Source organism: Scatophagus argus, chromosome 9, assembly GCF_020382885.2.
Source record: "Scatophagus argus isolate fScaArg1 chromosome 9, fScaArg1.pri, whole genome shotgun sequence".
In the NCBI taxonomy this organism is placed as follows: domain Eukaryota; kingdom Metazoa; phylum Chordata; class Actinopteri; family Scatophagidae; genus Scatophagus; species Scatophagus argus.
This window is the reverse complement of record NC_058501.1, coordinates 1,171,297-1,315,475: the sequence shown is the minus strand read 5'-3', so window position 1 is coordinate 1,315,475 and position 144,179 is coordinate 1,171,297. Positions and strand designations below refer to the sequence as shown.

Below are 144,179 nucleotides of genomic sequence, written 5' to 3'. Positions count from 1 at the left end.
TATGAAGCAGATCTATTCAGACAAGAAACAAGAAAGAAAAAAAGCCCTTTTCTCAGTTTGTTTCTCAGTTTGTTGCCCCTAATTTGTGAATCACATGTCTGACAATTTCACATTAGTTATTTAGTTTTGTGTAGTTTATTTCTTTGATCTTTAATTTGCAGTTACTTGTATATTTCATTCATTTGGTCTTTAATTAGCGGTAACTTGTCGTACTGTTCTGTGGAATGTTGTTTCGTGCTGTGTATGTTGTTTATATTGTTAAAATTAGAAGAAAGTGGCTGCTTATTTCCTGCACATAATATTGTTTTCTGTTCATTTGTGTTGTGTGTATATGTGTATTTTGTCCTCCATTGTAGGTTAGATGTTTAACCACCTAACTAGTTTATGCGACTTTACGTTGCTGTTTTCCTTAAGCAATGAAAATAAATTGAAAATAAAGAGGAAACAACAAGAAACAGATTCATTGACAGGGTTCATGAAAGGAGAACATACTTAATATATTTTCTGCACACATGCCTCTTGGGGCACCACAGTACTCTGCGACTGCCAGTTTTTATGTGAGACATATCCTCTTCCTGTTTCCATACATCATCATCCCTCATGACTCCACCACCGCCACCCATCTCTTCCACATAAACATACTTCAAAAGGTCAGCATGACACAGCCTGAGGGCTATGACGTTAATAACCATCAACTGGTAGATTTCTGCAGATTTCTGTTAAAAAGGCTCTCTCATCTGGTTTGTCTGGTCTGAACCTGTCAGCATGGCTCTTTAGGAAGCCAGTAAAATTCCACTAAAGATGCCAATTAGACTGTGGTTAACTTTGTGTGACACCCAACCTTTGCACAAGGCTCCATATGCTACACCTCCTCTGCTGTTCTCTCAGCCACACAATTGTTCTTCGAGGCTCGGATTTGACAGTAAATCGGTCAGGATGCCGTGTGTGACTGTATGAAACTTCAAAGACTTGGAAGTCTAATGCAAAAGATGTAGAGGGAAGCTTGGTCCTTTGTTTTCCCTTTCTCCTTTACTCCACATGGCTGACGTGTCCATCTGCGGTGGTTTGATCTAAAGCAGGGTGTTATGCAAGGGAGGACTAATCTGAGTGTGGACACTCATAGATAGGGTTTAAGAGGCTGACCACACAGCAGGATAACAGTGGGGAGAGAGGGATCAGATGAAAGAGAAATGAAAGAGTAAGTGATAAGGAAGGCAAGGTGTACCCTCACTATACTTTACAGCTGCTAGTCATATTTTAATATTATACGTGATGAGGATAGTTTTCTTATGGTGTCATGCAAATATGCAGGCTGTATCAGATTTCAAGATACCAAAAGATAGTATAGTACAGATAGCCCAGCCTCTCTTACACATTTTTAAATGCTACAATGTAAAGACCCTATGTAAATGTAAATCTCTCATATGTTAAAAAATGAAATTACATTGGGTTGTGTTGTTTGGAAATTTGGAACCACCTTTACCTTTCTATATATTATAGACATATATATCTTAAATGTACTATTAAATAGTTTGTAAAATAAACTATTAACAAACTAAACCATTTTTTTGAATTTGCCTTTTGGATAAGCACAATATTTTTGGTTTTCTGTGTATAAACATGTCCTTTTATTTGATTTGATATTTTCACACCCACGTTTGAAAAAAAATCCAATATATTTGTCATATACCATAATACCAAAAAAATGGGATTAAAAATAGTGACGTCAGAGAAACGCAGAATATTTTCCATCAAAGCCATTAGTTTGGTGACTAATTGACCAATTGACCAAATAATCACAGCACCACACTGTGCGCAAAGGTATGGCTACACAAACGAGGGCAGACATTTTAGTTCCATTGCTATTTAAAAGACAGAGCTAAAGATTTAATTCAATTCAATTTAGTTTATTTATATAGCGCAAATTCACAACAAAAGTTATCTCATGACACTTTCCAATTAGAGCAGGTCTAGACCAAACTCTTTAATTAAACTGTAATACAGAGAACCCAACATTCCCCCTTGAGCAAGCACTTGGCGACAGTGGTGAGGAAAAACTGCCTTTTAGAAGGCAGAAACCTGGGAGCAGACCCCGGCTCAAGATGGGCGGCCATCTGCCTTGACCGGTTGGGTTGAGAGAGAGAGAGGGAGAGAGAGAGAGAGAGAGACAGACAGACAGAGACAAGGAGAGAGAGAGAGAGAGACAGACAGACAGAGACAAGGAGAGAGAGAGAGAGAGAGAGCGAGGGAGAGAGAGGGAGAGGGGGGTGGGGCGTGAGAGAAGCAGTAGTAATAATACTAGAAATACTGGAACTGTAGATAATGATAATGAAGTATACAGGAGGTAATACGGTGATTATGATAGCAGTATTAGTAACAGTAATAATGGTAGTAGCTGTATAGAGTAGTAACAGAATTAAAATAGATTATGACTAAACAGCAGTAATCGCAGTGAGTTTCGAGCAGGACCGAACTTATGCCACCTGCGGAAAAATAGACAATAGAGAAGGTGGCAAGAATACAGCAATGGATGAGAAGAGAATGAAAACATCTGGGAAACAGGGCCTCTGCTTTGTGTGCCATGTGTGCCTCCCTGCCTACACACCACTGCTTCACAAAGATACATCAAAGACCCTGCACACACCCTTCTCCCTCCATGTGCATGTGAGCTCATGACAAGTCTCCTCCTTCATGTCTCCAAGGTTCCCAGACAGCTGTGGAAGAAAACCAGTCTAGAACAAGTGTTGCGGCTGGGGCCCCACCTCATGACAGCCCCTACATTGAAAGGCTGGGCATTGGGTACTTTGGGGATGTGTCATTTATTGTGTGAACAACAAACCAAAAGCACAGAGGGAGTTAGAATTAAAGCTCTACTGGGCAGTTTGTTTAGGTACAAGCCTAGCTGTGCCATGGTATATAGTGAGGCTGTGGCAGAGAAGATTAAACTAATTAGGTACCTTAAACTCTCAGAGTTTGTGTAAAGTATATATTGGAACATATGAACATAATAATTAAAAAGAGACTGTATGTAGGCACAACAGCTTAGTTAGATACTAATGTCAACATGCTGACGTTAGAATAACAGCATTGACATGCTCATTATGTTAACCACGGTCATCATCTTAGCGTGAATGTATTCCAACATTTTCTAATTAGCATTACATAATGGAGAAGTGAGGCTGATGGGAATGTCATCAGTTTAGCAAATATTTTGGCAGATCATAAACTAGAAACTAAACTGAACAAGAAGCCAGTGTGATCTGCTTTCCTATGTTTTAAAGATTGTACCATTTTGTATGCTTGTTCTCAGAAAGGAGATTTGTAAAATAAGAGAAGTATTAACTAATTAAAACTGAAACTGAAATAGCACTTCATCGCACTGATGGGAATCTGTGACTAACTGTGACTTACAAGGACTCTTATCAGTAATAATAATAACAATCACTTCACCTTTGACAGCACAGCTGCACCAAATCTCATTCTCAGACTCATCATCATAGTTACACCTACTCCCCACTCAAATCTGAATTCTCAGTATCCAGACCTCATTGCAATATCTCACAGAAAGGAGGGGGGGCAGGGGAGCAAACTAAAACACACTAAAATGTAAACGTGTGTCACATGCCAAAATATCTATACTAGTACTGTAAGATCTGTACTGTACTGTAAGTGAGTATAGAAAACTAGTATCAATCAGTGTATCAATGTATCAATGTATCTACTTCAGTCAGTCAAGAGGATCTGTCCTGTCTTAGATTCTGTTGACGTACAGCTGAAGATTCCACTGTGTTGAATTTATATTAAAAAAAAAAATTGTAAGCATTTTAAAATTATTTTGTAATCTCTTGGGTTTTTTTCCTTAACTATAAAATATATGTTTTCATGTTTATAGTTACTGAACAGACTATTCAAACACCTATGACCCTTATAGGTGGGGAAATGCAAATATCCTACTCCAATAAATGATACCGAATGCGGCATAACACTTTTTACTGTGGATGTCTTAACATGTGCTCAATGTGTAAAACCTCTCTCTCTCTTATCTTTAGTGTACATCCCACAATGTTTTATCCTGTCACCCTACTGGGCTGTCATAAGGCAACATCAAGTTCCATTTCATATAGGCTTCACTCTCTAAGAACCGTTTCTATAGAGTTCATCCGTTGCACTCATGCACAGTTGTGAAGATTTTCTTTCGCACCCTTGTGCCTTGCATTGGACCTTCCTCACGTCTGCAGTTACGTGATATAAACCCTGTGTGACCTGAGATCTGCTCCCCTCAGTTAACTTTAAAAGTGAATATAAGATGTCATCTTCTCTGCAGGTTCTGCTGATAGGGTTCATCTCTGTTTCTCCTGCCAAGTGCACTATATCGTGGACTTTGACCTCCCTACTAGGTGCGAGACATGCTGATGCCCCCACCCCCCACTGGCCCCATCAGCACCCAATGTACTCTTTGGGACTGCCCTTCAGATTCTGAGTGTCCCTCATGCAGGCAGTGTTTGAGGAAGCTGACAGGGTAAAGGAGGAGAGCCCGGCTGCACTCTCAGCGCACACAGGTTCCGGGCATGACCAAAGGGGTTCCTGCCCCAGGCAGACATGACTCACAGCCACTGCTGTTGTTCAGTCTCCACCAGCAGCCGCCCAGCCTGCTGTCAAGAGCGGGCGGCTCTTGACACCGGCAGTGTGGCAATGTTGGGATGTGGGGAATGTGTGCTTTTACTGGGAAAAGCCAGACTGTTTTTCAGAGCCAGCCATCTGCTAATAAAGAGCCTTCTCCTGACAACTTCTTCCCACTCCACTGAGTGTAATGCAGCTGTTCCAGAACGCATTTATTTCCCTTGGTCTCTCTCCCACTGTGAACAAGCATAATATGTCAGAGGTGGAGCTGCTCCTGTCCCTCACACACAGCAAAAATAGTTTGTTTTTCATCTGCTGGAAGTACATCAGCTCATCCACATTACCCTTCTCTCTGTGATTTTCGCCCATCACTGCATGTTAGTGGAGTATTTTCCCCATGGCATAAATCTGAGCTTTAGCAGACATCTGTTTTGCCATTAATCAAGCTGGCTCATTGCTAACGCGTGAGACCCTGAATCTCAGGGTCATGGGTTTGAGCCCTACTTCAGGCACACCTTTTTGGGCTGTAAGGGACAGGCAGTCATCTTTCACAGTGGCAGAGAGCATTCTTTCTCAGTTGTGAAAACAATCCACAGACGCCCCACATTTTTGCTTGTCTATTTTCAGTGTGCTGCTCAGTGTGGCAAACTCTGCTGTCAATGAGAAAATTGATGTCAAAAATGAATAGGAAAGGAGTTCCACTCTCTAGTTTGCCATGTATTCATATTGTGGAACAATGCGAAGGTGGATCTGTTTGCCTGTCAAGAGAATGCACACTGCACTCTATGGTTCTCAATGAGTGCATGGAATGCCCCACCACTGGAAGTGAAAGCGTGGAGGGATATTTTTTTGTCCCTAAAGACGTAGCACTTCTCTTGGCTTTTACATCAGCAAAGAGAGTAAGTGACTTATGTGCACTCTTAGTCTCTCCATCCTGTCTTTTATTAGAGATGATTTGAGCTTGGCCACATTGAGACCGAACCCTGCATTTGTGGCCAAAGTCATAACCAGTTCCTTCAGATCAAGAGTTATTTCTTGGAAGGTTTTTTCCCTCCTCTTCACCAAGATGAGACTGACATAACGTTGCATTATCTCTTTCCAGTGCACGCACAACCTGTCCTTAAGCAATATGTAAAACCTCTCTTGCTTATCTTTAGTGCACATCCCACAATGTTTGTAATCATACAGAATGTATTCCACCCCATTGTTCTAGATTGGGCTTAGAGCAGAGAGAAAACATGGCACTGTTTATGTGTTATTCTCCTTCTTGTGCTCTGTGTGCTTATAGGGCTTGTAGACTGGTATGTGCTGGTGCTTGGGACTCCAGTGGTCCAGTGGGGCATAAATCACATCCAACTTTGTCCTTATCCAAATATTCAAGTCAAGTCAGCAATAATAAAAAGTCCATCTGGGTGTGAGTTTTGAGCTTCACTCACTTTTGTGTACAGTTTATTTCATCCTACCTTAGCATTAGCGCCGGGCAGAATACACTGCGACAATGAGAACAGTGGTGAATTCTGGTGACAGATAAAATGGCCTGCATTTGACAATTAAGAATTTCACTGCTGTAGAATAATTTGTGGAGACTAAGACATAGTTCTTGCAGCATTCCGTGTTGATGTAGGTACACAAACCACCGCCGTGAGTCTTACCGCGAGTCTAGTGGTCCAGTGGTCCTCTGTCACCAGAAGGGGATATTGTGGACCTGAAGGAATACATGTCATCAGTCCTGGGTTACATCAACAGATGTGTGGAGGATGTTACAACCACCAAAACCATCATCATCCAGCCCAACCAGAAACCCTGGATGAACACAGAAGTGTGTTCCCTCCTGATAGTGTGAGATGCTGCGTTCAGGGTGGGGTATGCAGCTGCACTCAGGGCAGCCCCATAGGGACTGGCGGTTGTCATAAAAAGGGCAAGGGCAAAGAATGTGTCATTGAAACAAAATCAGTGTATTCTTCATACACGTAAAATCGGGGCACCACCCTGTCACCAGGAGTGGGAAATAACAGTCTCTTAAGAATGAATGAAGGATAAATCCGAGCACTAACTGTTATGAAACCAGCTGTTATCACAGGTATGTTCACAATAACCACAGATGACAAGTTAAATTATAACAGGATTTATTAACCAGCAACAACCATTCAGAGATAAGTATCACTTTGTAATAAACACTATTATAATCCAAGTTTATCTACACACATTCACTACTAACTACAATGGGTACAAGCAGCGAGGATATACAGTCATGGAAAAATTATTAGACCACCCTTGTTTTCTTCAACTTCTTGTTCATTTTAATGCCGGGTACCACTAAAGGTATATTACCTGAAGAATAAAATGAACACAAGAAAAACCTTAAAAACTTTATGTCCTATTTGACATGCTTAAGCCTAATTGTATTCCTAGGGTATATAAGAGGCCATTTATAAGAATATTTATAATATTATTTATTATATATATAATATTTATAAGAATTTCCCTTCAGGGATAAATAAAGGAATTCTGATTCTGATTTCATGTCTTAAGCTGCTCTGCACATGCAAAGGCCTAGAGTGGTTTTCTGCTTACATTCAAGCTGTAGCAAAACTCAGAAGTTGTCAGCTCTCACAAAATGCCTAAAACAAAAGAATTATGTGAAGCCACAAAGACAGCCATCTCGGCACTGCTGGAAATTGGCATGAGTGAGAATCAGGTAGCCAAAAAACTGAAGATCTCCAAGACAACCGTTCATTACACAGCGTATGCATTCAGTTAACAAAAAGCAAGCCAAACATGTTAAAACCAAACTGCTAGCTGGTCGAGGCAGGAAACGTCTTTCTACCCCTCGAGAGGACCATGCACTTGTCCATTCCTATGTCAGGAATCGTCATCAGACCTCCAGGAACCTTAAAAATGAGTGGGCACTGTCGAGAAATGTGACTTGTTCAGCAAGTATGGTTTGAAACCGACTTTTTGAAGCTGGTCTGAAGTCACACAGGGCACGGAAAAAGCCCTTCGTCAGCGAAAGAACCAGAACATTTCAACCATGCCTTGGCCTGCTCAATCACCAGATCTAGATCCAATTGAAAACCTGTGGAACATCATCAAACTCAGAATGGAAAACCACAAGCCCAATAACAAAGAAAACGTTTTTGAATTTTTGCAACGGGAATGGGCACCAGGCACTAAAATGAACAAGAAATTGAAGAAAACAAGGGTGGTGTAATAATTTTTTCCATGATCAATTTTATAAATGTATATATATAGGTGTACTGGTCAGATAAGACAAGACAAGACAACTTTATTTGTGTATCCCATTTTTACAAGCAGATTGTCTCAAAGGGCTTTACATAACATCATAGCAACATCCTCTGCCCTTCAACCCTCACATCGACTAATGAAAAATTCTCAGAAAAACCTTTAACAGGAAAAAATGGAAGAAACCTCAGGGTGAGCAACAGAGGAGGGATCCCTCACCCAGGACGGGCAGACGTGCAATGGAGGTTGTACAGGCAGAAAAGCAGTTAACACCATGAGATATGGGATAGATGGGGAATGTTCAGTCAGGGGAGAGCTGATGGAGCAGGCTGGGCCGTGAACAGCGAAAGCAGGAGCAGCAAGTTGGTTGATGAGCAGGGACGGCAGGCAGGGTCGAAGCACAGGGAAGGAGGTGATGCAGGTGGAGGCTGGTGCTGGTGGATGGAGCTCTGGAGAAATCTGTGACGACACAGAGAGAGTGCGTGACACCAAAGTCAGACTACACAGTATAACACATAAAGACGGAACAGCAAATGTGTAGGAGAAGATAGGGGAGAAGAGGAGAGGAGAGTAGATGGCTCCTTGTATCCTGATGAGTCTCCCAGCAGTCTAAGCCTATGAATGCATGGACCAACTTCTCAGTTTTATACGGGAATTGAAGTACAGGTCCTGGTTTAAAATAACTCTGAGGTTCCTCACCGCTGTAATAGAGTTAAAGGTGATGCCATCCAGGGAGGCGGCCCGGCTAGAAAAGAGTCCCTGAGATGTTTAGGTCCAAATACAATAACTTCTGCTTTTTCTGAATTAAGTAATAAGAAGTTGGAGGTCATCCAGGACTTAATGTCTTTCGGACAGTTTTTCAAATTGGTAAGGTGGCTTCAAATAAGGTTTTATAGATAAGTATAGCTGAGTATCATCAGCATAACAATGAAAATTGATGGAGCGCTTCCGGATAATATACCCTAATGGAAGCATGTAGACAGTGAAAAGTATCGGCCCTAATACTGAACCCTGAGGTACACCATAAGTAACTTTACTATACTTGGAGCAATTATGATTAACTTGACTATGTTAACAAACTGATACCTGTCAGATAAATATGACTTGAACCATCGAAGTGCGGATCCTTTAATCCCAATTCCATGGTCTAGTCTCAAGAGAAGAATGTTGTGATCAATGGTATCAAATGCAGCACTGAGATTGAGATCTAGATAGAGACAACACCTCTATCATTAGAATCGTAAGGTTGTTAGAAACTTTTATCAGTGCTGTTTCAGTACTATGATGTTCTCTAAATCCAGATTGGAAAACTTCAAAAAGGTCTTTAGAGTGGAGATGTCGATGTAGCTGCTCTAGGACAACCTTCTCAGGGATCTTGGAAGTGTATGGAAGTTTGGATATAAGTCTGTAATTAGCTAATACATCTGGGTCAAGGGAAGGTTTCTTTAATAGTGGTTTGATGACAGTCACCTTAAAGGCCTGTGGTACATAACCATGTGACAAAATACAGATTGATCTGGTTCAGTATAGAAATGTTAGCTAAGGGAAAGACATCCTTAAGCAGTCTAGTTGGGACCGGGTCTAGTAGACAAATGGATGACTTGGATGAGGTAATGACTGAAGTTAACTCTGAGAGGTGAATGAGGGAGAAGCTTTCCAAACACACTTTTGGTATGGAGGTTGTTATAAGAGAAACTGTATTTGGTGGAGTATTACTGCCAAGCCTCACTCTGATGTTCACAATCTTATCAGTGAAGAAAGTTAAGAAATCATCACTGCTGAGAGTCGGGGGGGGGGGCTGGGGGTGCATGGCTCAACAGCCCTGGTTTTTAGTTAGCCTGGCTACAGTATTAAAGAGGAATCTAGGATTGTTCTTGTTCCTTTCTATTAATGAGGAGTAATATGCCCTTCTGGTGCTACGAAGTTCTTTTTATACGTTAATAAACTATTTTTCCAGGTTTGATGGTCTTCTACACATTGGCTGGAATGTGATTTTTTTTCCAGTTGTCTAGTTTTCTGTTTCAATATGTGTAGATTTGAATCGTTGAACTGTACCAGGGCGCAGAAGAGAAGAGAGTAGCGCCTCTCTTCTGGTTAATGACCTTCTCTAACGGTCAGTCACTCTGGTTCAGGCTTCTGAGGAGCCATGTAGGCCTCTGGTTCAGGCTTCTGGGGGAACATATAGGCCTCTCTATTGTTCTCCTGAGCACATGATTAGAGATCCCAATAAATGCATAATGCCATGCACACCCATCACTATCTGATGCCCTGTATTCCTTCAAAGTCTCCAACATCACCTCCCCCTTTGCGCTTACATCCTTCTCAGTTGAGGCCCCTCTCAGCATGAGATCAGCTGAGGTAAGGATGACTCTGCAGAATGTTTACCCCCATAAAGCGGCAGGCCCTGACGGGATCCTGTGCACACCAGCTCGCAGAGGTCATGTTGGACAAATGTAACACTTCACTGTCCCAGGCTATTGTTCCAAGGTGTCTCAAGATGTCTACCATCTTTCCTGTACCATAGCCCCAGACAGTGTCCTGTCTCAGTGACTACCGCCCAGTTGCACTCACTCTAATAATGATGAAGTGCTTCAAGAGGCTGGTAATAACACACATAAAGAGGTCTACTGACACAACAACTGATCCTCACCAGTATACCTACAGGCGGAACTAGTCCATGACTGATGGCGTCTCTGCTGTGACCCATCAGACCCTCAAACATCTGGAAAATAAGGATTCCTATGTGAGGTTGCACTTTTTGGATTTTAGTTCTGCCTTCAACACAATCATCTCGCAAACACTCAACTAGACACTGGATTTTGGACTTTTTGACTAACAGGCCACAGTCTGTTAGAGTCAACAGCTAGCTGTACAGAGAAGCAGGCACTGCAACGAGTGGTACAGTCTGCACAAAGGACCATCAGTACACAGGCTGGGCAGCATCTGGCCAGGGTCGTTCCTGCTCTTGTCAATGTCATCTTTCCCTCTTGATTTTCTCATTGTAGAAACAAAATTACTCCATAACAAGGTCATTATTAAGTCCTGGTATTTCTCAGGAAGGTGTCCTGGAGGTAAGTGAGAGAAGTAATATTGTTATTTAAGACTAAAACTGTAGCTATGTTTCATTTTAATAATCCACTGATTAATCGCATACTCTGATAGTAAATGTATAAATTATATGAATAAATACATTACATGTCTCTTTCAAAGCTAGACTTCTGCTTGAGAGAAACTTGTGCTTTTGTTTGCTCTTCAACCAAAAGGTCTATCTCTGACATCCTTTGTGTAATGTTGTCTGACACTTAAAGTAACAATCTCAGCCTGTGAGTGGAAAAAATGCTCTTTCAGTGGACGTAACTGTGATGGAACTGCCTGACAGGATTACTTTGCAGCCACTGCAATCATGTCACAGCTTCCATCTGAAGAGGGCTGCGTGACCAACTCCAAAACTTGTGGTTAGAATGAACACACCTAAATATGTAAATATAGGGCCCAGGTTTGAAAATACTAGAATCTCTCTTTCTCTTTGTGTGTGTGTGTGTGTGTGTTGAGGTCTAGCTGCAGCTGGCTTCCTGCTCCACACAGCTGAGCTCCATCACAACTCTAGCATTGCCATTTCCTCTCTCCCCTAACTTTCTGCATGAAAGCTCCAGCTTTATTCATCATAACAGTCTGTGCTGAAATTTAGACTGTCTAATTACTGATGGTGCTACTACTACTACTACTACTAGTACTACAACTGCCACTGATTATCAAAATGCAATTAAAAGAAAAATAAATACTTAGGTTCTTATGATTAAAACCATTATTAATAGCTGCATTACCAAAGTTACTGCCATCATTTAAGAGGCCATATCATTCTTCTTTGTTTTTTTCCTTTAGAATCAACACAAAAGTATTGATCTGTCCCACCACCGAGGGTGTCAAGACCCAGTGCATTAACCTCATTTATTGATAGAAATGTGACAGAAATGCTATTTCTGTACTATTTTTCTTTACTATTTCACTCCCTAACAATTCCACTAGTATTCCAAACATGTGTGAATTTTATTAGGGATTGCGTTATCAATGAGGATCCATAAAGGTACAAGCTAAAGGATGAATTGATACTGACTGTGTGTGACCCACCTTCAACCTCGGGAGCTGTAAGTTTTGACAGTTGTAGGCCTGCCTGATGAACTGGGCATTAGCATGTTGCGTGGCTAATGTGGCATGACTGTCATCACAGTTTGTGGCAACAGACCAGCACAACTGGAAACTTTGGCTTGCAACATGTTCCTGCTTATTTTTAGAGGAAAACAAAATAAACTTTAAATGGATTGAGGCTGGACATGGTGCAACTTGCAACTATTGATGTAGATCTGTATGGTGAAAGAGGGAATTTTGAGAACGGAATATGTTGAGAGTGCTTGGAAACGGGTTGCTACAGTTGCTCCAAACAAGATTAGAAGTCTACAGGCCAAAGAATTATAATAAAAATGGAAATAAGTAATAATAATAATAGCAATAATATATCCAGAATATAAAAATATTTATAAACTGTGTTTCAGGTATACACAGGTATTGTACAAGTATGTGGTGAATTTATATTAATAGTGAAAAAAAAAACAGTGCAGCAAATACAGCGAAAATTGCAAACCCAGTCTCACAGTCTTTTGCCTCAGTGTCTGGAATTGTAGAGTCTGATGACCGCAGACCACAGGAATGACCTCCTGTGGCACTCTGTGAAGCATAGTGGTGTAATCAGTCTGTCGCTGAAATAACTCCTGTGACTAACCAGGACTTTGTGGAGTGAGTGGGAGACCCTGTCCAAAATAGTGTGTAACTGAGACAGCATCCTGCTTTCTGACACCATTGATATTTATATAGCACCAATTCCCAACAAAAGTACAAAAATTATCTCATGACATGTTCCAATTAGAGCAGGTCTAGACCAAACGCTTTAATTATATTTTGTAATACAGAGAACCTTCCCCCATGAGCAAGCACTTGGCGACAGTGGCAAGGAAAAACTGCGTTTTAGGAGGCAGAAACCTCAGAACAGACCCTGGCTCTAGGTGGGCGGCCATCTGCCTTGACCAGTCGGTTAGAGAGAGAGAAGGAGAGGGGGGTGTGGGGTGAGAGAAATGGCACATAAACAGTGATAGCACTGGCCACCACTGACTCATAAAACATCCTCAGCATTGCAGATGTTAAATGTCTTCAGTCGCCTCAGGAAATAGAGGCGGCCGTTGTTGTAGACAGCATCAGTGTTCACTACTGTTCCTTGTCACATTTTGCTGCAGATGGTTTTGCTCACACCATGTGACAAAGTTGGCCACTGTAGCTCTCTACTCAGCCTCATCACCCTTGCTGATACATCCAAATATGGCCAAGTCATCATCAGCAACCTTCTGAAGAAGTCAAGACTGTGCAGTAGTCCCTGGTGTAGAGGGTAAAGAGGAAGGAGAAAGGACAGTCTCCTGTGGGGCCCCAGTGTTACTGACCACTCTGTCTGACTCTGTTGCAGGGACACGTACTGTGGTCTGACAGCCAGACAGTCAACAATCCAGGACATGAGGTGGCCATCCCCCGCATTACTATTAGTTTCTCACATAGTAGAGTTGGACAGATGGTATTACAGTTTTTCACAATTGTTAAAACACATTTTTTGAATCCTCCTGTCCTTTTCTCAGACTTCTAAACACAAAACTTTTTAATCAAACTACAATCACAAAACCTCTGATTCTTTTGGCAAAATCACATCACCTCAAAATAGTTTTACATGTGCTCAAAACCGAACAATGTTGTCAGATCTTGCACAAATCGGACAAAATAGAAAAACCACTGAGCAGTCATTAAACACTACACCAAAAAAATGAAAACACAGTGGTCCAGGCATGTTGCTTATGGAGAAATGTTTATTGGTCACAATAAAGTATAGCACATGCATTTTGTATCTGCAAAAGTAAAGACAAAAAAGATTTCACAACTAAGTGCATTTAGCGTTCACTCTGCATTCAAATATAAACTGTAGTATAATAGGTACTGTGGAAAAAAATCAGCCTGAATCAGCCTTCAAAGGGCACTCTGTAAACTTGTTTCATTCGTATCCTGTTGCGATGGAGGATACGGTCAGTGGTGGAAAGGCTCACACTATTGATTCCCTCGAAGTCTGTATGGTTCTCAATAATTTGTTTCTGTATTTCCCGTAGTGTAATGGCGTTGTTTTGACGGACAATGTTAGCTACAATGGCCTCCTGCTGGGGTTTGAACATGGGTGTCCTTCCACCCCCGTATGGCAGTCTGAAATTCTGCAAAAAGAGAATGTGCAAAATATATGAAATGTAATGTTTTGAAATATATATACAGTATACAGTAGTACTTTAAACTTTCAATGATAACACAGTACAGTAAAGTAGACTACCTGTTCTCATGTCTAAATCTCCGGATTATGGTGGACACACAGAATCGGCTGATGTTTAATCTTCCTGTTCCTCTTCGTCTGCGTCCTTCTTGTCCTCCGTCTCTACCTCCTCTTACATGCACTCATCCTCTGTGTCTCTGATCCATTGCTGTCATGAGCTTGCAGGACCAACCTGCTTGCACTCTGAACTGGCTTATATTATTGAGAAATAAGTGTGGTCAATTTTGAATCGTTGTGTTCAATGAATGACACGTGTTTTATTTGTGTTCATATTTTGCCACTTGTTGTTACCGTTATGCATCACAAGTGCATCAGTGACAACTGTGTTTTATTGCATGAGAATGTGTTTAGAGTTTTGCAAAAGGAAGGACTGAGAGATAGTTTATGGTTTTGTCAAAATGATGCTCAATTCAACGAATGAGTTTAGACAACTGAGCAATTGATTCACACAACAGAAATTAGTGTTTTAGCAATTCAGAAAAACTGTAAATGCACTGGAAAAGTCAAAAAGTGCTCACAAATTTGTCCAGATGGACATAGACACAATTTAGCAAGTAGATGATAGCATTCTCAACTCCTGTTTGGGGCTGGTAGGTGAACTGCAGGGGGTCCAGGAGTGGCCTAACCATAGGCATGTGCTGCTCCAGAACAAGTCTTTCCAGGTTCCTCATAATGTGGGAGGTCAATGCCACAGATCTGTAGTCCTTGAAGCTACTAAGACATGGAAATTGTGGCACAGGATGGCAGGATGAGGCAGGATGACTTCCACAGCACAGGGACTCTCTGAAGGCTACATCCACACTTGTCCATTTTCATTTTAATCCAGTGTTTTAGAACAAATATGATCTGCATCCACACTAGAGCCCTGATACGCAGATCACAGGTGCATTCACACATATCACATGACAATTCATGCAACTGTCGCATGGCCAAGCATGCACACTGGGCGTGATGATACAAGCACAACCAACATCAGACTGACAGGTTCCGATCAAGAAGTGATCCTGTTTTTTACGTTAACAAAGGACAGTCATTGCTGGGACAGTGCAGTCCATGCAGAAACTGATGTAGTCCGTGATGCACTCTATTAGCCCATCAATAACTTCTCCATGTGGCTCGCAGAGTGCATTCCAGTCAGTTGCCTCGACGCAGCCCTGAGTTGAGCGAGGCTGGGTGCCAATTGTCTGAACCTCTACAGAAACCAGAAATGGGAAAGTGAGTCAGCAGTTTCTATGCCCTGGGATGTAGAGCTCTTGAATGATGAAACCAAGGCATAAATTGCCTAATGATGGGTGTACCTCAGCCACAACATTAGCACCACTGACAGGTGATGTGAATAACATTAATGATCTATTTACAATGCAATGTTATGCAGGGAAATCTTGGCTTCTGGCAATCATGTGAACCACCCACCTGAACATTACAGACCAAATACAAATACAAAGTTTGTGAAGCCTGAGGAACAACAGGGGGAGAAAGGCAGTTCTGAAATGGACTTGAACAGCTTGAAAAGGGTTTGATACAACTGGGCCCTCAGAGAGACCTGACGTGAAAGGCTGGGCATCTTGGCCTAGTGGATGACATCCCTCAGATACCAGAGACAGAATTTTCTGTGAGACTTTAAGAGTTTTTTAATCTTCAAACAGATTGCTATCCAAAGGGCTTAGCTGGAGCTTGCAGACCATGTTATAAAGTAAGCTTTTTGTAGAACTTGTCCGTCACATGTCATGTCAATGACAAGACAAGACAAGACAAGACAACTTTATTTATACAGCCCATTTTTACAAGCAGATTGTCTCAAAGGGCTTAACATAACATCAGCAACATCCTCTGCCCTTCGACCCTCACATCGACTAAGGAAAAACTCCCAGAAAAACCTTTAACAGGAAAAAATGGAAGAAACCTCAGGGTGAGCAACAGAGGAGGGATCCCTCACCCAGGACGGGCAGACGTGCAATGGATGTTGTACAGGCAGGAAAGCAATTAACAACATGAGAATGACATTACTAAAAAGACAAGTAAAACAAAATCTCAACTCATAAAAATTTTAAATTTTCATGTGATTCAATGGAGTCAAAGGGCAAGGGAATGAATGAGGGGCCATATAAAAACAATTTTATGTACTGTATATCTGTTGAATAAATTGTAGGCCATATTTTAAAAGCCTACAAAATGTTTTAAAGTCCTCCCTACTCCAGACAGATTTCATCTTAAGGGCTAAGATGTTTTGTGAATAACTTTTATCTTTACCAGCATCTTGTGTTAACTGTGATTCAGAATCTTATTCTTAGAAAATGTCATAATTCTAAGGATTTTCTTAGAATTTCATCATCAGAAGCAATTTTCGGTACCAGGAAGTTTTATGAGTACAGTCCCAGGTGAACTTAAATACTGTTGTGAAGAAATAGGTTGTGTTTGAGGTGTGGTCGTTGTTGCTAAACTTGTAAAACTTCATTTGGAACCCGCCACAATTAAATTAGTTTATAAATGACTAAAAGACACTATATTGATATGTCCTCTTCGCCTGCCACAGAATAAGAAAGATATGTCAAAAGATTCATTTGATCCATCTTAAATCATAGTGTTCTTCATAGTGAAATCATAGTGATGAGGTGCCCTACCTGCACATTTATTTTTACCCTACTGAGTCTTCAGGTAAGGACAATACCAGTGAAATATTGTACTTTTCAGTCCTGCTCTACAAATGATCAACGAGCAATAGCAATAGCACTGTGTTCTGCTATCTGTAACCAGGTGAGAAGCCAGAAAACCTCATATTTGTGTGTTTTTCTCCGTCTTTCTGTCAATAATCTCTCTAAACCCAACTGCACTGTTTGGACAAAGGTATTGGGACAACCTCATAACACTTCATAACACTTCAGTATGCCAAGACAATTTGGACAATGCTGTGCTTCCAACTGTGTGGCAACAATTTGGGGAAAGCCCTTTTCTATTCCAGAATTACTGTGCTCCGGTGCATAAAGTAAGGTCTATAAAGGCATGGTTAGAGTTTGGTGTGGAAGAATTTGACTCACCTACACAGAGCCCTTAACCTCCACCTCATCAAACACCTTGGCCATGAATCAGGAATGGATTGTGAGCCAAGTCTTTTTATCCAACATCAGTGCGTGACCTCACAAATGTTCTACTGAAATTCCCACAGAAACACTTCCCAGAACAGTGAAAGCTGTTATAACTGCAAAGGGGGGACCAATTCCATAGTAATGTAAGTATTTAGAATGCAATGTCATTTAAGTCCCTGTTGGTGTTATGGCCTGGTGCCACAATACTTTTGTCTAATATAGTGTATGTCTGTAGAGTGTATGTCCACAGGCACTGAAATATCCCTTTTCCCTCCAACAGAACACTGTTCTGTTGGAGTTTGGCCTCCAATATCCTCCTGTAGTTGTCTTTACATGTCCTCAGCATGTCTCAGAGTTCGTGCTGCACCCTCCTCTGCTCCTCTCTGGCTCCAGACCTGAAAGCCCTCTTCTTCTTGCTCAGAAGTGTCTTCAGGTCACTGGTGATCCAGGGTTTGTTGATGGAGAAGCAGGGCACAGTCCGGGTTGGCATGGTGGTGTCTTCACAGAATCTGATGTACTCAGTGACCTGATGTACTCAGTGAAAGTAAAGTAAAGAATCAAGTAAAGAAAGTAAAGTAATGTGGAAAATTAATCAACAATAACTGTAAGAAATTGAAAAATTTTAAACAGTGCAATGAAAGGACAGTTTAAAGACAGTAAAAGATGATTTCACTTAAAAGCCTGTTTATAAAAGTGGGTTTTAACAAGTGATTTAAAAGAGCTCACTGATCTTGCGTGCTTTATCTCCTCATGCAGGTCGTACCAAAGTCAAGGAGCTCTGACAGCAAAAGCCTGGTCACCTTGAGTTTTTACCCTTGACTTAGGAATAACCAAAAGGGACCCACCCAAGAATCTCAGGCTGGGAGCTGGCTCATAATGGGTCAACAACTCTGTTATGTATGATGGGGCAGACATGCTTTAAAAGTGATCAGCAAGATATTAAAATCAATTTTGCAATGGACAGGCAGCCAGTGGAGTGATGCAAGGATATGAATGATGTGGTGTCATCTGTTAAAACCAGTGTGAAGCCTAGCTGCTGCATTCTGAACTAGTTAGAGGCATGAAATGGACTTGTGGGAGATGCCGGGCAGAAGAGAGTTGCAGTAGTTTAACCTGGAGAAGGTATGGAAAATTTTTTTCCAGGTTAGACTGTTAGAGGATATAGTTCACAGTTGGATGAGAACATCTTTTTTCTTGACATGTGGGTCAGAACTGAGACTGAGACTGAGAATCAAATATTACACTTAGATTTCTGGCAGTGAGTTTTTGATTGGTGAACAGAAGACCAAGACTTAGAGAGCTCTGAGGATGCTTGGGTTTAAACAGGGAGATTTCTGGTTTTAAGAAAGTTCTGAGACATCCAACAGTTTACATTACTAACACAATCAACAGCAGCAACTAGGCTTCTAGGGTCACCAGGTCTCATGGGAAGGTATATCTGTGTGTCATCTGCATAGCAATGGAAGGAGACATTGTGGCGTTTTATGATTTGGCCGAGTGAAAGAATTTAGATGGACAATACAATTGGACCTAAAATTGAGTCCTGCAACACACCATAAGTAATGTGGACTATGGAAGATGTGTTCACTCTTAGTGACTGCAAAGGTTCTTTTGTCTCTGAGAAATTTCAGTCTGGTTTCAGAGCCTTACATAGCACAAAGAGGTGTTGTGCACTAGTAGGAGCAATTTGGTTATTGGCAAAAGAGTCAATGATTATGGGAAATAATGATTAAAGCAAAAATTAGTGTATGCTTTATACACATAAAAATCCAGGGACCAATAGCCAAATTAATTAACAGGAAATAACAGTTGGTGGTAACCCACGTGATGTTCCTTATGTGGTCACAGAAGAGAACAATGGGCGGAATCCTTTGGGCGCCACGTACCCCTAGGTTACGGTTCGTGATCGCGTGCTCGGACTTTCGCCTCACCGTTCAGAAATGAAACGAGCAGAAAACACAACCCAATAAAAGAATTCACTCCAATTCTTTAGAGTCTCGTGTATCACCACACAATAGCGGAGTCAGTAACCTGGAGCTTATCTGCTCAGCTATTGGTCCTTTAACCGGTGACGCGAGGTCTCGCTGAAACGGCGGAAGTGACCGACTGGAAACAAAAATCAACAAATGCAGCACTTACAAGTTACAGGAAATCATGTGTAAACAACCCTACTTTACACTGTCTCTGCCCAGACATAAGCCTCTTACTTTGCGTCCTCAGCGGGATGCTGGCGGTCCATGCCTCAGGTGATGCGGAGTATTGATCCCTCGGCGGCAGCGGGGAGAATCACCGGTGAAGAAATTAACAAACTTTGTTTCATCCTTAACAAAGTCGGTGCGATCAGCTGATTGCCCAGCGATCCACGTCGGAAGAAGAAAAAAAAGGAAAAGTTACAGAAAAATCACAGCAGTCTGTTTCTCGACCTGCGAGTTGCAGAACTGTGACCCGGGATCTAAGATGATGATAATCAAAACATTGTTGCTCCCTTTTGGCGGTTTGGACATTTGGAGAGCTGGAGAAGCTCCCACTGTCACAGCACGCACGGGAAAAAGCAAAGGCTGATGGTCGCAGTGACCTTTTATTACCTGAGTGACGTCATCTTGAATCCGAGGAGATGGCTGGCACACAGCCAATGTCCGTGCCGGTTCGAACTCAGGAATTTACGACTAGGTGTACGTCATGGTTGGGGGTCTGTAACAGTTAGTCACTCTAGTTCAGGCTTTATGGTGTACATGTAGGCCTCTATATTGTTCTCCAGAGCGCATGGTCAGAGATCCCAACAGAGGTAATTTTCCATCCATCCATTTTCTATACCGCTTATCTGTCAGGGTCGTGGGGGGGCTGGAGCCTATCCCAGCTGACTACGGGCGAGAGGCGGGGTACACCCTGAACTGGTCACCAGTCAATCACAGGGCTGACACACAAAGACACACACACACCTAGGGGCAATGTACAGTAGCCAATTAACCTAATGTGCATGTTTTTGGTATTGTGGGAGGAAGCCGGAGTACCCGGAAGGTGACAGTGCAAACCACTGCACCACCATGCCGCCAAGAGGTAATTTTGATATATAAAATCTAAAAGCTGCACTGAAACCACTTTTTCTAAAACTTCAGAGTTTTGAAATTGGTCTGAAATTGCTGAACATAGAGGGATCAAGATTGGATTTCTTTAAAAGAGGCTTCACCACAGCAAGTGTGTGTGTGTGTGTGTGTGTGTGTGTGTAAAGAGTTATATATAATCACTAAAATAATAGGACCAATGGAATTAAAAACCTCTTTGAGAAATTGGGAATAACAAGTGGGAATAACATCAAGACTGCATGTGGTTGACTTAATGTATGCCACAATGTCTGCTAAAAAAGACAGTGAAATGTTAATGTTGTCTTAAAATTGTTCAAATAACAATGGACGTGTCTGTGAATGTGTAAAATATGATCTGGTGGAGCTATTTGTTGTCTGATGTCTGAGACTTTCTCATTCCAATACCAGTATCTTTTGGATACTGACATTTTTAAGTGAATACCACATTTGAGACTGAACTCACTATTGGTCTACTACTGGTCATCACTCTAAGGTTTTCGAGTGTCTAATAAATCTTGGTTAATAAGCTTTATCCACTTCATTCATAGTTATCCTTGATAATTTGTAATTATTACTGATGACCAAAATTCCTCCTACACTGCACACAACAGTATAGCACTTGAGTAAATGTAACTACTTTTCTGCCTTTCTTTAACCGTAACCAAGTTAATTTCTCACACTTAACTGTAACCATGGAAGAAAATGTTCATAAAGATCTTTTTACAAAACAATCACAATCAACTTGCTTTGTTGTTTGTTAGGGACAAGTTGGAACAGTTTGTGTGTGTGTGAAGTGCTGCTGAGTTGTTAGCGACTCAAATCCATATGCAAGCTTTAAAACTGTGACATTTAATCCGACAGTGTCTTAGAGGTGACACATTTGCCAACATATGACAAACACTGTCGAAAACCGTGGCTTAGTGTTAATCTTCATTGTCATTCTTTACATGGTTGCGGTTCTCTGTGTCCTCCATGTGTTCACTGCACAACATCTGTTTCTGTCAGTTCTCTCAGTATGTTAGTCTACTTTCCTGCTCTTATCTCCTTTTCCCACACTGTCCCTTTGTCCTTCCATTTAACTCTGCGCAGCTGTGCAACATTTTTTTTTTTTAAACAAAATAATATCCTTTATTCCCTGCTGCTTGTAAGTTTAATTAATCTCACCCTCTGCAGAATGAGAGTGACAGCATCCAAAAACAAATCACTCTTCTGACTGCAATAGTGTTCTTTTAGCGGGTCTCATGGGGGTTGGGGTCAGTATTGGTACACTGCAACAGGATGTCCTGTTGCACAGCTGTCAGGTGACAGGTAGCTGTGCCAAGTAGGTCTTAAAAACGATCAAAATGAGAAGGCTGGGACCAGCATACAATTGTTCCCTAATTCACTGCATCAGTTTTTCGTGTTGTATCTACCAGATACTGTTAATAAAAGTCACACAAACTAAAAGTGCAAAAGATAGGGCTTTTGTGTCTGAAAACTGCCACAGAATGATCAGACAAGAGATGTAAGAGTTATCATTAGCAGGAGTTTGGCATTAATATGGTTTATTATGGCAAAATGCATGCCTCTTAACCAAAATTAGGTCATTCGATTAAGAAGTAATCTAGAAATGTGTGCAGAAGTAAATGACTCATTAAAACAGACAGGAGGAGGGAAAAGCAGGACTGTGGACACACCTTACTAAATTGTAGTTACACTGTACTACTCTGTGCCACCAGTTAATAAACTTTGCACAAAGATTTGCACATTTTTTTTCTCCCCTGACATCCATGACTGTACATTTGAATTGACTTTAGAACAATGTTACCATCACTGTAAATAAAACCTGTACACTTAAATGTTTCTAATGCTCTTGAGTGGCCAAAGACTTTAATGCAGCAATAACTAGCAGTTATTTCCAGTCACCAACCACAAATGAACACACTATTCTAAGGAAATTAGGAAAGTAGATAAAGTGATACATTACAAATGACTGTGACTGAAATTGCGTGTCCCAGTACAAAACTATTACTTCCTCATGTAACAGAAAGAAGTCATTTTGGTTTAACATCAATCTGACAGAGTTTAACGGGACACAATCTCGGCACTTTATGGTCCGGCTGCTCATTAAATCTCTGTGTGAAACCAAAGCCAAGAATCCTCCGCCTGGACAATGTCTTGTTTCACTGGCATTTATTTCACACCAGGTCAGGAATCACATGTATCAAGGCCAGAATCACCATATTAACTGAGAAAATACATAGCAAATCTTCTTTAGCTGATATTTTCAGCAGCTATAGTGCCATTTCCAAAAATGAGAGAGAGATTAGACAAAGATTAGACATGTAGGGGTTCAACAAAGAATGTTCAGACAGTCAAGTGAAATGGAGTATAGTGTGAAAGCGCAATTGTTGCACAGTATCTATCCTCTCACCTCTGACCACAACTTTCCTGCCAGGCAGAACATGTAGATTTCAGTCCTTGCCAACTCATCTATAACTCTCCACTTCATTGCTTCATGCAGGAAGCATTTCATGTTGTGAAACCTTTCAAATAGTATACATAGGAACCTTTTTTTCTGCTGTTAAAGAAGCAGTTGTTGAGAAACAAACCTCCTTTAGTGTGAGTCAAATGGCACAGGTTTATGTTTATTCAGATAATGTGGCAAAGTGCAGTTTTCGTATATATTTTGGAATTAAACTACGGTACGCTTATGTTTCTGTGTGTTTAGACCTCCTCTTATGACTAGTGCCAGATCATTTTTGTGCTTTAGTTGACTGACGCTCATACAGTCTCTCCAAAATCACAACACCTTTCATGTTTGTTGAGTTTTACATTGTTCACTTTTACACTTCAAGACCTAATCATTTGCTACGGTGAGTATATTACTAATAGTGATAAGAAATAATCACAAGAAATACCAAAATAAGACCCATTTGTAAGGAATTAACCATTAATCGTTATTGAAGAGTTTACTGAAAAAGCTGTAGGTGTAACAGAAACTCTGAAAGAAAATGTTGATTTTGTCCAATCCAGCTTGAACTACTCACTGTGATCCTTATGACTCCTTTTTTTCAGTTTTGAATTATGTAAAACTTGTGTGGGTGCATTCCAAGTTACCCTTACCATACCGAAACACTGGGAAGATGTTACAGATTTATGTTTACCAGTTGTCACTGGCATTATTGAGCTACATAGAGGATTACTGACACAAAGAGTAGTATTATCTTAGACTATGCTTATGACGTTTTTCATATGACACCTAATTCCATTTAAATGATTCTCAATGCTATGATCACACAGTAGAGTGGTCATAGCATTGAGAATCATTGCTATGATCACACAGTAGAGTGACTGTTGAGAGCAAACGAATTGTTCACACATAGTCATTCCCTTAAAAATGTGGAAGAAAAAGTGTTAAATAGGTAATGTTGTATGGCTGTATATAGCTCATATTACTCTTTGTCTGATTGTACAATTGCACTGTGGTATGTCTTGTTCAGAGGCCAGTTTGTCTGCTACGGTGTACTTTTCCACAAAGGGGTTGCCTGGAAAAACAGAGCTGGGACAATGGAGAATCAAAACCGGTGGCTCTAATAGGCAATTACAACAGCAATTCTAAAAAATATGTGATGTAAATAAAGTAAAGTAAATAAAAACAGAATGTAATCATTTTTCAAATAAACTGTGTTTACTGACAACAGTTTTATTAAGTGTTCCTGAGCCCCATGGAGTAATATCCTTTATGCAGTCATGTGTTTCACAAAGGGGTGAACCTCAACCCATTCTTGCTTGTGACCAACTGAGTAAATGCTTCTTTCATGCCTAATCATGATACTATTACCTGGTACCGATGAACCTGTTTACCTGTTCCAAACAGGTGTTTCAACTTTCCCAGTCTCTTGTTACTGCTGTCCCAACTTGCTTTAAACATGTTAATGAGGTCATTTACTAAGGGTAAGGGTATTCATTTACCAAATATATTTGTAGTATATGTCAAAAAAATTGTAAATCACCACATTAGCATTAGGGTTTTGTATAAATAATGCTCAAATAAAGACATCTGCACCTTCATGAGGACAAAACAAAGGCAGTCAAGCACGTTCCAGATTGAACAATATGGAGCTCCTCTTCCTCTGCTTATTCAGTTCTCTTTTTTAATCGCCATGTGTCTCCCCTCCTCCGTCTGTGCTTCACTTTCTCTTTCTGTCTGTCCTCTCATCCAGAGCTTTGTCAAGGGTATGGAAAAATACTGGAGTGTCTTGCCAGCTCTAAAAGGACAGAGGCCTCCCATTTCCTCCCAAGTTCTCAGCCAGAAAAGGGTGGATTGCCCACTCTGGATCAGAGGAGAGTTGCTGCCCCAAGTGGAGGAGTTCAAGTTTCTTGGGGTCTTGTTCATTAATGAGGGAAGATTGACAAGTGGATTAGGGCAGCGTCCACTGTGATATGGACCCTGTGGTGAAGAGAGAGTTGAACGGAGAGGCGAGGCTCTCGATTTACCAATAAATATACGTTCCAACCCTCACCTATAGTCACAAGCTATGGGTAGTGACTGAAAGAACAAGACTGCAGATACAAGCGGCCAAAACCAGTTTCCTCTATAGGGTGGCTGGGCTTAGCCTTAGCGATAGGATGAGGAACCCGTCAGCCGGGAGGAGCTCAAAGTAGAGCTGCTGTTTCTCCGCATCAAGAGGAGCCAGTTGAGGTGGTTCAGGCCTCGGTTAGGATGCCTCTCGGATGTCTCCCTGGGGAGTTGTTTCAAGCATGTCCATCTGGGAGGAGGCCCCGGGGAAGGCCTAGGACATGGTGGATGGACTATATCTCTTGCCTGGCCTGGGAACACCTCGATGTCCAACCAGATGAGCTTGTGGAGAGAAGACAGTCTGGGCTTCCCTGCTGAGACTGCTCCCCCCACAAACCAGACCTGGACCCAGATAAGAAGACCAGATGAGAAGAGACAAGACATTCCAGCACGCTAAAACAGTATGTGCAGATAATTTTTAGCGTGTACACAACCTAAGTATAGAACCAATACTTTGTGAACTGCATACCATTTACAGCAAAATATTACAGTATGCAGTGCAACATAGACCAATCAGCCATAACATTATTACTGCCCGCCTAATATTGATAGGTCCCCGTTTTTCCGCCAATACAGTCCTGACCCGTTGAGACATGGACTCCACTAGACCTCTGAAGGTATGCTGTAGTATCTGGCACCAAGCCGCCAGTAGCAGATCCTTTAAATCCTGTAACCTGTGAGATGGAGCCCCCATGGATTGGACGTGTTTTTCCAGCACATCCAACAAATGCTGGATTGATTTGAGAACTGAAAAGTTTGGAGGCCAAGTCAGCGCCTCAAACTCATTGCATTCTACAAACCATTCCTGGCTTTTATTTGTTTATTTGTCAGAATGCATTCTCCTGGCTTTGATTGTCATTTGTTTTGTGGTGCTACACCACACAACATTTTCAACCATGCACTCACCTATGCTGCTGATTTCACATATGCCATCATTTAATGTAAGTTCTTTTGCAGGTTAATTTCTGTTTATTTAAACAATAAATAATTTACTTGGCTTTGTTGTGTGCATTTCCCATTTTTGTCAAAGATGTGCAGCCAGGTTTGTGACGCCATGTTATTCTGTCATGTATGTATGTGTTATTTTATGAATGGGCTTCATTTTGCATAAAGACTCAGATTTTCACACACACACACACACACACACACACACACACACACACACACACACACACATTGCCTAATCATTAGTGCACCAGCACAAGGTTAGGGGGTCACCAAAAATTTTAGCAATCAACCTCTGGGACCATGATTATCCAAATTAAATTGCAGTCATTTGTATTTATTAAAATATTTGGAAAACAGTGATGAATGGACTGACTTTTATGAGTAGAGAAAAAAATATTGTTCTGGCAGCAACCATGAACTGCTGGGATTTATCACAGAGAATTTCCCAAGATAGTGCATCCTGGAAAAAAAATGGTATTAATGGTGCAGTCTCTCACCACTACCTTACAGGTGATGATGTGATGAACAATCTGATGGTGAAAGCTGTTGGTAGGACCTGAGGCCCTGTGCTAAGAGTCTGACAGACGGATGACATGAATAACATGTTAGGGCAGGTACACACTGATTATGTCATGCTAAAATCTTTCAGATTCTTACAAAGCATTCCTTTACCGCAGCCTTCATGTCTCACATATCCTCCAGCGTGAGAAAATAAGCAGTGCTTATCACATGATCTATTTTAAGTGATCATACAGAGGAGTTATGATTGTCAAGAGGAAGCAAAGCTCTGCTCATCCCAAACAGGAACAGGAACTAAAATTACTTACTGATCATCCACGCACCATACTTTGTCACTTAGGTTTCAAACATGACTGTGTTTCCTAGCCACAGCAATTTTGGTTTTTAAAGCAACGGTTGCCGATTCATTTTAGAAGTTTTTTTTTTGTTTTGTTTTTGTTTTGTTTTTTTATATATTTGTAGAAAATAAATCAAATGTTCTTCTGATAAAAACAAAAAACTGGTGTCTGACTGTCACAGGCCTGTAATAAACTCATTCAATCATTTAATTCAACCTGAATGAAATGTCCCAATGAAGATTTTTTACATGCTTTTGTCAGCTGAAAACAGTAAAATAATAACTGATATATGGTGTTTAAATGTAACCACCTGATTGTAGGGACTGTATGAAACAAAAATTGGTGTAGCAAAACCATAACTATGCTCCCCCTAATTGAATAAGGGGGTGTAGTTGAAGGATTCAAGGAGCTTTATTTGTCATTACAGCTATGTATAGAGCAATCAAACAGCATTCCTGCAGGATGCTACATGGTGCTACACAGGAGACTACACATAAGTGAAATAAAATAAAAATACAAAAGCATAAAAAATAAAAAGTAAAAACTGAAATATAAAATGAAAAATATAAAAAGTAAAAAATATGACCAGATATCTACAGTATATCATCGCTGCCCCTTGAAAAAAACGTATCTCCAAAATTCGTAGCATTCGGAGCATGTTTTTTACTATGTGCTCCAATGATGTGCAGTTATTTACATATTCTACATGTCCACTTTACACATTACGCTAACAAAAGCTTTTGGGTTGCATTTTATATTGAAATCAAGATAAATCATAGGCAAATAGTAATGTGATATTGACGTGCACACATCAGTTTGACTGATGGTCGTATAAATACCCAACACATCAGTTGCTAGGGAGGAATGCGGACATGCGGTACAATGTAAAATGTCAAAAACGTAAAAAGTGGAGATACGTTTTTTTCGCCGGACAGTAACGATATACACTGTTAAACACAAAACACACAAGACAGTGCAATACAGTTAAACATTCGGGAATGACTCTTAAAATGTGTGTAGTGCAGAGGTGTGCAAATTTTGGGGTTGCGTGGGTTTGTGTGAAGCGTATGTGCTTGTTTGTGAATGTTTATGTGTTTGACTGTATGTCAGTCCTGTCCCTGGGAGTTTAGAAGTCTTATGGCTTCCTCATTAGTTGCTTAAAAGGAAAGTTTTTCTCCCAGTGGCTGACTTTGGTCAAACCTGTGTCCCCTCTATGCCGGGGTAATGTAATACAGCTTCCATGTGTGAATGTGCGAATCTGTATCACCGTGAAAGCTTCCCTGTGTAAATAAATGTCATAATATAAACATTTTGTGTAATTCATAAACAGTGTTTCCTTTACAAAATGCCAAAGGACACTGGAACCTCATTTTTATATTGTTAAATGTTTATTATGAAGCCTTTGTCAAAAAGAGAGGGAGATTCTTAAAAAGATATCATATTTTTGAACTAATATTTATGATATAATATTAAAAAAGCAACGATTACTTAATAGCTTTTCCTATAGCTTGCTAACATATTTCATAACCCTTTTCAGTTAATGGAAATTGCCTAGGTGTTGTCGTATAACATATGTTAAGTCCAAAAGTGGGACCCAAGTGCAGGACACCGATGATGGGTGAGCTTTGGTAGTAAGAAGTGTGTTTTAAAGTAACCAGGAATTACGATACCTGTGGGTGATGGTTTGGCGACAAACAAGCTGGGGTGGTGGCTGATGAGTAACGAAACACACAAAGACAACAGTTCAACGCTGGGAAATAAAAGGAGAAACGACAGAATCTATGCACTAATCTGGTGAAGAGTGGTTGGAAAGCTTGGGTAGCTGAAGGCTAATAATCTGATGGGAGGCAGGTGTGCAGACTGAGAAGAGTGATAAGCTGATTGCAGACAGGTCTACGCAATGGTCCAGGAGAGCCATGAGGGAGGACCTACGCCAGCAGACAGACGGACAAGACATAAACAAAAAGACAGACGGTTGAGCACAAAGTGAAAGCGAAACCACAGTGACTTCAAGGGATACAGACATGGTCAAAGTACTGTTGTGCTGTGGAACATGTAGAAAATATTCACATTATGCATGTTATGTAACAATGCATGTTATGAGCTTCAAAATCTTTTTTCACAAAATTAGGTCTGTTTGAGAGAGAAAATTAGGTCGAGTGCAAGAATGAAGAAAAAAAGCTTGGAGAAAAGAACCTGAAAGGCCTTGTTTCTCTCCATGGCACCTAAGTTGCTTAATCAGCTACAATCTTTACTCTCCACTCCCTGCAGCAGATCAAAGACAGCCTCTACTTTTGAATCTGGCCCTTCAATTAGATGGATTAGTATCAAATTAAGTTTTGATTTTCTCCCTTGTGGGACACTCAGCAGGGTGACACAGGGAGAACACGTGAGGGGCCAAAACACATACAATCCTCAGGAGAAAGGGACACAGTGGAAAAGGAGGCCCTCATCACTAGGAGGCCCCGGAAACACGTCCAAATGGGTCCTCAGAGGCATTCTTCACCAACAATTGGGAGTGGCTCTCTATTTCCCAGTTGTTTACATCCCTCAGCTCTTTGAACTGCTGCAAAAGTGGGTAAGGGATAACTGACAAGTGACTTTGTAACTAAAACTAAAATGTTCAAACTGTAATTAATAAGGTGCTGATTAGTGGTGTAAATGTCAGGTATTACTGTGTATACATATGCAAGTGCAGTAGGTTTTGTGATTGCTCATGTGAGCTCTTTTGTTTGCAGCACAAACAGTTCTGACCACATTTGGCATGACGGCACCACAATAAAAGTTTGTTTGATAATGAATTAATTAAAGCTGCCACAAAGTCATTCTGTCCAAAGCTTTCAGGAATGCTGCTTTGTTCATTGTGTGCTTCTATTCCTTCGTGAATTCTCTTTTGTGTGTCCCATGATGGGACACTTTGTGCGAACTGAACAAAATAATATTAAATGTTAAGGTTCTATCCTATCAAAATTCTAAATGTCTTAATTGTTGACTCCGTTCTCTTACCTAATGATTGGTTTACAGTTATGGGCTACCTACGGTGTTTTGTTGGAAAGAAGACTGTCTGGACCAAATACATGGAATACTAAGGAATGGAACATGAAATACTACACGTGCTGCGGCATTCTGGATTAGTTGGAGAGTCTTTATGGACTTAATGGGGCAGCCTGATAACAGGGAGTTGCAATAGTCCAGTTGCAACATTAGCTGTTCCGACAACCATGCAACCAGAATCATGCCACAGGCCAGGCTTAGTACATAAAGTAGGACCATAGTAGATGCAGAGAGGCTGCTGCGTGCTGCACCATTTTCAAAAAAAGATTCCTTTTTGGGGCAGCCTGATAATAGGGAGTGCAATAGTCCAGCCTGGAAGTATGAAATGCAGCGACTAATTGTTCCACATCTTTCTGAAACATGATATGCCTGATTTTTGCAATGTTGCATAGATGAACAACTGCAGTCCTTGAAATTTGTAATTCCCAGATTTCTGACAGTGGGGCTGGACACCAAGGTAATGCTATCCAAGGTAGCTATATCACTAAATAATGTGTTTCTAAGATGTTTAGGGCCCAGCACAGTAACTTCAGTTTTGTCTGAGTTTAGAAGTAGAAAATTGCATCCAGGTTTTTATGACTTAAGGCAGGGGTGCCCACACTTTTTTGGCTTGCGAGCTATTTTTAAAATGGCCAAGTCAAAATGATTTACCTACAACAAAAATGCAAAACATATATCTACTTATATATGTACTGAGTATACCTTATATATTTACAATATATGTTGGTGTACCTTGCATAACAGCGTGAACCTGTATGGCACAATACAGTTCTGTGCATTTTTGGCCATTACCTTACTCTGATGACTTGCACTGCATGGAATCAGCCAGGGTTGCATAGTCCAGACAGTAGCTGCTGATAGCCAACCTCAAACACACTTCCAAATGATCATCAGTCATGGTGGAACGGTATTTGGACTTAAGAATCTTCATGTGGGAAAAGGCTGACTTGCATAAATAAGTTGAGCCGAATAATGCAGTCAAGAAGGTTGCACATTTCCTCATGTTTGGGTACTTTTCCTCATTGAACAAGTTCCAGAACAGTCCATGAGCCCTGGACTTCAGCTCAATATCAGCCTGTAGTGTCAAAATCTCCTCCTCCACTCCAGGCGAGTTTTGATGAAACAGTGTTGCAATTTTTGATGCGAGTGAATCAATGTCAACATCTTCCCGAAAAGAGTTGCACATAAATGTAGCAACTGGCTCGACTGAAGCAAAGTCTTGAAAACATCTGTCAAACTCTGACAGACAATTGTCAGTCCGTTGTGTGTAACACTCATGGTCAAGTTCCGCACATGCCTTCTGTTGCGTCACCAGCTCTGATGCGAGGTTTTGGAAGTTTCCCAAATGATGGCACAGCAGCTTTAAGGACAGGTGTTGTTGCAAAGCCCAATATATATATATGAATATAAAATAATTGAATATTTAATTATAAATAATAAAAAAAATAATACTTCTTTGAGCAGCTTAGTTGGGATAGGGTCTAAGAGGCATGTTGTTGGTTTTGATGACGAGATCAGTGAATTTAGTTTATGAAGGTCAATGGGAGAAAAGCACTCTAGATATTTGTCTGGTCCTACAGCTGTTAGCAATGCTCAAATGCATGTTCTGCATTTGAAGGCAGGTCACTACCAGCTGAAGTTAGGTGTTGAATTTTGTCCCTGATGAGTAAAATTTTATCATTAAAAAAGGTCATAAAGTCATTGCTGCTGAGGTTTACAGGAATACAAGGCTCAATAGCGCTATGACTGTCAGCCTAGCTACAGTGCTGAAGAGAAACCTGGGATTGTTCTTATTTTCTTCAGTATACTCTGAGTAATAGGCTGCACTGGTATTCCAAAGGGCCTATCATGTTAGAGCGCAACACTATTGGATAGACATCAACATCAAGTGTAGGGATTTTTCCTAGTGGCCTGGTACTGCTGCTGGATCCTGAGCCCTCTATGGCCCTGCCTACTGCACTGATAGTGCTGCTGGATCCAGAACCCTCTCCATGGTCCTGCCTGGATCCTGCTGCTCCTGCTCTGCACTGTTCTCTCTATCCGCCCTGTCTGTCCTCTCTCACTCTCCTTTCTCTCTCCATCTCCCTGTCTCTCCTCTCCCCCCTCTCCCTCCCAGCCGGTCGCAGCAGAAGAGAGTCTGAGTCTGGTTCTGCTCGAGGTTTCTGCCTGTTAAAAGGAAGTTTCTCCTCGCCACAGTCGCCAAATGCTTACTCAGTGTGGGGTTTTGCTCTGGGACCTGTTTCTCTCTGATTCTCTTCTTTTTTTTTTTTTTTTTTTTTCTGAATGTGTTGTTTACACACCTCTTGAGATAACTGTGTTATGAATTGGCAAAATTTAATTGAATTGAAAATTGAATTGAATTGCTATTTCTCACAACGAAGGATCCCCAGCGCCTCCAAATTTCTTTGGATATTTAGAATCTCATTAGATTTCATATTTCAGTGAAAAAGAGTGAGCAAGAGAAATACAGGCCACTCAAGCATATGGGCCTATCCCCTTTGAGTGCTATTTATTAATTCATTCATTCATTCATTTAGCAGAAACCCTACCCAGAAACAGCAGTTGCCATGGAAAGCAGTAGAAAGAACACATGTTGAAAAGAAGATAGAGATGAAGGTAGAAGTAAAGACATAAAGTGAGAAATGAGGAAAATATGAACATCGAGAAGAGAATATGTCCTGTAATAACAGCTTTAAAACTAAATGGCCAAATTGCAAATGAGAGACCCTTTAAAGGCATTTTACCAAGATCTCTAACAAGCTGAATTTGAAGCATCCTTCAGAGTGTTGTGTGTTATGACTTAGAGCTAAAGAGGACTCCAAATAAGCAGCCGAACAAAGACTGGAAAAGGTTACAAGGTCTGAGAAATAGGTGTGTGGGTAATCTGCCTGCTCCGCCCTGCTTCACTCCGGTTGGACAGGCATTCAAAAACACAGATGAGCCACTGGGAGACCAGGAAAAAAGAGAAAAGAGAAACACAACACAAAGAGCAACACAACACAAGATAGTAATCCTAACACAGAGGTGGCACAATTGCATACAACAGTAGGAAGATCCAAAAACTGGACATAAAGAGTTAACTCAGTGCAGTGTGAAATGAAACTGAGTGAAGTGATGCAAGTATCTGTCTAATTTCAAATACTTCACAACGCTTCTCTTCATTCAGATAAAGTAAAAATGAAAGGATGAGAGGCCTGGAGGAAACAACTGCAGCTTGTAAAAACTGTAGTTTTGAGATCGGTCAAACACACAGCATTATTAGCTACTGTACATCTATAATGTCGTTTCCATATGATACACTGGCAGGTTCGGAGCGAGTGATTGGACTTCAACCACTGCGACACGTCACATGATAAATTTGCAAGAATAAGGGTTCACTTCAAAGTAACACATTGGTATATCATTTGACCACATCTAAAGGCAAAAGTGTTTGATTCTTCTCCAAATGTCCACTCTTAAAGGTAGGACAAAAAACTCTGTTGTCACTGAAAGGGGTAAGATGTGATTGTATAAATGGGCGTGGAAAACTTTTGGACAGTTAACCATAGAAGGTATTCACACTGTGGCACTTGTTTGTACATTCAAAAAGTGATAGAAAAAAAATTGTGTACACAAACCTGAAAAATTATTGCCACACCTTAGAAAGGTGATTGATTGATAAGGACTTCATTTGAAACTGGAATTTGTTTTGTGATCTAACTGATAGCTAACTGATAACGGGTGAATGATCTCAAGTTGCAATCACGGCTGCAAATTTGGTCACATGGGTCGAGAGAAAGCTCAATGGATGTCACCAGATTTGAGGAAGGCAGAAAGAATGAGGGGAAAGATAGACACATGAGGGACAAGACTTCACTCAAGCAAATGTCAACAAAGAAGACAAGCATTCACAGCTGAAAATAAAATGTATTTCACCTATAAAACCTGTCACCTCCTGAGAGGTCTGTGTGCATGTGTGTTTGTGTGTGTGACTGGGTGTGTTCTCTAAAACATGTAAGAAGCAGTAATGACATCAGAGAGAGAAATCCTAGGATTTGAAGTTTTCATTCTGACGTGACTTCAGGAACGTATGCTCTGACATCTGCTCTAAAAACTTCCACTGCATCATACCTCATCACTCTTGAATATTTATATCATACAGTGTGTCTAAAAAAAAAACTGATGGTGGTCTAACCTGAAGAATTTGTTAGTGTTGTAATAAACAGTCAGTTGGTATTATCTGTGGATGTGATGCAGTATGTCTGCTTAGCAGAGAGTAAAAACCTGTGACTCAGAGTAAAGATGAAGCATTATTGGCTGGCAATGTGGGTGTGTACATTCACATGGGATAATGTGTGTGAGCCTGTATGAGTGTGTGCTTACTAGCAGGTTTATAGGCCTGAGGGCTCTTGCTTTGTTTATACCGAGTCTTGTTAGTCACTGCTATAGTCACTCCAATATGACAACACACCTGATTCATGCTAAGCTTTGAAGAAAGAAAGCTCAACTTACTCAATGACTTTTGAAGGCTGAGGCTGAAAATTGTATTTCTCCATACATTAATCCATTTTCTATATGCATATATTTTGTTATCCAGGTCATTAGTTTTGAAATTATTTTAATCACATTTTTTTTAGATATTTTCCAAAAATATCAATATTATGGAGGAACGGCAGGTAATTCAAATTTTATAGTAATTTAAGTACTTAAAACTTTGACCTAATGATGGCACTATAAGAGTATTGGGAAATCAATAAAATCATTAGGACTTATATGAATATCTGCAACAAACTTGGACGGACATGCCATTCCTAGGACCTTAATGCTATGAAGCAAGTAAAGACCAAAACCAACAATATAACCAACAGAACCTTGTTTAACTCCATGGCTATCTTTGGCAAACATGAAGGATTCATTGTTAACATGCACAAACTGAGATTGATCTGATAAATATTACTGAAACCAGATTAACACAGTTGCTTTAGTGCCAATTAAATGTTCCAGTCTTTGTAATAAGATGTGATGGTCAGTGGTTTCAGCTGCAGCACTAAGTTCTTACAATACAAGTACAGAGACTAGTCCCTTGTCTGGTGCAGTTGGAAGGTCAGTTAAAACTTTGACCAGTAGTCTCTGAGCTATGATACATTTCAAAACCTGACTGGATATTCCCAAATAAACTACTGTTATTCGTAGTGTTGTGGTAGTCGAGATTGGTCTTTTCGCAAGACCACTTTTTTGAGGTCTCAGTCTTTCGATGGCATTTTCATTCAGACCAGCAGTGCTTTATTAGTCCACACTATTGCAATGAATGCAAATGTAACAGTGATTTAAAATAATTTGCAGGTTTTAATTTACGAGACTACTTATGGTTGTGGCTGCTCCTCTCCTACCCCCCCTTCACACAATCAAAAATAGATGAGAAGACACAAAGAGGACATGACAGAAAAATCTTCTGGTCTTAAGTTAGAGTTGAAAAGGGCACGGTACATTTTAGGGCCTTCTACTTCCTTGCTAGTTGTTTGCCACCTGCAAACTAATGCCAATTTAATGAATGCGGTGTAGATTGGTGAATGTGACTGATTTCACTCTGAGCCACTGAAAGGACAGGGCCTTGTTCTTTCGTAATGTTTTTTGTTAGAATTGTGACAGCAGAGGCTGAAGCTTTGTTAATGCACTAGCTAACAGCCATTAGCTGTAACTGGGAGCAAGTAGGTGCAGAAGGCATCAAACTGGGGTTTCCTAAGTTGGTACTTTATTTTCTACGAACTTAACATTGACTTGACATACAAAGCCTTGTCATGCATGAGCTGTAGCGTATAGTTAGCATAACTACACCACTTATTACTGCGCTACACATTTAGCTACGCCTACAATGATGGTACAGAGTGAACTCTTACCTCTAGTATTTCACAAAACAAAGGGAGGTACCATCTTGTGGGGCTATGTGGCATTAAAGTAACACATAAACTCTAGCTGTAGGTCCAGCTCTCTCACACATGAGGTGGAATAATACAGAGTTGCATTTCCAATTCACTTTTACTTTGAAATTACTTGCCTCATGCAAGGCAAGTAGGCTACATTTTTACACAGTTAGGTCCATATACGTGTATTGGGACTTGTACAAGATTTTTGGCACACTGAATTTGAAATGAAACACTCAAGATGTGAATGTGAAGACTTTCAACATTAATTCAAAGAGTTTGACACAAGTGTGCCATTAATCATTTAGGAATCACAGCCATTTTTATATACCCACCCCCACTTTGGTGGCTCACAAATGATGAGACACACTAACACAATTACAATTGGTTTTAATACTTGGATGAAAATCCATTGCTTTCAATAACTGCCTGAAGTGTGGAACCCATTTACATTACCAAATCCTCCTTTGAAATGCTTTACCAGGCCTTTACTACAGCTGTCTTCAGCTGTTACTTGTTTGTTGTTCTTGCTTCAGATCAGGTGACTGACTTGGCCAGTGAGGTATGCCACCAGTAACACATGACAGGAAGTGAATGCTTATTCTAGTACAATAGCAAATCATGCATTTTTAATGTGGACGTAGTTAAGCCAGACTGCATATAGCCAGAAGCAGAGATCACATAAATTTGCAGACTTGTGTTTTATCCAGCATAGTTTGAATGAATGAGAAGCAGGTTAAGCTGGATTGTGTTGCTTTTGGTCACAGAATTTCAGAAAAGTGAACCTTGATAAAGAATCAGCCAGCGACTGAATGGAACGTTGATTCCATTCGGCCAGCGACTTGATAAAGACTATGATAAAGATAGTTAATGATAGTCAAGCTATATCAATTGGGTACAGTTCAAATAGTGCCATGGAAGTGTTAGCTGGCAAAGATGACATTTATTTTGGCCATACTTTGCCAAACCACTGATCAAAAAACCAAACCTCAAAACCAACCCATGGGGCTGCATCTCTATACAACGTGCACAAACCAAGGCCCTTAAAGACACTGATGAGCGATGAGAGTTTGGTGTGGAAGAACTTGACTGCCCTGCACTGAGTCCTGACCTCAACCCAATAGAACTCCTTTGGGATGAATTAGAGTGAAGACTGCGAGCCAGCCTTGTCGTCCAACATAAGTGTCTGACCTCACAAATGCACTTCTGGAAGAATGGTCAAAAATTCCCATAAACACACTCCTAAACCTTGTAGAAAGCCTTCCCAGAAGAGTTGAAGCTGTTATAGCTGCAAGGGGTGGACGGATGTCATATTAAACCCTGTGGATTAAGAATGAGATGTCACTTGTCAGATAAGCAAATACTTTTGGTAATATAGTGCAGCTAACATGGATCTCATTGTCTTGGTCAATAAGCCAACGATAAGACTCATCAACCAACCTGCTGCTCCTGCTTTCCCTGTTCACGGCCCAGCCTGCCTACCAGGAGCTGCCTCCATCAGCTCTCCCCTGACTGAACATTCCCCATCTATCCCATATCTCATGGTGTTAACTGCTTTCCTGCCTGTACAACATCCATTGCACGTCTGCCCGTCCTGGGTGAGGGATCCCTCCTCTGTTGTTCACCCTGAGGTTTCTTCCATTTTTTCCTGTTAAAGGTTTTTCTGGGAGTTTTTCCTTAGTCGATGTGAGGGTCGAAGGGCAGAGGATGTTGCTGATGTTATGTTAAGCCCTTTGAGACAAACTGCTTGTAAAAATGGGCTATACAAATAAAGTTGTCTGGTCTTGCCTTTAAACTCTACAGTTACTAGAGTAACTAGAGTTAACTTTCTCACCATATCTAAATCTTTCCAGCCATCTAATTCCTGTTATTGTTTAAACACTTTTTTCAGCTCTCCCAAGTTTTCACTGCAGGGAATTTCAGATGTTACTGCTCTGACACCGTTTCTTTCATCAGTTGCTTTTCTCTTTACAATGTTTTTCTTGCACGCTGTTTATATCTTTGCTCAGCATTCCTGCATTTTGCAAACAAACTGCTATCTCTTAACATTTTAGCTTCAGTGTCTTCCAGGGCATTCCTCAACCCATTTAAGAGGGCAGCGAGGCTTACAGATGATAACTCATGTCCTCTTTTTTTTTTTTTGAAAATTTGAAAACCCACAGGGATCAATAGAGTATTCTGATTTTGATTCTGATTCTAATCAGAGGTGAAAGTAATCAAAATTGGACAGAAAGAACAAAGACAAGAAATGCAAAGCTGGAAACAACACAACAGTGAATAATTACGAAATTAAAACAGGATATACAGAGCACACTTGGGAGATTGACTGGAAGATATATCACATTCATTCAAGACCTTTAAGGCAATCTACAGTATGTAATTAATTTTATATGTCCATTTACTGCATTGGAGCTACTAAGGTTATCTATTGACCAATTTCCAATTCATTTGCAATGCTGTCTCACTGCAAACAGCATATTCTCATATATGTACGTTTACTGTAGGTTCTTTTCCCCTTTGCTGAACCTTTAACTCTGGACACTTACTCCCACACAAGTACGGAATCCCTATATTCATCATCACTTTATCACCATATAATCCGTGCTTGAGGGTCTGACTGCATGTTGTGTAACAAATGTGGAAGTTTTGTGATTACATGGAAATGTTTCTCTACACATACCAGGCGCAGTTTTCAGAAAGCAGGTTTAATGAAATCTCTGAGCAAGTTAAGCCTGAAGTGAGGGAAACTCTGGGTTAACTGTTTCAGCAAGGAAGGTAACTCAAACCTGAGACAGAAGGGTGAGTCAAGCCAGTTTCAAAGAGAGAGAGGTAACTTATACTCAGAGTGAGTTACCACGGTAACATAACCTGTTTGGGAGCAGGTTTTCTTTAGTGAACCCCGAGTTTCTGTCTGTCTACTTCCCTTTACAGAGCCGAACCGCCACTTCATTTCCTTATTCATTCATTCATTCATTCAGTCACACACATTTTAGCGGAGAATGGTCGAGTAATTATTGTTAAAATGGAATGCCCTTTTATTGAGGATCCTACAGATGAGGAGGCTGCTTTAGTTCACAGGGAGTTAGAAGACAATTTTGAGGCCCAGACTGGATTTGTTTTTTTGGTTTTTTCCCCTTTTCTGTTGGCTGCAGGGAAGTCAGATGTTACTTTTATTAATTATGTGAAGGATAAAGCTGCTGCACATTGGAATAACCAATGAATGATGTTTATTTTGTCTAATGTGTCAGATGTTATTACAGTAAGGTACAACAATGAGTATGTTACATTTAAGCCTAACCTGATTGAATTATACTTTTTATTTAATTTTTAGCTGCTTCCATGCCCCCCCCCAATTTGTACAAAAAATAATTGTCTTATGCAAAGGTCACTCATAGGTTTTATTTAATTTTTTCATGATAAAGGAGGTGATACAATACACTTATTCATTTCACAAAACACACCATTGCAGAAAACGCAACAATACTTCATAAAATGCATTATTACATAAAATGCACACATTTCACAAAATGTTTCACAAAACAACAACATTTTACAATAATAAAGCATTTAAGAAAACACAAAGATGTGTAAGAGCAGATGGAAACCATAAGGGAATATTTAACAAAGACCACTCATATGATGGGTAAGTTAGTATGCTTTGGACACATCATGACGTGCTTGCAGGTTCAGTGCCTCTTCACCATATTTACACCATATTTGTCAGTGTCACCAAATGTCAGAAACTGTCGTACCCAGCAATTGAAGGCAAAGGAATTTTGTTATGCTGATCTTTTTTGGGACATGGTGACATGTCCTGGATGCTTAGCTTAGCAGCTGTTTTCCACTATGACATACAGCACAAGATGAAACAATAAATGATAAAATGTGTCATGATTGGGCTGATATTATGGAATCTGAATTTGAACTGATTGAACTTATATTTGGAGAGGGAGGGGGAAAGAGAGAGAACTGTATAGTCAGAGTAAGAGTAAGCAGTTGCATTGGCTTCCCTTAAGCTAGTTTTCTATGAGCACAGAGCAACCTGGCCTTGCAAGTTACTGCCAAAACAGTGGCCAGGGCATTATCCATTCCCTGGTTATGTGTCCAGAGTCCTTATTGTTATTCCTCTGTTGATTTTACTTATTTTAATCTTGTGGGAAAACAGAGGGAGTCTTGCACTGTAGCATCAGCCAAATAAAATGATATAAATATAAAAGCAGGATTGGGAGTAGCTGTCTGAGACAGTGCGGATCAGTGCAGAATTTGAATGTGAGTGGGTTGTAGGGGTGTAAAGAGCTGATGGCATCTACAAGTGATTAATCCAGAGGAGAAGTGAATACAAAGATGGAAAGAGTAGATGCATCTGTGTAAGCTATGGAAAATGAGTATGGGAATGAGTCTCTTGTTTGGAATTTCTGTTGAACAGGCTGGACAGTGTTAATGTGAAATTATGGCATGGATTCACATTGATATACTCATGAGGCTAAAAGATGAAATAAGAAAATGTAGGAGGGAATCTTCTCTTGGCAGCGCATTAACTTGAGCAACACTGCACAAACATAGAAAATATATTTGTGAAAGGGTACATGTTTTGGTCTTCGTTCTTAAACCAAAGCTAAGCCACAAATGTGCTCAAACAGGAAAAAAAAATAAATATGTGCAACCACACAGAGCCAGCTCATGAAAGTGAGAGTGAATAACGACACGGGCGTGTGACTGTGTGTGTGTGTGTCTATGAACATGACGCCTGAGTATCCACGTGTAGACATTCTGGAATCTCCCACTCTCCCATTTTTCCTGTCGCGTGGTCAGACAGGAAGTAGTCTTGATATTAGTGTCTCTGTGCAGATCATATTCGTGACTGTCATGTTCATACCTCAGTATAAAAAGTAATCTGGGAAAATCCAGGAAATTGCTGTCGGATCATCCATGGTAGCGTGAACAGGAACTTTCTAATCCATATAACTCTAAATCATATCGAAAAAAATACGGGCTGAATAAAACCACAAAGATGTAGAGGTCATTCATGTTATTCACACTGCTATGTGTCAGTGGGGACCTGGACAGTGAAAAAAGAAAAAGCACACCCCACCCATGAACACATATTATGTGCAGTCTTTATTATCATCACTATTTAGTTAATGCTGGAGACTGGCTGTCTAAATACCCTCCAGATCCATATAGTGACCAGAATGAGCACACAATGGAAAAGACAATGTAATGCTTATTTTTCTTGTCAAACATTAAAATTGCTTAACTAACTGAATCTAATAAGTATGTTGTGGATGCAGTGGAATGCAGATATTTTTGCAGGTGTTGCCAAACGACTAGAGAAAACTGAAAAAAGGCCTGTGGTATTCCTTTTTGCTTAAAAGGTAAGCACTGCATCACACCAGACCAGTAAATGCTCCAGCTGGCGGGTCACGTAGTGCAAGTTGGGTGGTGCTTGGTTTTGGCTCGACTGTTCTGATGCAGGAATCAATATGTTTCTCAAAAACATTTAAGATGGCCAATTTGATTCAGCTTTGATCAGAACTGAATATTTTTACAGTTTCCTTAGTTTTTGGTGGTTTTTTTTGCCCTATTTTTCCAATACAGAAAACAATACAGTATAGCAGTTGCTTTTTCCTCTACCTCCTCTATTAAAGCTATACAGTACATCATGTTTTAGGACAGAAATAGACAATGGGTGTGAGAGGATCTTGGTTTATATTTCATATGCACTGCTTTGTTACACAGTTGAGTTGGGGAGACTTTCCTTTCACAGTTTGAGAAAGAGGGGTGGGAGAGAGAGAGAAAGAGAGAGAGAGAGAGAGAGAGCGTAAGTACAGTCTGTTGTTTCTACAATAGCCCTAGGGTGCACAAAGGTCTGCCAGATGACGTGTTTCACATCATGTGGCAGGCTTTTGCTGAGAGAAGAACGAGGTGCTCTGGGTGCAAAAAAAAAAAAAAAAAAAAGAAAAAATTATTGAACAATGTTCATTTGCATATATTACCTACATTATGGATTAGCAACACATTTGTGCTATCGAGCCTTGTATGACTTTATGACCTTTTTTAATGACAAGATTTAAAACATTGGAGAGAAAATTCAACACCTACTGACCTCAGTTGGTACTGATCTAACATCAAACACTGGAGCCTTAGAAACAACAGCAGAACCAGATAATTATCTTGACTGCTTTTATCCCATTAACCTTCATCAGTTAAATTCATACATTTTTTCTTTTAAACCGACAACATGCCTAAGCTGCTCAAAGAAGCTTTACCCTTACTTAGCACCTGTCTATTAGACATGATCAATCTGTCCCTGATAACAGACTATGTACCCCAGTCCTTTAAAGTAGCTGTAGTCAAACCTCTCCTTAAAAAACACACACTTGACCCTGAGGTTTTAGGCAACTATATACCAATATCTAACCTTCCATTTCTCTCCAAGATCCTTGAAAGAACAGTTGCCAATCACCTACGTGACTTTCTACATAGTAATAGCTTATTTGAGGATTTTCAATCTGGCTTTAGAGCTCATCATAGAACAGAGATATTAGTCAAAGTAACAAATGACCTTCTACTGGCATCAGACAAGGTACTTATCTCTGTCCTTGTACTGTTAGACCTTAGTGCTGCATTTGACACCACTGACCATTCCATCTTATTGCACAGATTGGAACACTTAATTAGCATTAAAGGAACTGCATTAAGCTGGTTTCAGTCTTATTTATCAGATCGATTTCAATTTGTTCATGTTAATGATACATCATCCACACTCACAAAAGTTAGTCATGGAGTTCCCCAAGGTTCTGTCCTTGGGCCAATATTATTCAGCCTGTATATGCTCCCCATTGGTGATATTATTAGGAAACACTCCATACATTTTCATTGTTATGCGGATGATACACAATTGTACTTATCAATGAAACCAGATGAAACAAATCAGCCAGTAAAGCTTCAGGCATGTCTTAAAGACATAAAACCTGGATGACCTGCAATTTCCTACTTCTAAATTCAGACAAAACTGAAATTATTGTTCTGGGCCCCGAAAACCTTAGAAACAAATTATACAATGATATAACAACTTTAGATGGCTTAGCCTTGGCCTCAAGCTCCACTGTAAGGAATCTAGGAGTAATTTTTGACAAGTTCAAGGAAAGTCCTTCAACTCACATATAACACACACTCACAACAAAGACTGCATTCTTTTACTTCCACAATATTGCAAAAAATAGGCACATTCTGAGTCACAAAGATGCAGAAATTAGTTCATGCATTTATTACTTCCAGGCTGGATTATTATTAACTCCCTTTAATCAAGTTGCCGCAATAGGTCTATAAAGACTCTCCAGCTAATCCAGAGTGCTGCTGCACAATTGCTTACAAGAACCAGCATTAGAGATAATATTTCTGCTGTACTGGCTTCTCTACATTGGCTACCTGTAAAATTTAGGATAGATTTTAAAATTCTCCTCCTCACATATAAAGCCCTGAACGGTCAGGCACCATCCTATCTTGAAGAGTTGATAGTTCCCTATTATCCCACCAGAGCTTTACATTCCCAAAATGCAGGGTTACTTGTGGTTCCTGGAATCTTCAAAAGTAGATTGGGAACCAGAGCAGTGGAAGATGTGTGTTCACCTAATGTGACTGCAAAGGTTCTTTTGTCTCTATGAAATGTTCTGAAACTAGACTGAAATTTCTAAAAGAGGTAATTTTGAGACATAAAATCTAAAAGCTGCGCTAAAACCAATTTTTCTAGAAAGAGTTTTGAAATTGGTCTAAAATTACTGATCATAGAAGGATCAAGATTGGGTTTCTTTATAAGAAGATGCACTACAGTATAGGGGGTGTATCATTCTCTAATGAGTTATTTATAATCATTAAAATAATAAGACCAAAGGAATTAATAAGCAAACTGCAGTCTTCTTCTGATAACTATGTTTCAGTCATAATAAAAAAATCCAGACTGTTAGAAGTAATAAGATCTAGACATATTAATTCCTTATTGTTACGTGAATCATGTCGTTTATGACATGACGTTTAAAAGATCAAATTTTGCAGGTTTGGGTAGCCCAGAGTTAAAAGTGTCTGCTGAGGGATTTTAATAAGATTTGTAAAATTAACAGTTGAAGGGCATGAGATAAAGGAAGTTACAAGTGGTTTGTGGGTGGAAATGACAGTCTTAGCAGCTGCAGTATAGCAGCTTTGACATTTCCAAGGCTGTAGGGGGAGCTGGTGGAATTGGTAAGGGAGGGAGGGTAATTACAGAAAGGTGTCCAGTCCGGAGGTTGATGGCAGAGATGGCAGAGGGGTGAGTGATGGGTGAACAGTCATGCTTGTGAGGACTGGACTGCATACGCAGCCTTGTTTCTTTGGACAAACCTCTGCCGAACAGTGAAGCATGGTTCTGGAACAAGTTAAAATTGTCAATGAAAAGACATGCTGTGAGACCTGCAGGAGGATTGGAGCCAGGTGTGCAGACTGAGGATCCTGCTAAATCACTCTGCACCACAACTAAAAGTGGGGATAGGACAGAATTCGTCTTATAGCTGCCTTTTAAAATGTTAAAAAGGAGGTTAAAATCAATTTTAGTCCATTCAGACTCCAGTTGGAATGTGTCATTCCCCTGTCAACGAATCACTCTATGATTTTGTTCAGGTTCACCTGTTTCTCCTGCCATGACCACCTGAGCTTAGTTCCTGTGATTCAGAAGCTCGGTTTCCTGGGAAAACCCATGTTAAACTTCTATGGATTTCTTGGAGACTCCAGACAGCTAACACTCACCTGCTCTTCCACCTTTCTTCAGCCTTAGCCAGCCTTGATACTGATCATCAATACCAGGGAAGAGGCACCTATAAAATTGTTTGACTTTATGAGATATTTTAACTTTCATGATTTACTTTGTAGTATTTGTGTTTTCTAATCACTTTGCACATTCATGGACACCCAAAATGCAGTACCAGCTGTAGCAAAGAACACAAGTTAAAGCCTTCAGATCTGAGTAAATGTAGTCTTCCGGAATTTTTTTACTTCACAAATAGGTCATTTGCAGTACATGTATTGTTACTGGCAATACATATCCAAATGCAGTGAATTATTTTTACAGCTAAGTGACAGGCATGAGATGTTAGGTACATTTCAGTCCTAGTATTCATTTGATTAAGAGTTAAATATTTGCATTCTTGCACTTGAAGTTGAAGGCACTTGATCACTTGTCAAGCTTTTCACTTAAGTACCTTTCTCCTGTGGAATGTAACTTTTGAAGAGTTTCACCGATATGGCCTTTTAGTTTCAACCTCTGTTTACCTTACTGTGCGTGTCTGCCTCCACATGTAGGAAAGAACGAGTTACTTATTATAAGATAAGATAATCCTTTATTAGTCGTACAATGGAGAAATTTACAGTGTCACAGCAGCAAGGAGGATTTTAGAGAGCAAAATCAAACACAAAGACACAATATAGAACAAGACATAACAATAAATAAATAGACAAACAAACAACAATGAATATAAGAAGACCAACAGCTGGTCAGTGAATTGCACATATTTGTAAAAGTAAAGGTATAAATGTTGCCCTGAGTGAATAAATAAATGAATGTGGTCTATTGGACACAGCACTCACTGAAGAGTCTGACAGCAGTAGGAAGGTAAAGGTTTCACACATGTCTGCTCTGCTATCCACCCCAAAAACATGGTCGTTACGTTTGCGGACGACAACACTGTGGTGGGTCTCATATCTAACAATGATGAGACCCACTACAGAGATGAGGTCCAGAACCTGACACAATGGTGTTCCAGGAACAACCTGGTCCTGAACATCAGCAAGTCTGACCTCTCCTGATCAGTGAACACCTCTCACGTGGTGAAAAAGGCCCAACAACGGCTCTTCTTTCTCAGGAAGTTGAAACGGACTGGACTTTCTTCTCAGCTGCTTGTGAACTTTTACAGAGCCACAATTGAAAGCATCCTGTGTCTCAGTGTGACTGTGTGGTATGGCAGTTGCACAGCAGAGGACAGGAAGTACTTAGCCCGGGTGGTGAGGACAGCACAGGGGATTGTGGGCTGCAGTCTACCAGATCTGGACTCAGTTTACACTGCCTGAGTACAGAAAAGGGACAGACGCATTGCCACAGACCCCACCCACCCGGGCAACGAACTGTTTGTACCGCTTACATCAGGAAGGCGGTACAGGAACATTAAAACCAGCACCAACAGACTCAGGGACAGCTTCTTCCCCAGAGCTGTTAAAGCAATAACCCCCCTACAGTGAAACACTCACATCCCACCCCCCCACAGGACTTCACACATGTCCCACATACACACACAATCAGACACATACACACACAATCAAACACTCACAGAACACCACAAAGTGGCACTAAGTGCACTTTATTCACTTCACTTTACTTTGTGTTTTATATTTTTGATATTTTTCTTAAGTGTTCATTTTAAATTTTGCTGCTATTTATATGTTCCTTTATATGTGAGAATCTTGTCGTTATGCTTGCATAATGACAATAAAGACTCTTGATTCTTGATTGATTCTGATTCTGTCCTTCACACACCGTGGGTGAAGCAGTCTGTCACTGAAGGAACTGCCTGAGTGTCCTGCATGGGGCGTTACAGGTTGTCTGTGAGAGGTGATAACTTAAGCATTATTCTCCTTCTACCCACTTTCTCCACTGGGTTGAGGGAGAACCCCAGGACACAGCTAGCCTTTCTAATCAACCTATTCAGCCTCTTCCTATCAGCAAACGAAATACAAGACCACTCCATAGCAGATGGCTGATGCCACCACAGAGACATAAAAGGCCCTCAGGAGGGCAAGGGGCCCTCCAAAAGACCTGAGTCTCCTCACAGATAGAACCTGTCCTTTCTTTTAATGTGCATCTGTATTGTCAGTCCAGTCCAGTTTAATGTTCAGATGAACACCTGGACCTGTACCTGTAAGATTTCACCACATCAGTAACCTATCCCCTGGTTGTTCACTTGTGCAGGAAGAGTGTATCTGCACTTGTGACTTATCAGGGTTCTTCTCACATCCACTTCTAACATAGACGGTGGCTGGGTCCCGTGGAGATTTGGTGTTGTTGGTGTTGAAGAGCACCTAGTTCATTTCAACCAAAAGCAATAAAATATGACGCAAAAACCCTGAGAATGCAGTCCAGTGGCAGTTTGATAGTAAAGCCTCTGACTATTTGAGCTGAGAGTGATCATATTCCAGCTACCCTTACACTTTTGGAGCTAGCTTCAAATTTTGGCCATATTTAACAAGTTGTCCATTCAAAGGGACTAAAAAGCATATTCAGAAGTATCTTTATTCTACTGAGCATTCCTTGTTTTTCAGCTGATGTGCCCAAGTAATCATTCCAAGATTTAGGTCTTCACCAAAACTAACAAATAATACATTTTAACAAATATTTAACAAAACTTGAATTTAATACCATTATGTAAAATAAATATTTCATGGCTCACCGATATAAACAGATCAAAATCATGCACAGGTTAAATTTGACACATTTTCATAAAATAATAATAACAATAATAATGATAATAACAGTGATAATAATTATCTTGAATTTTGGGCATTTTATTCAAATATATGTATAATATTCATATATAATCTGTCTTCCAGGGGCAAGTATGAGGTGTAATGGGGCAAATGATAGCAATATTGTGATGATGGACACACACACACACACACACACACACACATACACAGTGTGTGTGTGTGAGAGAGAAAGAGTCCTGGGTAAAATAAGTAAATAAAGCCTATTAAACAGGCTATTAGCTATAACATGTTGACCAAAACTGTCAATATTAAGAACAATGTGATCAGATTTGTTACTTTGCAGTTCTCAATGTGTATGTACCATACTTTCCATATTGTTCAGTTGTAACAAGTCAAGCCCAAAATATAGCACTGGTGCTATACAAACATAACCTATTGCAAACAAACGCTCAGCCACCCAGCACCGGTGCATTTCTTGTAGTTGGTAGTGATTTTTTTGTGATGCTAGACCCAATGACTGACAGCAGACTGTCACACTGTCCCTGACTCATTGTCCGGGTGAAGCCCCTGGACGAGCAATACTTAAAGAAGTTGTGCAATTATACAAATCTGGATGTTATGTCACAACAAAATCAGGCTAAAGAAAACTGCACTAAAAAAATGCACCACATTATTCTTTTTTCTCTTTTGTCTGATGGGACCCTACCATATTTCAGTGTGTTGAACTTCATGTCTTAACACTCAAAAATCTTCCTCCATCTGTTTTAAATACTCCTCGTGCTTTAAGCCAGCTAATCCCTGATGTAGTTTTAAATATGAACACTTTCTCAACTTTCCTTTTATTGAAATTCAACACGTTTTGGAGTTCAGCCCTGTGGAGACTTTTTAGAGCGTTGATGTTTTTATGTTTTTAACATCCGAGAGAGAATTCCAAAATAACATTTTTGGATTAGCTTTTAAGAAATGGCAAGGTTTATCTTATGCTGCTAGAGCATAAGAACTAAACAGTGTTTTGCTCTTGTGCTGCTAGAGCTGACACACTGAGTATTTCCATATGAATCATTCCAAGATGCTGCTTCGTGTAGGGAGGTCTTCCCCCTTTGGTGAGACATTGGGCTGAAGGCCTCTACAAACTCCAAGCTGACATGGTTCACGGTCTTGACAGCTTGCTGTTATGATGAGAGGATTCTTACCACAGCTGGATTCTTGGCCACTAAGCTGGAAGTGACCACTTGGCTAAAATACCTTTAATGTTACAGGATAAAGGAGAACCTTCACTGTCACCAAGAGATCTAGCCCAAACAGACATAGATCATTATCCCCCTTCCATCAAGCTTTATAGTACTACATAGGCACTACATATTTCACTAGGTACAACGTATTCCTGTACTGACAGCATCCTGTGCAGCTGCATCCCTGCTTGGTATGGTAACTGCAGTAAGTAGTGAGAACAGCTAAAAAGATCATTTGTGCCTTTGTTTGTGCGCCAACAGCATCAGACACAGCAAACATGCTGGGTGTTTGAGTTGAGTTGTGTCGAAAAGGTCCTCAGGCCTGATGGGAGGTCAAGCTCCTCAAGCTGTTACCAGCACCCTCTTGTCACAGACAAACAGTGAGCTGAACTAATCAGCCAATGGTCTGGCTGTGTTTGGCTGTGAAAGGATTAGGTGTGTCTCAGTGTGTGAGCAAGCTCACCGCATATGTGTTTATGTCCATGTTCTTCTTCATGGGTTTGTTTGTTGTTTTGTACCCCTGTTGATTACACATGTTGGGTCAGGCCTGTGCAGATTCCAGCTGCACTGTGCTTCCAGGAGGTAAAGGCCACCCTCTGTCTCTGACGTGGGAGGGGTCGGGTTGACCTGGGTGTTCAGGATTATGACGCTGTAGTGAAACCTCCTGGGTCTTGCTCCGCTTAGCTCATCTGCAGGATACATTGCAGTGAGACAAACCACTGACCCAGTACTCTGCATCTCTGCTGTTACGCAATCAGAGCAGGTCAGCCACATACATACATATATCTGGTGGACAGCAGCAATAGATGTCCTACAGCTGTGGAAGCAATTGTAGAAGAAGGATGTCTGCTGCCTGGAGTGTCCCATCTATCTGTAAAATCTCTGATCAGGTTCAAGCTCAGTTTTGGTACTGATCTGAGTTGGTGTGTCACAGCTCCCAGCAGGAAAGCATGAAAAGGGGAACAAAGTAAGTAAAGAGCCTATTCGCCAGAACTGAGTCTTAATCTGTGTACAGTCAGAAAGAAAAACACAATCAGATGACCTTAAAAGTGTGACTGACCTTTTAGCCAGTGAGTAGGTCAGAAATATGTTGGAGAGCCAAACCATTAAATGCTTTAAAATGAGTATGAGCAGGACTGTGAGTTTGAATAGTCAGTTCTCTTTGGTGCTGAGTGTTTCAAGAGCACCAGAGACAGGGTAAGAGGTAAATATAGACTAGGCACATGAAGAACTATTTTTATGAAATAAATTTAAAAAAATCAAGAAAAAAAAAAGAAAAATGTCATGTGTATTTTAGATTACATCAATAAATTGTGCAAATATATAAGTGGAAACGCATGTGCAAAATGAGTGATTTAAGCACTGTAGGAATATGATGGGCTTTGAGTTGTTTACTGTAAAACTGACTGATTTATTTCCTCCTTCGTCTGTATTTTCCCTGTGCTGGGATTGTAACAGTATGCACACATGAGGACTGTGACTGGTGCCTTTTGACCAAGCTGGAGACTTGTTGTTAGAGTCACCCAGCAAAGAGAGTGTTGCAGTAATAAAACCTGAATGAAAGAATGAATGCATGTAACATCTTCTCAGAAGCAATTTGAGAAAAAAGGCTTTAGTTTTTACCAAAAAATACTGATAAGAAGCTGTTTCAATAATGATTAAAAAACCCAACAACTTAGCTGAGGTATAAGAACAATATCTAGAAATGGTTGCTCTGGGACAAGATGCAATGCCATGCCTCCATCATGGAAGTCACCTACACTAAATGCCCATTTACTAACCAAACCTTTGATACATTTGTCATTGTCATTTGACATCCTGCTGTGATAAAAACAGTATGAATGCCTGAAAAAAAAAATAAAGAAAGAAGATTTAACATACAACCTTGACTTCATTTTTAGTACTTTTTAATCTTTGCTGTTTTTGTGAAATCTTGGGTCATTTTACCTCTTTCGGTATTGGACAATACATAATCCATGTGACAAGTTTGGAGGGGCAAAGTCTCTCTGGAATTGACAAACAAAACATTACAAGGAGCCCTGTGGAGTCACAAGCTCAAAAACTTGTATGTATGTATGGTTAAGTTTAAACTTTAACAATGTATTTTATTTCATAAGTTTACCACATTGAATGAATGTTTTAAAATATTTTGAAAGATAGTAACTGAAGCTGTAAGATTAATGTAGTGGATTCAGAAGTACTACAGTTTTCCTGAAAATGTAGTTGAAAAATAAAGTAACTTAAAATAGAAATACCTGCTACCCCCCTCCTGTCAAGAAAAGCACAAGTAATTCAAAACTGTACTAATGTAGAGTACCTGACAAAATGTACTAAGCTACTTTCTACCACTGGAAGAGAGTAATGTATTTTCCCTCACTACACACTCATGATGACTGTTTCATTAAGTTACGCAATCTTCTTCATTCTCTTACTCAATTCCTTGGGTATGTTGTGTAATGCTGTCTAGTCGCCCCCCCTCCCTTACTCTGAAAGATTTAACAAAACATAGTAATAATGGACACATAGTAAACTCAGCTGCTCACTAACACACAGCATATTAGACCAACCATGCTTACGTAGGTTGGGGGGTGGAGGGGTGAGTCATAGCCACTTTCTCTGGCTAGCAGCTGTGGTAAGAATCCTCTCATCATAACAGCAAGCTGCCAAGACAGTGAACCATGTCAGCTTGGAGTTTGTAGAGGCCTTCAGCCCAATGTCTCACCAAAGGGGGAAGACCTCCCTACACCAAGCAGCAGCTTGGAATGATTCATATGGAAATACTCAGTGTGTCAGCTCTAGCAGCACAAGAGCAAAAACTTTGCCATCCAGCATGACTTTGCTCATGTGCTCAAAGTGAAGTACATAAAGACTTGGTTAAATAAATTTGATGTGGAGGTCTTTTACTGACCTGCACAAAGCCCTGACCTCAAACCCATGGAATACCTTTGGGAGGAATTAGAATAACAATTGCAAGCCAAACCTTCTCTTTCAAAATGATAAAAACAATCTCATAAAAATCATAAATGAATGGGCACAAGTCCCTTTAAAAAAAGAAAAGAAAAAGAAAAGAAGAAGAATAGGACAGCAGTTACATCCACAAAGCGTCGTCCAACTCCTCAGTAATGCCTGTGGCTTTGCTTGGCGGTCCACAAGCTCATATAGGTGTGATGGTCAAGTGTTCAAGAAAACATGCATTCCAAACAAAAAGCTATTTCAGCTGTAGCTGTTTATATGACTGATTTACTGAGCAATAACTGCTAGGTTAAAGTTGGATTGTGTCTGCATTGACTGGCATCATGATAGACTAGTCGCTTTTCCATTCATTTGGCCACAGTCCTCCTGCCCTTTTCCTCAAACCCAGCATCTCGCAATACTACTACAATGAAGACCTCTCTTCACAGTGCCTTTTTTTCTTTTTTACACTGAACATAACAATGGCAACAAAATGCCACTCCGGGTCTGGGTCCGGGCCCTTCTGTGTGGTGTTTGCATGTTCTCCCTGTGCCTGCGTGGGTTTTCTCCGGGTACTCCGGCTTCCTCCCACAATACCAAAAACATGCACATTAGGTTAATTGGCTACTCTACATTGCCCCTAGGTGTGAGTGTGAGAGTGTGTAGTTGTCTGTCTTTGTGTGTCAGCCCCATGACTGAGTGGCGACCAGTGCAGGATCCATGCTGACATCTGCATGTCTGTGTCCATAACTAATACAATAAAAATATATATGTAAGATTCATAAACATTACACTGTATTTCGAAACATTAAAGTTTATGATTAGACTAATCTGGACGCTTAGTTTCTTGTTTCCAACTATTTTGATTATCCATTCATCATTGGATACATATTTACTGCTTTTCTCTAAAGCAATTTGAAGATGTCACTTTGACTCTGAGAAACTGTGATTTTTTTTCATGCTTTTTTACATTTAAAAGAAAAAATAAGTAATGGATCATTATAAATACAATCAGCAAAATGATTGATAATGGCCTGAGCTACACTTACACAAATCTGGCTACCGTTTTCTCTCCAACAACATTTCATACAGCATCCAGCATGTAACATCATCCCACGCTGAAGGCAACTGTCTACCTGACCAGTCTGTCACAACCCCCCCCCCCCCATAACCCCCACATATTCACTGTTGTTTTAGTTTAACATCCATCAGTGATACATCAGATCTATTCATACACAAAAACCACCAAATCCTAGACCACTCTTAAGGAAAACTCTGCCAGAAACAATTAATATGGCACTTCTGAATGATCTCTTTCAAATGAGGCATTTTTATTAATAGCCTCATTTTTGATAATAAACTACAATTTTTCATGCTCCTCCATGAAACAGGTAGGGGTCATTTGATTTTAAAGACATTAGATTTACTAAACACATGTTTTGCACATCATTCTATCTTGTGATACTTTCCAGTTAGAGCAAGTCTAGATCAAATTCTTTAATTTGATTTTTAAAGTAACCCAACAAAATCCCCTTGAGCAAGCACTTGGTGACAGTGACAAGGAAAAACTTCCTTTTAGAAGGCAGAAACCTCGGAGCAGACCCCGGCGGTGGTCAACTGCCTTGACCAGTTGGGTTGTGCCAAAAGACACATTTTAGACTTTGGCCTAACCTGTGGCCTCTCTATAAATATCACATCATTCCAGAACAAACTGTTAGGAAACGCAATCTTACTATTGAAGTGTCTGTAAATTAAATTGATCTTATGAATCGCCTGCAGACTTTTTACCTTCCCTCTGTGATTTTGTTATTGATAGTTATAACAGTAAAATAAAGACGGCAATTAACACAGTGGCCCCTCTAAAAAAAGATGGAAGAAGAATAAATCTTCTGTGAAGAGCTGACTATTTACAGTACAGCATTTAAACAAGAAAGAGTAGCTTACTTTTCAAAACTGATAACTGACAACCAGAACAACCCAAGCTCCTGTTCTCAACTTTTGAGCGTTGGAGTCTTGCAGCATGTCACCTAGCTGATGATTTAAAGATTTTGAAGTCCAATTCAGTAGTAATGGAAACTGGAGAATTTTGTCATGGTTGTTAAAGTTATTTCCTGTCACACCGCAGTGAGGTATTGTCTTGTCTTGGTTTTATGTCTTGTCACTTCCTGTTTTATTTTAAAGTGTAACTCTCCTCTTGTTTCAGGTCACTTGCCCTTCCTCATGTCTCCAGTCTGATTGTCTTCCCTATCACCCGATTGTTTCCACCTGGTTCCCATTATCCTCATGTGTTCAAATAGTCTGCGTTTGCCTTGTCTTGTGCCAGTGTGTTTCGTCCGTCCATGATCACGCCAGCGCTCGTTCAAGTCACAGCTATTGTCTTCGTAACCTTGTGCCACGGTCTATTCTTGCCTCTGTTCCAGAGTCATTTTTTGTTGTAAATTTCATAGATCAGGATTTAGCCATAGAGTGGTGTCTGTTTTAGTTCTTAGGTTTTTTCTTCCTCCGATGGAGTGATTTTTAGTTCCTTTTCTGTTTGTTTTCATGGATAGTTATCCTCATCTTAGAGTGATTTTTTTGTTCTCAGTAGTTTTTTCCTTCCTGTGTTATTTTATTCCTCCTGTTGGAGAGATTTTCTGTTACAATAGAAATTGTAAATTTCTTAGTCTAGTCATAGCCTTTGCCAAGATAACTTTCATAGCCTCTTGTTTTTTGTCGCTCTGTGTGAGGTTTATTAGGGCTGAGCTTGGAAAATAAACTTCTCTAAAAAGTTCTCTATCACCATCTCTGCGTCTGAGTCCTGCGTGAGCCTGAACCTGACATTTCTCAGGTTTGTCTCACTTAAAACCCCATCCCCACATCACATTTCAAAACATTTTAAGGCTTTTTAAATGAAGATTTACTCAATAATTTAAATTGTTCTCTTCAGATGTCTTCTGTCTTTTTCTTCCGAAGAGAAACAATTTAGGTCCCTCCGTGCTTATTAATTACACACCATTATCCAATCTACCATTTTCAATAAAGTTTTAGAGAGGCTTGTTTTTAATCAGCTAAATGATTTTATTAACGCCGACTATTTTAGAGAAATACCAGTTTGGTTTATAGATCAATTACAGTATAGCGACACCTCTGGTTAAGCTCATAAAGTACCTCAAGACCAAGATGGATATGAAAAACCCTCAATATTAGTACTGCTTGAATAGTCTTTCACACTGTTGACTACTCAGTTTTTTCAGATAGGCTTCACAGTCTGGGTTGAATCTGGTACTTTTTTAATTGTTTGTTACTGCTTTTAACCTCATAAATACAGATTTTTTTTTTAGAATTATGAATGAATTTTCATCTAAAAACTATACAATGAATTGTGGGGTTCCTCAGGGTTCATTTTTAGGTCCTAGACTTTTTAACTTTTACATGCTACCATTATAATCATCATCAGGAGAAATGGCATAAATTTCCATAGCTATGCTGATGACACACAGCTCTCCATTGCTGTGTCTCCTGATGAACCAGGGCCTTTCTATGTCAGGGCCTGTAAGTACTTTCCCCATAATTCCCTGTTTTCTCTTCTGTTCTGTTCCCCTTCTTAGTGTTTCTGGTTGGTTCTGTCTGTCTGTCTGTCTGTCTGTCTGCGTTGTGTATGTCTAGCGCTGAGCATGGTGACCCACTTATCCTTCATGCCTCTCTTCCAGTCAGCTCCACTTCTACCTGCACTATAAAAAGCCAGGTCATTCTACCCACCTTCGCCAGATTGTTGATTTACTCTCTGTAGTAAAAACGCTTCAGCCCAGGTATTGATGATATGTATTTCATCACGCTGAAACTCTTGAGTGAGTAGTCTTGGCAGAGTAGAAAACAATAATGCTATGAAAACTCCTGGGGTCCGTTTCATGAAGCAAGTTCAACAAACTGAGTATGTATATTAACTCTGAGTTGACAAACCCTGAGATGACAAACTCAGAGTTTGCTGTTTCAACAAAGCTGATTCGCATTAGTTTTGTTGACTCTGAGTATGTTGAGGCAAGTGTGTGCACTGCGACTATAAAAAAGCCATCATCAATGGAGCCCCGATTCGCTGATTCACCATGGATACCGGAGGGGAAAGAAAGCGCAGAACACATTTTACACCTGTGGAGCTGGAAATTTTGATGGAGGCGTACGGCGAATATGAAGATATATTCCGAAAAAAAATTACATGGCAGCAGCGGCCAAAGAAAGACAAAACGCGTGGGAAAAAATCACTGCTCGAGTCAATGCGTAAGTTTTGGGTTTAATCACTCATAAAATATTGCATGTAAAAAATGGTATTGACACTCTGTTCATGTAGGTGCAAACCATGGGGTGAAAAAAGGACTTGGAGGCAGTTGAAAATGAAATATAAAAATATAATTCAATCAGGTGAGGCGGAAACATAACAAGCCTGGTTGTATCTCACTTTGCTAACGTTTGACATGTCAAACTCTTTCATCCCCACGTTATGTTTTCACACATTCTGTTCTCTGTAATGTTTCATTAATTAATGTGGTGAAGTTAACATCTGACTCCTGTCTAGCCAACATAAAGAGGGCAGAGGCCCCTAAAACGGGTGGAGGACCTGCACCACCACCTCTAACAGAGGCAGAGGAGATGGCCCTTAGCCAAACTAGTGGGAGGCCAGTGGCTGAGGGAATCCCAGCAGGCAGCTCATCTGAGCCAGTCACCCCCCAGGACACAAGTGTCTTCATAACATGTAAGACATCCACACCTCTATAATAGTTTTTATGAAGCTTCTTTTAGAGACAGGACGTTTGTTCTTGAATTCAATAGACTCTGAGGGACGTCTCCACCTATTGGAGCCTCATGTAGCCCAACTCCAGCCTGTTGTAAGTAACTCAACACACCAAAACTCATAACCAATAGTAATATAAAGTTCACTGAATAAAATGGTTGTCTTCAAAGGATAATGAAGACAAAGACACTGTCTGCTGTCACAGAAAGGCCTACAGAGGTATCATATTAGATCAGCTTTACGTGTACATGTGACATTCTTGTATGGATTTATATTGACATGGAAGCTGACATTGTTATCCTTTTTTAACAGAGCACAACTGGACAGCATGAAGAAGGTCCATCAAATTCTGCAGCACAAATGGACACAGTGAGAGTTTCAGTAAACAACAGAGTTTAATTCTGTATAATTGCACATGTAGAACAATATGACTTAATGTCATTCTTATGGATTTCCAGTTACCAGTCAAGGAGTTGTAGAGAGTACATCTCCTTAAAAACATTAAAAAAAAAAAAAAAAAAAAAACAGATAAGGAAGTGGTGTACTTGGACCACCAGATCCAAAAGGCAGATCTGGAAATAGAGTTACTTAAATACAACTTAGAGGTGGGTGTGCAGTCACAGGTAAATCTAATTTATTATTGGAACAATATGAAAAACTAACAGAAAAATGTTCTCTTTGTCTCTCTGCAGGATATAAGGAAGACTAAATAAAATGAATGTGTGACAATGTGGTTGAGCTTTTATTGAGTTAACATGAAAAATGATTATTGCATATGAGATCTCTGATTACTCTTCCATCCTGGTTTTCTGGCAGGTGGATGGGGTCCTCCTCGTGGTCTTCTGTTTGTAGGGCAGGATGTTGCTCTCCTCTAATAGTTGCAATATTGTGGAGAATAACACATGCCACACTCAGGGGTTACTCTGAGATGACGTAAGCACTGGAAACAGGCTTTCAACAGGCCTACAGTCATCTCTACCCTGGCTCTGGTCCTGCAGTGTGCCACACTGAAGTGCTGCTGGGGGACTGGTTGAGGGTCTGGGTAAGGGGTTATGAGAGTGGGTTGGCAGGTGTAACCCCTGTCACCCAGAAGGAAGCATTCAATCTCTCCTGCAAGTAAAGTCACTTTTATTTAGTACTGATATTTTTCACAGACAAACTAGACAAAGATCTTTACCACTTACCACAGTCCAGTCTGTTGCTCAGAGTAGACTCTCGATATATACGGGAGTCATACTCAGACCCAGGCCACTTGGCTTCTGCATTTGTGATGATGTGAGCTGCATCACAAATGATCTTAACAGTACAGAAAATGAGACAGGTTTGTTGAAATGTTGTGCTCTTATATTTAAAGAGTAATCAATGTATGTACCTGCACGTTAATGCTGTGGGAGGTCTTCCTATTCACATAATCTCCTTCATTTTGTGAAGGAGCAGTGATGGGGATGTGAGTGCCATCAATGCAGCCAATCACATTTGGAAATCCTAAAAGACATTCAAATTGTGGCTCCCAGAGGTCACAGCAACATGTTATTAACAGAAAAGTTATTATTCATTTGAATTTTTTTACCTGCAATCCCATGGAACTCTTCTTTGATGGCTCTCACAGGCTTGTGTCCAGGAAAAACAACAAAAACTGAAAGAAACCGTTTCAGAGCGAGGCTCACCTTTCTGACAGCTCTGTAAACAGTGGCTTTGCTGATGTGCTCTGCATCTCCAATGTTGTATAGCACACTTCCATTTGCAAAAAAACGTAGAGCAACGCAAAGTATTTGTTAGGTGGTGAGTGCACGGCCACGGTGGGTGATGTGAGCAATGTGAGGATGGATGAGGTTGTGTATGTACTGCAGTGACTGTAACGAAAAACGATAACACTCAAATAAAAAGTCGGGAGAGTATGAAAAATTATCCAAACGTAATATATAATAATATATAAACGTAACTTAATATAACCAGAGTTTCCACATAACCTGCTTCATGAAACAGGCCCCTGAAGTGCATTCTCCCTAGAAGAGAGCGCACGGCTATGAAACTAAAATGAAGGTAGGAAAAAACAATAACAGGCTATAAAACTTAGTGAACGAAAGTCGCTCCCACGGGAGGAATAAATCTGCAAACTAAGGCTAAGATTCTAAGAACAAAAACACTCCACCCAGAGGAAAACCTAAACTATCTATTCTTATAAACAAGAACAGAAAATCACTCAATGAAGGGGCCAATAAAGGAAGAGACTAAACTTCTATCTACGCTAATAACGCAACAACAAAAAAAAAAATCACTCTTAACATAGGGTAACTAAGACCTTAACAGAGGTAGCAACAAAGTGCTTACAAGTCAAGAAGCTATGGCTATGGCTGTGAGCAATGAACGCTGGCGTGATCTTTCCGCATACACACACTGCCACAAGACAAGGCAAACGCAGAGTATTTCAAACACGAGGGTAATGGGAAACAGGTGGAAACAATCAGGTAATCAGGGAAGACAATCAGACAGATGACACATGAGGAAGGGCAAGTGACCTGAAACGAGAGGAGAGTTACTTTTCAAAATAAAACAGGAAATGACGAGACAAAAACCCAAACAAGACGATAACCCACCGCAGTGTGACAAGTATGAGTGGTTGTGTTTTCTGCTTTCTGGATCCTCTTCAGTTTTCGGACTTAAACATAACAATCAATTCTCTTTTTAAACTGTGTTTTAGATATCAAGTTTTGCATGCTTTTGCATGCTTTTTCATGCTTCATGCTTTTATTACCTGCATAGTTGACTACTGCAATGGTCTGCTTTCTGGTCTTCATGTGGAGAATATATATCAGTTGCAGTTATTTCAAAACTCAGCATGTGTGTTGACTAACACCAGAAAGCAAGCATTACATTTATTTGTGCAGAGACTAGGTTTCTCTGCACTGGCTCCCTGTCTGCTTCATAATTGATTTTAAGATCCTTTTGTTGGTTTATAAAGCTCTTCAGGGCCTTGGTCCTACTTATCTAGAAATTGTTTTTATCTTATGAACCCTATAATACCTTCAGTTCTTCTGGTGGTGGTCTCTTTATTATACCCGAGGTAAGGACATAAAACCCATGGTGAGGCATCCTCTTCTTACTGTGGCCAACATCTCTGGAACAGCCTTCAAGAAGACCTGAGGGCAGCAGGGAATGTTGATATTTATAAAAGTAAACTCAAGATCTTACTTTTAATCTGGCTTTGAACTGGCTTACATTTAGTTTTTGACTATTCATTATATGTTTTAATCTGTTTTACATTTTAATCTTTTATTCTATTTTTATTTTCTGCTGGACTGCTTAACTTTAAAAATCAAACTTTTTATTTCAGACTTTTAGCACTCTCCTGTCTTTGGTATTTTATTATTTTATATTTTATCTTTGCTTTCCTTTTAATAACTTTTGATTTTTGTTTTCACTAAGTCTGTTTTAGTTTTTATTGTGCAGCCTGGTTACTCTAGCAACCAGGCTGTCTTGGGCTCAGCTGCTCTTCATCATTACTTATGCTGTGTTCCACTTCCAAATACACAATATTCTCTGACCTTAGAATTGTGATATTTAAAAGGTACATTTTAATAGCGTTAATTATTGGCCCCAAATGCCAAATCCTTCTCCAACTTACTGTTGATGTTGTGAAATGCACTGACTTGTGGTATTTGGGGTTACTGGGCCTTTCAACTAAGTTTTTGCGTGTATCTTTTAAATCTGTGTGGATTATGAAAGCTGATATCAGCAGAGCACTGGAGCTCATCTGTGTCTGTGTTATTAACAAGATTTACTTCACTCTGTGGAAAAACTTTATGACAGTTCCATAGCAAAACATTTCCATTTGGATGATGTTGGCCCATTGCTCCAATTATTATCCTTAAGTGTAGTGTAGTAAAAACTTGTGTAAACATCTGTTTACACATACAGCTCTTTTACCACACGAATGCCCATCAGTCCCACCTACCCACCCACTACATCAGCAGTGTCAGCAGTGAGTTCAAATTCTGCTGAAAAGAAGGTGAGTAAGTTCCATCTGTCTTAATTGTTATGACATTTAATAATAACAATGTTTAATAATAATATGTTCTTCTTATTATTGCGTTCTATTGAAATTCATGGACATTGCATAATTCAATGCAAACACCCTCAACACTAAAAACAAACCTTTTTCCTGGTTGCCTTTAAGGCTAGCAGCATTGTTTGACCTGAATAAATTTTGCATGTTCAGTGTTGTACTCATATGCCACACTCACACTGCACAAAAACCCTACAATACTGATCCTACTGACAAGCACATCTCGTTCATTATGATCTGATCTTTTACATACAAGTTTTAGTTTGAGTTGTAGTTTAATGAATTTAACAGGAGGATGACATCAAGCATTTTGCATTCAACCAAGGCTGTACAGCATCTCACTTTTTTGGTAGGATTATGTGTAGTACAACACATTCTGTTTAAAGTGTAATAAACTGTTATTTTCATTTGCACATTGTGTACATATAATGTTGATCCACAGCAGAAGACTGCTTAACATTCTGCTCCCACCCCTGTGAACCACAGAATCAGAACTTTCCACTTGGAAAATTGACTGGCACTTTCTCTGTAGTAAATCTAGGAAATTATATAATTGCCTGAGTTTGGTAACAATGTAATGTTCCTCATCTGGCGGCAAGATCTGGCCTCAGTCACACACCACAAAGCTAAACAACTCACACAGTAACATCAAGTGAGAAGAGAAGTGTGTGTGTGTGTGTGTGTGTGTACATGTGTTCGCTCACCATATGTGGACAACATGTTTGCAGCAGTAGTACATGCTAGTGTCTAGGTGTGTGTGAGTGTGTGTGTGTGTGTGTGCATCTTTCAGATAGGATGACACAATTGAGACATTAATATTATGATTGTGACCGGGGCTGGGTTCAGTTAAATAATTGAACTCATGAATACTGGCACTTTACAGTACAGAAAATCAACATCTTTACTAGCGGGGCATTGTTTGACTAGACTTGACATGGAGCATGTTGGTCTTGACTTCAGACATATCTTTCTTGTCTTGGAACTTGGAACTAGTATCAGCTGAATTTGGACTTTGGGACTATTGTCCATCTAACAATAGAACTAATAAAAGAGATCAAATTTCTCCTTATTGTACACTACTATGTCACTCGAACTCTATGGTCCCAGGATGCAGGGTTACTTGTGGTTGCTTGAGTCTCCCACATCAGAGGCTACATCATCTGCATTTACATGGTTTGGGATAAATACTTATTGTCTCATCTTTGTCCTCCTCTGCTCCGAGTCCAGGAGCAGAGTTCTGCGGGGGCAGAAGCCTCAGCAGGGAAGCCCAGACTCTCCCCGGCCACTTCCACCAGCTCACACCAAGGTGGTCCCAGACCAGACAAGAAATATAATCCCTCCATCATGTACTGGGTCTGTGCCGGGGTCTCATCCATCCTCAGGGCACCGTCCATGCAAAGCTGTTTAACTGCCTCAGCAACTTCTGCCTCAGTGATGGGAGAGGCTCCTTCCGAGGTCCCCGGCTCTGTTTCCTCCAAGGAATGCATGTTGGTGGAATTAAGGAGATCACCAAAGTATTCCTTCCACTGCCTGACTCCACTCCTCACATGCCTGGGTTTTTGCTTCAGCAACTGCCTGAGCCACGCATCATTTGGCCTGCCAGTAGCTGTCAGCTGCCTCAGGAGTCCCACAAGCCAATCATGCCCTGTAGGGCTTCTTCAGTTTGACAGCATATTTCACCCCCAGTTTCTACTAGCAGGTTCGAGGATTGCCACCACAACTAGCCCCAGAGATCTTCCAACCGCAGCTGTGAACAGCCGGCTCTGCAATGGCAGAGTCATTGGAACATGGCCCACTCCAAACGGTCAGAGTCTGGCCTGAAGGCACCATTGAGAGACTGCAGGACTGTTTGGAAGACACAGAATGGGATCTGTTTAATCAGAACTCCACTCCAGACAGTCACTCAGACTTAAACGACTATGCATCCTCTGTACTGGACTACATCAGCTTCTGTGTGGACAATATCAATAATCACAAGACCATCCGCACTTTTCTGAATCACAAGCCCTGGATGAACAAGGAAGTCCAGAGTCTGCTGACACTGAGAGATAATGCTTTTCACATGGGCAATCAGGTGGCCTACTCAACAGCCAGGGCCAACCTGAAGAGGGGAATCAGGGAAGCTAAGCAATCCTACAAAGAAAAGATTTGAGGACCTTGACCCCAGACGCATGTGGCAAGGCATTAAATCTCTCACTGACTACAAGAGCAACAACTCCTATCTGCCCAGCTCCCTTGACGACCTTAACAAATTCTTTGCGCGCTTCGTTGAGGGCACCAACCACCACCACATTGGTCTTACGGAGTCCACATCCCATGTCCTGGTGCTGAGCAAACACGAGGTGAGACGAGCCCTGGGCAATATCAACCCTTGCAAGGCAAACAGTCCAAATGGGATTCCAGGTTCTGAAATACTGTGCAGTGCAGTCTTCACGAGCCTGTTCAAAACCTCCCTGGAACAAGCCACAGTCCCCACCTGCCTGAAAACCAGCACCATTGTCCCTATCCCAGCCATCAAGTCCTTGAACGACTATCGTCCAGTGGTACTCCCCCCCCCCCCCCCCCCCAACAAATATGAATTTGCGTACAGGGTGAACAGGTCGATGGAGGATGCCATCTCACAAGCCCTTCACACTGCTCTTTCACATCTAGAGGAACCAAACAGCTACGTGAGGATGTTATTCGTTGACTAGAGCTCTGCTTTTAATACCATCCCCCTCCGTCAAGGTGGCCGTAAAGCTAAACAACCTTGGACTCAGCTTCTGGACTTCCTGAGCAACAGGCCTCAGTCTGTGTACATGGGCAAACGCTGCTCCGAACCCATCACCCTGAACACAGGCACACTGCAAGGATGCATGCTCAAAAAACGCAAAAAACTGCTGATCAACCTGTACAGCTGCACCATCGAATCAGGCATCATGCACTGCATAACAGCTTGGTACTCCAGTTGCTCCTTGGGCAATAAGAAGGCCCTCCAATGCATCATCAAAACTGTCCAGTGGATCATTGGCACCCAGCTCCCTACACTAGAGGAGATTCACCACACACGGTGCGCAGGTAGAGCAAAAAACATGCTGAAGGACCATACCCACCCAGGTCACAGACTCTTTACTCTGCTGCCATCCGGGACTATGCGCACCTGCACAACACAACTTAAGAACAGTTTCTACCCCACCGCCATCAGACTTTTGAACTTTCTGTGTCCCCTGCCCCCCCTCACTACCCCAGGACTTGATGCACTCACTACACCAACCCCTTAGCACACATTACACGCTGCAACCCCAGGACTCGTGGGTCTTGTGCAATGCTCACTGTATCTACCTCTACTGCTACACTGCACCTCACTGTGTACCAGTACTACTCTGCCATGCAATAATGCTGTCATACAATAATGCTGCTCTGTCGTGCAATACCACTTTGCTGCTGTGCATACTCTGCACCTTATCTATTTATTCCTACGAATGTAATTTTTTTCCAACTGTTAATTTTTCTTAGGTAGATTTGTTTTATCGGTTTATATTTTTAGCAGTATATATTGTTGTACATTTTAGAACCTGCAGTGGTTAGCACTGTAAAACCTAATATTTGAACAAAAAACCGCATTGTCTTTGGAGGATGGTAAAACATGGAAAAGGATTGTTGAATAAAACAGTTAAGTTCATTTTAGCTCAACTTTAGCTGAAAGTGAAATGAAATGAAAGTGACATATTTCGTCATTGGAGGGAACTCACTCCAATGAAATTCGTGCTCTGCATTTAACCCACCCAATTGACGTGCACACACACACACAGCAAACCCGGGGCAGTGGGCGACCGTGTGCAGCGCCCGGGGAGCAGTGGGGGTTAGGTACCTTGCTCAAGGGTACCTCAGCAATGGACACCGGTACGGGGAATCGAACCAGCGATCCACCGGTTACGGGTCCGACACCCTAACCGCTGATCCACGACTGCCCCCAAAATACGACCACGAAGGGACTCGAACCCTCAATCTTCTGATCCGAAGTCAGACGCCTTATCCATTAGGCCACGCGGTCTCCTCCTCCTGTTTGTAATCAATTGTTCACAGAAAACAGTGGAAATTTAGTCTCATACAATTAATCTCAGTGACAGTTTGACCCTTTTTATCTCTACATTAGTCCTATATATGCATACAATATATATATATAGTCATAAAAGAGGTGAATAATAAAGAATCTTCATTTGTATTCTGTTGGTATTGATGTGGTTTTGATTATTTTGAGGAGTGCCTATAGTTTGCTTGTTCCACATTTTATCACAAGTGTGTCATGCAGTGTGGGACTTGCAGTGGTGTGGTCCTGGTCTTGACTCTGTCTCGACCAGCCTTGATCTTGGCCTTGACCTGATTTGATCTGAATCCCTCAGATCTGAATCTTCTTGTTGTCTCAGTCATGATACAGTCTGGTCTTGGTCATGACTTGGTTTTGGTTTAGGTGGTCTTGACTACAACATTGCTTCACAGGCAGAATAGAGAGTTTGAGAACAGCCAGGATGTGCAAATTGGAACTGAATGTGACAACACAACACTTTTCTGGAAAGTTAAATTACTTGCAGACATCATACAGCTGTGAGTGCCCCTCTAGGCTGTGCTCAGACTGAATGGGGTTACACTGGTCTGCACTGCTGCTACAGGCTAAAGTGACATAATAAAATATGATCCAGGAAGTTCAGCTTCTTCACATGTAATTTACCTAATTTGAGGATTTTACAACTCTGGAAAGTTGTAGTCCAAACTGGGTAAACTACAGAATTACACTGTTCATGTTACAGAGCAAACCACCAGGAATGTTTGCATGTACGTAACTGATTGGACAATATATTGAGTTGCCAATGCAATGCATTGTTTTGGTGCAGAAGCAACATTCTGTCTAGTGTTAAAAAAGAGTTTTGTGTCTGATTTCCTAATTCCTTCCTACTAGACTGCTACATAGCTGAAAAAAACCTCTATAAACTTGTAAACTTATACCCTTATGTCTGCATAAGAAGCTTGACCAGAGGCGGTCACAGCAGAAAACCAAACATACAAATGCCTGCAGGAAACAAACTCCTGTTAGCCGTCGAACTCCTCTATGGCTTTGGCTTTTCCCTGCTCTGTGTTATTCAATACTGTGTAGAGGCCTGGGAGAGCTGTTAGGATTAGGCTCCATGAGACTGGATGTGCAATTGAGGGGTGTTAGGACATGTTGTGAATCATGGTAATGCGTGCGTTCTCATGTCTGTTCTTTCTGTCTTTCTTCACTTATTTTCTTTCTTTCCCCACAGGAAAGAGGTTTCCTTTGAAGATCAGCTGCAAGCCAGTTTTCTCTTGTTTAATAAGACATTGCACTAATTTGTAACAGATGTCAGACCTTTGTGTTGAAAAGGTTAAGCTGCATGTTTTGGAAGCAGAAACATCACATCACACCACCTCTCTGTATACTAACAAATGCATCAGCTTACAACTCTGAACAGCTGCCATGAAGTTCATCATTGACAGAATTGCATAAGAATACAAGTGTTGCGTGCCACCTGGGAGAAGGCGTGTGACCAGTCTCTTAGAGAAACTAAGACTACCATTAGCAGTGCATTTGTTCTGGTGTGTTTATTACTTAATTACTAAGAGCAATACATATATAAACAGATAGATAGTATCATCTGATTGTATAAGTAAACAGTAGACAGAAGAAGGTAAACAGTATGGATATAAAAAAATGTAAAACTGAACTGTGTTTTGCTTAAAAATATGAAGGGCAAGGGAATGCATACCAACTGTCAATACTGGATTAACACATGACACATTTTCCCTCTTAAAAATAAACACTTGGATTAATAAGATATAACATTCACTTTATTTGAGTATTTCCATTTTGTGCTACTTAATACTGCTACTCCACTACAATTCAGAAGCAATATTGTAAACATGTATTTAAAGTGATCAGCTGCAACATTACAACTGTTTGCTTAATATTTTGTGCATCCCTGTCGTGCTGTCAAAATAGTTCTGACCTGTCAAGGGAAGTGAAACAGCACCTCTGGGGATATTTTGAATCTTGGATCCTCTGGGTTCTGCACATTGAAGGTGTGGCCTCCAGGTGAGAGGATCCACCTGATGGGAGGGTGGATTCATCTTATTCCAGTGTATTCCCACAGAGTTTCGATCATCTTGGGATACAGAGAGTCTTGTGGTTCTTGTTGTCCCTGAGATATTCCTGAGCTGTGAGACAGGTCTGCAATGTTTAGGCGCGTGGTGTGTCTGCCAAAGAACATCCATATGATTGCCAGAGAACAAGGTTTTCCCACAGAACACTGCACATTGCATTGTAAACAACTGATTAATGCTCTTCACTTCGCCTGTCAGTGGTTTTAATGCTGTGGCTTATTGGTGTTAATATTGTACTTTTAACTCCACTAAATTTGACTACTTTAGTTACTAGTTACTTTGCAGATTTACTTTAATAATGCATGCTATTATGGTCAGTTGAGTTACAATTGTAGCGCTCACCATTCATACACTGCTGTTCACTGTTCAATACGCTTCATTGTGTTTTCATTTTCCTGGTCTGGTTAGCAGAACTAGAAATTATTGGTTATGAATTTACATGTGTCGTATGTTGACTCATGAGCAAAATAATCATACACACCTGAATAGAAAAGTCATCTTTCACTTTGCCTGAGGCGGAAACACCAACAAAACCATTTAAAGAAGTAGGTGTGGGAACTAGGATTACTTGGATGACTCAGATGTTGAACATGCTTGTCTTTGTATTTGGAGTTTTCCATTTTCACCTCCCTGTTGTTGGCATAATCCTGTTATTATTGTTGTACATACGAATACTTTTCTCAGGTAGGACATGTTCTAATGGATCAATCCAATCCAAACCAATCACCCAGTCTAAAGATAAGTCAATGATGCATTAACCCTGCGTGGTACAAAAACTCAAAGGAAATGTATAATAGTACACAATCATATTTCTCAAATTTTTAGATTGTTTCATTGGGGAATGGTACATTTTCGCATTTAAAAGCAACACTGTAAAAATGAAAACTTAAAGTTGTTGGCCTTACTATCTTTTTTCATGTAACTAAACAAAAAAAACCATTTAATTGTGTTGTAAACTAATAAACATATTTATTTCAACTATCTTTTTTAAGTTTTTTGGCTACAGTTGGTCTAACTTAATAAGTTGAGTTAGCAAACCTCAAAACTGTGCATTTGAGGTCAGGACAATTTCTCTGTGTTGGTTAAGGCCAAAGTACGGGGTCCCCAGTGCATATCTGCAGGGACACTGCTTCCACATGCTGCCGCCATCTCTTCGTCGTGGACACTCTTTACTCTCAAGGTGAGTATTTTTCTCAATGTGGTACTAAAAGTCAGGATTCACAGTCATTACATGCAAATCATACTAAATTTGTCTCTGTATTTGATATGATGCACAATTTAATTGGACAAGAAACATTTCGGCCTTGGCCATAGAGTGCTAGGAACGTCAGGGTCTGGGTTGTCCCTCTCACGGCTGTGTACAGTTCTTTCAGTGCATAAATTTTAAGGACTCATTTAAATATGCCAGTAACTTAACCACGGTCAAATAAACAAATAGGTGCACAGTCCCGTATGAGCGGCCATTGGGGATTCACGGGCTAGCATAATCAAAAAATCAGACACTGTACACTTAGCAATTTAGCGCGTTTATCATTTATTAGAGTTACAGCACGACCTGTGTGTGCATACCTGTTTGTCCGCGAGTATATGTGTGAGAGAGACGCACATTCAGATGTCATTTATTCTCAGGTAGACAAAGTTACAAAGTTACAAAGAGACATATCTGTCTCTTTGCTCTCCCCCTTCTTGCTGCTGTTGTGAAACAGAAGCTCGGCTACATTAAGATTTGCTGCAGCCCCCTGCTCACAGACATGTGAAGGTAGGCTGAAGTATACAAGGTTATACCGAATTTATTTAAGAATTTTATTTATCACTTTTATGTAAATCATGGTAAATAGTAGTTTTCTGTATTCTGTCTGTAATGCAGTGTAGTTAAATATCACCACAAATTAAACTGCATGCTGAATGAAAATAGAGTAACACTAGAAAGAGGCTTTTGTATTATACTGCATAGTTTTAATCTGAATACTTAATTGATAAATTGGTGTACTGACAAGTTTGTCTATGGAGACTTACATGCTGCACAGTGTAGGTGAAGGTAGCTCAAGTAACTGGACTTTTATTTCTTGTTGCAGTTGCCCTGTGAGGTGCAAATTTTGTAGTTTTGCCTGCACAAATCGAGAGAGTTTGTTGAAGGACTATCGACTAAGGCACGGAGGAGGAGCTCACTGGCCCTATGTCTACAGTGACTGTGTGTGCACATTCAAAACTCTGTGTGCAGATAACCCCGGGGCCCATCGCCTAGCAGGCTTCCATGAATCATTCAATGTTGAAAAATTTTGTCGATTGTGTTGTATTAATCGAGACCAAGTTAATACTGTTGAGGCAAGGGATTGTCAGCTAAGAACTGTGGAACAGCACAACAACTTTGTGGAGGAACTTGAATCTAGTGAAACTATGAATGGTGTGAAACAGGGCTGTGTACTTCATAAGCATTTGTCCCATTTCCATCCTGTTGCTGGGTTTCCCCCAGATATTTTGCATGACTTCTTTGAAGGTGTCATCCCAGTAGAACTATGTTTGTGTCTTAAAGATTTGGTAAGAAAAGGTTTCATTACATTTGATGGACTGAATAGTCGCATAAAACTCTTTCCAAATAAATATTCTGATAAGGTCAACAAACCAAGCCAAATTACGAAAGCCAGCTTTGAAAAGAGAAGAATTGATGGCAAAGGACACGAAAATTGGACATTGTTAGCGGTATTCCGGAGAAAGAGTCCTCATGGGAAATATTAATGGACCTTAAAGAGATTGTGGAGATTATTGTCTCTACTAATATATCAGAGGAAATACTGTGTTATCTGGAGATTAAAATATATCGCAAGCTTCTTCTTGACACTTTTCCTGACTTTAAGTGTTTGCCAAAACATCACATTACTGAACACTGTGTACACCTTATACGTTGCTTTAGACCTCTGGTGGACTTGTGGACTATGATTACGATACGATACTATTTCAGTCCAAGCACAACTTCTTTAATTCAGTTTCAATTCAAGTGCCAATTCATGACACAGTTATCTCAAGACACTTTACAGGTGTGTAAACAACAACAACAAAAAAAATTAAAAAAAGAGAATCAGAGAGAAACAGGTCCCAGGGCAAAACCCCACGCTGAGTAAGCATATGGCCACAGTGGCGAGGAGAAACTTCCTTTTAACAGGCAGAAACCTCGAGCAGAACCAGACCGCCTGGGAGGGAGAGGGGGGGGAGAGGAGAGACAGGGAGATGGAGAGAGACACGAGAGGGGGAGATAGAGAGAAAAAGAAGAGGGAGAGAGAGAGAGGGAGGATAGAGAGAACAGTGCAGAGCAGGAGCAGCAGGATCCAGGCAGGACCATGGAGAGGGTTCTGGATCCAGCAGCAGTACCAGTGCAGTAGGCAGGGCCATAGAGGGCTCAGGATCCAGCAGCAGTACCAGGCCTCAGGAGGGCGGGGTAGGAGATTCTGGATCCAGCAATATACTCCGGAAGTGCTGAGAAAAGATGGAGCACGAGAACTCCGGGGGAGAGGATGAGTTAGTGCTGTCCGGTGATGGGACATGATGGGTGAGTCCCCCTGCTCTGAAAGCTTGGTGTCTAAGGATCTCCCCCAGCAATGTAAACCTATAGCAACATAACTAGGGGTTGGTCTAACTATAGGCTTTGTCAAAAAGGAGGGTTTTAAGTCTACTCTTAAACATAGAGAGGGTGTCTGCTGCCCGAACTGTAGCTGGTAATTGGTTCCACAGCAGAGGAGCTTGAAAACTGAAGGCCCTGGCTCCATATTTACATTTGGAGATTCGTGGTATTACCAGTAAGTTTGAATCTAAGGAACGCAGCATCCTAGAGGGCTGATATGGTTCAATGAGATCAGTGATATATGATGGTGCCAGACCATGCACGGCTTTGTAGGTTAGGAGGAGGATATTAAATTCTACTCTAAATTTTACTGGAAGCCAATGTAGAGAGGCCAGCACAGGTGAAATGTGGTCACGCCTCTTAGTCTTAGTCAGGACACGAGCTGCAGGGTTCTGAATGAGCTGCAGAGTCCTGAGGGACTTTTTAGGGCATCCTGACAAAAGAGAGTTACAGTAATCCAGCCTGGGGGTAACAAAAGCATGGATGAGCTTCTCAGCAGCATCTAGGGAAAGGACATGCCTGATTTTTGCAATGTTATGAAGATGGAAGTATGCAGTCCTCGAGATTTGCTTTATGTGAGTGTTGAAAGACAAGTCCTGATCAAAGCTAACACCCAGGTTCTTTACAATGGTGCTAGAGGCAGGAGCTAGTCTGTTATGAAAGTCTGTTATCATTAGCTAAAGATTGTGAAAGATGAAAGATGATGAAAGTGACATATCTTGTCATTGGAGGGAACTCACTCCAACGAAATTCGTGCTCTGCATTTAACCCACCCAAGTGACGTGCACACACACACACAGCAAACCCGGGGCAGTGGGCGACCGCGTGCAGCGCCCGGGGAGCAGTGGGGGTTAGGTACCTTGCTCAAGGGTACCTCAGCCATGGACACCGATACGGGGAATCGAACCAGCGATCCACCGGTCCCATGTCTTTCTTTTGTCCAATTTCCAGACATCTGACATCACAATGGATCGAAGGAGAGCATGTCTAGAAGGTCTGCCTGTCTTTCTCCGTGACAGTTCAGAGAAGCCTTTCCTGAAATGCCTGGTGAGTACAGAATGTCTGTTTTTGTTTTTTGGTCAACCATGAGTGCACATTAGTTGTCGTGCAAATATGTGTAATTCTTTATGCCATATGGCTTTATAATATAGAAAACATGAAATATCCAACATCCTTATAGTTTAGTCATTAAGCTGAGTTACATGGTAGAAGTGCTCTGTCTGTTCTGAGCAGTTCATACCTTAATGGCAGCGGTGCTGCTGACCATTATCTGACCGCACATGACCTTACCAGTAACAGAAATCAAACTGTACTCAATCAACAGTGCTATGATTGCAATGTTCCTTATAAATTTATGAGTGCTGAAATAAAGTGGTACTCACTTCCTTCATTCACTTAAAGGGGAACTATGCAAGTCTGGTCGCTTTTCCACTATTTTTCTACTATTATTTTGCCAACCCTCCTCCCGGCCGTGTGCATTTGTTTTCAACAAAGCTGGCAAGAAAGCAATCCATGGAGCGCTGGATAACTTTATTTATCATATACGCGTTCCGATGTTTGTGTTGCGGTGCCGCTGAGATGAGAGCAAGATCAGTTGGAGACACTGATCTTGCAAGGTTGGTTTTCAGCCAAGAGATGCCAGGTGGAAGGCAGAAAGCCTCCATTCTCAATGTAACAAGTTACAAGTCATTTATCTAACCATCACAGTTACTCATAAGCTGTTTAATTAAGGTGAAAATGAAGCATAGTTTAGGCAAAAATCCTTAGTTTAGTTTCTCTTTAACACTTTAACACACTATCACAACTACAGCACATCTACAAAGGAATTGCAATCCGAATCACACACAAAAAGTTATACATTACAGTGACTGTAAACTTCAGGTTTGTTTAGGCTGAGAGAAAAGACTGTCTTCTAATGTAGGCTATGGCTGTAGTTACTCCAGGGGTTGATTTACATCACTTCCAGCAGGGATGGATTTGTATGCATACATAAAGAATAATAACTTTTTGCACATTCACAAATTCAGAATTACACCCTGACATAGGGTGTTTAAATAAAGTGTTATCTTTACAGTGTTTATATTGAATTTGGTTGAATTTTTGCATCCTGTGTCTCAGTGTGACTGTGTGGTATGGCAGTTGCACAGCAGAGGACAGGAAGTACTTAGCCCGGGTGGTGAGGACAGCACAGGGGATTGTGGGCTGCAGTCTACCAGATCTGGACTCAGTTTACACTGCCTGAGTACAGAAAAGGGACAGACGCATTGCCACAGGCCCCACCCACCCGGGCAACGAACTGTTTGTACCGCTTCCATCAGGAAAGCGGTACAGGAACATTAAAACCAGCACCAACAGACTCAGGGACAGCTTCTTCCCCAGAGCTGTTAAAGCAATAACCCCCCTACAGTGAAACACTCACATCCCACCCCCCTACAGGACTTCACACATACATACACCCTCCTCCGTCTAGCCGCATAAACACAAACAGCATACCACAGACTGACACTAAGTGCACTTTTATCTACCTCATTTTGTATTTTATATTTTTATTTATTTTTTAATTTTTTATTATTTATTTTTTTTGCTCTTAAGGGTGCAATTTAAATTTTCTGCTGCTATTTACAGTGGTATGAAAAAGTTTGGGCACCCCTGATCATTTTCAGGATTTTCCTTTATAAATCATTGGTTGTTCGGATCAGCAATGTCAGTTAAATATATCATATAGCAGACAAACACAGTGATATTTCAGAAGTGAAATGAAGTTTATAGGATTAACAGAAACTGTGCAATAATTACTTAAACAACATTAGGCAGGTGCATAAATTTGGGCACCCTTGTTGTTTTATTGATTTGAGTACATTTAGCACTAATTATTGGAACACAAATTTTGTTTGGTAAGCTCATTGACCCTTGACCTACATACACAGGTGAATCCGATCATGAGAAAGGGTATTTCAGGTGGCCAGTAGCAAGTTGTTCTCCCTTTTGCATCTTCTCTGAGGAGTGGCAACATGGGAGCCTCAAAACAACTCTCAAATGACCTGAAAACAAAGATTGTCCAACATCATGGTTTAGGGGAAGGATACAAAAAGCTGGCTCAGAGATTTAAGCTGTCAGTTTCCACTGTGAGGAACATAGTGAGGAAATGGAAGACCACAGGCACAGTCCTAGTTAAGGCCCGGAGTGGCAGGCCAAGAAAAATCTCTGATAAGCAGAGGCGAGGAATGGTGAGAACGGTCAAACTCAACCCACAGACCAGCTCCAAAGACCTACAACATGATCTTGCTGCAGATGGTGTCACTGTGCATCGTTCAACTATTCAGCGCACTTTGCACAAGGAGATGCTGTATGGGAGAGTAATGCGGCGGAAGCCTTTTCTACGCACATGCCACAAACAGAGTCGCTTGAGGTATGCTAAAGCACATTTGGACAAGCCAGCTTCCTTTTGGAATAAGGTGCTGTGGACTGATGAATGTAAAATTGAGTTATTTGGACAGAACAAGGGGCGGTATGCATGGCGGAAGAAGAACACAGCATTCCAAGACAAACACTTGCTACCCACAGTAAAATTTGGTGGTGGTTCCATCATGCTGTGGGGCCGTGTGGCCAGTGCAGGTACTGGCAATCTTGTAAAAGTTGAAGGTCGCATGGATTCCAGTCAGTATCAGCAGATTCTTGCCAACAATGTTCAAGAATCAGTGACAAAGTTGAAGTTGCGCCGGGGCTGGATACTTCAACAAGACAACGACCCCAAACACTGCTCAAACTCTACAAAGGCATTCATGCAGAGGAACAACTACAACGTTCTGGAATGGCCATCTCAGTCCCCAGACCTGAACATTATTGAAAATCTGTGGTGTGATTTAAAGCGGGCTGTCCATGCTCGGAAACCATCAAACCTGACTGAACTGGAGATTTTTTGTAAAGAAGAATGCTGCAGACCCTCATTGGAAGCTATAGGAAGCGTTTAGAGGCTGTTATTTCTGCAAAAGGAGGATCTACCAAATATTGATGTCATTTTTCTGTTGTGGTGCCCAAATTTATGCACCTGCCTAATGTTGTTTAAGTAATTATTGCACACTTTCTGTTAATCCTATAAACTTCATTTCACTTCTGAAATATCACTGTGTTTGTCTGCTATATGATATATTTAACTGAAATTGCTGATCCGAACAACCAATGATTTATAAAGGAAAATCCTGAAAATGATCAGGGGTGCCCAAACTTTTTCATACCACTGTATAGGTGTGCTTTAAGCCAGTGCTTCTCAATTATTTTCTGTTGCGCCCCCCCCCAGCAAGTAGAAAACAATTCGCGCCCCCCCCCCCCCCCCACTCACTCTCCGCCGCGACTATAAATAATAGTAATAATAATATGTAATAATATTTAATAATATGTAATAATAGGATGCTAACAATTCTCGCTGGTTTACTGAAGTAGCATTCACAAAGCGGGATGATTGTTGGCAATATTCGGCACGTTTTGGCTGAAAAAACTCCAGCGGCTTATCAGCATGATTGGGATGTAATGCCTTCAAGTGGCGCCTTAATTTATTTGGCTTCATGCTGTCCGCTGCCAACATTTTTAGACAGTAAACACACCGGTCTGTCGTCTCCCACTGTAGTCACAGTGAAGCCAAGCGCTACATATGCTTCGTCATATTTCCTCGTCTTAGCTTTCGGGTGAGTTACTTTTGTCTCATTATCTTCGTCTCTCTCCGCCTTTCTTCTCATCCCTGTTAAAAATTTCTTCATGTTGTCTCTTAAGGGTTCGCTTACTGCACTTCATATCACCTGCTCGGTGCAAAAAACCCGCTACACCATAGAGCTAATACTCCCTGCGCACACTCTGACAATGAGAGCGCCACTGCCAACTACTGTAGTGGATGTGCAATTACACTTTATTCTAGTACGGCAAAAAAAGCATGTTCCCCAGGGTCACACGCGCCCCCCCTGGCATCGCACCGCGCCCCCCCAGGGGGGCGCGCCCCACTATTTGAGAAGCACTGCTTTAAGCCAAGAATCTGCACAAAATTTCGTTATGCTTGCATAATGACAATAAAGACTCTTGAATCTTGAATCTTGAATCTTTTTGCTTTCGACAGGACACCGATCCATAAGACAGACAGACAAAAGGGATCCAAATGGAAGTGTTCACCGTGGTTGTGGATGATGGTGCACCAGCCTTTTGTCAAACTGTCAACAACATTGTAGTGGTGTTGGAGGAGGCTAATGTGCTCAAAGACCTTCCAGACCTCTGCACTGCCTTTGCTTATCTTTTTGGCCTGCTCTATGCCTTAAACATAGAGTTCCCCAAACATCTAAGGTATACGTTTGAAGCAGTGCAGCACATCTTCATGGAACTTTCCCCCTCTTGCTCACAGCATGTGCGGAGCCTGAAAACCAAGCTCTTGCAATAAGAAGCCTGACATTGTCCACACAGATCGAACTTTATGAGCCTGTTTTTCTTATTTTTTTAGTTGTGTGGGCTGGCATTTGGGCCTGCTTTACACAGAAAGGACTTGCCCCTGTCAGGGTTATTTTGCTATAGTCCAGAAATTAATTGACACCACTGTCATTGTATGGAAGTTTTGTTGGTAGAATTCCAAATTTCAAGTATTGATTGATAAAAAAGATATATTGTCATAACACAACAGTTTTAGTTGCCATGACTTCTCATGTTGAGTTTTGATAGACTTGAAAGGTAAGTTATCTGAACCAAAAATGATTAGTTAGGACAGCTGAAATTTAAGTGTTTAAAACTCAATTTTAGTTGGACTCATAAAGCAAAAATCTATTGCAGTCAGTTACCTCAAATTTTTGAGTTTTAATAGCTTTTTTTCTTTTTCTTTTTCTTTTTTTTTTGCAGGGAAGGTATGATAGTAGAAAAGGTTCAAGCAGAAAAATACTGTCACAAGACTGACAAATAAAACAAACAAACAAACAAAAAAAAAACCAAATACATACAATACATAGTCTTTCAGAATTCCGACTATAACAACCTGTCATGTTTGTCCTTTGTAATTTTGATGTTTCTCTCTCTCTCTCTCTCTTTCATCCTCTCTGTCCTGTCTACCTCTTCTTCCCCCCTTCACCCAGCCGACTATCAGCAGGATAGTTCTCCCTTGTGAGCCGGGTCCTGCTCAAGGTTTCTTCCTGTTAAAAGGGAGTTCTTCCTTGCCAATCTATTTGCTCTGGGGTTCAGGCTCTGGGTTTCTGTAAAGTACTTAGAGACAATTTTGATTGTATAAGGTGCTATGTAAATAAAATTGAATTCAATTCAATTCAATTGGCCATAATCAGAAAAATAAATGGTTCTTCTAAAGGGTAAAAAATCACCAATTGAAGAACATCTTCTACTACTTCATGTGGCTCTTTCAAGTACTGAAGGTTTATTGGAGATAACTGGTGGCAGGTGATATTATGTAATAGGGCTTGAACTAAAATTTCTTTTTATTATCGTGAAGTTTCAGATTATTTTCTCAAAGAATGAATAAATCATTTCTTCTATGAAATAGAAAAAAAATAGTGAAATATTCCCAGATACCAACCTGGCGTTGAAATATGTGGCTGTCAACAGACAGAATCAGCCCAGAACTAAAAATTATTAAACTATGAAGGAAAGTAATGCTTAAAAATTATGTAAACTGTTATCAAGTCCATCCATCAATCCATTTTCTATACTGCTTTATCTGTCAGGTTTGCAGCTGACTACGGTTGAGAGACAGGATGCACTCTGGGTTGGTCGCCAGTCAGTCACAGGGCTGGCACACAAAGACAGTCAACCACCCCCCCCCCCCACACACACACACACACACTCAGGGGCAATGCAGAGTGGCCAGTTAACCTAATGTGCGTGCATTGGGAGTGCTGCAAGAAGCTGAAAATGTAATTAATGGATAAAAGTAAGCCCTGCGATTTACTGGGTGTACCCACTGACTGCCCACTGTCAGCCAGGATATGCTCCACCTCCACTGCGACCCTACATGGATCTTGGTTTAAACAGGAACTGTGCAGGACTCACCAGAAGTTAATTTAAGCCTGAAATTGCTATAGGTTGATCAGAAATTACATTCTGATGATGTACTTTCTACATTATTTATGTTTATTATTTATTAGAAAGCTATATACAGAACAGCCAAAGAATTGAGTTTGAGATGAGTGTTTTTGAGAAAAATTTACAGAACAAATCTTTTTATTTTATTTATTTTACAGGCAGGAGGTGGAACGCCTGGAGGGTTGGTGCAGAGAGAACAACCTCTGCATCAACGTGAAGAAGGCTAAGCAGATGATAGTGGACTTCAGAAGGGGCAGACATCCCCCCCTTCCTCCCCTGTATATCGGAGGGACAGCGGTGGAAGTGGTCTCCAGCTTCAGGTACCTGGGCGTCCACATAACGGACGACCTCACCTGGAGCAACAACACTTCCTGCCTCATCAGGAAGGCACACCAGCGCCTCTACTTCCTCAGGAGGCTGAGGTGTGCCGGACTGGGGAGTTCAGTCCTGACATCCTTTTACAGATGTGTGGTGGAGAGCGTCCTGTGCTCCTGCATCACTGTGTGGCACGGCAGCTGCTCTGCAGCAGAGAAGAAGGCTCTGCAGAGGGTGGTGAAAGCTGCACAGAAGACTGTGGGACGCAGCCTATCCACCACCACAGACATTTACACCTCCAGGTGCAGGAAAAGGGCCTCCTGCATCATGAAGGACCCCACCCACCCCTCACACAAACTGTTTGCCCCTCTCCCCTCAGGCAGGAGGCTGCGGAGCATCAAGAGCAGGACCACCAGACTGAGGAACAGCTTCTTCCCAGAAGCTGTGAGACTGTTGAACTCTGGAGGTCCTCTGTAGCCCCTGCTGCCAAACTCACACCTCACACCCCACACACACACACACACACCCTCCCAACAACCACCCACGGAACATTGCACAATGCAGCCATTTGCACAGAACTCTGAACTACTCATTCCATTACACTACTGTCATTTGCACTACTCTGTCACTCATTTGCACTACTGTTTATACTGATGTTTATATCTTCTATTGCTTTTTTATTGTATTATTTATATTATATTATTATATTTTATATTATACAGCGTTGTTTATATTTATATTTACCATATTTTGTTAGGTAATTGGGACCAGGGAAACTAATTTCGTTCCACTCATGTTCTACGTGTGTGAAATGACAATAACGCACCTTGAATCCTCGAATCCTTATTTTTGTTGAGTTTAGATCTGAACTTTATAGCGACTACTGCGTATTATATTTGACAAGATATAAATCTAGACCATATCTGTCATATTCTGTACCTTATTTCATGTTTTGGTTGGTTTGATGGACCTCTGAAATATGTGTGTGCTCTATGGCATGACCTGGTTGTTGTATAGCTTTTATGTTTTGCACAGAATGTATAACAATGTAGAGTATGTATGACATTTCCTCTGTAGCTGGCAAATGCTTTCAGTATTTCCTGATTTTTATATGCATGCACAAGTTCTTGTAAGGTTTTAGGGGTTTATGTACCCCATCCTAGTGACTGACTTTGTTTGCTTGTTTGTTTGTTTGTGTTTGGACAATAGGTCTATTGGATTCTCCTTGTACTTGCTGAAGCTAACATTTTCAATTCCTTACTTGTCTGTAATTGAATAAAGTAAAAAAGGAATGACAATACATGGCCAACAACTATGTTCAAGTACTTGTTCAACTCACCCATAATAATTTAGAACCATTTGTTCTGAACGATTACCAAAGAACCATTAAAAGGAGGTTCTTCAATGAACCATTTGGGTCAACCAAGCTCCTTAAAGAACCCATTTTTTTCTCTCCATGTACATTGCAGTAGCCTTTATGGTGCTGAAAAAAACATCTTTTAATGGTTCTTGGAGGCATCTCTCTGGGTTCTTTAAAGAAAAGGTTCTTTGTGCTGAAGAATCCTACAAGGTTGAAAGGATTTAAAGCTTGCTCAAAATGTTTGTCCTGCTTCAGACTTAAATCTCTACTACATCCTACTCCCCATCTTCTCTACAAAAATCCACTTTGCTGTGCCCCCCGTGTCTCTGCTTTTCATCCAGGATGCTTAAGAAAAGCTGGGTCACACAAATGGGGTAATGTCAGAGAGCCTGAGGCATGTCCAGTATGATATTCTTTCCCTGGCTGTTTATATACAATTTTATTTCTGGGATATGTTCTAATCCATTCATGCCAATTCTCTTGAGAAATAAGAATAAGATTATAAAACAAGGAAAACAAACCCATTCACTAACAGGAAGTTTACTCCAAAATGTTTTTATTGAAAATTGATACAAGGGGTGACCTCCTTCTGCATGTCAGCGATTAAATTATTTGGTTGCTGCTATGTTAAAGATGCAGAGGTGAAAACAAGCTCAGCATTGTCTTCCTTCATGAAATAAATGAAAACATAGGTACAAGTTCAGGAAAGTCTCCAGCCTAAGGTTAAAGATTTTTTTAAGTGTTGTGTGCAGGCATATGTAAGTGAAATATAGATCAGGAGGACCGAGAAGTATGTTGAATAAGGCTCTGATTAGCAGCACCAGTTTTGTGCGACCTGATCTAATCATATAACAATGAACCACAACCTTAACAACACTGACATGTGAAGAGAATGACATTAATCATCTGTTTACAATGCTGGGAAACCTTGGGTTCTGACAAACAGACAAACCTCACAGATGCATGCAAAACATGCGTGAGTGCATTCGTGTTGACGGTTAAAGTACTTTCTGCTGTCCCTTTGGTCCAAGCAATTTCATTGAATTGCTCAAGCAAATTGTGGGCATGTGGCTCCCAATTCCAGCTGTACAAATGAAGAGTTGTATGTATGGAAATGAATGTAATTCATCACTTCACCACTTAACAGAACAAGAGAGAAGGGAAGAGAAGCCATGAAAGACAAGACATAGTTTGCAGTTTCCAGCTGGTTCAGGACAGCTTGACCCCAGTCACTACTGATACTGACCTTGATTTTGACACTATGGGCACCAACAATTACAGCTATGTGTAAATACTGGTATCATAATCCACCAGCATCATGTGTGGGCCAGAACATGAAAGAGTGTTAAGGTACGTGATGACCACAAGGATAGTAGGCCATTGCATTACATTGCCAATGGACCAAACAGATAAATAATACCTCCAATAAAAGTGAGGATACAGCCCCAACCAGGCTTCATCAAATATGCTGAACAGCTTCAAATGCTACATTTAGAAACAGTAAGAGATAAAAAAAAAATAAATAAATACCTGTCAAGGTGCAGTTTGAGCAGGTGAGTGTGGAGCCACAACAGCAAGCAGTTGTGATTTTGTTGAGCAGGATCTGGGCCCAACAGGAAGCAGCAAGGTGGCTGGCTGTAGCAGAACATAGTGGATGGAATGTGGCATGTGGTTTCCATCCTAAGCTCAGGGCGCAAAGGAGCAGTGTACTGTGGAGAACCTGAGTAGACTGAAGCCCAGTATGGCTGCTGCATTCTGAATACAGGCACACCAACCTGGATCAAGTTGTGGGAGTCTCAGTGTGAGCTGACAAGAGCAAGGAACAGAGAGGAGGAGAGAAGGACCTGGGGTTACGGTGTTAAACACTGCTTAAAATTCCAGTACAATATCCATAGAGGAAAGCAAGGTTGCTCTAGCAAAGTTAGCAAAAAAGAGTTTTTCTCTGACGGCAACAATAGCAATAGCAATCTTAGTTTTTACTTTTTTTTCATGTGCAACTACCACTTGCATTCTTCTTTTCTATAACTTGTTCAAGCTCAAGGATGAGGGAGCAGTTCCCGCTTACAGCAAGTTATTCGGCATTTGTGTGTGTGTGTGTGTTTATGTGTGTGAGACATCCCCATCATTGGCCCTTGAAGCTAAGAGAGGACATTTCTTAGGTCTCCTCTTGGACATGTTTTAAATTATACTAAAAGCATGTCTAAAACCCTCTAGTGAAATTTTAAACTTCTGCCAAGAGATTTTCTAAAAGTGTCAGCACTGCCTCTGGAGGTATTTTAATGACACATTCCCACACGTTTATTTAAACGCCGCATCAAAGAGTGAACATCTACTCAGAACAGGCCTTTAAAATTGTTTATCCTTAAAATATTCTCCTGGCTCTTGACTGTTGTTTCATAAGCACCGGATGTCGATCAGTTTTTCAATATACTGGCGTACTAAATCTGCACTTTGTACTGCAGGAATTCTGGGTTGTTGTTTTTTTTTTATTGATGTACATTACAAAAAAAGTCCACTCTTGTTCGATATGGAACAACAGGAGTCCAATGTTAGCTGGTACATAATATATATACATAATATATTCCCTCTTAAGTTGTATAGAGTGACATTCAAACTCCAACATGTACACAATTAATTATACTTGTGAGAAAAAAATTCTCAACTAGTATCTTGAAACAGACTTCAGACTATATTTGTGAAGATTGTATTCTGGGTTTCTTTTTCCTTTGTATGTATTTTTTCTCCTCTCTGTACGTTCTCCTACCCTCTTCTTCTCCTCTTCCTGCCCTTGTGTGTGTTTGCGTGTGTGTACCTTAGTCAGTTTAAGTGAAGATTTTTGCAACCATTGATGTGACGCTGAATAAACAGATGAGACCCCAAAATTCAGGATAGGGTGCTGCTGGAGCTACACTGCTCATACAGCAAGTGTATCCCTGCTGTCATACATGTTTCAGACAACAGGAGACTGTCCATGTCAGATATGTTCTCTGAGATAGTGAGAACCGTTACGTTCAGGGGAGGAGTGATGGCTGGGTTTGTATCTACAGTGTCAATTCAATTCAGTTTCAATTCAATTTATTTATATATCACCTTATACAATCAAAATTGTCTCTAGATGCTTTACAGAGACCCAGAGCCTGAACCCCTGAGCAAGCAGACAGTGGCAAGGAAAAACTCCCTTTTAACAGGAAGAAACCTTGAGCAGGACCCAACTCACAAGGGAGAACTATCCTGCTGATAGTCGGCAATGTCAGTGAAAGAACTTTGTGAATTAGGTATGAGTAAGACCTTGCTTTACAATAAGGACCATATTTCTAGTTAGACTTAATTTAGAGTTATTTGGACACTGGCAACACTTGTAGTTTTGTGTTATGTTACATTAGAATAGAGCACAGTCATTAAGTGTTGACTATTCTTGCATACCACAATGCCATAAAGCCCTTACTGAGCAAAGTATATTAAGATCATAATTAGTGATCAATATGCACTATCACTAGGTTACTGAGGGACAGCTCTTACTCAATGGTCTATAAGTAGTTGTAGAATTATGGTCTTGCAGAATAATGTATGAATAAATGCTTTACAATGAGCCAATATGTTACTAATATTCATATTACAACAACTAGTTAATGGTGAATATGTGTACTTTAATATATAAGTGTTACCAACTAATCATAAATTAGACAGAAAATATAGATCAAGTTTAGAAATAAATTAATATTTTTTTCTTGCAGCCAGTCTAGAGGGTGTGATTTTTCATCTGTCTGTCAGCTGGATGAATTATCCTAACAAAGACTACTTCTAAACTACTGCAACAGAATTCTTTGCAGTTCATTAGTCCATATACCAAGCTGACTGATGATTACAATTGGTGTCACATGAAATTGTACATTTATTGGCGCATAGAGAAGGCATATATGAGGGCTGTCAGAGTGTGCAACATCATAGCAAAGGAACCTACAGAAGAAAAAATACAGTTGTGTTTTGTCTTTTTACATGTATTTTGTAATACTGTAGTGTGTTGAGCTTTCTTGACCACTACAGCCCACCTGTGATTTACAGACTTACTCAAATACATTTAAGAGTGTAAGTCTGGTGTTGAGAATGGTGAACTTAGCAACTGGAGCCATAGAGTTTCAAACAAAACTATATTGAGAGTTCTGCGCAAAACAAATCAATAAAGTTAAAATCCTCTCTGAAGCAGCATTCTAGTGTTCATATTGTATTCTGCTAGCTTCACTCAAATAGTGTAGTATTAAGTCAGATTTTATGCAATTAAAGCCCAGTTAAAGTAAATTTTGTTGTTAATACTTTTAACATACATAATACTTTTTTTTAGGGGCAGTCGTGGATCAGCGGTTAGGGTGTCGGACCCGTAACCGGTGGATCGCTGGTTCGATTCCCTGTCCCGGTGTCCATGGCTGAGGTACCCTTGAGCAAGGTACCTAACCCCCACTGCTCCCCGGGCGCTGCACGCGGTCGCCCACTGCCCCGGGTTTGCTGTGTGTGTGCACGTCACTTGGGTGGGTTAAATGCAGAGAACAAATTTCGTTGGAGTGAGTTCCCTCCAATGACAAAATATGTCACTTTAATCTTTAACTTTAACAAGACACAAACAAAGTCTTTGTATTAAACAAACACTCATTTGGTGAAAGAATGGATAAAGACAGCTCCACAGCAGTATGGAAGTCCCTTTTTGGCAATTTCTTTCCTCACTTTGATCGCTGTACTGTTAGTACAATATAGAGTGTGTGTGTGTGTGTGTGTGTGTGTGTATGCATATTCCTGTAGTTGTTGGGACAAAAATCTGTTTACACAGTCAAACCTACGTAATGCAATTCCCCACAACATAAATCATAAAATATTAGGGTGAAGACTTGCTTTAAGGTTAGGTTGACATAAGGGTTAGTATTAGGCAAGTAATGTTTGTTGTTATGGTTAGGTGGTGCTTATGTATGTCCCCAAAAAGGATGGAAACAAGACTCTCTCTCTCTCTCTCTCTCTCTCTCGCTCTCTCTCTCTCTCTCTCTCTCTCTCTCTCCGTGTGTGTGTGTGTGTGTGTGTCTGTGTGTGGTGCCCATAGACAGTCCCTGTATTCCCTTGGGCAGATCCATGGAGCCAGAGACGAGAAAGCCAACATCCCTGTCTGTCTGGGCCTCAATGGGACGGTGGACCACCCTGCTGAATCCCACTGGGCTGATTGGCGCAGAGCAGATTACCAAGCAGGATGCTGAACATTCACAGAGACCAGTTTGCTGAGGCATGGGAAAATAAAACATGGGAATATGTTAAGTTCAAAATTGAGGGGATTTTTTTGGGTAGTGTAGTGCAGTGTAGTGTTTTTAGTGTAGATGGCACTGGACTGGTCTGATTTTATGTCTCTATGGCAGCTTAACTGATGTCTGTGACAAATGTGATCTATCATCAATAAATGAATCCAAAGTTATATGTATTCATGTAATCACATTACACCTTCATATATATAAATGCACTACACAATGTCTACAACTTCAGGCCAATTTAACTCAATATTTGTATTTTTAGCTGTAGCTCATTAGACTCTGTCCCATCCTGGGAAAAAGATCAGTTGGGTCTAAAGACTACAAGTTTGAAAATCAAAAAATCCAAGCGTATGGAGTTAAAAAGAAGTGACCTAACCAGACCTCTGAATCCCACTGCTGAAATGATAAGCCTTGACATAAATTTTCTGTCAGCTCTACTTATTATAATAACTGTGAAAAAATTAAGGGGTAAAATCTGCCCAGTATTTTTCCAATGTCATCATTTATAAGTGGTATCATTAACCAATAATAAATGTGACATACAGACTTACACCACTATAAAAAATATAAAATATAAATATAAATATAAAAATGTTATCACATTGTAAAAATATTTATCATTTTGGTAAAATCCACTTTGAACTTAGTATAATTAATTCATTGGCACCAAATTTGGTTTTCTTTTTGTTACATTTGTGAGATTAAATATTAAATATCACAAAGCACATCTCATGTCCATTAAGATGATCAGTGCATTTTTGCATGTGCAAAGCAGTCATTATTCTCTGGCTAAAGGAAACATATTATTATTGTTATTTATTCAATTCAATTTATTTATATAGCACCAAATCACAACAACAGTTGTTGCATGACACTTTTCAATTAGAGCAGGTTTTTCATCTTATACTGATCTGAGAGACCCAAGAAAAACCCAACAAACCCCCCCATGAGCAAGCACTTGGCAACAGTGGCAAGAACAAACTTCCTTTTAGAAGGCATAAACCTCGGAGCAGAACCCAGATCAATGTGGACGGTCATCTGCCTTGACAGGTTGGGTTGTGGGAGAGAGAGAGAGTAAGGGTGGGGGGGGACACAGGGATGCATAACAACAACGATAACAACAATGACAGTATTAGCAATAATAATTGTGATAGTGGTAGTAGTTATAGTAATAAAAGTAATACTAATAATGCAGAAATATAACAGGTGGTAATGACAGTCGTCAGTGTCAAGAGGGACCACAGCAGGAGGTCCAGATACCATCCATGGGAACCTGCGAGACGAGAAAGCACAAAGACTCTGGAAGAAGTGAAAATAGTGACATGCATTGATGGGACATGAATATGTGTATAAGGAGAATTAGAAGCTCAGTGCATCTTAGGAGATCCCATAGTAGACTTGCATGCTGACCTGCATCCAGCCCTCTGACAAACTCAATGTGCACTGTCAACATCTGCCCATGTCGTTCTTCTATGTAGTGCTATTATAATTAACTTGAACAACATATCAGCTAATAAACATCCATCCATCCATCCATTTTCTACACCGCTTATCCGTCAGGGTCGCAGGGGAGCTGGAGCCTATCCCAGCTGACTACGGGCGAGAGGCTGGGTTCACCCTGGACTGGTCGCCAGTCAATCGCAGGGCCAACACACAAAGACACACAACCACACACTCTCACACTCACACCTAGGGGCAATGTAGAGTAGCCAATTAATCTAATGGGCATGTTTTTGGTATTGTGGGAGGAAGCCGGAGAACCCAGAGAAAACCCACGCAGATTCGAACCTGGAACCCTCTTGCTATGAGGCGACAGTGCTAACCACTGCACCACCGTGCCGCCTAGCTAATAAACAAATAAATACAATACATAGTTTTTCAGTATTCCAATTATAACAACCTGTAATGTTTGTCCTTTGTAATGTATGATGTTGATGCCCTGTGGAAACTTCAATGCCAAGTGTAAAGGTGTGAAGGGGAAGAGATAGAAACAGAAGAAGAACAAAGAGCCCAATAAAGTTCACCACCTCAGTTTTTGAGTCCCACACTGTTATCTCGCTCTTCTGGTGATACGGGCTGATGTGTCCATCAGAGGCAGCGGGGAGGCTCACCGGTGGGAAAAAAAAAAAACAACTAACTTTGTTACTTCTTTATCAAAGTTGGTGTGCGCTTCTGGATAACGTGATCCACATCTGAGGGTTGCTCCCTTTTGGCGACTGGGACGCCAAGGAAAGCCTGGAGGAGCTCCCACTGTCACAACAGCGCACAGGGAAAAAAAGCAACGCATGAGGGTTGCAATGCCTTTTTATTACCTGAGTGATGTCACTTTGAACCCCTGTGGAGATGGCTTGATCACAGTCAATGTCCGTGCCGGGTCTACGTTCAAATTCAGATTTACATCTAGGTGTAAATCACGGGGAGTCAGGTGCCGTTTTACTAACGGTCAGTCACTCTGGCTCAGGCTTTTGGAGGGACGTGTAGGCCTCTCTGTTGTTCTCCTGAACACATGGCTAGAGATGCCAACAAGTCAATGACAGGGACTAATAAAGGTCGATCTTATCTTAGTCATTTCACTTTGTCAAAGTATTTACACATTGTCATTGTTATGGTAATAATTATTGATTGTAGCAACTTTAAAACATTTTGTAATACCCTTTTGTTCAGTCAGAAAACTTTAAGATTACAACTGAGAGTAGTATTAAGCTGTGTGATTCCTGGAACCCCACCAGGCTTTTGTGGCATCAGCAGAAAGTGCAGGGATGATCTGATAGTGGCAGACGCACTCACTTGTTCACTAAAGCTGTTGTTCTTAAATCCTAAAGATCTGTCAACTAATAAGGTGTTGGTGTCCTCCTCATCCTCCCAGATTAGGTTACACCTCAGCAGAGTGACTTTCTCACATCCAACACCCGTCCCACTGACACACTCTTTCCTGTTTTCTCTCACTGTCCCCCCATCCCATCCTCCCATCATTTTCCTCTGCTTGTGCACATGTTATCATTTTGACTCCCTTGCAAGTTTGATCCAGACTAAATATTTTTTCTGAAAGCATGTGAGAGGTCCGACAGGCCTCAGCCTGGTCCTCACAAACAAGAAGGTTGAAGGAAGGGCATGGATCTCGCGAGGCTGCCAACATACTGTACACTGTGGCAGCATACAGAACTGACCTTGGTGTTTATAGGGTTTGGATGATCCGGCTCAGGCAACTGGTCTAGACTCTGTCAGAGATATCAACCTAAAACATGTACACTACACAACTTGTACAGTAACTTATCACAAGTTTATGAACAGTTTGTACAGTGTATGAGACATGTATCAAAGACAGTCTGAGGCTGCAGAAGCCTAGACTGATGCCTCTTGTACAAGTTGGCACAGTATCAGACACTTAAGAGACGCAACAAAGTAAAAAGCAGACTGTTGGAGATTAAAGTCCTGGAGGAAGATCCTGATATAGACCTGACACTTAGAGCGAGGGAAGAATGGCATGTTCCCTCGTACAGGTCAAGGAGTGGCACCCACGTTAGCAACACATATATTATATATTCTGTGGCCTCCTAATGACTCATACTATATGTTCACTCATTAACTTAAAATGACATTCCAGAGTGTGGCATGCAATGAGTCATACAATGGTTGTTAAGCTTCATTACTTTTCCAGACATAAGACACTGCAGGTAAATTAAGTAGAGTTTGTGTGTGTGTGTGTGTGTGTGTGTGTGTGTGTAAGGACATAGTGTATGTTCGATTTCCTTAGAGGTGTAAGGCAGGGGTCAGCAACTTTTAGCATTAAAAGAACCATTTGGTCCATTTCCCACCAAATTAAAACTCACTTGGATCCACAGAACCTATTTCACTAAACTGAAGGTAAAACCACATGTATAGTTTCCTTAAACTTATGCTTTATATATGAAAACTATAATCTGTTACTTTTATGAGATCAATAAACTTTAACCAGAAAACGACTAATTTTTAATTTCTATTTTTAACAAAGCAAAACACCTAATTCATTCGGACTTTGAGAAAAAGACACTGGCACTTATACATTTATTTTCAAATTAAATATACCATGGAGGCCTGTGTGAGTCTTTCCCTCATTTGAGGATTTTCTTCAAACTTAAAAGAAGGCAGCCTGCACTGAAATTGTAAATGTCACACAGCTGTAGCTGTGATTTTTTGTTGTTTGCTAATTTCTCACCACATATTAAGCATACTGGTAAACCAGTTTTGTCAGCAGTAAAAGCAAACGAATGTGTCCATGAGGCATTAAACGAAATATTTTCGTCTGAAACTTTTCTCTTCTAAGATTTATCCATTGCTAGCTTACTGGGGGCCAAAATAAGTCACTTACTTGGCGGCAACAGGTGTCGCAAATAGGACATGATGGATATTTTGATCAACAAAATATTAAATTCCAATTATATTCCAATTATAACAACCTGTCATGTCTGTCCTTGTAATTTATTATGTTTATTACATGTATGTTTCTCTCTCTCTCTTTCATCCTCTCTGTCCTGTCTACCTCTTCTTCCCCCCCTTCACCCAGCCGACTATCAGCAGGATAGTTCTCCCTTGTGAGTCGGGTCCTGCTCAAGGTTTCTTCCTGTTAAAAAGGAGTTTTTCCTTGCCACTGTCTGCTTGCTCGGGGGTTCAGGCTCTGGGTCTCTGTAAAGCATCTACAGACAATTTTGATTGTATAAGGTGCTATATAAAGAAATAAATTGAAATTGAAATTAAAACAAGTACATTAGGAAAGGAAAGTGACATATCTTGTCATTGGAGGGAACTCACTCCAACGAAATTTGTTCTCTGCATTTAACCCACCCAAGTGACGTGCACACACACACAGCAAACCCGGGGCAGTGGGCGACCGCGTGCAGCACCCGGGGAGCAGTGGGGGTTAGGTACCTTGCTCAAGGGTACCTCAGCCATGGACACCGGGACGGGGAATCAAACCAGCGATCCACCGGTTACGGGTCCGACACCCTAACCGCTGATCCACGACTGCCCATTAATGTCACAAGAGCACCTGAATCTCCAAAGAAATAACTATAACAATGAACAAAACCCTGAATAAACAGAGTGAAATAAATTTAAACTAAGTTTCCATTATTTACATAATTTTTTCCCCAAAATATGCTCTCTTAGACACGGGAGGCACAGAAGAGAGATGAAAGAGCCACATGCGGATCCGGAACCGCGGGTTGCCAGCCCCTGGACTAAAGGATTAAGCTCTGGTTGGAAAAATCACAGACATTCCACAGGTAGAAATATTTGTATAAGTAAATTGAGTTTGGAGGTCCAAGCCTTTGGACACAAGTAGAGCAGCACACTATGATTCTGAGGGTGCATGCTTGTTGTAAATATTCAACCAGCAAGATTAAAATTTTGTCAGAAATCAACCACAGGGAAAAAAGAAAAAAAGATCATGCGCTTTAAAAAGCTGAAAATACAGACTACAACTGAAAAGTATTCATTTTTAACTTCTGGGTCAATTCGTTGCTCCTCTACCAGTGATCAGACAACCTATTGTTGATTTTTGTCAGCATATAGTCAGCATTCTCTTCCCAATTGTCTTCACCGGATTGGAGGGCTGGACTGGGTGCCACTTCAACCAGGGTCCTCAACCAGTTTTGGTAGAGGGTGGAGTTTCCATGGGTGAACCCAGTCCCGAAGACCACACACATTTTGATCAGCATGCACATTGCAAACACCACAAGAAGCTTGAGGGACACACAAGGAGGGCAGAGGCCACAACACAAAGTTGATTTTTAATTAAATGAAAACATTCAAATCTGGCTAGTATTATAAGGTTATTCCAGAGGGGAAACATACATTAAAGTGCATTTAAAGCATAGCTATTTAGTTGCGAAATAGATTTAAAGGGTTATAGAAGACTTCCTCAACAACAGGAATGAAAAATCCTCTAACAAACTGTGCTCTGATAAAATCAGCTGTGCCTCTGGATAAACAGTTTCGTATCAGGAGGAATATTTTTTAATCTTCCCGTGGAATTGAGTTTCTGTTTCACTCATAGCTACGCCTAGCTCACATGTATAAGTTGGAGCACCTCTCACTGTTGTCATACCACACACTTCTGCCATAACATGAAGGTATTTACAAACCAGACTAATACTTCAAGCAAATCAAAAACAAAACAAAAATGTTATGTGTCCTTTATGCTATACTGAAAATAAATGTGTTTTGAGTAGAAATAGTTCTTTTATTCTATAATCTGGAAACATCTTATTTCCTGGTAAGGGTAGATGTTTATAATCTCAACTGCTGTGTGTAGTTTTGTAGTATCTGTGTAGGTTCCCTCCAAATGCTCCAGTTACCTCCCACAGTCCAAAGAATGCAAGCTAGGTTAATTGGTGACTCTGTATAACCTTGCTGTAGATGTGACTGTATGTATGATTTTTTTTTTCTTCATCTCTATATCAGCCTTCTGATAAACTGGCTACCTGTTTAGATTTAATCCATCTCTCACCCACTGTCAGCTGGGATTGGCTCCAGCCCTCATGACCTTGCAAGGGATAAGGGGTATTTGGGCCATGTGGTCTTAGATACTGTAGATTTACAGCAGATGACATAATTCAGTAGAATCATCTCTTACTGAACCACTGCTCTCTTGTAAATGAATACAGAGTGATCTGTATGCACAACGTACATACATGTTGAACATTTATCTGCCTCACACAAGGAAAGCTTATTTATGAGGCACAATATTGAGCTTTAAACTGTGGGGTATGAGCTGTCTATTCCTTTGGTTATTAAAAATGCAGTTCTGTCCATTTATAAAAAAAATCTCCTTAGGTTTAAAAATGTTGATTAAATAAGTTAAGCTTTCCACTTAATACCTATGTGTCCTCTTTTCAAACCTGTTGCCAGATAGACAGATAGTTTTAACTGTATGATTTTGCAAACCCAGGATTAAGTTGATGGATATCAACTACAGTCAGGTTAAGGTATGGTTAAATTAAAACCACTTAATTAAAGAGTACTAAATCTTGTAGGAAAGACTACAGTTGGGAGGATTCACATTCAAGTACTTAAACTACAAGGTGGGATATTCTCTAGCAACTCTAGCTGTGTAAAGATGAATGTTTGGGATTTTATGCCAGTTTGTCTTGTGGGTGTTGAGGTTTTTTTACAGGTTTGGTGAAAACATTGGCCTGCTGGTGTTGCTAGATAAACAGTAAGGGATCACCAAAGTCATTAAGATTCATGCAATAGGCACAGGAATGTCCATCAATTCAACAGTTGTTGAGATATTTTAATTTGACCCAAGTGGTGGACTGAACTATCAGCTATATTGCTATATTTACCATGTAAGGCATTGCTAGTTGGCTACACATGCCAGACAGAATAGAGTTGCAGTGGTCTAACCTGGAGAAAAATGAAGGTATGGACCACGTTTTTGAGATCAGACTGTAGGAGGAGTGGTTTTAGCCTGGAGATCAGAATCAGAATTCCTTTATTTATCCCCAAGGGGAAATTCTTTTTTGTCCAGACATTGCACTCCCGACCAAGAAAGAAAGTGAAAGATATAGAACAGGATTAAAAACAAGATAAGTATAAATCTAAAAATACAGGTATTTACATGTGTAACATATTGAGTCTGTTAGTGTCCCTCACCCTCAGGCAGCTGCCCCAGCAGGCAACACCATATGTGATGGAACTGGACACCACCGACTCATAGAACATCCTCAGCATCGTCCTGCAGATGTTGAAGGACCTCAGCCGCCTCAGAAAATAGAGGCGGCTCTGGCCCTTTCTGTAGACCATGTCCACGTTCTTGCACCAGTCCAGTTTGTGGTCTAAGTACACCCCCAGGTATTTGTACTCCACCACCTCCACAGTGGCAACTTTGATGTTGATAGGGGTCACTGGATCCTTAGTCCTCCTCAGGTCCTCAGTCCACCTCAGATCATACACAGTTGGAGTAGGATTGGAAAATTTTTTTGACTTGGGGGTCAAAGCTGAGGTTTGAGTCAAATATAACACCTAGGTTTCTGGCAGTGAGTTTTTAACTGGTGGACAGAGGACCAAGGCTGATTGGTGTCTGGGGATGTAAGGGGCTAAACAGACAGTATGATTTCTGTTTTTAAATTGTTGAGTTGATTCAAGGATTCAAGGAGTTTTATTGTCATGTCACACACGTAGAACATGAGTGGAACGAAATTAGTTTCCCCGGTCCCGGTATAAGCCCAATTGCCTAACAAAATAAATATAAATATAAACAACGCCATATAATATAAAAAAAAACAGTAGAAGATATAAACATCAGTGTAAACAGTATAAACAGTAGTGCAAATGACTGACAGGGTAGTGCAAATAACAGTAGTGCAATGGAACATGAGTAGTTCGAGAGTTCTGTGCAAATGGCTGCATTGTGCAAAATGTTCCATGGGTGGTTGTTGGTGTGTTTGTTGGTGTGTGTGTGGGGGGGGCCTCCAGAGTTCAACAGTCTCACAAGCTGTTCCTCAGTCTGGTGGTCCTGCTCTTAATGCTCCGCAGCCTTTCCTCCTTGATGAAAGTTTTGATCCATCCAACAGTTTACATCACTAAGACAGTCGATGGCAGCAGCTAACAGTGGTAACAACGAGGAATCACTGGATGATTAGTCATCATGAAAGTGTAGCTGTGTGGTTGTGGAAATTCACTTTGATTAAAAACATTCTGTCTATGCCGCGGTCCATCCATTCAGTCAAAATTATTTGAAGGACACTCAAACGGTCACCTTTTGCGGTCCCATTCTGAAAGAAAATGCCAAAATGGAGAGAGAACCTCAAACTAAAAAGCACAGATATAAATATTTGTCAGTGGAGATTATTGTGCACAATATATTTCTAATAAATTTCAAGTGTCAGCTTTTGGGTAAAATTTGTGTGCTGCAACTTGCTTTTTCAAAATGGGGGCTGGTAAGTCTCATGCAGGGATAGGCTGAGGCAGGAGGTAAGCCAGAGGAACAAGGAATAGAGAGATTAGGCTGTGGTTACACACATCCGTGCTTCTTCTCAACTGAAATGTATGCATCCGTGGAGTGTTTTTGTGACAATGAACTGCATTCTTTACTTTGGAACTGAAATAATATCTAGCCCAAATAACATTCTGAGTAAGGGCCACAATGGTACAATGGCAAAGCTGGTGACTTACTGTACATGTTGAAAAACGGACTGTAGGCTTAGAGGCATGATGGATCACGGGTCGGAGCTGTTCTCACCCCACCTGGACAGCTGAAACTGGACACAGCCATAACACAGCCTTAACAGCCATAATCGCACTGAACTCAGCAAAAAAAAAAAAAAAAAATAGTAATTCAAATGGCTTTAACAGTTGACAAATAATTACCAAAAGAGCTGCAATTAGAACTTTTGTGTTCACTGCTGGTTTATCATTTTGTCATGATGGCATGAAATCATGAAATGTTTACCTGCCACAGCCAACATTTAACCTGTATTTAGCAGGTGTTTTCTATCCATAGCCAACAGCGAGTGCATATCTATAATCTATTAGCATCACAGACACACCTCAACATACGCTTTATAGACAAAAGTATCAGGACACTGACTAATGAAGTTGCATTCTAAATGCATAGACAACTTTGCAGCTATAGCACACACCGCACCTGATTTCAGTAATAAAGAGGTGTATCCCAATACTTTTGTCTATGTACTGTATCTGCATTCATACATTCTCAGTGTACATGTCTTCTTTCTTAGTGTTTATTTAGACAATACATTCTTTAGGCCACACTCTTTTTCTCCACACAGCAGTCTGTCTGGCAACCAGCTTCTCTGGTGACTTTCTGCATAGTGTCACACTAGCACTCTGAGTCTCTTGTGGTTGGAAGGGACTGTTTTGTGAAAATGGAAGACAGTTGAGCTTAATTGTTCGATGAGTCCAGTATACTGGTGCATGTAAACAGAAGTTTGTGCCTCCTGAACAATAACAACCTGCTAAAACTGGGCACCAAAGCACAGAGGCAATCTTTTCGGGACCTCTCGTTGTGGGGGATAAGAAGTGATTAGCTGCTCTGTCTCGCTCTACTCTCTTCATGTATTTCACGGACTCTGTTTACATAAGCACTTAAACAATGCGCATTGTAATGTGAACTCAAACTATGGATTTGGTCATTTTTTTTATTGAACCCTATTAAATATTACCCTACAGTGTACTGAAATGTTTATTACATCCATCCATCCATTGTCTATATCACTATCTGTGCAGGGTTGTGGGGGGGGCTGGATTTTATCACAGCTGGCAACAGTGACTGTAATTGAGAACTGCGGGGAGAACTGCCGATGCTAAAGGTTATGCTAATTATGGCTCCAGAGCATCATCGAGCCATGATTTCAAAGCCACCCAAAAACTCCTGAATTGAAAATTGTGGAAAAACCGTTCCAGTCTAATTCCATAATTCTGTTATTACAGGGTTCACATTCTTTTAATGTTTTCACCAGTTATGTCTTGACATGTTTAATGTGTTTGAAAACAAATCTTTCAATTTCTTTTATACGAACTTTATCAAAAAGGTTTAGACATCACTCTGCTCGTGCTGTGAACCTCATCTCATGCAAGACAGAGTGGAGAAAAGATAATGTTGTAGAGAGAGAAGGAGGCTAAAGAGGGCAGGGACCATGAAAAAGATGTGGAGTGGTTTCATGGGACTAGTGAGCCATCCCAGTGATGGAAAGGCATAGCTGATCTGAATGGGAACAAGAGTCTTCTTCAATTTATTGATATAGTGACAAATCATGGCACTTCCCAATAAGAGCAGGTCTAGACGAAACTCTTCAATTTGAGATATCTATCTATCTATCTATATATATATATACAGTATATATATATATATATATATATATATAGTCCATGTCAGGTGTCGAGGGAACAGAAGCAACCTGATGAGAAATGGACTACTGGCACAAGGCATTCACAGACAGGGCAGACAACACGTAACTGTTGGAATGCTACTACACAAGCAATCCCAGAGCGAAAGAACACATGCAGAGGTTCTGGGATATATAGATGCTTTGAAAATCAATATCTACGCTAACAAAGAAGCAACTACTAGCACAGTGTTCCAACATCCACAAACGATAACTGAGTAATGAAAAAGCTGGATACCTGGTACCCCCGTGCTCGATTACCATGGCTAAGTGATAAAGTACCTTCTGAAAGTCTTCCAGAAGATGTGAATGCAGCACTACAGACCACCCCTACTAAGTCAATAACCAAGAGCAATCAGCTAATGTACACTACAGAAACAGTAATCCTTGAGATGCTTGGCAACAAGGTTAACACCATAACAAGAAGCAAGGAGCATTATCCCCCATGGAAGAAGAGGCTGGAGGCCAAGATCAGGGCAGAATGGAGAGAAGTCAGTCGGCTCTCAGAAGTTCGGTGAGGCATGATGAAGAAAGGGCTACCAATGAAGTCTACACCTGAGGCACTGGAGACTGCTAAACAAAGACTCACAGCTCTGACTGCCTACCTGAAGAGATACACATGAGAAGCAGAAGCTAGGAGAATAAACAGGATGTTCTCTCTTGGTGGCAAGGCAATAACGCAAGAACAGATCCACCCAGGGCTGAGACTGAACAGTACTGGAAGAACATATCGGAGAAGGAGGCAACACATAACATCAATGTTCAGTGGCTAGTGGATCTAAGAGCAGCCCACAGCAGACTCCTAGAACGAGACCCAGTAAGTATCACAATGGCAAGAGTGTCAGGCATGAAGAGCTTTGCAGGATACACCAAGCCTCAATATGATGCATGTCTACTGGCTTAAAGAAGATAACTGCACTCCATGAGTGCTTAGCAGCACAATCAGACCAGCTGTTGACGGTTTGGGGGTGCATCCATCCAGCCTGCTGTTTGGTCTGCAATGTTTAGGTGGGTGTTGTGTGCCAAAGAATATGCATGACCAGAACAGCAGGTTTCCCTGCAGAAGCCATTGAATTGTAAAAATATGATTAATTTTATTCGCTTCACTTGTCCATGGATTTAATTTTGTGGCTCAGCAGTGTATATACACTACCAGTCAAAAGTCTGGACACACCTTCTCATTCAGTGTTTTTTCTTTATTTTTACTACTTTCTACATTGTAAATACGTACTGAAGACATCAGATATATGAAGCAGGATATATGGAATTATGTAGCAAAGAAAAACATGTTAAATAACTCTAAATATGTTTTATATTTTAGATTACTCAAAGTAGTGACCATTTGCTTTGCTGACAGCGCTGCAAACCCTTGGCTATCTCTTAATGAGCTCTATGATACAGTCACCTGAAATGGTTTTCACTTCACAGGTATGCCTTGTCAGGGTTAATTTTTGGAATATCTTGCATTCTTAATGGGGTTGGGACCATCAGTTGTGTTGTGCAGAAGTCAGGCTGGTACACAGCTGCAGGTCTATTTGACTGTTAGAATTCATATTATGGCAAGAACCAATCAGCTAAGTAAAGAGAAACGACAGTCCATCATTATTTTAAGAACTGAAGGACGGGTCACTGTCCTGTTGAAACATAAATGGAATGTGATGAGGATGTTCCTGCTTTTATAGTCTGTGAAGTTTTGAATTGACTGCCACATTTCTCTGGTGTTGTTCATTGGTACTGAAGGTTTCTCATCAGTCTCTTCTTTCGTCTGCCCTTTGCCTCCTTGAGACCAGCTTTCCGTCTTGTTCTGGCAGTGCTGTATGCTTCGTAGTCACCTGACCAAAAGGCAGCTTTTTATGTACAGTATAATGTCAGAAAAGAGATCATCAAGAGCGCTAACCATTCACGCAAACACTTAAAACACAACAGGGGAAACACAGATGAACCAGCCAGGAGCAATTTGTGGTTCAGTATCTTGCCCAGGGCCACTTCAACATGTAGATCACAGGGGCCCGGATTGAACTACTGGCTTTCCAACAGGTGGACTTCAGTTGTACCTCCTGAGCCACAACCATAATCATTTTAATCTGTAACAGCATTGTTTTAATCAAATCATCACCACTCAGTCTGGGCTTTAGGGTGACATATATTATCTGAGGTGGAAAGGGAAAAGAGAGATGACATGTGATCTAGGGAGTCAGTGTATTTCTCTTTCTCTATGTTGGGCTATATATGGTACGCTCTCACTAGACCGAGCGTTGGGAAAAGACTGCTTTTGTCTTCACATGCAACATACTTGATGAATTTTTGGTAACAAGCATTCTTCTTGTCTGATTCTGATCAATACCTAGCCAGCAAAGTGGAAAGCAAACACGAGGAGGTTAGCTAACTAGCAAATGTACACTGGCTTTCAAAAATGACCTCACTGACTTAATTTATCAACAAGAAACACATCAAATAATTAACACAGAAACACTAAAAGAAAAATAGTTTGAAGAATACCAGGGAGTTGAAGGAAACTGTATCCTTTTAAGTGTTAAGATGCACCTTTTTCCATGAAGTAAATATAGACAGTGATTCATTTCACATGGGAATTTACACTGATTTATTTCCTGTTCCGTGGAACTAGATGCGACATGGAAAGAGTGCTAGACATCAGTAAAAACATCAGGATATCAGTCAGGATTGTGAAAGCAAATGCAGTTAATGGGAAATGGGTTTACATAGAAAGCAATGAGTGTGCTGTGTAATGCAGTGAGATTAAATGATTACAAGAGTATAAAACAGACATTCCTAACCAACAAACGTTACTGTCTGAACGTTTGCAGAAGTCTTGCTCTGACAAAATGTGACAAAATATTTTTCTTCCCTGGAGTCCTTGTGCTTTCTCGTCTCGCAGGTTCCCATGGATCGTGGCTTGACCTCCTGCTCTGGTCCTGCTTGAAACCTGCTGCGATTACTACTGTTTAGTCATAATCTATTTTAATTCTACTACTCTGTGCAGCTACTACCATTATTACTGTTACTACTATAGTACATTCTGTGTACTTCATTATCTTTATCATTATATACAGTTCCAATACTTCTGCTGCATCTCTGCTTGTGTGCCCCCCCCCCACTCTCTCTCTCTCTCTCTCTCTCTCTCTCTCTCTCTCTCTCTCCCTCTCTCTCTCAACCCAACCGGTCAAGGCAGATGGCCGTCCATCTTGAGCCAGGGTCTGCTCTGAGGTTTCTGCCTTCTAAAAGGCAGTTTTTCCTCGCCACTGTCGCCAAGTGCTTGCTCAAGGGGGGATGTTGGGTTCTTTATATTACAATTTAATTAAAGAGTTTGGTGTAGACCTGCTCTAATTGGAGAGTGTCATGAGATAACTTTTGTTGTGAATTGGCGCAAATGAAAAACTCTGGGAACTGAAGTCACATAATTCAAATGATTGAACTCTAGCTGTCACCATGAAGAAACAAATAGAAAAAAATTGATTTGAAAAAGCACAAAAAATAATGACAAATACGACACAACATGATAAAGATTACTTGTGTTACTAACAAAAAGAAAGTGATTATGTGTGTGTGCACGTGTGGGTGTGTTTATATATATATATACATACATATATATCTATATATATGAGTACAGTTCATATATAGCAGTGATGGTACTGGTACTGGTGGTACATCAGTAATTAAACACAATGAACTAAAGCTCAAGTAAGAAATAGTTGTGAGTATATGCTGGCAGAACGATAACGAAGAATCATCAGAGTGTCTCATAGCTACGTGTTGAACAGCAGGTTCCCCCCTCCCCCACCCCGCCATTGGTTCCTCCCAGCCGACCCGCCTCTAGCAACAAGCCCGCTGGCCCCTGATGCTACCTTTAATAAGGCAGGAACTAAACTAGCCGCCAGAAGAGAGACGGAAGACGAAAAAGGTTGACAAGCTGCTGTCAGTGCTCTCCCAATAGCGAAGCCGAGCAAAGCGCAGGGGCGGACACTGTATTGGAAACGCAAGAAGAAAGCTTAAGGATCAGTTTTACCGGTTTTAACAGTGCTTGTTGTATCCGTCCACACACACACACCGTCATGCTTTGGGATCAATGAGCGTACAGAGAGACACCAGTGCGTAAAGTTGCCGAGTCGATTCGCACGTCTCCATCTTCCACTGTGAGCGTTATTACTGTGGTTTTCGGTGGATCGTTCCGTTCCCGAGGTCCCGGACCCACCACACTGTCTTTGTCTGTGGATGAGCGGGGCTTGCTAAATGGTAAGATTTGCAGCGGAGTGCTGCTGGGAGACACTGGAGGAGTCACTGTGAACGTGCCACATGCGTGTGGGAGATATGGATTTGCTTTTGCCATAGCGAAAATTTCCCACGTTTTTTTTTTTTTTTTTTTTGGAAATTTGAAATCTAATTTATTTTTCATTTTCTGACTGTGCGTTTTGTTTCTTTTTTTTTGGATATTGTTAGATTTTTTTGACCCATCAACGACCGCAGAGATTTCAAGACTCATCGTGCGGAATTACAACCATGAACTTTGTTGTCAGTTTTGTAAAAATCCTTGTGGTAGCGGTTCTTCACCTGTCCATCGTAAAGGTGAGTCTTTGGCTTCACATGCTTTGTGTTGTTATTAATATTTAGACGGACAGAACGTCTGTCCTTTTGCACACGTGCCATTAAAGCCAAACAGCTTTCTCTATCTTTATTTATTTTTAGTAAGTGTTGCGCAAAGGAAACGGTGTGTTCACACCTTTAGTGAATAAACATGGTGGGAAAAATACGTTGGCAAGAGGTAATATTATTAGCAGTTTCGTCAGCTGCCCGGGTATTTTGTTTTATTGTATCTGTTTATTTATTTGTGTGTATCTAAAAGGCTCGGGTTTGATGAAATGCCCTTCTTTTCTGTGTAAACCAACTCTATAAATTATTTTGCTTAAAATTTGCCATAAAAGTGCACAGACACGCTATTATTACTTAAGAGTTTCTTTTTGATGACGTAAGGCAGTTATTTTGCTATACATTTTGTTCACCTGATTATACTTATTGTTGAGTAGAAAAAAATAAATAAATAATAAAACTTGTATTAGGTGCCCCTCGCTGGCCACAGCCCGCGTAAGTGTGTGTAATGGACAATGGGAATAAGTCCTAAAAGCTTTATGGGTTTCCTGTACGCCGAAATGAACAGTAACTGTTAAGATCACGCGATATGTTGTTAATAATTCTTAATGATACAGGCGGTAAATATTTCAGCGCGCGCATTAAACTGCGACATTTCTGAATGGAGTTCTTCCCGTTTCGCCTGTATGAGAACTAAGCTCTGAAATGTGTGGTCGTTTTGGTTTTTTCTGAGCTGCTCAGCCGCAGGGTTTAGTCCCGCTCCGTTTTGTTCTCACGGGGATCTTGAGTGTGCGGAAGCTGAGACCCGGTTTCTCCTGTCCTGCTGCCCTGCAGGATGCCCACCTCGTTCCCACACAGGCCGGCGTGCTTTTCTCACGCAATATCTGCGCCGCTTACAGCAGCCACATAAGGTGAACGGAGATCTCTCGGGAATACTTGTCGCGTCAACATTTTGCGTGGCCTTTCAAAATAATATTAAGCCGTATTCAAGTAATTAGATAAATATGAGTGAATCATTTGATTTGAATGTCTTAACATTTACTTCTTTTAATATATAAAGGAATTCTTGGAATTGTAAATGGCATGTGAAGAATATTTCCACATGCTGTAGACATCGGTTGCGCCTTATTTTATATGTGCTGTAGTGACCAGTCACTTAAAATACTGCTGTGAATATGTTTTCATCTTCACATGACAGCACAAAATTAAACCAGTATGAACAGACATACAAGACTTGAAGTAAATTTTCATTTTATTATCCTTTAATTAACATAGATTGCCTTGAACTGTAAGTGCTTTAATTGTGAAGGTGAATACTCCTCCTTATGTGCTGGTTTTCAGCTTGACAGAGCTGACTCATCTGCCTGTAGCTGCCAGTAATGAACAGAATGAAGAGTAATGCCAACGATAAGCACACGTTCAGTGTTTCACACCCCTTTGTGACACAGTAATTCTTGATGATCTTGAATCATAGCTCATGTCATTGGAAGAAGTGTCGTGGATCATCTTTTGATGCGATGAACTGTCTGTAAAATGAAAATAATACCCTTTATGTGCTTTAATGTAATACAACATATATGGCTACCAAGATAACTTGTTATGGATGACATTTTTATAGCTGTGCCGCATACAAATGAGAAATATTAACAAGTTCGATGTGCATTTCTTACAGACAGCCAGCATCAACAAGGGAGTGGAGAAGAGCACAAATGAGGGTAAGTTTTCTCAAACAGAGATGTCTGATTTGACTGGCCTACGTCCTCTTTTCCTCTTTGTGTAGGGCAGATGACCATAGGACGGAGCGATGAGCTTCATCATGTGTTTGGGGGAGGTATTGTTTTTTCACTGTGAGCTTAGGATTGCTTTCTCTACAACACAGACAGGATTCAGCAAGTTCCCAGTGGTTAAAGGTCACACTCGGGACTTTGGAGTCACCATAAAAGTGCTGCAGATTTCAAAACAGTTAATATGAGATAAAAGAAAAGTGAAAATAAATCAAGGGCTCCACCAGCAATCATAATTTTTTTTTGTATGTGTGTTTCTTTTTTTGTTTTTTTTTTTAATTTCCCCACCAATCTTTGCCTTGGTTCAAACATTTGTTTGACAGTGATATTATTGCGTTGATGCCAAGGTTGAACCTGCTGGTTGGCAATGGGGACAGAGTCATGGAATAGTCACAACAAACAGCGTCATGGGACAAGTTGTTTGGTTGCTCTTAGTTTTTGTGGAGGGGCAGGATGTCTGCCATCTGCGTGCTGTTGACCTTCACACACCCACACTGTAAGAGATCACACCACCTGTCTAAAGCTGTCATGTGTGCTGTGATAAGACCGTGGCCTCACTACTCCTTGTGCAGAACTCTGGACCATTACTGATTGAAGTCCACCTTAGTCATGACAGATTAATATATTTTTTAACAACCACAGATTCCCCAAAAAGGTCAAAACCTAAACTGTGTCTCTAAATACTTTCTGACTTTAAATGTAGAAGAAAAAAATAAATGTAAATCTTTAAAAACAACTCACAAATATCATTTCATGTCACCGTATTTTCAAAAGTTTTAAAATCAGAATCGTTGAGGACATGGTTGGATGAGTTTGGTGTTGGAAGAACTTGACTTGTCCTGCGCAGAGACTTGACCTCAAAGCCATCATACACCTTTGGGATGAACTGGAAAGCCTTTTCGTCCGACGTCAGCGTCTCACCTCACAAATGCTCTACTGCACGAGTGGGCAAAAAATTCCCACAGAAACACTCCCACTCCTTCCCAGAAGAGTGAAAGCTGTTATGGCTGCAGAAGAGGGGAGACTAACTCCATATTAATGTCTGTGTCTTTAAAATGTGATATCATTATGATCCTTGTTGGTGTAATGGTCAGGTGTCCCAGTACTTTTGTCCATATAGTGTATTTGTCCAATGTTTTGGGACTACCAGCCCTGCCTGCTTTTTAAATACAGGTTCACTGTGTACAAGTGTGTGTGTGTAGGGTGTATTCGTGCACTATGTGATATCTTCCTGTTTAACGGCTGAGTTGGTTGTAAGTTTCTTGTTGACCAAAGGCTCTCTTTCTATGTTCTGTGCATAAGCTGAACTAAAGGAGTGCGCTGGATTTTATCACGCGAGACAAAACATGCGCTTGGTTGTAAAACAGAATGTGGAGCAGTTACAGTTTTATGTTGATTACCTCAATCGTCATGATGGTTGGAAGCCAAAATTGTAATTAAGTGAGTGGCCCAGAGGAAACAGTGTGTTCGTCGGGGACTCTTTTCAGCGGTGGATTAATACACAGTGGAACTTTATGGGTGGATGTGGCACATGAGGTAACCGGCTAGGTGAAGTAAAGTTTACTCAGTTGACTCAGCTAATGCGGGTTAGGTTTTATAATAACTGTGAAGGTTCAGAGACAATGCAACTGTTATTGCTAGTCACCAACAAACTGAATCTCAGTAAATCGCTGTGCAATAACCCTCCGTCTCCTAGATCTACTGCTAACTATTTAAAAAATTGTGAAATTCTGTAAATATTGTGTGGATGCATTGTGTTTTTGATGTAAATATCCCCATATTTTTCTTCTTTGTATATCTTTTTTTCTCAACCTACCTGCCCCAATACTTTGCTATCCTTGTGCAGCTGTGACAATATGAATTTGCCCAATGCGGGACCAATAAAGGCCTACCTTATTAGGGTTAGGGTTAGGGTTAATGGGATTAATTAAGTCCATGGCATTTTACTTAAATATATAGCTATAAATTAGCCTAGTGGCCCATGGCCTTTTCTTTTCTTTTCTACTCATAGCTATTATTTATACTTAATTTTTCTCAGGCAACATTGTTGAAGCAGAGTAGACAGCCTGGCTAGGTTCATCATGTTTCCTGATCTAGTAATGATCCGTCTCTTCTCTGAAATCCAAAGTATTTCCACACTTCTGAAAGAATAAATCAGAAGTGGTTTTTTCATCCTTTTTCTTGGCTGTTTGCCATTATCTGGCGCTAACACCATTTCAGCGTTTAGGCAGAGGCAGTGACACAGAAAAACCTTGAGAAATTCAAAATAAAGGCATATCTTGAAGATGATAATATGGTGTAATGTTTTCATTTCACTGTAATATTGTACAGTGCTGCTCCTGCTGAACTGCTTGGCACTTTAAATGCCAGCATCTGTGTATAAATGTGTGTGAATGGGTGAATGGATGTGTTGCAAGCAGTTTGAGTAGTTGATAGACTAGAATGTCATGTCATGCAATAATGAAAATCATTTGAATAGTTGAAAAGCGAGGAAGAAGTTAGTAAGGAGACCTTGAATTAAGACATTTTTGTTGGTAAAAACCAAGTGGCTGTGTTGAGTCTGATGAAGTGACACGTCACCAAGTGTGCATGAATATGTATGTATGAATTAAAGTATGATGCAAGTCTGAGCAACTCTTTGGAATCCTGGTTAGGAAGTAGAACCGGACGAGTATGTTGACATGACGCTGTTGTCTGCTGACAGTCTCGTGAAGCAGATCCACACAGTCAGTTTGTCCAGCAGCTCTGTCCTGGAACAGGTGCTGGTGCTTTAATCATGTCTGCAGGACGGGTCACCCTGGAGCCGAAACTGCACAGTCATTCAGTATAGAACGGGAGTGATACATGACGCTGCAAATTTTGTTACAAGATTACATGTAACCAGTTAATGACCACAGCCAGTCAATATGCTTTTCTTGTTAACATTGTTCCTATACATGAGCTTCCACTGTAACATGAGAGGACTTAACCCAAGGCAGCTTATCTTATTATTCTTTAGCTAAACTAATGGGACCTCCATAGGACAGGGTGTTACTATGTCAGGCATTTAAAATGAAACTCTCAAGGATCCATCTTTGATCTTTGATATAATCATAAAGCTAACTGACACATGGTCAGTATATATCATTAATTGAGAAGAGGACTCTGCACAGGGGTGGGCTTCCTGGGTTCACATGTCAGAGGTGAACCCTGGCGCCACAGTGCCGGAGGTCAAAAGCTCTTCTGACAAACCGGAGGTCAGGAGTTAGGGATCTGGGAACTCTATTCTGATTGACTGCGGGACGGATTTAATTCCAAAGCTCCACATTAATATGATGAAGTGTTTCTACTCTGTGTCAGCTCACTTAAGGTGATCTTTTAGTGCAGTTGCTTTCGAGTAACTATTGCCGCTGAAGTTCTCGGTAGATTTTATTCTCTGCTTTCACACGGCCACATGGCGTGAGGCGTTCACCCCTAAAGGTGGATTGTTTGTAGTTCTTGGTGGTGTTCGAATTCAGCTTCTTTTTCTACTTTTGCACACAGTACTGGGAGTTGCTTTGTATTAGAACATATCATGTTCATTTAAAGCATAAAAATGGTCGGAAGGCTGTTTTTGGCCCTGACTCTTAACCACTGTGACATTTTTTTTCCCCAGGAAGAGTTAAGTCAAACAAAAAAAAAATCTCATTGATGCTGATCAGGATACAGATCTTTCACTGTTTACTTGTTGAGCTTGTCTCCTGGAAGTTCTCCTGGATAAACTTGTACACCTTATTACATGAAGCTTTTATTGTTATTCTTCTCACTGGCTATAATGATATGATGGCAATAAAGATAATCAGTCTTCTTGTCTTTTTTGAAGTTATCCTTCTCACAGAAGTCATCACCAAGAGCATGTGTCAGCCGAGGGAGGTGCTGGTGGACATCTATCAGGAGTATCCGGAGGACACCGAGCACACCTATGTCCCTTCCTGTGTGGTTCTCAATCGCTGTGGAGGCTGCTGCTCTGATGAAGCGATGGAGTGTGTACCCACGGAAACCCGCAACATAACATTGCAGGTGAGCCCAGGGGACAACTGATGTTTGCTGAAAGAATTACTCCTGAAAATATTGTTACCTGAACAAGTCAGGTTAACATTTGTTTGATTTGTGAAGAAAACTAAGAAATGGTAGATGATTTTAACAAAAATGTTCACTTGCTAGTGTTTTTTTCCAGAACTCTTACCCATATCCCATGGCGCTCATTAGTGGATGGAGTTTGTTGTTCTAGAGATGAGCTCAGTTGTCATGAAGTGCGGAGTATGTATGGAATTGTTATGTTGTCACGTGGCTGAAATTTCATGCCCAGGTCATGACACTATGAATTGAACAACCTCCACCCACCAATGAAGAACAAGAGATGTAAATCTGTAAAAATGTATTGCAAAAAGATTAGATCAGGCTGGGGCTCTGTTTTGTTAAGTCTGGATTATCTGAGAGAAACTCAGCTTTTCTATCCAGATGCAGTGCGAAGCGGCGAGGCATGGCATCTGAGATATGTTGTTTACCTCAGAGCACTGTGTTTATAGCCATATCTGTGAGGTCAAAGCCTCTCCTGGCCTCTGAACAAGGCCTACAGATGTTTTAGATGTTACCTGCAGAAGGTAGGGACATACAGTAGCACAGTCGTTTGATATCTTGAAGCCCATTGGTTAGAGGGCTATGTTGTTTAGATTTTAGCTTACAAAATGTTGTGTTGATGTTGCTTTAATTTAAACCTGGACTTGTTTTGTCCTCTGTTTCCCTTCCAGGTAATGCGCTTCAGACAAATGATAACACAACATACTATTCATCTAAGTTTCACAGAGCATACAAAATGTGTTTGTAGGTAAGAGACTGTAGACCTTAGATTCTTTCACGTAAAATAATAGTGATGATGCAATCGAAGCAAAAATCCAAATTATCTTCCTCTTTTTTTATTTCAGACCAAAGCCAGATGTTCACACAAAAAAACAATAGTGAGTACCTGTTCTACATTTTTTCTGTTTTGTTATGGCTTATGAATATTTGAGGGGTGGGAAGAGGCAGTACTGTTTAATTGGTAGTGTTTAGACATGGGACTAACGAGACTGCTAAAATGAAATGTTGCCTCAATGACATGACAGAGAACTGTTTATTCAAATACAAATGTGACATTCAATTTCAGCTTTCAGTTTTTCATTCGTTTTTTCTTGGTACCAAACCTTTATGAAGTTTCAATAGCCACTACTAGCTTTGTCAACTTTGGTTAATAAACACAAACTCACAAATGACATACAGTATATCAAGTGTACAAGTGTTTACAAATGTTTCTTGTAGCTGTTAGAGGTACTAACCTGGGCCTTCAGACTTTCCACAGGGCTCTCACGCATTGAGTGTGCTCTTTTTATGGCAGCAGGTTTAGCGCTTTACGGCGTAGCTATAATAGTCTGAGTGATTGAGGCGTAGCCGACTGGCTTCAGACCACCCGCTGCTGTCTGCACTCTGACTCTAGTTGCGCAAACCTGACCCTCAGCCCTCAGCTTCTGCCCCAGTCCAACCATAGCAACAGGTGTCATGCAGTTAACCTATTTTTATTTTTAGTGGTGTGAATAGAGGATGAGCTTGGGGACGGCTTGACGTGTCATTATTGATCGAGAGAACTCGCTCACTGTGTGTGTGTGTGTGTGTTTGACATATGCATGCATGTGGTTTTGTGTGTGTCTTGAGGTTTCTCAGTAGTAGGTCAGCTTGTTTTATTGGATAAGAGGAGAGTGTGTGTGTGATTATCTGTGACACGGCAGGTTTAAAACCTGGTGGATTGGTAGAGGAGAGTTGGGATGTTGGCTAGGTCAAACTGGTTAGTCACAGGGCCGAACTGAGTTCCCTCCAACTGTGTTAGCTGTCTGCCTGTCACTGTGCACGTAGGCATCCACTTTGCCCTGCAGCAGGGTGGAGTGGGGATGCTATAAAGAGGATGTGCTCATTCATGCAGTCACTTACAGGACCATAAAGTATATCCTGATACTCCTAGCTCAGTCCTATTGACTGGATCAATATCCTGCCCTGTTAATGAGAACAGTAGATATTCTGTTAGTTGTTTACCTTTTGTTCTAGTTTATCATCTATTGAACCTTGAATGAAGCTAAATGCTCCTGGTCAGGTGTCCTCGGTCTTCATCTTTAGGGTGGAGGAGTTAGGGCTGCAGACACCAACGACATTGTTGAAATGTGAGCTAATGCTTGCACTGTGTTTTGGAATCAGCATTGTATGTTTCCTGAGGGTCGATACCAAAGAATTTGGTACACATGTTTGTACACATGTTTCTTTGTTAATTGTGCTCTTTTCTATATCTGCAACAGCATTTACTTCATTTCTGTAGCAGCAAAATGAAGCTGCCAAGGCATTTGTCTTTCTTTCTCTATGAAGAAGAAAAGTTCATTCGGAGCGTCTGCTGGTCTGCAGTGTGCTGCACTGATAAGAGCTCGCTGCTTCTACTTTCGGTTGTTGTCTATCTGTATCTGTATCTGTTGCAGTGTTTTTTTTCACATGATAGATTGCTAGAGCTATCATGCTAAAGCCCCAAAAATGAAAGTCCAAGTGTACAGACACATGGTGTGCTTAGGAAGTTTGAGACCTTGAGAGGTTCTCTGATAAGTTCTGCTTTGCGATGCACTGCTCTTGTTTTTGTACAGGAGATCTGGAAGTCACCCTGAAGTGATGCTGTTCCTTGGATATGTGCTGTGCAAAGCAAAATCAGTTCTATAAGACAAAGCACACTTTGACAAACCTTATATATCCAGTTCTGTCATTGTGTCTGTGCCGTGACCTTCCATCTCATATGGTGAGCACTGTAGCAGATACTGCAACAACTATGTTGTCTACCTCAGCTTCAAAATATTAGATGTTAAGTTTTCGTCTTTGTGTGCTTTGCATGGGTTGACCATGCGGCCTCAGTCACAGTGCAGCACCTGCCCTTCAGGGATTTGGTGCTGTGGGTTGGCTCGGTCGGCTTCGGCCCTTGCCGCCTGAGGTTCCGCGGTGACGATGGGCATTGATAAGTCCTGGAATCATGTCCTGCTGTTGTCCTGTCTTTTGCAAACAAAGAAATGTCACGTAAATGTCATGTTTTTGTTACATTACAACATTACAGTGTAAAGTAAGATTAGGACCTAATTCATTAATGCCTTTGTACATGAAATCTTAAATTTACAAATATAGTAAATATATTTTACAGCACATTGTAGTCAGCAAAATTACATTTTTACTCTCTGTGATGACATAATTTGTCTTCCTGTTGAAAGTGTGTTGGGGCACAACATTTGATGTGAGTGCTGAAAGAGTAGGGTTAGTTGAAAAATGCTGACATTGACCAATGCAAGTGATGAAGACCCACCAATCTCTTGAAAGAGTTTCACTGCTAGTCACGTATAAAGTGATCAGTATGGTGGCACAAGACTTAATGCAAAGCTTATCTAACTGGTTAGATTCACCTTGTGATTTACACAAATGCATTATCACACATGACTATGAGTATATGGTCCTGTGTGTCATGTGTGGGGGAAGATAAAATCAAACTTCAGTCATACAGGGGCCAAAAGGGCACAAGAATGAACTGAAACATCAAATCTGAGCCACAAATCCTGTCCTATGTGAAAGCAAATGCACATGCTGTCTTTTCAAAAACTTATTTTTCAAGAGAGCTGGGTTGGTGGAGTTGCATGAGTGTCTGTCTGTCCTTTCTGCAGAAATGGCTCTATATCTCTATAGCTTAGCTCTTTTTCTCCGTCTCTCTCTCTCTCTCTCTCTCCCTTTTTGCTTCCATTGCAGCCACTGTGCGCCTTGCTCAGAGAGAAGAAAGCGCTTGTTTGTGCAGGACCTTCTCACCTGTAAATGTTCCTGCAAATTCACACAATTAGACTGCAAGTCCAGACAACTTGAGTTAAACGAAAGAACTTGCAGGTTTGTTTACCATGCATCCACAGTAAACCAAATGCTTTGATTTCTCACCAGTCTTCCCGTTTCTTCACTCACGTCTGTGCACTTGGACATGCATGCTTCTCCCTGCTTTTTTGATGTTGTGTTGGTGTTTGTAGATGGGAACGTAGCAGCTCTGTGCTTCTCTGTGTTTTCGCATTGTCTCATGTCAGATGCAACGGTATCATCAGAATTAAGTGTTGTTGATGTCTTGAGATTACCAAATGTTGTTTCAGTCCACTCTGAATGTTCAAAATGTTACAGGAAACCTCTTGCATGACACTTAAGACACCTCCCAGACCCACACATTCTACATACGATCAGTCTTGATAGAGCAGCCATTATTTACCATTCACACACAGAATTTCATCTTCAAAATGATGGGTTTTCTTTATTTTCCACCTTCACGACTTGACTGAAAATATTTTATCTGTAAGAAGATTTGGTGAAGTAACAATGGGTTTTCCTTGTTGAGCAAGGGACCTTGTGCTAGCTGGATAACTAAAGACATTATTAACACCATTAAAAGGGTTTTAGAGGATTTAAAATTAGCCTAGCTCACGGAGGAGCAGGTTTAGTTTTGTTTGTCCAGGGTTTCAGATATCCACTTACTGCTATTCCAATACAGTTGATGTGAATTATTTTTTCTTTACTCCCTGATTTACCTTTCATGGTCTTTATTAGTGGATATAATTTGCTCAGTACTTTGCTCATATGGAAAACTCCATTTGCCTCGAGATACAGCTAAAACTCGAAAAATTAGATCTTGAATAAATAACTTTTTCCAAAACATTTGCATGGAAAGATACAAATAGAATAGAAGTAGTTCTTTACTTTATGAAAGCCATGATAATTCATTTTAACAAAAGTTTGCAGGAGGATAAATACAGAGATATTGTTCACACTGCTTGCATGTCATGTTTACTGGTTCTTGCTCATGATAACTCAAATGCTAGTGAGTGGAGTTAAGCTTGGCAGTTTCATCACTATACAATATTGTATTTATTAGGATAACAATATGATACTTGATATCAGAAACCATCACATGATTTCAAACTGATTCAGTTCAGTGGCTTATGATCGACAATAAATCCATAATTTCTCCAAAATCCAAAATGTTTCCACACTTCAGATTTATTCTCGAGTGGTAAATATAGTAAATATCCTCTTGGTCTTTTTCTTGGCTGCTTGCCATTATCAACTTGTTGCTAGTGCTCTTTGAATGTAGAAAGGAAACACTTTCTAGACAGAAACAGTGGCACAGATGCATCATGGGAATTTCAGAATAAAGGCTTCTTAAAAATGATGATTTTGACATATTCACTCGATCCTATTGGATCGTTGTTCGCTCAAATGATGTATCAATGGACTGCTACACCCATATTAAAATCACCACCCTGATTGAGTGCAGCATGTAACCAAATGGAAAGGTGCTGGAATTGCTGCTTGTAGTTAACAAGGCTATGTTTCATGGCCTCTCCTGACCCAGCCACTTCCATGACCTCTGACCGTGGAGGGACCCCCCACACTGCTATAGATTTAGAAAGCCACACACTTCTGGGTGGAGAGACCACCGACATGATTGGCAGCTCAATGGTGAAAAGAGAGTGTGGAGGGGACCTAAGGGTGGGGTGGTCTCTTGAACTGGGCTTAGGCGCCTGTTCACCCCCACCTTTCCACCACACCCCACAGTTCCAGCTATAACCCTCCCCCTTGAACTCTAAGCTACCAGAGTCATAGCGACATAAAAGATAAACCAAGTGTTAATGTTTTTCAAAGACCAAATCTTTAGCTGAAAGACATACACAGCATGCATATGGTTCATACATGGCAGAAAAAGAACTGGAAGGTAGAAACTGACCCAGACCAATCTCTTTGATGCATGGAGGAGTTAAAATCCAGTTTTGCTGCTGGTTACTTAACCATATTTTCATCTTGTCCTCCACAGATGTGACAAACCAAGGAGATGAGACCAGCAACACTGTTATGAAGGAATTCTTTCTTGGCACAGCACTTTGAAACCTAAGGATGCATTCCCTGCAAGGACACGAAATGACAACGCAAGACAGGACATTTTGGATGCAGGTCTTGCCACTGTCTGTTTTCTGCCTAAAGATATTAATATATTTGTACATATACTATTATAAGTACATCAACAATATGTATTGCTGCTACGTATAAAGACACTATTTAAAGCTGAACGAATGCGCCACTGGCGTGTGAATCTTGTTTCAATGGCGTCCTGCTTATGGGTAGCGTTAGTAGGAGAAAACTTTTATTTTATGTGACACTTCACTGGATGCTGGTCTGCTGTGCGTATGACATAATTTCTTAGTTAAAAAAAAAAAAATCTGGTGACCACAGCTTCATTAAGAGGTTCAAGCCGAACTTGCGTCCAAGCTCTGACAGAGTCCGAGGGGGGACAGAGGGAGGACAAGAAGGCGGAGGAACACCTGTTGTACTTGAACTGAAATGCAAATCCACAAACTGTTTCCCTCTGTGACATGATGTGAAGTTTTGTCTCCACTGTACGGGCTGACTCCAGTTAGTGTGTGAATACGCCTAAAAGTCAGAGTTTCCTGAAGCGACTGTGGACACGTAAAGTGGTGACGGATAATGTGAAGATGACTTCCTCTCCTTATGGAAGGGTTATGTGATGATGAACTGGACTAAAGGTTAGCTAATGGGGAAATTTTGGCAAGTAACAGGATGTTAGAATTTGGTGAGGGTTAGGCCTGTCAGAGGTTTCCATCAGGGTTAAGGCAACAAGCCACTACCTGGTTCTAGTCCTGCATTGTTCATGTAACCCTCCCCTGGTGGGAAATTTGATTTGTCTTTCTTTTTGTGCACAAAGTTTATTTACATTTTGAAGTATTGTATTCCTTTCACAAAATGTCTTGAGACCAGGCTGTCTAAAGGGATACTGTAGGTATATACAGAGACAAAAAGTAAATAGATGAGCTGATCAAGATCAAATCAGCACCTCACATTAGAAATCCGCAACCTTCCTTATTTCCATTTAATGGCTTTGTGTGTTTTCCAAAGAAATAGTCAGGCATCCAGAACAGAGATGTTTATAATAAACAATCTGTATATACTTACTAGATATCCCTTTGTCTAGTACACTACATTTATTTATAGAATATGTTCAGTATTCTGAATTATGATATTTATATGCAGTGTTATGGTTATTTTTGTTTGTACTGCTCAATTGTTTTCAATCCCTTTTGATGTGGGAAAAAGGACTGAAAAACAAAACTTTGACATTCCTGATTTAGACTAAAGCTGTGTTTCTCACCAGCCGGAGGGGGATCATGGTGGGCCTACTGACCGATAGAAACCCCAGTCACTAACATGTGCGTGCATGACGTGCCAACACAGGTGTTTTTAATTTTTAACTGGGGGTGATGGACATGTGGTTTTGCACTTGTGGGCCCGAAGACACGTCATTCGGAGGACTGGAGTCTTATTGCTGCTGCTTAGCTTGGACCTAATTTAGTGAAGACTGTCCGGTCAGACTGAGGCATCTAGTCTAGGGGTGGTAAACTGGTAGAGTGTTTTCTTTGACTTAAACTCGGGTGTTAACATAACATCCTCGCTCTCTATTCAATGCCTTTGAGATTATAACACGTGGACAGGAATTAGTCATTCAAGCAAAATTTAAGTAATTTTAGTGTTCCTTAGGAGAACCAAAATAATCCTAGAAAATACTGTAAACACATGCCAAAAGTAACACTGTATTAATAGCTAAAACCTTAAATGCAATATATTTATACTTCTCGTTTTTTTTATTGTTATAAATCAAAGCGTTACACTGTCCTTTATTTATTCCACATAGCAGTATCTGTGCACTCAGAAGGCAAAGTTGGCCAATGAGTAAAAGTAGGAGTGCTATAATAAAAATGCCCATTGTATACTGTATGTCACAGTGAGTGTGAGGAGCACAAAGACAACTGAATTAATTACTTATGGGCATATGTACACAAACACACAACTCCCTGACAGGATCAGCCACAACAACCTGTAACTTCAGTTCTTACTGTAGTGACATTGACACTTCAGAAAATGAATGACTAATTTGTGTGCACAAGTTATTGACTCAAATGTGTGAATTAATTAATTCTTCTACCTGCAAGGCTCTGAACAATAACTGGCATTTTTTTCTCATAATGATATCTGAGTTCTGGTTAGAACCAGTTGTACCAGTGCTGTTCATATGAACTGAACTTCTGTGTTGCCACCCTCCTAGAGGCCTGAGACTGTGTTCACTGAGAGTGGCTGCTGGTTCAGCACCTGCAATTCCCCAGTCCTCTGATAATGACAACATTCTATTTGTATTTAAATGACCGACTGTTCTTGAGTTTGTACAGCCACGCATTTTTAGTATATTTTCACATTAATATATTTATTGGTGCTGTAAAATGTTTAACAATATTAATACTCATTTTGTTGCTTTTAGTGTAACTATTAAAACATATTTATTTTGAAAATACATAGATTTTTCTTATTAAATGTTAACTTGTTTGAAAGCATATCTTTTTTGTGTGAAAATGATGGTGTCAGATGTTTATGTTTCCAATCTTGGTTGATCATTAACAGACAAACATACTTCTCATCTGGAAGCACTCAATGGGTTTCAGCCATTGACATACATAAAGACGGAAAATGTTTCACCACTCCCTCCCACTGTACAAAAGTGAAGGCAAAATATCCTAGATACGACACTGCCATCTTGCACTAATGAGGTCATTTGGAGCCAAAGTCGGTGCAGTAGTGATCAGGCGTGAAGTCACAGGATCAAGTTCCTGCCTCACTCAATCAACTCTGTACAGTACCTATATATACCTGTACACAAACTTTATATTTATTTTTTTATTCTAGAAATAATCTTATTTCTATTTTTACTATTACTCCTTGGCTTTTAGACTTCTAATCTTGGTTGGAGCAACTGTAACAACCCAGGGATCAGTAAAGTATTTCTGATTCTGATTCATCAATCAATCAATCAATCATAACATGTCATCCATCTTCTTCATAGCATCAAATAACTAATTAAAACCATTTTTTTAGAAAAATCAAGATTTTAACATACATGAGCATAACAAGTACCACCTAAAATGACAGAAACCGTCTTTAGGAAAAATTTATTTGATGCGTGTTTCAAGTTTTTTGTTTGTCCCATGTCCCCTCTACTAAAATAGAGGTGGAACGGTTTAAGACCTTTACTGGAGCTAGCCACAAGGGGGCGATAAAGAAGTTTTGACTTCACTTTTGTGGAGGTCTCATTCATCCTTCTTTATATACAGTTGTTTCATCATGGATGAAAGTTGAGGGAAATGCTGAAGAAAATGCTTTGGAAAGTGGTTGAAGCTACAGTAGTGCTAGCTGCCATTGTAACGCTTGCTAAAAGGAAAAAAGTACAAACTTTTCTCGTTTCAATTTGTCGCAGTCCATCTACTAGTTCAAAATGAAAACTTTATATCATCAGCATACATAATGTTGCTACCATGAATGTATTAAATTCCGTTTTCTGATTAAGTGAAAATGTCGACCTTATGATACCAAAAATAATTTTTTGTTCCATCTTGCCAATACAGGAAAACTTAAGTAATCACCAAAGGCTGCTTACTCTCTCATGATGATCATCATCATTTGTATAACTTGCCATCCAGCAGCAGCAGCAGCGGTAGAATTAATAAGTGGTTGTTTGCCGTGGTTGAGGTGCTACTCAAAACCCATTACCATGCAAATAATCTTTCTCTACCAGTTCTTCAGCTTAGGTTAGTTAAATTGGGTAAATAATAAATACAAACAAAAAAAATGTGGTTCTCAACTTTGATGCTCATGAGGCCCTCAATATCTAAGGAAATATTCCAAAGCCCTGCTGAACATTATCTAATGCAGATCTATGCTGTTCATTATATGGAACATAACAAATATAAAATGTACAGTAGAAAATGGGGTGTTGCTTGAGCCACAAGACAGCTTTGATAGAGAGAGCTGTCAATTGCAGTTTAAAATCATCAGATTAGATTATCAGATAGATTTCACTTTGCTCACTTTAATGATGTTTCCTCTTCACATATAAGTGTTAATCATGGTGTTCCACAGGGTTTAGTGCTCCGGCTGACCCTGTTCACGTTATACATGCTTCCTCTAGGAAATATTATTCAGAGACATGGCATAAACTTTCATTGTTATGCTGATGATACCCAGCTGTACTTATCAATAAAATCTGAAGAAATAGAGCCATTAGTCAGACTTCAGGCATGTCTTAAGGACATGAAGGACTTGATGACCTCCAATTTTTTACTTTTAAACAAGACAAAATGTTTAAAAGTTTAATTCTCTGGACGGCATTACTTTGGCCTCCCGTATGACTGTGAGGAACCTCGGCATTATCTTTGATCAGGACATGTCATTTATCACATTAAACAGATCTCTAAGACTTCCTTCTTTCACCTCCGTAATATTGCTAAGATGAGGAGCGTCCTCTCTCAGAGTGATGCTGAAAAACTTGTCCATGCTTTTGTTACTTCTAGACTGGACTACTGCAACTCATTATTATCAGGATGTCCAAATTACTCTATTAATAGCTTGTAGCTTCAGCATTCCAATTATAACAACCTGTCATGTTTGCCCTTTGTAATGTATGATGTTTACTGCATGTATGTTTCTCTCTCTCTCTCTCTTTCATCCTCTCTGTCCTGTCTACCTCTTCTTCCCCCCCTTCACCCAGCCGACTATCAGCAGGATGGTTCTCCCTTGTGAGACGGGTCCTGCTCAAGGTTTCTTCCTGTTAAAAGGGAGTATTTCCTTGCCACTGTCTGCTTGCTTGGGGATTCAGGCTCTGGGTTTCTGTAAAGCAACTGGAGACAATTTTGACTGTAAAAGTTGCTATGTAAATAAAATTGAATTGAATTGAACTGAAGTGAATTGAACTGAATTCTGTGGGAGTAGAAATATGCTTGGAGGATGAGAGAAGGTGGTGATTGGCTATAGTCTTTGAGTGAAGCAGGAGGTTCCCCTATCAACAAGGCAAACAACCAACTTTAGTGCTATTTACCACGATTTACCTAAATATTGTACTTAAAGGGGATTTACGTATATACATATATATGTATACATGTTTTTTGGGTTTTCCCCTTTAGTGTATTATATCGTTTTTTGTGCATGGAAAACTAAAGCAACGGTATTAATCTCTCCTACAGAAAACACTGCTCTTGAACTGCCTGAAACATCCATAGTTCAGCCTTTACTTCATCACTATGTAACAAAGCATATGAAGATGTGGAAGGTACAAGCAAGGAAGACAGCTTTAGCTGCATATTTTTAACAAGGGACCACAGCATTTCAACATTTTTAGGCATGAAACCGCTGAATATTTTTCACCAGACAAGAGCCAGAATTGTAAGAGCTAAGCACGGGAATTGCTCTATTGTTTGCTGCAAGAATCCACACAAAAGTCAAGAGTCTGTGGATGTACTATTTTGTGGCATATCATCCGGTTTTCATGAATGAAATGTCATTTTCATGTTTTTATTAGTTCTGTATGACTAAACAACATGTCTTGTAAGCTTACAACTATTTCAGATGACAAGTTAGTCTGAGTATGCTGAGCAAGTTGTCAGTCTAGTCGTGAACGGAAGTCGAGTATTGCTTGAGCTCACATTATAACACTGCTGTGTTAGTAATAAAACACTGTCATTGCATTTTATGCTCAGACATATGCTGTCTGGTTGGCCTTGGTTGCCTTCTCTAGTTTCTTTCTTTGGTATCCAGAAATATGTCTCCTGTACTCCCCTGCCCACATGTGGCCTAAAAATTTCCTGTAACATTAAATATATTTGTTCTCAGTCTGTAACATTACATTTAGCTCTTTTAAAGAAACTGAAATTCTCTGCAGCATAGTCACTCCATAGTGACTGAAACAGGAACATACTGTATTTTCTGATCTAATTAAGTTTTGAATTGTACTTGATGTTTTCACATTGTGTTTAATGCTGTGATGGCAATCTAACAAGTCTTAAACATTATTATTTTGTTTTCTGTCTATGTAAATAGACAAAATACAGTATGTTTTATAAAACAGCTGGAAAATGTAAGTTCCTGTAACATGAATTCCTGAGTCAGGAGCCATAAAGACAATATGGAAGTACTTTGCCACCTCTGAGGTAGAATTTTCACCAAAGATTAGAAATTAGTTTCCGAGTCCTACAGTTAAAGCACTTGAGCAAAGCAGATTTGAAGTATAAATAAGATCAAGTATGAGTGTTGAGTTCTTGTGCTGCTTAATACTCAGAAGAATGCTTCAAATGATTTGATCTGTGAAGGGAATTTTAAACAGTCAGGCCGACATTGCCCTCATGTTAATGTCAGGATGGCTGGACTTTCAACTGCTGCCTTACTAGTGGCACAATAGCCTGGGAACAAGATATCCACCATGTCCTTCATTTGATAAAGATACATTTCTACTTACATGCAGTACAGTGTATTCACTCTACCGAACAGCTACCAATCTCACCTCCAGGACTGAAAGAGTGGCATTTAATAAATCAATAGCAATTTGTCAGTGTCCATATTATGATGGGCAGTTTTCAGATTGACAATTCTTCAATATCCATCTGTTATCTAGGGTAACTATGAAACTGTTTCTGGCAAGACATGTTGCTGTTAAATATTTACTGTTAACACTGAGCAGGAACAAATTTCCTCTTGTTTAAAGCTGTCAGATGAATCAGTCAGAGTTGAATGAATGAACTGAATGATGGAATGAGGAACACCAAACAGGGAAGGAGGAATAAGCGTAGACTGTTCTAATTAAGGCTTCAAGAGTTGCATTGCTGGTTCACACAGTCATAGAGTGTGTGTGTGTGTGTGTGTGTGTGTGTGTGTGTGTGTGTGTGTGTGTAAATACAGAGCACAGTTATTCCACAGACCTTTTTATTTACATACAGCTTCACCGAAGTGTAGTGCATGGACATTATGCGCCTCAAATGCCCTGAAATTAAAAAGAAAATTCATTAACAGATTGAGAGAGACTGATTGTAAGAGAAGTCATGCCTGTTCACAGTAATATCAGTCTGACTGCAGTTCTCTGGCAGTTAGTCTACTAAGCAACAGGAGGTGTTGGAGTGTGTGTGTGTGTGTGTGTGTGTGTGTGTGTGTGTGTGTTATGTCATGTGAGAAATTGCACTGTTACAGGGGGTGGCACTGGGGGTGGGGTCGAAAGAGGTTACAGTGTTTCAGCAGCATTTTCCACTCCCTCCCATTTGTATCGTGTAACCTGCCTCCTGAGTTAGTGGTTGGGAAAATGTCCTGCTGCTACTCAGGACTTCAGAGTTGTCTCTTTCTCTTGGAAAAAGATAGAACAGTCAATTCTTTCTGTCCCTCTTCATGTTTTTTGTTGTAACAAAGTAATGATTTATGTCCACACTGTGACATATTTGCTTATATATAACATATTGCTCTGTTGTAAAGCTAGTGAATTTTACACTAGACTTTGCAACTGTTCTTACACTCTGGCTGCATGTGACAATTCTTGCAGTTTCAGATGAACAATGTTTTGCTGACTTCCAAGCTATTGAGCAATATGTGCTAAAGCTGATGCCAGTGCATGGAAATTAGGCTGCTTTGCAATTCAAGTGAACAAAAGGTAACATTTGCAACAAAAGAAACAGCATAAAAACCACTCAGCCCAGCACAGTATGACAGGACCATCTTTGCTACAGCACCAGCTATTACAGCTGGTGTAACTTGGTGTAAAAGTCTGTGTGTGTATATACATTATATAAGTAAGGTATGGTTATATGCAAAATACAACATTATCTCAAACAGTTCACAGTTCACAGCTAAGAGACAACATCCAGCAGCTGAAGCAAGATATCCCAAGCAAAGACAAGCCCATTGAGAACTTCATCTCGGTAGCTACGGCTCAGGCGCAGCAACTCTCCATTCTGAGGGCCTCTGGCGTTGCTGCTTTGGTGGCCCTATCGTCCTCTTCCTTGGTGCCTCAGGTGGTCTCAGCTTCTGCCGCCATCCTCCCCTAGCTGCCAACATCGACGTTCCAACATCGACGGACCTTCAGGCAGAGGTGAAGCGTCTCTCCCACAAGCAGGAACTGGGTATGGGAGCACCAGTTTAAGCCACAGCCATCACAACTGACTGGTCAAACAACTCCACTGCTGTTGGCGGACGCCTATATGGAATCTGGATTGATGCCTCCGACCCACAGCTCCACTCTGAAATCTTCCCAACCACTCTGAACTGAGGTGGTCAACTGTGGTTGAAAAAGAATGCCAGCTGGTGATTGAGCGTTGCCACCTGTAGCCCTTTCCAACCGCTTTTCCTCCTAGAAGGAAGAGCCCCTGGAATCCTGGAAGATTTGAGGAGTGACAAATCCTGGAAGATTTGGTGGCCATGGGAGGAGTAACAACCACTGTAGTGGTGAACCACCAGGATACTGAACATTTTACCAGGATCCTCAGCCTGCACACCTGGCTCCAGTCCACCTGTAGGTCCCACAATTTGACTTTTATTGACAGTTTTAACTTATTTTGGGACCACGCTTCCATTTCTACCAGCAGTGGCATTCGCCCTGATAAGCAGGGCAGTCGGATGCTATTTGCAAACATTCAACATGTAGTCCAGTCCTCCACTCATGTATGACTATCCACTGTCACCCATCACTCACCCACTTCAAGACCCCTCTCTCCCTGTGCCTTCTCATCACAAGCTCTCAACCACACACCTGTCTCTGATTGCCCCCCCCCACCCCCGCACCACCAGAGAGCCCAACAGCCCAGGAACCGATATAGCTGTTACAGTATACTGACTGTAATCACTACCGATAGACCTCTTCCAGCTCGTGCAAGCTCATGCCCATCTGTTGTTAATCTTAACAACTTAATTAAGGTTCCTCAGCATTCTCTTCCAGTTCCTCTTTTAAATCCTGCAAAGTTTAGTCTTTTAAATATTAGGTCACTAAATAATAAGTCATTTTTATGTCTTGATCTTATTACATCTAACAATCTGGACTTTTTCCTCTTGACTGAAACATGATTATCTCAAGGGGACTGCAGTCCGCTCGTTGAGGCACTCCCCCCAAATTTTACACACTTCCATCAACCAAGACTTTCAGGCAGGGGAAGGAGGATAGTTGTCATCTATAGAAAGTATTTTAAATGTGCTCCTATTTTACATGACCATTTTACCTCTTTGAATTCCTTGGTTTTATGATCCACTCTAAGGTCCCCGTGACTGTTTTTATAATCTATAGACTACCTAAGTCTAACAACATTTTTATCCAAGATGTTTCTTGAGTGGGTGGCACGGTGGTGCAGTGGTTAGCACTGTCCCCTCATAGCAAGAGGGTTCCAGGTTCGAATCCCGGTCTGGGCCCTTCTATGTGGAGTTTGCATGTTCTCCCTGTGCCTGCGTGGGTTTTCTCCGGGTACTTCGGCTACCTCCCACAATACCAAAAACGTGCACATTAGGTTAATTGGCTACTCTCAATTGCCCCTAGGTGTGAGTTTGAGAGTGTGTGGTTGTCTGTCTTTGTGTGTTGGCCCTGCGATTGACTGGCGACCAGTCCAGGATGTACCCCGCCTTTCGCCCGTAGTCAGCTGGGATAGGCTCCAGTTTCCCCGTGACCCTGACAGAAAAGCAGTATAGAAAATGGATGGATGGATGGATGTTTCTTGAGTTTCTATCACATTTTATCTCAAGATACAACAATATTCTCATTTTAGGTGATTTTAACATCCATGTCTGCCACCCTTCTCAGCCACTTCTGTCTTATTTTATGGACTTTTAGAATCTTTTAACCTTACCCAGGAAGTTCAGGGTCCAACTCATTTGAAAGATCAATTCAGTTCAACACACAACAAAAGTTATTTCATGACACTTTCCAATTAGAGCAGGTCTGGACCAAACTCTTTAATTAAATTGACTGGCGACCAGTCTGCTATACCTTTACCTTTAGGAGGAGGGGCACTCAGGTTGAACTCTTGGGTATTGGTAGAGCTTTGTCCAGTCATGAGGAATTTGAAGAACTCCTCATAGGCAACGCTGGCTGAAACTAAAATGTTGCCTCATAGTTAAGATTTGCTGGAACTGAAATGTTGCGGGCATATAGCTTTTCCAGGATACAGTACACAGGTTGCTCAGAAAGTCATTTACATGTAGTGTGAGAACTATGGCATGGATGTGGGGCTTCCAATTCAATCTCAGAGCATGCCTTGGCATACTGAACCTGGGTTTCATGGATGAAACAAACTTCTTCTGCTGAGGACAGAGACATACTCTCTGAGTTGGAGATGGTAAGCGACATAGCAACTGACAAAGTCAATAAGTAAGCTGACAATGGCATAAGCCACAAGAGTCTACAATAGCTGAGAACTGGTGGCTTTGAGCGGGGAGAGATAGGACATTTTTACAGCTTAAATAGGTTGCTTTTATTATTTGGAATTAAAAAACATAATTCAAAGTCAAAGTGTACTTTATTGTCAAAAATCTATGTAACAGAGGTTAGCACAGAAAATTTAAATTTCGTTTGACCAGTCTCCAATGTGCAGTTAGAAACTAAACATGTAGGTAAGACTTTAACGTAAAGCTAGCTTGGCCGTAGCCGCACAGGGCGCCGCCATTTTGTTTGTTTTACCATTAGGATGAGCTTGGGACATCTCTATTGTAGTATGAAATTTTGATATCAAGACAAAGCAAACCTATAGTTTTAAATAGCTGAACACGCACCAAAAGCATTTTGAGGCCTGTCAAACTGATTTTGATTTTGATGATCCAGTGACCAAGGCTTTTTTTTCCTGCAAATACAGTTCCTGTTTAGAGAGAGTTAAAAGGAATAAAAATACAAAGAGAGAGGGAGAAAGATAGAGAGACCAATTTCAGCAAAGACTAAAGTCAGCTGTTATCTAAGTTTTATAATGCTGAGCTAAATATATAATGGTCTATTGCAACTGTGAGAAGACAGGAGAGGTCAGAGTGATGCAACATCAGAACCAGACTGAGCTGTTCTTGGGGCTGCTTAAGTGTTTTGTGAGCGCTGCTGCTTCTGTGGTAATAGCATAGCATAGATAGAATGTTACTGAAATAGAAATGTATAGAAAATTAATGTGATGTCTCTCATGGTGGCGTCTCAAATCTGAAGCTTATTCTACTTTATCTTCTTTTGTTTTACTTAATTCTATTTTATCTTATTTTATTTTTCTTTAATAATAAAATAAAATGATTTTTTATTATTATTTTTTTAATTATTTTTATCATTTATTACTCGTTCTTACGTTTTACGTATGCACCAATCGCTAAGACAAATTCCTAGTAATGTGAAACCTCTTCACTTACATGGCAATAAAGACAATTCTGATTCTGAAAATGTTTACCATAAATGTTACATTTGGAGAGGAGTCAACAAGGCCTATGATGAAAGGTACACCATTCCTATTGTGAAACATTAAATGTGGTTTATTAAATATTCGTCCCTCATGTCCAAATCTCTGCTAATAAGTGATCTGATAGTGGATCACCATATTGATGTAATGTCACTCACAGAAACCTGGTTGCAGCAGGATGAATTTATCAGTTTAAATGAATCAACTGTGCTACATTAACTGCTCCCAGTTCCCAGAAATACTGGTAGAGGAAGAGGAGTGGCAGCAGTTTATCAGTCACATCTGCATATTAACCCTAAACCTTCTGCTAAATACAACTCATTTGAAACTTCTCACACCCAGTCTGGAGAGCAGATAAACCACTCTTATTTGCTGTGGTGTACCATCCCCCAGTGCCTTACTCTGAGTTCTTCAATGAATTCCCTGACTTTCTATCATACTTAGCAATAAACTCAGACAAAGTTATCATAGTGGGAGACTTTAACATTCATGTGGATGTTAAAGTTCTTGTAGATAGCACTGCAACATCACTTCTTGGGACCCTTAATTCTGTAGCCCCTCTGAAAAAGAAGGTCATTAATCAGAAGAGAGTAGCTCCCTGGTACAATTCAAATCTACACATATTGAAACAGAAAACTAGACAGCTGGAAAGAAAAATCACATTCCAGCCAATGTGTAGAAGACCGTCAAACCTTGAAAAACAGTTTATTAACGTATAAAAAAGAACTGGAGGAAGCTGCGCATGGGACATACTTGGACGTGCCAACATGAGAACGATCCAAGACACAAGGTCAGGTCGACCTGTCATTGGCTACAGCAGAATAAAGTGAAGGTTCTGGGGTGGCCATCTCAGTCTACTAATATAATATCATTGAGCCACTCTGGGGAGATCTCAAACGTGCAGTTCAGGCAAGACAGCCCAAGAATTTACAGGAACTGGAGGCTTTTTGCCAAGAAGAATGGGCAGCTTTACCATTTGAGAAAATAAAGAGCCTCATCCACAAGTACCACAACAGACTTCAAGCTGTCATTGATGTTAAAGGGGGCAATGCACAGTAGTAAGAACTGGTGTGTGTAAACTTTTCATAGGGGTCATTTGGGTAGTTTCTGTTGTCATTATGATTTAAAAAGAGGAAACACAGTAGATCATAAATGGCTTCACCCAACCACTAACCATGAGTGAAAGAAAAGTTTTTGTGTTATCATTCATATTCTCTGAAAAATGGCCAAGATATAATAAATTCTGCCAGGGTATGTAAACTTATGAGCACAACTGTATATTCAGTGGCAACTACTTACAGAGCTACTGTTACTATTCAAAATATTATCATCAGACATGCAATGTTGCACTGTATGTAATTTCATTCAAGCATCTTTATTAAAATCAGAAAGTGAAACATAAAGTATGAGAACAAAAACATTTTGAACAAACATAAACAAAGGCATATTAAATTGCTGCACATAACATTATTCGCATCTTGTCAACATAAAAGTAATAAATGAGGTAAATCTGATGCTACATTGGAGACTGTATGTAACAGAGGGGTAGTGATTGGAGTGCCAGATATTCATTGGATTTTCTGTCCAGAACAGAAACAGAAAGGAATGTCTTTCATTGATTCATTTACACACACACAGACAGATTGTGGAGGAGATGTTATGCAAGGCACTGGCATGTCCATCAGGCAGCAGTTGATGCAGTATTTTTGATGCTCAATCAAAAATCATAATATTGAGTTACTCAAGTGCATCAATATGTGTCTGAGTAAGGTGATATCACTTGGGTACGGCCAGATCTGAAACTCAAACTGTGTTCAGTCTCTTGCTCAAGCACACATGGACATGAGGACTGTTTTCACATAAAATAATGAAAACAGACTAAAATCTTTCAATATATCAAGAAATATTTCAATGAACATTAAAAGAATTATGCATGGCAAACTTCCTAACCACAATACAACTTCTGAGCCCACAATGTTGATTTTGTTCTCTCTCATTCACGTTTCTTTTTTTTTCCGCTATGCTATTTGAAAACGCAGCATCTTTATTCTTTCACAGCTGCATTCCCTTGCCATGTATGTTCTATCTCTCCCTCTTTGTGCACATCATAATTCTCTGTGGAAGTGCAATATCTGACCCCTCATCCGGTGGCTGCTTCCACCACAAATTAGTCTTGAGTCTGTGGAAAACATTGCAGTGTAACAGTACTGGGGGTGACATGATGTGTGTATGGTGGTGGCCCTCAGGTTAAAGTTCTGGAGAACAACCTGCCTCTACCTCAGGAATGATTCTGGTTCTCTGGCAGCAAACAGGCAGCAGCTGTGTTGAGTTTAACTAAGGTGAGGTGCTGAGGATGTCTTTAGGTGGCATTTGCTGTAAACAAGATTCATGATAGGCATCAATATTAAGAAAACAAAAAACAAGCACTTTCATCCATCCATCCACCCATCCATTTTCTATACCGCTCATACATCAGGGTTGCAGGGAGCTGGAGCCTATCCCAGCGGACTACGGGCGAGAGGAAGGGTTCACCCTGGACTGGTCGCCAGTCAATCGCAGGGCTGAGACACAAAGACAGACAACCACAAACGCACACACTCATACTTAGGAGCAATGTAGAATAGCCAGTAATGCATGTTTTTGGGCTTGTGGGAGGAAGCCGGAGTACCCGCAGAAAACCCACGCAGGCACAAGGAGAACTTGTAATCTCCAGACAGAAGGGTGCAGTCCGGGATTTGAACCTGGAACCCTCTTGCTATGAGGCAACAGCACTAATCACTGCACCACCATGCTGCCAAAACAAGCATTTTATCATTAACAAATAAAGTTTAAATTCTGTAGTAAACACTGTTAGGCTACTTACAGACTGTCTGGGTCCAGCTGAATAGGAACACTGAATGCTCAGCAGGGAGTCATGAAGCTGCACTGCCTCTGTTCCTCTACCTAGGTCCATGCTCTGTGACGTGTGGAGAGCAGAGTAAGTGTAGGAGAGTGTATGAATAACACATGTGCATGAGTAAAACACAGTCACATTCCAGGTACAGGTCCAAGAATATGTACATTGTAATTGCTAGCTCTCAGTGTGGCTTAGCTGTGCAAAGCACAGCAAATTGTTGCTGGAGCCTTATTTCATTTCTGATTGCCATTCACAAAAGGTACTACTACACAAACAAGTCATAACAGTTGCCATATTCAATAGGGTGAGCAGTGATTGAACCTTTATCAGCATCACTTGATATTGACAGACTTTAAAATATGTGTAATCCATGTACTAGAACACGGTCACATACCAGACACCTGTCCCTAGATTTGTAAGGTGAAGTTGTATGATGGCAAAAGTGCTCTCATAAATGCACACAGATACACATATTTACCGACAGAAAAATGGTTTTAAAGCAACATCAGCTTTGCAGTTTGACAATGGACACTAAGCCTGTAAAGAAGCCTTAGGACACATGAACCTGTCTATGTTAATAGCGTCGCAGTTTTCTCTGTTCAAGGTACACTCTACTACACTCTACTTGGCTATGCGATGAATATTTAGTGAATGCAAGAGATTGTGAGCAGGATGGATTGGAGCTGATAGCTGCAGTGAAGGACTTGTGTCCTGCTGCTTCCCTTTCAGAATACACATCTGCAACGCCACCACCAGCTAGCACACACAGCAGTAACCACAGCATGTCTGAAAGTACCTTAACTGTTGTCTTCCAAATCTTCCACTCTCCACAGCTCCAGAAGACAAGGAGAGATCATATGTTTGTGTTCGGGGCTGAAAACATATTGAAAGCGTAAACAAAAACATTTACTGATGCATAATTGTTTGCAATGATTTAGTATGCTGTCCTTTGACACTTAGTGTATTAAGGTAGAGGAATGTTTATATGACATTTAAGACTGTTGATGTGGTTATTTTTTTACACAATACACATAAGGATGCATTTACACTGGTAGAAGAAAGTAGTAACACTCACACAAAGTGTAAACAGATTGCTGATTTGTTGGGTACACCAAACAACTAATACTAACAACTCCTCCATAAATCCTACTTTAACAATTGTTATACTGTTCAGGGTTTTTCACTATAATAGAGAGGTGCTGATTCAACCTAATGGCTGTTTGTAGTTACTGACTACCCTAACCTGCTTGTTATACACGGGTGTGTGACGAGGTGTGTAAGATCTCTGTCACATATCATTGCTTTGGATTAGCACGGGACAACAGACTGCTCATTCCACAACACGCCACGTAAAGTAGGTGACAAGCATTAATCCGCCTAATCTTTTAAAATGTCCTTAATAACTGCTTAGAAATGTCTTTTACTATTCAATATACCAGCAGGGCAAAATCGTTTAACCGAGAGGAAAATAAAACAGTTAGCCGACATTACCGTTAGTTTCATAATGTGTCAGTAAACAGCAGGAGAGAAATACAAATACACAGAAGTGACAAAACGCCACTTTAACGGCGAGCAAGTTGGTAGTTAGTTAGCACAACGTATTGTTGAGTGTAAATATGTTAGTCTCCAATAGTCTCCAGTGATGAAAGACAACACAATAACTGATCCGAATAAACAACTAGCTAAGAAATACCTTGGAGCTAACCGGAAGAAACAGTTGTCTCGACTCCTACTTCTAAGAAAGCTCTGCAAACATCAACGCATCTGATTCTTCATTAACTATAACTGGCCACTAACTGCAGGTGAGCCTACGATCTTTTCAACGTTTTACCTGCATCTTCACAACTTCACAACCTCCACAGACTCGGCATCTGCACACAGAAACACGATGCCGCACTCCCCTCGTTCTGTAGTTTAGGGATTGCCTCTTTTTTGTTTGATGGCATGATAGGTTCATAGCGCCTCCTAGTGTACCGGAGCGTGCAAAAATTACGACTTCAAAAAAGTTTATTATGTGGTTGTATATTTTACTTCATAAAAACATGTTATTGGGGAGGGGGTTATTTAAACGATTACTCACTAATGTGTGATGAGATAAAGATAAACTTAAGTTCTGATTTGGCACTGTAATAAGTTGAACTGAAGTGACATAATGTCTATGCCTCATAAAACTGTTTTTTTCTATCTGTATTTCTGAAAGCTACAGAATCCTACCACCTCCCAGCACTAATAATAAAGATAACTACCCATAGATAACAGACAGAACAAAATTTCAGCATTTGGATTTTCCAATGTGAATGTAAGACCTCTCTCAAGTCACAAAAATCTAATGAATTCAATTTCTGACCGCAGCATTGTGCTTAAACTCTGTCCCATGTATGCATACAGCATTTAATGTGGAGTCGAAGGGATTCTGCCATTTGATTCCTGTGCTTTCATAAATGTACTGAGCCACCTGGATAAGAAAGGGAGACAACTGTTGGCACCACCATCCCCTTTACTGTACATTAAGGAGGTCAAGCCATCCGTAGATCAGTTCTGCAGGTTTCCTGAGATTTTCCTACTCCCACACACCTATAAATTAAAAAAAAAAGTAATACACAATACCTTTCACACAATCCAAATTATGTTTGCTTATGTTCAGTTGACATTATAACACATAGAGATTCCCAACTGAATTTTGACTTTTTTATTCCACTTTTTAAAGATTTTCTTCTTTGATCAGATTTAGCTCCACCCAATCCAAAAACATGAGCCCAAGCATGCTTGTGCAGCCTGTTTTTATCATTTCAAGAGGCAGGGATCAAAACTGTGCTTTGGAGGGAGACCAGTTTAGCATCCTTCAATGACTGAATGGAAAAAAAAAATCTCCTTCATATGGTTATTCTCTTCATTTCACGTTCAGGTGAATAAATGCCTTTACTGTACTAATGCATTCTTTTGGATTGGTCTTTCACTGGATTTCAACTCAATTCTCATATTCAGGCAACAATTAACCAATTTCTTTACTACAGGTTCTGCATGCACATGCACATGCACATGCACATGCGCACGTGTGGGCACACAGACACACACCCGACTGTAAAAAGTTTACTTTGATGATTGATTTTTAAATAGTATATGGACTGTATTTATATAGTGCAGCGTTCTTCTAGTCTGACTGACCACTGAAGATGCTTAACAATGTGAGCCAGCATTCACCCATTCACACATATTCATCCACCTGACCTTTGAAAGCAATAACCACCCACACAATACTCAGACACCAATGGAACAGCCGTCGGGTGTAATTTGAGGTTCAGTGTCAGTGCTCAAGGACACTTTGACCAGTAGACCGCAGTCCTTCCTATTACTGGACAAACAATCTACCTAATGATTTCTCTTCATTTTAGTTTAGTTATGTATTTAATCACAGTTAATTTAGACAGTTCAAAGCACATGGTCTGTCTGTTTGCATATATGAAGGACCACAAAAGTAACATTAATTTAATTCAATTTATTTATATAGCACCTTTTACAATCAAAACTGTCTCCAGGTGCTTTACAGAGACCCAGAGCCTGAACCCCCGAGCAAGCAGACAGTGGCAAGGAAAAACTCCCTTTTAACAGGAAGAAACCTTGATCAGGACCCGACTCACAAGGGAGAACCATCCTGCTGATAGTCGGCCAGGTGAAGGGGGGGAAGAAGAGGTAGACAGGACAGAGAGGATGAAAGAGAGAGAGGGAAACATACATACAATAAGCATCATTCATCACAAAGCACAAACATGACAGGTTGTTTTAATTGGAATACTGAATTGTATTTAGTTGTTTTTTAGCTGATATGTTCAGTTAGTTCTAATAGCACTACATAGAAGAACGATATGGACAGATGTTGACAGTAGACACTGGGTTTGTGACTGGGTTTGTCAGAGGATGCAGTTCAACATGTAGATCTGGATGGAGAGAAACCTGCAGAAAGATACAGAGAGAGAAAGAAAGGGAGGGAGAGACACAAAACTACGAGGAGAACTGGACACACAGTTAGTGACATAAATTAATGAATTATATGTTGATCTGATGAGAGGAGAGGAGGGGAGAGGAAGAAGAGGAGAGGAGGTGGGGGAACAGCAATGGTGGCACATTAATAGTAATAAAGAATTTTATTAATTAATACGTAATTATGTGATAAAAAGAGGCCTTAATTCTAATTCTAATTAAGATTTTTACATGCATGATATTTATTACATAATTAATTATCTCCTCACTCCCAAAATCTAAATCTATAAATCTATCTAAATCTGGTTAACTATATAAATGTGTAAGGTGTAAGTTTAGAGACCCTAATTTTGGTCATAACACAGTTTTATTGCTACAGTCCTACTAGCCCAAAGGCCAAAAATAAACAACAAATAAATAAATAAAACAAATACTTTAAATCATACTAAATGGCAATATACCCATAATACATAGCATGTACAGTGGAAGTAAAAGTATTTTAAAATTCTACACATATTTTACACATGTAATATATTGCCATACACAGTGCAGTAATATACTTGGATGACCCTATATACTTGAATGACCCTGGGACAACCCCATGGGGATGTTTATGGATAGAGGACTGGGGTCATATTCTCAGTGCTGCGTAGGAATCACACGCTCTGTGAGGTCACTCTCCAGCTGACTATGGAAAACATCTCTGACGTCTGCAAATAAACTCAGGGCATGGAAGGGTTGTTTCTGTACTGACACCACAACACTGTCCCATAATCTCACACACTAAATTGTACTGTCCAAGAGGGCAACCCAGTAAATTTGCAGTTTGACCTAGGCAGAACTTACTAGATAAATTCAGCAGTTTAAATTAATTTCATTTTGAATTCATTTGAATCAATGTATTTATGATTTCATAACTTTACCATACAGTCACAATTTGTTGACAGTTGTTTATCGTGCTTATGCAAAGATCACTTACCAAAGAAAAAAAAACAATCTGTCTAAATCACGAATTCTTTTTAAGTACTTATTATGGTTACTTAGTAATAAACTGTCAATCAACAAGAAACAAGTACTCTCTTTTGCTGTAACACATCTAGAAGTACACAGGGAAGAATTCACTCTTCAGACTCATGTAACTGACTGTCCACTATACTGGTAAAGGTAAAAATGCAGAGATATATTCTTAATGTACAATTATTTATTTACATTATAAGATATTTATTTCAACATACACGAACATTCTTAACAGGTTTTATGGCAGAAATGGCAAAACTGTACATGCAAATAATAGCAAAACTTATATTATTTTTGAATGTCTCTCTTATCACACATATGCGATGTAGCCTAGATTAACCATGTTAATCAAACTATCTGAGCTTCAGACTTGACCATATCCAAACCAGCTGCTAATACCATAACATGAGGTGAATTCTTACAGACACCAAAGACTTAGAGCCTCTTATGAGCCTCTATGATGCATTTCCATGGGGACTGCCATGATTAATGCGTTTCCTTGGGGACTGCTATGATTGGTGGAACTCGCGGAAAGCACCGATGATTAGTCCAATTAGCAGAAAAGTGATTGGACAAAACTGCAAGCTTGCACATAATTTGAGTGGATTGGTTGAATTTGCGTTAATTGTTGCGATCGTGACATTGCGAATTCATGGAGGGGCAGGAATGGGAGCCCGGCAGGGAACGGGTCTGGCTCCGTTCCTTTTCACCCTTGATACTGCACACTTCAGACACAACTCAACCTTTGGTCACCGCAGAAGTTCTCCATTGACTCTGCTATTGTTGGCCTGATAAATGAGGAGAACGGCACGGAGTACTGGGAACTGAATCAGGACTTTGTGGAATGGTGCCAGCAAAACTGCCTCCAAGAGAAACCAAAGGAGTTGGTGGTGAACTTCCACAGACGTGGACACTCACCCTCATCCAGGGAATGGACTATCATAAGTACCTGGATGATCACATCAAGAGCAAATTGGGCTGGACAGATTACTTCACTGCACTGTACAGGAAGGGCCAGAGCAGACTGTACCTGCTGAGGTCCTTTAGAGTGCAGGGGCACTCCTGAGGACTTTTTTCAACTCTGTGGTGGCATCAACCCTATTTTATGGAGTGGTCTGCTGGGGGAACAGCATCTCTACTCCAGACAGGAAGGGACGGAACAAAATTATTAGGAAGGCCAGGGCCATCCTAGGAAGCCCCCTTAACCTAGTGCAGGTGGTGGGAGAGAGAAGGATGATAGCCAAGCTATCAAGCTCAATGCTGAGTAGGAGCTGCTGTAACAGGCAGCCACTCATGCAGTGCCAATAGTGAATACTACTACTACTATACTGAATTAATACTAAACAATATACTAAATAATACTGAATTAATAAAGATACAGGTGAGACTAGTTTTCCTGTAGAGTCTTTCACGTTGACGTCCTTTAGCTTTTAGCTGTCGAAGAGTGGGAGTGAATCGAAGTGCAGAGAGAGCAATTGAGACAGGTCTGGTTTTTAGTGGAGCAAGATTATTTAGAAGGTCATGGAGGCTGTTGTTGTAGTGTGAAAGCAATTCATCTGGGGTAGAAAAACTGTCTGCATTGGGAAGGCTATTGATATTAGAGGATAGATTGTCCAAGTTGATGTCTTTAATTTTACAGAAACTTATAGTGCGTGAAGGGTTGGATTTGGAGAGTGAGGACAGGTGCTATCCTTCATTTCTCGCGGCAGATTACCACCAGACCTCCTCCTCCTCACGAGGTTGAGAGATGTAAACAAACCCTGGAGGCGTAGCATCATTGAGTGGAGTAAAGTCATTTGGCTGCTGCTATGTTTCAGTTAGACACAAAAAGTCAAACTTACAGTCAACGAGGAGATCCTGCACAAGATGTCCCTTATTCATGAGTGAACAGATGTTGAGAAGACCGAAGTTGACAGTGGTGCTGCTGAGTTTGACTGCCGTGTTAGCCGACCTAGTAAGGCGGGCTAACACTGTGGTCAGCGCGACGGCCGGTGTTCCTCAGTGGGTGCGGAGCAGTGGACCAGAATGACCCAAGTGGGCTGGATCCGTCGCACTGGAAGCCCTGATGAGCGCTGCGATGAATGTACCTCCGACGTGGCATGTATAAGATGTCCGGGTACAGGAGCAGAGCCTGTGGTGGTTGCCCGTGCGGATGCAAGCAGAGCTTAAGAGGCTCAGCGGCAGAGTACTGGAGCAGTACTGTCGATGGATGATGGATAGTAGACAGGATAATCCAGGCGAGCACAGGCCACACATAATTGATCCACATGGTTGTCAAGGCTGTGGCAGCGGCGGAGACAGTGGCTAGGCTAAGGCAGCAGGTAAGTTAACTTAGCCCTAACACGAACAGATGCAGATGTCAGCTCGGATACTAGAAAAGGAGGACTGGATTAACGAAGGATCCAGTCCCCCCTCCAGACAGCAGAGTCCACAGACAATAAGATTAAAATTGTTTTAAAAAGGAGCAGTGGCAGCTAAAAGACGTGCCAGCGTTCACTGAACCAGAAGTGAGTGAACTGAACTTTTGGTACACTGAATCACTTGATCAAGGCCCTGTTATTGTTCTTGTTGGAGGAGAGGTTTTTATTCAATTTCTGGAATTAATGCTGACCTAGTTGGAGAATAGAAACTCAAAGGCCAATGCTGCAACGATCAGGCCACAAAGGTATGTTTTTTTCTTCCGGGTGTGTTGTAGAGTGGTGATGCAGCAGTGTGGTGTTTCTGTAATGTTTGGGCAAGTCCTGAGAAGTGTACTATGAAGAGAGGTTAATAGGTTCCTGAAGTAAGTTTAACCTAAAGCCAGGGCCAGAGAGTATTGGAGGTCAAAGCCAAAACACCTGCGGCATTCCCTTGAGACTCTCCCTCAAAAACTCACACCACTCATACACACTATTTTTAAATAAAATAGGGCTTTTAATAATTGCTCAGACTAGAAACTTCTTCTTTATTTGGCTTGCTACAGTTTCATGTTTTACTGTTGTTACCTGAGCAGCTCCTCTTTATACATCTATTTAATATATTTATATTCTAATTAAATGGATTGTGTTTTGTTTTTTCACTCTGGCATCTTGTGCAGTCTATGATACAACATTTTTTCATCTATGGATGAAAAACTGTAACAGCTATTTTTTTTTCTCATATTCATTCAGGAAGATGCTGTAATCTCTTTTCCAGGGAATCTCATTTGATCACATTCAAGATTTACCACCACCAAGTTATTTAGAGATGCTAATTTTTCTGTATATGGTATAGGGATAGTAGCATTGCAGATTACACAGTAAGTTCAATACATATAATCAAAACTAAACAATGTGTTGAAAACTAAAAATATAGCTGATTCAGTCAGTGTTGTCATATATTTATCTAGTTGACAGCATAGAATGTGTAGAGTGAAAAGCGAAGCAAAGTTTATTCAATATTGAAAAGTTAGGCATTTTATCAGTTTTATGGAGCTATGCAGTAAAATATAGTACAAGGGTAGATTCCTGCTACTCAAATGCAAGCATTCCTTGCCTTACATTTTGCAGGTGTTGCAACAAAACTGTCTCAACTTTTTATTAGTCAATTTAAAGCAATGGACAAAAGAGCTTTCTTTCTCTGATACACTGTCTATACCATATAGTGTTTGTTTTTCTGTACTTAATAGTGATCAGTTATGCCAAACATTTTTATTTACAAATGGTGAATGAATGTATGTGTTCTGTTGATAGATTTCAGACTTTCTTCTGTTCTCAGCTGTTCAGTAAACATAAATATCTCAACATTGTTGATTATAATGCGATTATAACTGCTTCTGATCATAAACTGACCTGAATCTGTTGACTTTCACCCAACAGATTGAGTTTGAGTATATAACCTAACAATCTACAGACACTTTGTTGAATATTGATTAATAGCTTGTTGGAAAAACATTGACAGTTAACAGACACTTCTTGCAAAATCTGTAGAGACGAGAAAGCACAATGACTCCAGGAGATAAGCCAAGTTAGTAATATGTGTAGAAGCGGTCGGTCAATCAACGCGTATTCACTCTTTAGTCATGTCACAATATGATCCTTTATTTCTTCTTAGTAATCAGCAAAAATAAATTAGAATTCATAATAAACAGAAAACTCGCTTCATTGAAAATTGTTTGCCCTTCTGCTTTCTAGCCAAAAAACACGACACCTGTCCTCAGGTGATGTCTATATATTAAGTTGAAGCCCCTCTGACATCATCATTGCATTTCTGTCATGTCACGTCAACATAATCAACAGTATATCATCATCACCATCATTATTATAATAAATGTGATATGGTATAGATAAAACACAAATCAGTGTATTGGCTTCAAAACTCCGGCCCCTAATTGACCGGTATAGGGCAATTCATACATACATACAATGAAGAATACACTCAAGAGTCCTCGGTGACAATAAGAGATTGTCCATAGAATTTAAAAAAATAAGTAAAAAATAATCCAGCTAATTCCAATAGTCCATTTTGCAAAACATGTTCATCGTAGTTCAACAAAAAGTTCAATGCAGATCCTCGTCTGAGAAAAAGAGGAAAAAATAAAATAAAATAAAGTCCTTTCAGGGGTCAAGAAATGAAAGAGGGCATAAGTCAGACCTGTTTCAGGTCATGTCTTGTAGAAGGCACGGTTTTGTGATGGGCCTTTCCAAGGTGCCATTTTGTGTCCTGCCCTTGACCCGACATATATGTCCTCTTTTGTCGGGGAAGATTTCTGTGATTCTGCCCATGGGCCAGGAGTTGCATGGTGAGCTTTCATCAACGATCAGCACTATGTCTCCATGCTTTAGATTCTTTTTAACTTTATTCGTTACTTTAAGTCAGGTGTTATCCTGTGTAGAGGTAGGTCGGACATTTTTTGTGTCATTATTTTGCCATTCCATCTCCTGCAAAGTACACAGTCTTGTGTTATCCTTCTCGCAGCAGAGTTTGCTCTAATGATCCAGTATTTTGTTCTGAGTTTTGCAATCATTTGATTTCTTCCACAATGACCCACCAAGGTGTGAATATGGTGTGGGAGTATCTTTGACAGGCGGTGGTCCTTGGGCAGAATGGCAAGATGTTTGCTTTCCCCTGGCATTGCCAGCTTACTTAGTCTGCCTCCGACTCTCAGGATTCCATTCTGGAGTATGGGATCTAGTTTATAGATCTTACTGTTTCTCTTTATAGGCAAGTCCTTTTGTAGAGACGTTACCTCCTCTTGGAAGGATTGTTGTTGGACATAGGCCACAAGTGATTGCTCAGCCTTGGCTAGATCCTCCACAAACAACTGTGGATCAGAGTCACTAACTTTCTTTTTTAAGTTCAGTTGTCTCAGACTTTCTTTGATTTTTAAGAGCCAGGCTGCTGATCGAATCAACTTGTACCATTATGAAAAATGTTCAATAAAACGAGTCAGCGGACTTTGATTTTGCAGCACACCTGTAGTGTCTTCTTGACATCTGGGTCACTGTCGGACAATGTGGGTGGTACTTGGATCTCTGATCTCTGTTTGCATCAGGAAATCTGGCCCTCTCAACCAGTGTCCTTCCTGAAGGAAGGTCTCTGCTTTCATGCCTCAGTCCAAAAAATTGAGTCTCCGAGGGTTAACTCAAGCTCTCTTCTCAGCATCCTGCCCATCCTAGCAGCAAGGACTGTGCTGGCAAGTTCCAGCCTTGGGATTGTCACCACCTTTAAACGTGCAACTCTTGCCTTCCCAATCAAAAACACAATGTGAGGTAGTCCACGGTCACTAGTCAGTTTCAGATAGCTGACTGTCCCATAACCTCGCTCACTTGCATCGCAGAAGTGGTGCATCTGTCCTTTAAAATCTGGTGGTCTAAGGCATCTCCTGATTCTTAGGCTGGAGATCAAGTTAAGATCTTTTAACTACTCTTCCCATTTATCTGTGTAAGCAGCTGGTATTGATTCATCCCATCCACAATTTAGCTTGCACAGGTATTGCAGTATTCTTTTCTCGATCAGCATGACTGGTGCTAGGAACCCAAGAGGATCGTATACTGAGTTTAACACAGACAAAATACTTCTGCAGGTGACTGATGGTTGTTTTGGGGTGATCGAGAAGAAGAACATGTCTGACTCAATATCCCAGCACATGCCAAGAGCTCTTTCTATTGGCAGTTTGTTTTTGTCAAGGTCTAGATCTTTGACCTCTTTTGTTCTCTCTTCAGCTGGAACCAAGGCAAGGACTGTTACTATTTAGTGAGCTTAAATCAATCTGTGGCGCACACAGTTAAGTTAAGCCAACGAAAAATGTCTAGTTCTTTACACTTTCATGTAAGTTGCTATGACTTACAATAATAAGTTTAAATGACTAAAATGAAAGTTACAAACAGTTAGATCAACTTGATATTTTGAGTTTAGTCAATATATTTTTTTGTACTACTAACAAGGACATTTAAGTTGTATGAACTAAATGCCTAGTTGAAATGACATTACATTACATGTCCAACAAACAAGCATGTATTTCTACATTTGTTTCTCAAACAAGGAAACATCAGTTGTTCCAACTAAACCCATTAGTTGCATCAACATGAGATTTCAAGGCAGCCAGGTAACTTTTTCAGTGGAAGTCGACCTCACTAACAATTTTAGGTTTGATGAATACTTTTAAATTGAATTATTTGTCAGGCCAAATAAATCACTTATTTTCTAAAAAGACTGAGTGGATGAAAGGAAATTACTTTTTTCCCCAAATAATATTTATTTGGTCACAAAGCTATAAATCCATAAAACCACATGAATTCATAACACCAAATACATGTAATCAACAGCATAACAGTTATAAAGTTCGAGGTGCTTTTAACAGTTGCACTTGAAAAATTGTGAACATTTTGAGAGGTCCCACCTGTCTTGCCCCTAAAAACAACTAAAGATGGACTACTTGACAAGATCTCATCAAACTATGTTTTGTAGAAGCTTGTTTTTGAGTGCAAGAACTTTGGATGAACATGCTGCACTGCCAACATCCATGAGTACCTTCTGCATCACCTCAAAGGTATATTTCAGCCCCTTTGGGTAGTCAATGTTGAGACTATACAGGAGGCCAATTAGCACAGCAAAGGCATGTGGTACAGTTTTTAGATGATGAATGACAATCTTGTCCTCCAGTATCACAGCAACATTTAGAATGTCTGTGAGCATGTCTCCATCATCAGCTTAGCTCGTCATGAAGAGTAGGCCCACATCAACTCCTTTTGCCACTTCCTCCTCAGAATCAGAGGCCTGAAAACAGAAGGTGAAAAGACAAAAATCAGGTATCCAACTCAAAAGATACTGGCATGCTAATTATTTTCAAATTAATAAAAAAGCACTCCCTTCTCTGTCTCTCTGCAGCAATCTTTGCCCTGACTGCCCTGTTGACTCTGGCTTTTGTCTTTTAATAGCTGCCATGATGGGTTCTAGTCCTTTTGTCAGCCACCAGGAGGGCTGTGTTCAGAATGTCATACCAACGTACTATTCATACTAGGTATTACATCAAATTGAGTATATAGTGTGTTAACTGAAAAATTCATGGATGTATACTAGATTATCAAGAATTTGAGTTTGTTGAGAATTGAGGAATTAAACTTGAATTAAACTAACCCCTTTAATATTTAACATCAACAAATAAAATTCTATAGTATAAGTCTGTGTATTTCTTGTGTGCTGTTATGTATGTTATGCATAGTTATGACACACCTCACAGACTTTGAAGAAGTTGGAGGGGTCCTCTCTCAGGTAGTGAGGCAGTCCAAACAACGTTACAGCTCTTCTGTATATATATATATATATAGTCAATTAAGATGAGACTATCCGTACTTGAACATCGATGGACTGAAGCAGACTGTGGAGCATGGCATTGCTACTGGCCCACACTCTGTAGAAGTCCAGCAATGTTGAGGAATACTTGTCAAGTCCATGTAAGAAAGACTGGTGGAGATCAAGCGAAACCAGGCGCATGAACTCTGCAGCAATCTGCAAAGAGACCAGAAACTCCTCATTAGTCCCATCCATCCCTGAAACACAATGATGTTATAAGTGAATACACAACAGGATATACCCAAATAAGACATCAAAGAGACCCTATACTGAAAGAGTCTGCAGCGTTGTAACATTGACGAGAAAAGGCATGGGCAGACTATTCCACAGAAGGCTGGTGTGGCTGCAGTTTTTTGGACAGTACACAGCAGCTGCCCTCTGCTCTGGACTCTGGAGGATAGGTGGAGGGGAGGCTAGTTTTATGCACAACATAAACTACTACTCATGTAAAGGCCACGTATATTTTACATCTAAACAATGAAAATGAAAACATTTTTTAAATATTGGGGAAAAATATCACATTACTGAAATTACCTGTCTTTCTGAAAGCAGTGCTGGCCATCTATCTGCAACTTCAGATACTGGAGGCTCATCCTCGACAATCTCCTTCCTCTGCAAGGCAAAGGTGCTCCCCATCAATGCATCAATCAGTTTCCAGTCTCTCTTCTTTTTCTGCATCTCCTCTCTCAGAGTTTTTCTCTCATCTTCAAGGCTGTTCGGAGTCTGTCCTTGAGGAACATCTGGCAGGAAATTGATCTCTGACCGCTTTGTTCTCTTCATTTTGTTGGTTCTGTTGCCCAAATCTGATGACCTCTAGACCGATAGAGAGGTTGTAGGCCCGTTAGTGTCGACTTTTTAGTTAGCGACTGGAATCAAATGTAGCTACAGAACGGAGTTAAACAATCTGCTGCCCTGCCATGGAAGAACAAGTGGTCTGGGTCTTCACTGAACTGCTGTGTTATGGGGGTTAAACACGAGCCTCATCGCTCGTCCCTGCAGCTGTACACGGCTCCTCTGTGCTTTCAGACTACGATCGGGAAGCTGATCGGTTAACGCTATATAAGTGGAGTGAAAAGGCCAACTAGAGCCCTGTATTTGAAACCACTCGCCCACCTGCCACTCCTAGCCAAATGTTTTGCACATTTATTTAATGTTACTTGTATACGGTTGTGTTCACAGCGGTCAGGAATACTGCAGTATGCATTAACGGCAGAGTAGACGATATCTAACAGTCGACTGTATTTGAAACCGCCTAATACATACAATACAATCGCACATGCGAATAAAAGTAGGTCTAAGGAGGTGTGCAGCATGAATTTGCAGAAAAACAAAGCTAACGAAAACGAAGCTAAATCTGAACGGTCCCAATGCATATGCACACACAATTTAACCAAAGCCGGGGCCAAAACAACAAGACTACCCACTTTTATCTTAGATAGGCAGGGGAATTCTGATATCAAAATGTAGTTGCTGAATTCTGACAGTTTGCTAGCTAGAAAGGGTAATATTTTGTAGATTTAAAGGCTCTTTGTAATATATATCTTATGAAACCTGACATGGAAACCATTTAAACACTGAAAGAATGGCACTGACTGAATCTTATAACTTACAAAAGTAGTTTTTTACCTCATTTTGTCCACTGGCGATACTCTGTCTGGATTGAAATGGCCTCCTTTCCAAGTGAAACGCGCCAATCTTTGACTTGTAGGGTTGTCCTAGCCCATTTTGCAGGGGCTATAATTGAACCAACTCAACAATCTGAGTTACCTAGACTGTTCTAATTTAACTGAGGAGTTGACAATATTAATACTTAAAATATTTCAAGTTGGCCCAATGATTTAGATACTTTTAGTTGGACTGACGAAGGAAAAAGAGTTGAGCAAACATCCATCCATCCATTTTCTATACCGCTTATCCGTCAGGGTCGCGGGGGAGCTGGAACCTATCCCAGCCGACTATGGGCGAGAGGCGGGGTACACCCTGGACTGGTCGCCAGTCAATCGCAGGGCTAACACACAAAGACAAACAACCACACACTCTCACACTCACACCTAGGGGCAATGCAGAGTAGCCAATTAACCTAATGTGCATGTTTTTGGTATTGTGGGAGGAAGCCGGAGAACCCAGAGAAAACCCACGCAGGCACAGGGAGAACATGTAAACTCCACATAGAAGGGCCCAGACCGGGATTCGAACCTGGAACCCTCTTGCTATGAGGCGACAGTGCCACCAAGTTGAAGAAACAAAAGACCCAAATTCATTTTTACAGTGTACTGATCTGAGCTCTTTCACCAGGCAGATTGCTTGGCTCTCATTTGGAACAGATTTCAGACAGTCGTCTACATAAAAGTTGTGTCAGATGGTGTTGAGAACTTCAGTGCTACACTTTCCTTCATTATCATCAGCTGTCTGTTTCAGTGGAAATTGGCACAGCTTGGGGATGAGACTGCTCCAAAGAGATGCACCATCATCCGGTACTCTGCTAGTGGTTGGTTGGTGTTGCCGTCTGGCCATCACAGGAATCTGAGGAAGTCCACATCCTGTTTAGGTACTCTTACTAGATGGAACATTCCTTCGATGTTCCCCATCACTGCTACTGGTTCCTGTCAGAATCTGAGGAGTACACCCAACAAGGTGTTCGTAAGGTCAGGACCCTGCAGCAGCTCAGAGTTCAGGGAAGCTCCTTGGAATGAAGATGTACAATCGAACATCACCCATCCTTTTGTGGTAGACACCATGGTGAGGAATGTACCACAGTTTTCCATTTTTCCGGGGAATTTTGTCCTCTGGCACTCTTTCTGCATGCCCTTTACTCACGACATTACTCATGAAGCATCATTATAGTCTTTCCGAAAGGCTTCATCTTTCTGGAATCTGCGGGCAAGACTTAGTTTGTTCCACCACCTTCCTGTTGTTTGGCAGGTTGATGTTATCTTGACGGAACGGAAGTCGTATTTCATAATGGCCATCTTTTCTTTTGACTGAGCTGTTCATCACATTCAAGAATTTCTTGTCCTCAAATGAAAGTTCTTGTTTTTCATCGTAGGCCAACTCTGAGAAGTCCTGATTGTATTGTTGTATAAGGAGCTCTTCCAGCTTGACCACTGATACTCTGTTAGACATTATCCATGGTCGACCATACTTGTCCATGGGTGCAGTACCCCCGCGAGGTCCATTTATAGTCCAACCTAGGTGTGTTAGGACTGCGTAGGGCCCCTCATATTGACTATTGCTCACTCTCAGTGGCTCCATAGTCTTTGGGACATTTGCCCCGATCAATAGGCCTACCTCTGCCTTGATGGATCTTAAGTGGACATCCTTTAGGTAGGGCCATCCGTTTATGTCCATCTCTGTAGGAATGTTCTCTTGACTGACAGGAATGGCATTTTGTGTGAAGACCTCAGGAAGCTCTATGAAGCTGTTGCTATCCAGGCTGCATACTTCCAGTCCTCTCATAGCATGGGTTTTCACAGGCCTTTCATGACCCATTGTTCGGAGTAAAATCTCTGTCTTCTTTCCTCTGACAGACAACTGTTCCATCAGTTTCTCCGTAATAAAAGTAACATTGCTTCCGGGGTCTAGAAAAGCATAGGTTTTCTATCAAACAGTTGCCTTTATGCGTCTTCACCTTTACAGGTACCACTGCTAATTTGCAGTCCATGGTTCTGTCCCGTTTGTGCTGCTGATGATACCATAGCAATTTATGCTGCTGATGAAACTTTAGTAATGTAATTGCTCCTGGCGTGAATCCTGCTTTGTTGCTGGCTTGGTATTTCCTGAAGTAAGGTTCTCTATATGCAAGACAGTGGGGTGTTTCTTCTCACAGAAACGCCATGCGAGACGTTTCTTGCATTCTTTACTCATATGGCCTTTAGCCAAGCAGGCAAAGCAGAGTCCATTTTTCTTTAGCAGCTCAACTTTCTCCTTGTGAATGATTCTGGCCTGTTTTTCCAGACACAGAAACAGAACAAGGTCATGGAATTTAGGTCCCTGCTGTGTTCTTTCAGTGATGCCACAAACAACATACCACCATTTCTCCTGAAGTTTAAATGGGAGTTTGGAAACAAGTTTTTTTCATATTGGATGGTGACTCCTGTAAATGGCAGCTAATTTGTTTATGGCAACCGATACAGTTCTGTCACTTTATTTTTTTTGTGCCTTCATTTTGAAGAGCACCGCTCTTATTCTGCTACTTCCTGCTGTTGCTGACGCTAAACTTCCTGCTCCCGCTTCAGCGTAACGACATCTCGTTGCTTCGGAGTTGGTAAAAATAGGATACAAAACAAATTATTTACCTGTCATATTTTGTGTTGAAACCTGTGTGAGTGATTATTTTATTGTCGTTCGCTACGTTTTTTATGTCGTCCGTATGCCTTATGTAAGGACTTCACCGCGAGTTGTGTGTGGAGGATGTTAGCACACTGAGCTTAAACTTAGCGCCCTTGGAAGCAGAAGGAGGTAGGAGGAGATTATGGTGTATGTTGTATTCATTGCAAAAGAGTTGTTCATTTATCTATAAAGAAAAGAAATTGTCATTATTTTGTTTAAATAAGAGCTATAATGAGTAACAGTGCAAAAGGTTAATTTCATATAAAAATTCATAAAATAAGTTGATAAAATTATTTGTATTAAGCTAAATGTAAATATGATTTCTGTGTATTATTTGTGGAAACATGGAACTATAGCATTTGTATTTCTTGCCCATTTTATAGTTTTGACGGTGTCAGAATGTCAATGGAAACGGAGGAGAGAAATAAAGTTGCACCAGTTTGAAGCTCTCTGCATTTGCGTGGTTACTCCAAGTGGGCCGCTACAACTCCATCTCAGACATGTATGGAAGGTCCTGCACTGCATTACCACAGCCTCTTAGATGGAGGGCATAGCTGTGAAGTGCGTTTCCATCTTCTGTACGTATTTGGTTCCAGTTTAAGGCCTTTTCAATGTATGCAACTGTGACTTTGAAATCATCGCCAAAGTGATATTTAAGTAGGCGTTTTGCTTCCTTGTAACCAGTTGTGGCATTCATGTGAAAGCAGCTTTGAACTAGTTCTTTTGGCTGTCCAACAGTATACTGTTCCAGGAAGTATAATCGATCCTCGTTAGTATTGGTCTTGTCCTTGATGTTGTGCTTAAAAGACTTCATAAATGGCCTGAAAGTGAGAGGATCGCCATCAAACACCAGTACTTCTCTTCTTGGGAGTTTAGATTCTTTCTGCTGTATCACTAGCAGATCCTTGTCTGTCTGTCTTTGTATAATATTTGTGAGATCAATGCTCTGAGCTGTCTCACTTCTGGGAGTGGATTTGCCTTGTCTGTGTGGTCCATCAGGTACAACAACTCTAGGTGTGTGAGGATTTATTGTAGCCCTTGGTGGTTGCTCAGACCTTTTTGTGATTCCAGCTGTGGATAGTGGTGGGTATTGAGTGTGTATCATTTTTTGCAAAGGTGTTTTAGGTATGGTTCCTATCCATGCAAACTCCAGTTGTGCTAGGCTTCCTTCTATTTTGTCAGATGCATTTATTTGTTCTTCCATTTCTTTTCCAGATTATGATGCTTCATCACTTTCAAATTCCTCCAGGGCCTTTAGCCTTAGTCCAGGGATTCCATTTTTAAACCGAGCTGATGCTTCTCTATTTTCAGTTATTGTTTCCTTTTGAGAGCTTCAGCTCTGGCCTGTAGAGCAGCTTTGTCTGCAGCAGCCTTCATGCATGCTGAAACAACAGATGAAGATTTGGAACTTTTGGAACCTGTTGAATTTTTAGAACTTTTTGAACCAGTCTGT

The 144,179-nt window shown here is 40.6% G+C and overlaps 1 protein-coding gene, 1 long non-coding RNA gene and 1 other non-coding gene across 6 annotated transcripts; 1 reads left to right on the top strand and 2 right to left on the bottom strand.

The window, feature by feature from the left end:
* Positions 1–64,235: 64,235 nt before the first annotated feature.
* On the bottom strand, positions 64,236–64,308 carry trnar-ucg. Its single transcript has one exon. It is a non-coding gene; the product is annotated as a tRNA-Arg (tRNA).
* Positions 64,309–98,745: 34,437 nt separating this feature from the next.
* Positions 98,746–113,820, top strand: vegfaa (vascular endothelial growth factor Aa). 3 transcript variants are annotated; one of them, XM_046399330.1, is made up of 8 exons: positions 98,746–99,200; positions 99,405–99,530; positions 101,224–101,266; positions 105,177–105,373; positions 106,105–106,181; positions 106,279–106,311; positions 109,142–109,273; positions 111,237–113,820. In XM_046399330.1, exons 1-8 carry the CDS (start codon positions 99,198–99,200, stop codon positions 111,256–111,258), a joined length of 633 nt encoding a protein of 210 aa, XP_046255286.1. In that variant the 5' UTR covers positions 98,746–99,197; the 3' UTR covers positions 111,259–113,820. The 3 variants fall into 3 exon arrangements, with proteins under 3 accessions (XP_046255286.1, XP_046255287.1, XP_046255288.1); XM_046399331.1 differs by having other exon boundaries at positions 98,746–99,530; XM_046399332.1 differs by lacking the exon at positions 109,142–109,273 and having other exon boundaries at positions 98,755–99,200.
* Positions 113,821–123,109: 9,289 nt separating this feature from the next.
* LOC124064681 lies at positions 123,110–127,518 on the bottom strand. 2 transcript variants are annotated; one of them, XR_006844299.1, is made up of 4 exons: positions 127,422–127,518; positions 126,387–126,463; positions 125,558–125,650; positions 123,110–125,485 (listed from the first exon to the last, which is right to left on the bottom strand). It is a non-coding gene; the product is annotated as an uncharacterized LOC124064681 (long non-coding RNA). The 2 variants fall into 2 exon arrangements; XR_006844298.1 differs by having other exon boundaries at positions 123,110–125,650.
* Between the last annotated feature and the right edge of the window lie 16,661 nt (positions 127,519–144,179).

Coding starts and splice junctions, on each gene's coding strand:
- vegfaa (XM_046399330.1), top strand. Junction 99,531..101,223: donor TTCACCTGTCCATCGTAAAG/GTGAGTCTTTGG, acceptor CATTTCTTACAG/ACAGCCAGCATCAACAAGGG. Junction 101,267..105,176: donor GGAGAAGAGCACAAATGAGG/GTAAGTTTTCTC, acceptor TCTTTTTTGAAG/TTATCCTTCTCACAGAAGTC.